The following is a 110870-nucleotide window of genomic DNA, read 5'->3' as shown; positions in this document are numbered from 1 at the left end:
TTAAGTTGCCTCCGTACAAATGTGCTTGCAAACATAATATATTCACAATTATATCAAAACTGTGGGCACCATCACTCCAAGCTGTTCCTTCAAATTAAGTTTCCTCCTATTGCATTCAGTAGAAAAGATAAATATTGTGGGGGAAAAAAGAAACCTAACAAGAAGAAGAAAATGAATGTCTTTTTAAAGTTTGATGGCCACCACTTCCCCTTTTTCTCTGCAGCCGTCTTGGTTCTAGGTAATATGGATAATAATCACATGACTACTCTTAGTAATCATTGATCATAATGTGCTAGATGAATCAAATTTCCATTCACTATACAAAGCAGCCATGTTTTTTTCTCCGCAAATACAGCAAACATAGACATGACGTAAAATTTACTTTTGAATTTAGACGGATCTCTCTTGGAGTCTTCAACATAATCAAGAACCACACATCATTACAAGCCTTCACAATGAGCACAGTCATTTACTTTGTGAAAATTAGTTCATCTACGGTACTCAAAAGTTGTGTTCTGTGACCTCTATCATTCCTTTCTTATTCTCACTTAGGATAGGGTAGGTTGGGGGCAGGGAGAAATGGTACAAACAGTCATGTGCTATTAAAGCACAGTCATTTACTTTGTGAAAATTAGTTCATCTAGAGTACTCAAAAGTTGTGTTCTGTGACCCCTATCATTCCTTTCTTATCCTCACTTAGGATATGGTAGGTTGGGGGCAGGGAGAAATGGTACAAACAGTCATGTGCTATCAAAGCACAGTCATTTACTTTGTGAAAATTAGTTCATCTAGAGTACTCAAAAGTTGTGTTCTGTGACCCCTATTATTCTTTTCTTATCCTCATTTAGTATGGGGTATGGTGGGTGCAGGGAGAAATGGTAGAAACGGTCATGTGCTGATTAAAGTTTACAGGTAAAAGTTGAGGAAAATGGTACTTTTGACTGTGCACAAGCTCTACAAAAGGCACATAAATATGCATCTATAACAGAGCTCCAGAAGTAAATGCTCTAAAAAGAATGTTGTAGACAGAGTTTGTTTGTTTTTTTTCCAAATCCTTGATATTAAGAGACAATAACTATGCCCCTGTAAGTAACAGAAAACAAGGGAAAATGTGGTAGAAGCATAATCTGGTCAGATTGTCACATATGCAATGGCAAAGAAAATACAGTACCACGAGTAATAATAATAAGTTCTCGCTAAGTGGACACAAAGGAAGAAATACTAGATGTTTGTTAGCTAGCAGCTGTGGGACCAACAGCTTGACATCTCTTCCAAAGGACTATGAAATGAGGCTGAAGTGCCTGTCCACGGGGGCAAAAACCATTGCAGCCAAGGAACTTGAACCAGGGATCGTAAGATCGATGGTCTGTGGTTCTAACCACTGAGCTACAAAAAGCTCCTCATATGATATTACCATACCAAATACCTGTAGAGACACAGTACATCTTAAAGGTGATTCAACTAGGGTGTTTGTAATTTTAATCAGGATTTGGGTTCTATCATTGTAGCATCACAGCATGATGTCAAAGTGCACTGATCCCTCTCAAAGCAAGCAAAAACATAAAGAACAGAAACATAAAACACACACACACATACACACATACAAAAACAAAACAGGCTACTGTGCTTGGTCATTGGTGGTGGCAAGACGAAATCAGTCAAACAGTATTGCGATCATGTGCAGGTTCTTGTGCTCCTTTTCTCGTTGATCCATGGGAGGAACTGGGTGACCTCAGCGTAGACGCCTGGAGCATTTGGCTGGGCACAGCCATAACCCCAGCTTGTCACACCGACCACCTTCCAGATGCCTTCCTTCTCACACACCAGCGGGCCGCCGCTGTCCCCGTCGCAAGAGTCAACGCCGCCCTGCAGGAAACCCGCACAGAACATCTGTGGCGTCAGCTTGTTGCCGTACACGTTGGGCCGTCGGCATGTGGATCGCGGCAGAAGGGGCACGCGTGCCTCTTGCAGTGTGTTTGGGTACGAATCGCCTGCATGGAGGAAAATATAGAAGAAACGTTCTGATAGTAAAAAAATTTTTGTGTACCATGCACTGCACCTAGACTTGACTTTGCCTATTAGTTTGTACCGCTCATTTTCTTGGTAATGTAGCCCTTTATGTCCTAATATGCACTTACCTTTGGCATACTATGCTTTTTCTTAAGCATTCAGATAATAAGGCAGTCGGGCAGAACATGCAGAAATATGTACAGCTGTGAAGTTTCATGATGATACCTTGAGCCACTTCTAAAATATGGAAGAAGTGCAATTTAGCACTCTCACTTGACCTTTGCCCTTTTTTGGCCAAAAGAAACCAACAAAACTTCCTTGAGAATCTCTATTGGGTAATATATGCATATTATACTATAAAAAAAAATCCTGCAAGCATTGCATAAATACAAGGAATGGGTGAAATTTTGAGGAGTTAACCTTGACCTTCAACACCTGACCTTTGACTCAATGACCCCCAAAATCCCATTATAATCAATCACTGCCAGTCAGTACATGCATATGTCCTAAGTTCCATGAAGATACCTTGAACCATTTCCCAGATGTGGAGAAAAAAAGTGAAATTTTAACAATTTTACTTGATCGTTGACCTCATGACCCAAAACTCTAGAGAATATTGATTGGGTAGTACATGTATACACTAAATTTCTGGCATTGCACAGATACAGGGCAAATACTGAAATTTTGAGCATTTGATCTTGACCTTTGACCTTGAGCATCTGCACCAAAAAGTTCAGAGGCACAACTTCACCCACTCATACATAAACATGCCAAGTTTTATTACGATACCTCAAACATATTTTTAGTTATGCTGTCCTCAAAATTGATTACGGATGGATGGAAGGACGGACAGACGAAGGACGGACAACCCGAAAACATAATGCGTCAGGCAACACTTTGTGGCGGAGGCGTAAAAAGAAGGTTCTGAGGCATGGTCAACTGCTACAGTTGTGTCATGATAGAGAAATTTATTCGAGGGACAAACAGGATATGGCAGCATGAACTACTACTGTACACGCCATATATTTTGCGAGTCTAAATTTTCGCAATTCGGGAATTCCCGACGATTTCGCGAGTGGTTAAATTTGCAATCGTGGAGTCCTGTACTGAACGGAGATATGTAAATCGGGCTCAGAGTCAATATTTTCGTGTGTCTTTGATTTCGCGAATAGCACCTGACTCACCAAATTCGCGAAAATAAAAACCTCGCGAAATATTCGGCGTATACAGTAAACCTGGATACCCCTCTAGCACCCGACTGGGCCATTGGGCAGCCGGGTTGACATGATCAAATTCTATTGGTATGAAAGGAGAGCATTCCCACCTAAGTTGCCCCATCCAGATATCCAGCACTGATGGTTTGGCTGGAACTCTCCCTCCGATGGCAGACACGCTGGCGTCACATGCTGAGTGATGATGGCGGGACGATTGAGCCGCAGCAGGGCGATGTCGTTGTTGGTGGTGCGCGAGTCGTAGTCGGCGTGCTTGTACAGGCACTCGATGTCAAACTCCTGCTCCGAACCCTCGTCGATTCTCTGGTTGTGCTCCCCGAGCCGGACCTTAAACGACCGCTTTCCATACCTGAGATGGGAGGAAGAGGGAAAACCTACAGACATATATGCATATAGGTGAGGTACACAAACTTCTGCTATGTACTGCTCCAGAGTTTGGGACAGAAGATGGGGTTAACACGAATGCTTTAGTCCCTCAGTAGAAACGTCTACAATTTGAGCAACTGTATGTTCAACCACTGACAGAAGATTCCTGGCAATCTTTGACGATATCTGCTCACACATTTTCATTTTGGTTTCTTATTTGTTTGTTTCTGGGTTGTTGATTTTTTGTGGGTGTATTCTTGTTGCTATTCTTCTCTTTTCTTTTTGAAAATGAAAATGTTCACTTTGACCCCCCCCCCCCCCAACTTGCAATGTGCTGCACTGCAACCAAGTTTACCTCTGGAAGCAGTGGGCGGCAGAGAGAACGTGGTACTCATCGACGAGAGTGCCGCCGCAGTAATGGCCACTGCCCTTCAGCACGAGCTGGGCCTGCCAGGGCCAGTTGCCCCGCTTGGCATTGGTTCCCCCGATGATTCTTGCCATGATGTTGCCGTTCTCGATGCCCCGTATCCCACAGACAGTGGCTGGTGAAATAAAAAGATTCAATGGGTTAATCCATGACATCAACAACAGCAACAACAACCAATCATTAATTCAAACAAAGCCACCACAAAGCTCAGTGATTCACATAGAGTAAACTTGATGTCCTCTTGCTGAGACCTCAAAAAATTTTGGATAGGATGCCATCTTTTGATTGGTTGATGCTGAACCTGAGAATCTATAAAATCAGTAGCAAGTTTAGACATTTTATTCTTAACAGTCTTTTCACAGCATCTTGTGGTAAACTTTACCACCATTTCACATTTTTTGAAATCTTTTTGTTTTCTTCTTCTACACTGACCTTTTTTTTAATCCTGTCAAGGACCAGAAAGAAATGAAGGTATGAAGACTCAATCCAACCTTCGTGATTTAGCCATTATAGGACCAGCAGTAACCCAGATGGGAGACCCTTGCAGGATTATAGTCACATGATTGCATCATGGCCAATCATTGACAGCATTCATGCAGATTATTCAATATTACTAGAAACTGATACATTTAAGAATAACAACGGTACACTGTTCTCTGTTAAAGTAAGATGCAAAGTATTAGAACAGATGGCAGCAAAACAGAGAGCTGTTCAAGTGTGACGCAATCTGTGACATGAATACCAACAATGCTACACAGGCACCATCAGCAGTGGGCATTGACCACTTGCCAGAAATAGGCAGTGCAGGCCAGAACTTACGGGTCTCGCCGCAACTGACGCCTACGTCCTCGTTATGCCGACAGTTGTGCCTGCCCACGCCCTGCGGGATGGTGCACTGGCGGAGCGAGGGCTCCGTCCCGTCGCACGTCACGTCGTCCAGCCAAATTCGACCGGTGCCCTCTCCAAATGATGCCTGTGGGAAGAGTCTGACATCGCCGCTGGTGGGAGGAGGTTGAGGAGAAGAGACTCAACAGCATTGGAGTAAGACATGGTACAAGATAATAGGGTTAAAAAGACAAAAACTTAGTCCACCGTGATCTGCCACTAAGATGCACTAAGCATTGTTCGGTCCTAAAAAGACTACATTATGATTTCTGTGTGAAGAGATTTTCAGAAAAGGTGCCAGTTATCCTTAGCAAGCCCTCACAACATAGGGCCCGGCTTAGAGTTGTAAAAGCTGAAGGCAACCGGGACACAAAAATGTCCCGCTAGATTCAACATCAAAATTGCTGTCTGAATTGGCGAAAAAGGATGAAAATGGGATTACACCTTTCCATTCATTTCAGAACTCTGTGAATGGTACACCGGGACAACATAGTATCTACTGCGATTTCATATTTAACATATACGTTACGTGAGATACATGACATGACAGCATCTTAAAAAAAAAAAAAGAATCACATGCTTCCCTCAAAATGATGATATTGGCCACATTCAAATTTGCAAATTGGTAATGATAATGGTGCCATCACCTTAGAGATAATATAAAGTTTTGGTACCTCAAAAGTTTCCCTGAATTTCCTTGTCTTAGTTTGTGTTTCAGGTTAAAGTACCTTTCATATAACTAACACTGTGAGACTTACTCACCCCAAAGTGCTCTCATATCTTAGTAATCATGCAATAATGGTTTCGTACCAGAGCCGCCGCCGTACGGCGGCGAGGTAGTACACGTATTGTACGATGCATGATAACTGCGACCAGCAGCGTGTGGCAGTCCCATATGCATAGCGTAATGGGGCTTCGCATTGTAGCATTCAGGATCATGACAGATTTAGTATCGCGGGTAAATATCAACATAAAATCCAAAATTTCTTCAATTTGAAGACTTACCAATTACTGTAAGTTGAAGTATTGAAAACAGGCTTCGGGCAACGTTTGGTTCTGCCAATAGTCCCTTTCTGTTCGAATTGATGACTGAAAGTGACTCGGTCGAGAGGACCTTGGGAGAGCTACATACACTGAATACTACGGCCAGCGCATGCGCACACAAACATCTTATCCGTTCATGGATTTGAAATTGGTGCGCATGTGATGTGTGCGCATGTGCTGGCTGTAGTATTCAGTGTATGTAGCTCTCCCAAGGTCCTCTCGATCGAGTCACATTCAGTCATCAATTCGAACAGAAAGGGACTACCGGTATTGGCAGAACCAAACGTTGCCCGAAGCCTGTTTTCAATACTTCAACTTAATTGGTAAGTCTTCAAACTGAAGAAATTTTTGGATTTTAAGTTGATATTTACCCGAGATACTAAATCTGTCATGATCCTGAATGCTACAATGCGAAGCCCCATTACGCTATGCGTATGGGGCTGCTGGTCGCTATGTGTATGGGGCTGCTGGTCGCAGTTAATTGCGTGATTACTAGGACATGAGAGCACTTTGGGGCGAGTAAGACTCACAGTGTTAGTTATATGAAAGGTACTTTAACCTGAAACACAAACTAAGACAAGGAAATTCAGGGAAACTTTTGAGGTACCAAAACTTTATTATTATCTTTAACACACCCTCCCACTGGTTTGGGAACGAAATTACCATGAAATTCATTTATGCAACTACAACCCATTTTCCCCTCTAGGGCATTACTACTATACTATGTACACTTATTGTATTAAGGCTACAATTATTTGATGTGAAGGATACAATTCATATATTGTGATTTCATGTTAAAAAAAAGTAAACAAATTTAAAGATTTTGCAAAGGCCAGTCAGAGGTTTGCAAGGTGACAAAATCATCATCTCTTCCCATTTGCATTTGTGGTTGGTCCTATTATCCCTATAAATTTAAAAGCCTATAACTTTGTCTTTTTGTCTTAAGGGTTGATTCTAATGAAAACTCCAACATTCTGCTCATCTGGTTATATTTCATTTGTTTAAGCAGGCTTGAAACCTGGTGTGAAATTACCCTTTCACTCTGAAAATATGCATTGACTTACGCAATGTTGAGCTGGTTGCACACCACCCTGGCTGCGTCAATGGTGAAGTAATCGTCACAAACCGTGCCCCATTCGTTGTTGATGAAAACTTCCACCCTGCCTGACTTTGAGTCACGGCCGCCGACCAGTCGTACAGGCCATGTTTCCGTTTCTGTGACTTCAAGAGAAAGCAGGGGAAAACACAGTTGCTGAAGTGAGTATTGTTATCATCATTATGATCATTTATTCAGCCAAACATAATATCACATATAGGAATCATGCACTCTCATGGAAAAGGTACAATTGATGTATAATACAAATACTATAGTTAGTTAGGAAAGCAACACATGGGCTAATTAATAATTTCACTGTTGCTCTTACGCATGTAAATCTTCATGTGATGTATGCCGATACATACAGACACACATACATTGCAGATATAGATTAAAAACACTTATCAAAACAGACCAATAATGAAAATATCACTTTAAAGTACCAGGTACATGAAATAAGATGAAAACTAGAAATGTCGCTACGGCGACTGGTGTATGCCTCCGCCATAATGCATGGTTCTCCTAATAGGTCTATAGTACAATGTCTTGACAATGTGTGATGACAGTTTCACACAATTGGCAAAATATTGAAATGACAGGTTTGCCACAAATGTGCTGAATGTTCACTTTCCTCGAACTAGGTTCAATTGGATGAATGATTAAAACGTCAGAGTGCAGGTATTTGGGGGAACTGATGATTTTCACTTGACTTTTGACCCTTGTATAAGTTTATGCATTGAGTAAATTTCAAGGTATTGAAAAAAAAGTATAATTTCAGTATCAAATGGTAAAATAGTACTATCTAAACCTGGCCTTTGATCTTTGACCCCACAGTTCCAAAGAGAATCACTGTTAGGTAGAACATGCATAAATATGTAAGTTTCATGATAATACCTTGAGTTACTTTTGAGATATGGAGGAAGAAGTGCAATTTAGCACTTTCACTTGACCTTTGACCTTTTGACCTTTGACCTTTTGGCAAGAAACTTCCCACAGAATATATATTGGGTTATACATGCATACATCAAGTTAAAAAAAATCCTTCAGGCATTGCATAAATATAAGGAAAGTAGTGATATTTTGAGGAGTTGACCTTGACCTTTGACCCCCTGACCTTTGACCCATGACCCCCAACTTCCCTAGATATTCACTGCCCATCGGTACATGCATATATACTAAGTTCCATGAAGATACCTTGAACCATTTGCGAGATATGGAAAAAAACATGAAATTTCAACCTTTTTTTCACAAAATAACCTGTGACCTTTGACCTTTGACCCTATGACCCAAAAATCCAAACAAAGTATTATCCCCCCAGGATATACCCTCATACCAAGTTTGATGCAAAACCACCTCACAGTTCTTGAGATATCGACAAAAACAAAACGGGACGGACGTACAGACGGACGGACGGACGACCCGAAAACATAATGCCTACGGCCACTTCGTTGGCGGAGGCATAAAAATATAAATGCGATTTATTTGCTGTTCAAACTTAACAAACCTTACTCAAATGATACCTTCATTCCATTCGATAAAAAAAAAAAAAAAATGAAATGCCAATGCCTCCGCCGCATTGCATTATTCTCTCATGCAAGTGTAGGTCTGTAGTGCACCTTGACAGTGTGAGACAGACATTGAAAAAAAAATGAAAATGACATGTTTGAAGGTTTGATGGCACAACAGCAAAAGTGTTTGGTGTGTAATTATTCCTTGAACCAGATTTCATTTTGATGGTGAAATTATTTCAGAGGGGAAGTATTTGGGAATTTGAGCATTTTCACTTGACCTAACCCTTGCCGTTAGACTCCATGGCCCACACCTTTTTTTCAAATAATCACTAACTGGTAACATCAACTTTTCATGACAATGCTTTCAGCTATTTCAAAAATATGGAAACAGTTAAACCTTTGATCCCATGGCCCAAATCTTTCCTTGCAGAATCATTATGTGGTAATACAGTACATGTACATGCATACCTAGTTTATATAAGTGTATGCATCGACTAATTTTCAAGGTATGGAGAAAATTGTGAAATGTTACCATTAAATAGCAGATTTTTTTCATTTGCACCTGACCTTTGACCCTTGACCTTTAACCCATGACCTGAAACATTCTCAACAAAATAATGGTCAGGTAGTGCACTTGGCATACATGCATACAGAAAGTTCCTTGAAGATAATATGAGCCATTTTCATGATATGGAGAAAAAAAAATTTAGCACTTTCACTGGCCCACTGACCTTAGAGCCAACAGTCTAAAACTTCCCCTAGTAATACATGATATGCTAAGTTTATGCTTTCCATAATATTGATTATGGAGAGAAGGATGGACCAAAGGAAGGATGGACAACCTTAAAACAGAATGCTTATGGTGACATTTCATGGCGAAGGCATTTGATAAAAATTATACAACAGGCATGGAACAATATGTAAGGCTGCCAACTCTCACACAATTCACCAAATTGTAACTGTCTCACTCTTATGAAAGAACTATCATGCCGAACCTAAAAAGAAAAAAAAAGTAAAAAAAAAGGTTCCCAAAATCCCTGATAATCCAAACTTTCAATATGCCCGAGCCGAAACTTTCAAATTTTCTCACATGCACACCCTCTCTAAGCATGTGTTCAAATCTTTCCTGAAGTATGCACCAGAGTACACCACTTGAAATGCAAAATTGTCAAAACTTCCTCCAGTGGAAAGGGGGGGGGGGGGGAGACAATCCCCTTCCACACCACCCCACTTCCACCACTGTCGCTTTGATTGATCGAGTTTGGTCACTCCCTCCCTCACAGTGTCTCAGTCCAAATTCTCGCTCAAAGTTGGCAGATGGTCATAGTGATGTACAAACAAAGCTGTCGAGTTCAACATTTACCTATATACACAAATCTTGGCTCTATATAACAATTGAAATTATTGAAAGTATAATTGATATAAACATGAAAACAGAAGGGCAAAGTTTATGGCCTTCTAAGATCTTGGCCGATTGCCTTAAAATTTTGTATGAGGGTAAATGATGAAATAATCTACAAAGGTGTATGGCAAAATTCATGACAACCCCTTTTCTCTTATTTTATATGAATTAATTCATGCTAATTTATGCAAGGAATCATAGCTTTGGTTATTTCTCACTGAATAAAGAGCTCTTTAGGAATTACACTTTTTTGGTACAAATGTCTTTCATAGATTCCTTATCAATCCCTCAAAGAAAATAATAGTTTGTATATGTATTTCTCATGTATCATCTTGTTTTCCAATTTTCCTATATATTTCTTTGATTCTTTTCAATCTTTTTTTACTATTCAAAAAATTTCAAAAGAATAAAGCTCTGTGAATGGTGAATATGATTACAAATATTTATGACATCCAGATTAATCTGACTTGATAAAATTGATTTATCATTTTGAAATTATGTATTTTATTGTTTTTTACATTTCTTATGTATTTCTTTGTTTTGTCACCTTGTGTTCTACATTGATCAAACCAACATTTTTATCAAACATCACATTGTTACTTTGTGTACCACTAGAATTTTTAGGTGAAATACAGAAAAATATGCAAAAAATATGCAGATTATGCAAAGTAGCTATTCAAAGAAGAAACAAAAATGTATGCAAGGTTCCTCTTTAGAGAGCAACTAAAAAAAATAGAGTTTTTGTCAAGCAGTACATGTACATGTAAACTACAATATGTCATGAAGATAACTTGGGCAATTTCTGAAATATGGAGAAAAAAGTGAAATATTAGCATTTTTACTTGACCTTTGAACTTTGATCCCATGGCTCAAAATTTTTCCTAGAAAATCTTTACCTGAAAGAACATGTATATATATGCTAAGTTTCAAGAAAGTACCTTCAGGCATTGCAGAGATAGGAAGAAAATGGTGAAATATTAAGAATTTGACCTTGACCTTCGAACTTAGACCATGAGCATGTGCACCCAGAAGTTGATTGGCACAACTTTGTCCACCCATACATGAGCCACGTTTTATTTAGATACCTCAAACGGTTCGTAAGTTACGCTGTCCGCAAAATCGATAACTGGCGGAAGGACAACCCGAAAGCAAAGTGTTTCCGGTGTACTTCGTGGTTGAGGCATAAACTACGCACTGTTGCATTTTCCTTCACAGACACACAACAGAGGATGCTCGCACAGATTAAACAAGAGGCTATATGTCATCAGAGAAAAGTGTTTACACTGCCCTGGATTGACAAACCTTCATTCTAGTTTCACTTCCACAACATTGACTACGTAAGTAATTCAGTAATTCAGATCCAGTTTAGACTATGCTTCCTGATTATGAGGCATCGTAGCGCATTGTGCTACAGATTTCTTGTAACCTTACGCCATTACATTTTGCGCAATAGTTTGTACACTCCACTAGTACTTGTACCAATGAAGTTCTCAGCATAATGTATACACATGTACAATTGTACATGCAATAGAAACAAAACCTTCTCGATAAACATCATTATCATCACTTTAAATACTAGTAATATTTCTATTTCATCTTAATCAGGTAATACATGTATACACTGCCCTGGATAGAGAAACCTTCATTCTACTAAGTTTCACTTCCACAACATTGACGACGTAAGTAATTCAGTAATTCAGCTCCAAAGTCTGGATTATGCTTCCTGATTATGAGGCATCATAGTGCATTGTGTCACAGATTTCCTGTAACCTTACGCCATTACGTTTTGTGCAATATAATTTGTACACTCCACTAGTACTTGTACCGATGAGGTTCTTAGCATTACACATACACATGTACAATTGTACATGCAATAGTGGCAAAATCTACTTTATAAACATGATCGTCATCATCACTTTAAATACTAGTAATATTTCTATTTCATCTTATAAGGTAATACATGTATACACTAAGTTTCATGAAATAAACCTTCAGGTACTGTAGAGATATGGGGGAAATCAGTGAAGGTTTAGATTTATGACTTTGACTGTTGATCTTTGATTTTGAGCATGTGTGTCCATAAGATGATATATGTACACTGTATGTCAAGTTTCATTTAAATATTTAAAATGGTTCCCAAGCTGTGCCACCTAGAAAATTGATTGTGGATGGAAGGACAGACATTCGAAAATATACATGTACCAGTAATGCTTCTGGCAACACTATTTACAGCAGGCATAAGAAACAAACATAAACTTATAATCATTTCTAATCATCATAATCATGATCATTTGTACTCATTGGCACATGTCTTCATTAGGCATGACAACTGTTCACATTTAAACTATATTCCAATCTGAAAATATAAAAATAAATTAACAAGAACATGGATTTGATATATGACTGTCACGAAACGGTGATTATCATGGACATTGAACCCTAGAATATTGATTTCTTACAAAACTACATATAGAGGGCACATAGCCGCATACAGGAATTTTTTTTTTTTTCCGAAGGGGGGGGGGGGGGGGGGGGGGGCGGGTGGGGACACACATATGTTCATTATTTAGTGATGACATGCAAATCAGGGAGATTTTTAATGTTTAGGATTGAAATTCATCAACAGATGAAAGGCAAGAGTTAAATCTGTAACCTACAAAAGAGCAACATCTTGAAAGCTTGAGTGCATAATATTTATCTGGATACAGTTGTTTTGGATGCTAATAAAAGACTTAGAATCTACTAAAACTGTTGTACAAGTCATCAGTGAGCTGCCTCCATGTAGGAAATGTGGTGATCCCTCAGGCCAAAATCTCCTCAGCATGAAAGTTTTACTGATTACAAATGTACTTCACTCCCATCTTTCAATTCTAGAATTTGTTCCATTTAATTGTTGGATGATTTTCGCTGTTGTTTTTTCTTGATTATTTTTATTTGAGAGGCTCATCTGGCTGGTGAATCTCTTTCTTTTTTTTAAAGCGAATTTTGTGAAATCACAATCAAACTTTACTTTTTCATTTGTGAGCGTTCGCCTATATTTTTCTGCACGCTTCCTCAGACAGGAGTTGACTTGCCATGGCTTAGTCAAGGACACATGTGAAGCACTACACTTGAGACTTCAATGAGTGCAAGGTTACCACCGTGATGCACACAAAAGAAAACATGGGGAATCAATGGGAGCAGCATATCAAATACTTTGCAAAGACAGAAAGTTTGGAGTCAGGAAGTTAGAAAACCAACAAGAGGCAGAAAAATTTACTGGAATTGCCGATTTTACCAGGGAGGTATTTATGACTCTGAACAAAATGCAATGCAAATTATTTTCCACGAACACTCCCTTTCTTTCACGCTGTATGACTGCCAATGCCTCTCCACCCCCCCCCCCCCCCTACGGCGAGACAGTGCCAGTCTGAAGAAGAGTGCCGAGAAAAAGTAGCTCACGAAAGTTCTCGAGGGAAAGACCAACTCTTGTTGTATAGCCATGAAAACATACTTCCATTATTGAGGACAAGCGCACTGTTTGGACAACAGAGTACACAATTGCTCACGATTGTGATACGTCTCACACCATTATCAACGTTGACAAGGTAATAACCTCAGCTCTAAGTTGTACTTTGACTTCTGTATTGTACATAGTATCATGATCCGAGAGATGTCACACTTCCCATTTATGAGATATCACAACGCATCTATCTAGACATCACAAGCATTGATGCGGTGCACTCAACCAGTGTCTACCCACTATCGCAATGTACACACCACATAGCTGAACGTATTCCAAATCATAATATGTGGCAAGGGCTACAGCCAGGTCAACAAACACATAGGACAATATCATGGCAGAAGAAATAAGTTGCCACAAGTTAATTTTGACGGATCATTTCCCGTAACTGTAATGCTATTAGAGTATTTCATTTGTTAAGAAGCAAAAATTGGGCACGATCCACTGAATCTGTGGTATCAAACCTCATAATGCAGGGCGTATCTGCCGCTATCCTAAACCATGCAATATTGGGGATTCAAAAATTGTATGCATCCGGGCCAGTATTCCATAAGCTTCTAAGACAAATTGCTAAAAGTCAAGTATTTTGTCTCAGATTTCTCCTTGGCTATGAAAACTGCCCTAGCGGTATTGCATATATATAAGGGCATTTTTCTCAAAACGGGCGATATGACTATTAAAGCAAATTCTTCAATTCTTTGACGCCATAAGAAAGATATTCATGTCACCACCTTTCACGAACAGCTCCCTTGTGGTGAAAGTCTATGTATTTAAACCTAGTTTTTAAGCAAAAATTGCAAGACCCCTCAGGCCCTGTCACACCTCTCTGGACAAGCCTTGCATGCAAATTGCGAAGAATAATTTTTGCTACCCGGAGGTCCCTGCAGGGAGGTATTTATGACTCTGAACAAAATGCAATGCAAATTATTTTCCACGAACACTCCCTTTCTTTCACGCTGTATGACTGCCAATGCCTCTCCACCCCCCCCCCCCTACGGCGAGACAGTGCCAGTCTGAAGAAGAGTGCCGAGAAAAAGTAGCTCACGAAAGTTCTCGAGGGAAAGACCAACTCTTGTTGTATAGCCATGAAAACATACTTCCATTATTGAGGACAAGCGCACTGTTTGGACAACAGAGTACACAATTGCTCACGATTGTGATACGTCTCACACCATTATCAACGTTGACAAGGTAATAACCTCAGCTCTAAGTTGTACTTTGACTTCTGTATTGTACATAGTATCATGATCCGAGAGATGTCACACTTCCCATTTATGAGATATCACAACGCATCTATCTAGACATCACAAGCATTGATGCGGTGCACTCAACCAGTGTCTACCCACTATCGCAATGTACACACCACATAGCTGAACGTATTCCAAATCATAATATGTGGCAAGGGCTACAGCCAGGTCAACAAACACATAGGACAATATCATGGCAGAAGAAATAAGTTGCCACAAGTTAATTTTGACGGATCATTTCCCGTAACTGTAATGCTATTAGAGTATTTCATTTGTTAAGAAGCAAAAATTGGGCACGATCCACTGAATCTGTGGTATCAAACCTCATAATGCAGGGCGTATCTGCCGCTATCCTAAACCATGCAATATTGGGGATTCAAAAATTGTATGCATCCGGGCCAGTATTCCATAAGCTTCTAAGACAAATTGCTAAAAGTCAAGTATTTTGTCTCAGATTTCTCCTTGGCTATGAAAACTGCCCTAGCGGTATTGCATATATATAAGGGCATTTTTCTCAAAACGGGCGATATGACTATTAAAGCAAATTCTTCAATTCTTTGACGCCATAAGAAAGATATTCATGTCACCACCTTTCACGAACAGCTCCCTTGTGGTGAAAGTCTATGTATTTAAACCTAGTTTTTAAGCAAAAATTGCAAGACCCCTCAGGCCCTGTCACACCTCTCTGGACAAGCCTTGCATGCAAATTGCGAAGAATAATTTTTGCTACCCGGAGGTCCCTGCAGATGACCTGCACATGACAGCGCCCAGCACTTATCTCACAAGTGGTTACCCCTGGTGTTGCGCATGCAAGATCTATTCACTGGCAGCCAAGTTTAGGCCCTGTCACACCTTGTCATGGGCTTGTTGGGTGTGGGGATTTTCCAGCACACAGGACAATTTTTGCAGGCGGACAAAGATTTGGGCAAGTTTTCGTATGCGTCTTACCTGCTGGATGCGTGCTACTCAAGTTCTACTTGAGGGTATTCTGTGTGACCTATGTGCCAGGTGTGGGGCTGACAATCAGCGAAGAAATTCCTCTGAAGGACTACTAAGTATTCATTTGGCAGAGGTCCAAGAGAATGTCATTATTCTGGCCGCAGCTGAGTCTCAACTACTGTGAAAGTGGAAATTCCTGTGGTGCTGAAATTTGTGCGCATTTCGCGCAACCAGAAACTAGCGCAAAAATAAAAGCACGCAAATATTTTTGCTTGCCATTATGCTCCAGTCTAGGATGTCTTGATTCTGTGGAATTAAAATCATGGAAAACTTTTCTTACCTGGCAAAGCACAAAATATAAATAGTCGCATGAAAATATTCACTTTTACAGTATCTCGCAGAATGGCAGTAACTGACCCTTAGCATGTTCACAATTTGCTTGTACATCACGGTCCATGCCGGCAAAACTGACACGGATGTTGGCAGTATTGACACCATTCCATGCCAGTAAAATACCTGTTTTATGCTCATAAAATTTTGTCTGCGTGGACCTCTGCCGGCAATCTCTGCGACTCACTCTGAACAAGTTTCTACCATGCTCCAAGCTCGGCTGTGAGTAAATCGGACTTGCATGTGCAACTATGGGTGACTACGTGCTTGGTACTGTCACTGTGCAGGTCATCTGCAGGGACCTTCAGGTAGCAGAGGTCCAAGTACATGTAGAACACCAGTAGAAGGGCTGTAGAGGTACCACCTCGCAGGCAACTCCCATGCAAGTTGCCCGTAACTAGAATGTGAGTAGAACGTAAGTAGCACATGTCCAGGTAAAACGCACGCAAAACTCGCCAAAATCCTTGTCTACCCACAGAAAATTATCCTGCGTGCTGGAAAATCCATACACACAACGAACCTGTGTATCTTCAGAAAGGTACGCCAGGGCCATAAGTAAATGAAATCCCTGCAATTATTTTCTAAGGATTTACTTATTATTTTTAGAAACTAACGTTAATGACAAAAAATGGATTATGTTTCAGCCAAATTTGTCCTCTTAAACAGGCTCATGGTTCTGATTAAGCGGTGGAAATAACACGTGAAAAATTTGTTACAGCAAGTTTTGTTGCACTTAAGGGAGGCTCCCGCTACAGAGGCTTCCGATTACATGGTGAGCACTGTATTAGACATTCTAGCCACCTGCTGCCTACCCCAGAACCTGGGACACCCACAGCATATGTAAAATAAAATCAGAATCAAACAAACATTCAAATTGATTTGAATTGTTTACGCAGGGTAGTCTCTATGAGAGGGCAGAATAATTGGTCTCATTAATTCAACATTTTCCTGTTTCATTCTTTGACAGCACTTTTGAGAACAACAACTGCATATCTCAAAGGCCTCAAATCTCATCTTGGACATACAGCACAGTGAGTAAATAATCAAAACTTGCCATTATAAGTATGACTCATTTTGTTACTGTCATGCATATTCCACATGCTGAAAATTGCTTGCAAGTCGGGAATCCATCATGTATATGGCTAGACGAAATAAACGTTGTATCCCTATTTATGCATTTGTCAATGTCTCTATTTGCACTTGGCACTACATAATTGTAAATAATCTATCATTTATCTCTGTCATCATTTTCTATTCTTTTTTAATAGGGGTAGGGTGCTAATATAGATTGACTCTAGCTCCTGCAATTCTCTCTACAAACTCTTAAATGTCCAGAAAATTTGAAAACAGTTCTTACCTTAAACATCATCTTTGGTAATTTCCTTCGATGATTTTGATTTCACACTTATTTCTGGCAATTTGGAGTGAGGAATGAGATATGGAGACAGAAAAATGCACTTGGAACACCCCCAATAATTCCACCAAAGCTGAGTTAACCATACTTTGCACCAGATGACGTCATCTCTGTGAGGAGCTCTGAAACAACAAGCATGTGTAACATGCACTGTGCATAAATTTAAGCTAGCTTTTGTCTTTTAACCTCTGCCAATTTCAAATCCCCCCCGACTGTCTAATTTTTTTAATGGTGGGGGGGGGGGGGGGTGGAGAGAATTATCAGAAGGATTAAAAGAAGTGAAAATCATCTGTTACATGTACAAGCAAAAAGAACGGGAGATTAGACCTTAAATAGTTTTGAGCCAGGAGCTGTGGTAATGTAGCAACTGAAGTTGCAAAGACAAGGTAGATGATGGTTCTATTTTTGCAGTGATCATAAGGACGTGGAAAGAAGGCTCGGCAGCAGAGGTTGGAAATCAAATCTTTTCATTTGAAAAGGTTGGAAATCAAATCATTTTACGTCTCTTGTAATAAAAAAAACATCGACAACAAATGAATAGAATATATACTTATAGTGTCTCGATTGAATAAGCTCTGTTCATGTTGCCGCTTCCAAAGCGAAAGCATTGCAATCAGACTATGCTGAAATTTGGGATAGCAGATGGGGCATATAGGTAGCCGACAGTCCTGGTGGTGCGTGGTGGCATGCTTCAGCCATAAGCCAGGGCTCGACACTAACGGTGGCCCGGTGGCCTGGGGCCACCAAAAATGAAAGTCGGGCCGTCAAATTTCAAAAAAGGGCAAATTTGGTGGCCCGCCTCGGGCCACCAAAATTTTTTGAAAAGTATGTCAATAAATTCGTAACTTTTTGCGCCGGAAATTAGCAGTTAAATTTGTTTAAAGGATGGATGAAAAGGACTGAATGAGTGCCCGAGAGTGAGTGTTGCAAGTTTGTTGAAGCTTATTTATGAGTAGATATGTCCAACTTCTAATTCTTACTATCATAAAACTTAAATATTTGACTCATTAAAAAAAAGTACTTTTAATGTTTTTTATTGTTTCTTTTTTCGGGACACCAAATTTTTCTCTCGGGCCACCAAAAATTTGAAATTTAGGATTTTGGTGGCCCCTCTGGCCACCAAACAAAAAAGTTAGTGTCGAGCCATGCATAAGCCCTACCAGAAATTCTGCTATAGTGCTTTAGGTTCAATTGTTTGTAATGTCTCAAATCATTCATCATAATAGCATGATCACAAGATATTTCTATTTTCCATGAAAAAATAATATAGATCTACTTGTCTCTATTTTGACCAATGAATTGTTTCTGACATAATTTGCGGTAATACTCAATGTCCATTAATTCTATATAACAATCTGTGATGTTGCCCGTAACTCAGACTAAATTGAAATGCAGAGTATAAGGTTACCTTACAGTAATTGGGGATTCTGCCGAATGCCTACTGATAGTGGCAATTGGATTGTGTTTTCTCAAATCGTTCTTTTTAGTACACAAAAGATCGCAAAGTATAAGATTGCAATCTTTAGATCTTGAGTTTTGCCAGTGTGACAGCAAACTTCCTCTGACGCTTCTCCCGAAACTTCCCACTTAAACTAAGGATACAGTCAAACCTGCCTTAGCAGCCACTGAAAAATCAGTGGTAGATTTTAACCAGTCTATAGCAGCCACAGACCCGATGGAGCCGTAGCCGAGCCGATAATTCAGCATAATTATTTGTCTGTTTTGTAGCCATGCCATTCATTAATATGCAACGTTAAGTGATCGCTTCCACAGCATTCCTCACTCATTCCATCATGATAATGCACTAGTGTTAAGTTTTCTTCACGACTGGACACATGCTTCTGTGCAACCGGTGATAAACACCGGCATTGTTCAATTCATGAAACACTCACATGCACCTGTATACACATACATGTACATGTAAGTACTAAAATACTGATGTACATAACGATGACACATGTACATGTAGGCAATGCACACAAAGTTGGATAACCTGTCTATAGCAGCCACCTGTCTATAATGGCAACTCTTTTCGTTTCCCTTGGGTGGCTGCTAGACAGGTTTGACTGTATTTGAATGCTTACAACTGAAATTTTGGAAAGTTTGTCATATGCAGGGGCTGTGGAACAGGGGGCCCCCCCCCCCCCTACACTTTTGGTTCATGAAAAAAAGAAAAGAAAGAAAAAATGGTAAAACTAGAGGAAAAAAATCACACCACCCATGAATTTGAATTTCCAAAGATTCCGGCCTTACATAAAGTTTTAGCAAAGCACCGGCATAGCAAAATGAGGGGGGGGGGGGGGGGGGGGGGGGGGGGGCCTTAAGATTCTGAATAATTCTGAGTGCACAAGACTTATCACTAGTTTACATTCCGAAAAATCTACAGTTCCCTCATGTACAAGGGAATCCTTTTTAATCAACCCTTTCCTCTCTCAGTTCAACCGATCATGTTTTTTTTAATTTAATAAATATTCCATCAAATATGCGTATCATACAAAACATCTCAATTTCAACTTAATTTCAACTTCGTACACGCGGGAAGGGAGGGGATAGCACTCTCCCACGCTTTCTCCCTGTTTGCCACCCCCCTCCTCCTGCCCTGTGCACATATAGGCCTACAAGTAGACTATGGCTACACTTTGAGTTTTCCGAATAATATGCCACAAAATGTGTGCACCAAAATGTTTAACTGCAATCAGAAAATACAGAATCTCCATCACGTAGGAGGGAGAATAGGCCTCATCCCCTCCCACTTCATCCTGCTATGACTCCTTCCACAGACTTGCGCTTCTCTGATTGACAAATTTCCAGATATTCCAACAGAAAAGTGCGTCAGATTGTTGAATTTCAGTTCTAAATATTGAAAAAAAAAGAACGCTCCCTCTAATAATGGGAGGGGTACCTTGCCACCCTTCCATTGATTGGTCCCCTCTATAGACTTAGTACACTTTGTGGAATGACAGTTTCCGAATTGATCACACACACACACACACACACACACAAAATGTGCTTCACATCGGTTTATTTTAATTTTAAAAACGCAAAAGCTCCATTGAGCGGGAGAGGGCACCCCCCTCCCACACCCTCCCCCTTTACCTCATTAGACTTTGTGCATACACACAGATGATGCACACGTGGAATAAGAGCTAAATGCCGTGATTTTGCTATTAACACTTCCCTGAAAAAAAAACACAACTTATTATTTCCATTATTATTATTTATTTTTTTTGGGGGGGGGAGCTAGGAAAAATTCCAAGTATTGCACCAAAAGTTTGCACCACGTCGCTGAATTTCAGGTCTGAAAATGTAAAATCACCTTCGTGAGGGAGGAGAAATATCCCTTTTGTACACCCTTGTGTGCATGCCTTTTCTGCATTCATGAAATTCATTGTAAGAATTAATACAAGAAGTTTATTTACATGCTACCACTTTTATAGGCAAATTGCTGAATAATAATCCACATCAAAATATCCTGCTACCTTAAACAAGTGAGGCCGTTTCAAAAGTCGATAAAACAAGCAAAAGCATGCATCAAATTGCACCATTTACAACATTAAAATGCAAAAAGTTTTCACCGTGGGAGGGGGGATATCCCCCTCCCTCTCTCGCTCGCTCCACTAGCTCAAGCTCGGTCGCTTCGCTCCCTCGCATAGTAACCAACCCCCAAGATCCATATCCTGGCTATGCCGGTGCATCTTAGCGAGAGAGGGGGGTGGCGCTTAACCTTGACAACCCACCCCCCCCCCCCCACACTGAAAAAACGTTCTGCGGCCCCTGATATGATCAGTCCACCACCTGTTTGCGGCATCGATAGGTGTTTTCAGGTGATACTAGCTTACCTCAATAAGATGCATCTATGTGCACTGTTACATCACAATCATTAGCTGTCAGATGGCATACTCTTTCTTCTTTCTTGCACACACACACCAGTGACCTAAACTAGCTTTGAGATAGAGAAGTTTGGCTGCCAGTGTGGATGGACAACCAAAGATTGCAATGACTTCACCACCTTTAACTTCACAATATTTTGCCAGTGTGATAATGGCTACAGGTCATTGTTTTTATCCTATCAGTCCATTTGTCTATTTAGCATCACGGCAGGGAACTGTAATGTTGCACATCGTTTAGACTGCATTGAAGTGCACAGTGAAACTTATTGCAACAGTGGCAAAGAATTGAACTGTAGGTTGATCACGCAATCATGTCATTGATTCACTATTTCTACTCACTATGAGAAAACGATATCTAAATGTCTCTGTTTCAATGAAGGAATTGTTTCTGATGATTTTTTTTTTAAAATACTCGTAGCCCATTTTGTGTATCTAGTGTCATCACAGGAAACTGCAATGTTGTATCATGGAGGTCTACATTTGCACTTTCTTTAGACTGCACTGAAATACACAGTGTAACTTATTGCAATAGTGACAAAGGATACTGCTGTAGGTGGATCATACCATCATGTCATCCATTTACTGTATCTATTCACTATGGAAAATGATATCTATCCGTTTCTGCAAAGGCGAAGGAAGGGAAGTGTTTCTGAAATAATTTGTTGCTATATTGTAGCCTAATGTCTTTTTAGTATCCCTGCAGCAATCCACATTGTCACACATTGCTGAGACTGCATTAAAATGCACAGTGACTGGAGCTACTCTGCTGTAGGGCTACCTGATAATGGTCCCTAAAGTCATATGTCATTGATTTACTACTTCTATTCACTAGCACACTGCATCATAAGACACCTGCGTTTACAAGGAAAATTTAAAAGTAATTCACAACTCTTATGCACGGGTCATATGATATTACAGTTTACAAATTACAGTCATTAAATACAATCTCCTCAGCTAATTGAAGAACATACCAATGGAGCTCACATGCAGACATAGCTCAGAACATATAAGACTGCACACATGTAAACTACACGAGGTCACTGCATATTAAACCATACTTGCAGATGATGAAGTTGTCTTGTTAGCACATTTGTGTCAAATACAGATTACTGTGACAAGAAAATTCATAAATATGATAATACTTTTTTCCCCCTTTGAGCACTCAGACAGAGTGGTAATGGGCATTATAAATGCCCTCATTATTATCATATACATGTGTGTGTACACTCACATTGTCACCACCTGACTATTTATAATGAATATTTAGTTATCAAAGTTTTAGAGCTACTTGATGGTTTCTACACATACTTCTGATTTTCTGCCTGCATTTGCAGAAATCAATTCTATTTGTTCTATGCATGTCAATGATTTATCAGGAAAGTGTCTTGATTCTCACCTATACTGTACTGTACGCACACATGAATGCCCTATTGTGAACCAGTCAAGGGCAATCAAATAGACACAGACCTTGTCACACCAAGCAAGTTGCAGCGATGAGGTGCAATATGTGCTGTACGGCTTTGTGTGTTCATTTTGTTTGTTGTGATCATTTTTCCCCTCCATTCTTCTAATCTCGTTGTAATGAACAGCAGTGCACTTCGATATCCATATGCTTACATTGTTCATTCTGTGTGTATGTGTTCTGTTCCTTCGGGTTAAAAAAAAAGAAAAGAATTGATACAAGCCATAATGTATAGTTGATACAAGCTGTAATGTATAGAGGTCATTGTCCAAGTCAAGCAATTTGCTTTTCGCTAATGGTCTCCTCCACCTTTTTACTTAAACATATAAACCATGAAATATATGTACGTATAATTATCCACATATTTATACATTTGTTATGACAACACTTGTTTATATTTTCATGACTTGTAAACATTTAATTTTGTTATAATGATTTTTTTTTTATACAAGTGGAGAAATAAAACATACTGAAACTTCAACATGCACAGAGGAGACAATTTCTCCGTACAGCTCTCTCTCTCTCTCTCTTTGTTCACATTTCACATAACAGATGGGAAACTGCTTATGTTATTGTTACTGTGGACGCACCAATGCCGTCAATGACACCCAACCTGATCAAATAACAGTGGAAGTGGACGCAGACAAACAACAAAAAACTGCTATCCACACCGACTACCTTGAACAAGAGCGTGCTAAACACAGGTGAAAATGAAACATCCAATCATGCTACTCTACCACTAGGCATTTAGTGCAGTGACCACTATTAACCCTACCAGGCTGTGCCTTTTTTGCTGTTCTGTGGCCAAGGGAGGGTTGATTAAAAAAAGTTCATTTTAAGAATTAATAACGCTAACATATGCATAAAATCATACATTTCTAGTGATGATATTCTTTGTAGCATTCCCAACAATGTACTTGAAAAAAAGAAACTGGTATCAAAATCAATTTCTTATGTATCATACTGTTTTATGTATTTCTCTGTTGTTTTTTTTACCTTAGCTTTTGTTATTTTTTCCCACAAAATTTATAACACAACCTATCGTGCTAAAATAAATTGATTTCATGGCAATGAAAGTGAAAATAATCATATCTTTTTGAATGAGGTGAGAAAACTCCATTTGCATAGACTTTGTACAAAAAAAAATCATGTTTTTGAGCCATTTTTAGTCTGACACGCATGTATGAAAGGTCGTGCAGTGTCGTAACAGTACGCCCAGTTTTTCAACGAGTGGTGTGGTCAAAAAATATTGTGCGGCGAAATGGTTGTGGAAAATGTCGGGGGTGGGGGGTTCATTCAACACCCCTCCCCCATCTCTATCATATCTTTCTCTATCATATAATCCCAATGTAGATCACAGATGGCTGACTGTCTACTGGACTACACCACCGATGGTAGCATGACAAAGAAAAGTGTGGATGTGTGTTCTATGGAGGACCCACCTTCCGTTGTAGGAGGCCTGCCTCCGGTAGAAGGCCCAGATTTCAAAAAACCTTTCCTCCTTTTAACAGACGGGCCACATTAACCACAATTTTTTCTTGCCTGGTGGGAATGTGTGTGTGTAGGTGGGGGGGGGGGGGGGGGGAGGGATGGAAATATAATGTGCCTTAATCAAATCTTAACTCCATGACTTTAAAAAGTATAAAAACTTGAAAAGTACTGGGCCAGAGGAGATTTAGAGGTCAACACTCTTCTTCTAAATACAGCTGTAAAATGTAGCTCTATATAATGTGCTCTTCCACACATTCGATACCAAAAAGTGTTCTTTTAACACGATCAAATATGATCCAATATGAGCAACATCAAGATACATAAGATCAAAATGAAGATATACAGAATTAAAGCAAATAACATGATGCATTCTTGCCTTAGGGATGGAAAGCAAATTCTATGCATCTTATATTTAGCTCCCCATTCTAACCCAGCTATGCCAAGGCCTTAAGTTATAGATTATTTGTCATACAGGTATTACATGAAAGACTAATAGATATATTATGGAAAGGAAATATTTAATAGCAATAGTTATTTGTAGTAGAATATCTAAATACAGAGTGCCCTGAACGACAGAAATGGTGACAGCAGCCCACTATATTCTACAGGGTACCTGTTGCATTTTTGATTGTCACTGCCCCACTGTCACAAATGCACTCAAAGGGTTACAGTGTGTTCTATATCATCCATATTGTATTCATCAGTGATTATTCAAAACAGTATTGCAAGGACAGAGGAGATACCATGAACCTACTGCACACTTGGACTATTCTTTCTTTGATCCCATCATCACCACGGCCAGCTGATCATGTGCATCTTAATGAGTACATTCAGATGTTTGGACAATGACAACTGCATAATAGTGTATCATCACTGACAAAAGAACTGTTTCCCTCATTTCAGTCTTATTCAGCTGAGGTGCCCTTTTTAGACTCAACTGCCTTTGAATAAACACCATTGATGGGGAGCAGCAAACCTTAACTAAAGAAGTAGTTATAAATGTAATATTGCATAACGGTATACATGTTGTTTAACATTACTGTTCACGTTTACTTTGAGACAATGTGAGACAAAATTACAAGTCACAATCAACCTGCCAACTGAAAATATTTGCTTCTCTGTAAAGTATAAAATGTGCATTTTGCCAATTACATTGTTTTAGTGATGATTTCCCAATATCAACTACAACTGCACATACATTTTCCTTGATTTAAATACTTTTAATATCATCTTCTGCACATGTAGTTTTGGATTTCTCAACGTGTTGCTTTGCTTTATATCCACGCTGGCTGTCAGTGGTAATGATGAGGTCAAAGCAGGAAAGCATGTTTAAAATGCTATTGTAACGTTTTTGACAGAAGCAGGTGTATGAATCTTTTGAAGAGCAATGAACGTCCATGTGTAGTACGTCCATGGAGAGACCAGCAGAGTGATATTCTTGCCATTGTAGTTACGAATTCTGTACAGTAGAGTCTTAGCTCTGACTAGTGTGCTTTTCCAGAGTCCCTCCGTAAAAAAAGTGTTGGTTTTTCATTGACATCATCTCCGGCTGAATTATGCATTATCTCATAACCTGTATTTATTAAATTCTTCCGGGGGGGAGGGAGAGGCATTGCATTTCACTAATTTAGCTTATAGATAGATTGTATGACAGTTACAACAGGCAACACTATACAGTGCTGAAAATAAGGAAATAACTTATAACTTTATTTGAGGATCAAAGTTTGTTTACAGCTCTAACTACAAGAGGGTGCCTGGGATTTGTCTGTGTGTGTATTTTTTGTGTTTATACACATTGTAATTAGTTAAAGATCCACCAGGGTCGTATTGCTATGCTACGACATCTTCTATCCCACTATTTAAGACGGCCACCAGTCAGATGGAAAACAGAATGTGCACAAAAATGTCTGCCAATGATTTTTAACAATCCAAGTTTTCCTAAGATTCTTACATTTCTACAATTCAGGGCAGAGAGGGACGTACCTTGTAAGAAACTAATAGTAAGAATCATAAAGATACTCTGTTTATTGTCTTTCCAAATAAACTGGAGTAAAAACATCAATTGTGGTCCACATGTTACAGATTTGTGTGTGCTGTCTCTATAGTAAAACATTCCTTCAGTCTCTGACCTATCACCAATACCAAAGCAAAAACAATGTGGCACTGATACTACGCTTGCATGAGAGAGAACATATGGTAAGTTCCATCTAAGGGCTCAAACGCTATTGAGATAGGATATAAGTCTCAAGATAAGGTTGCAAGATGCATGATCTACCTGACATAACATTCTGAAACTCTCCTGAGGTTGAGCAAGAGAGCAGGATTCTCCCACAATAGAAGTTGTCTACAGCATTATTCACGCCATGACAAATTACTTAGAGGACGGAAGCACTAAGGTTGAATATTCCGTGGAAGCTATTTCACGGCAAATCTTTTGCACATATCTGTGCTCATGACTTGAGTATACAATTTGTTAAGTGCTGCTCCCTTATATTATAATAATTGTAGGTGTTAAACATTTCATCAATTGCTATATCATTGTATAGAATGCAAAAATAACACTTTCCTCGATGTGCTAGAAATATCTTTGTTCTACCTATTTGTAGCCACTGCTCTACGTAAACATGATACTGTAAAACAGCAATTTTTGCATACATAAACTTTCTAAAGAATTTTACGAGGAGCCAGGACTTTTGAAAGTGAAATGTATGCAAAAGTTTTGTTGGTTTTTTTTTTCTACACAATCCAGTACATGTAGTGGTACTACTAGTTTTCTCCTGGGCGGCAATTCATAAAATCATCATCAGGGACGCCAAGTTCAAAAAAAATTTATAAGTGAGATCTTCATGACTCGGCATCTCGGCATGCAAAAGTGCGCGCGAGCGAGGGTGTGGGAGGGGTTTTTCCCCCCTGTGGCCTCCCACGGTAGGGACCTTTTTCAATTTTTAGCAATCAGGTGCATACTTAAGTGACTATTTTTTACTTATTTTGAAAGACAAAAGGGAAATATACCTTCAAGTGCAACTATCACTTTAATCTTTTGAGCTATGCTCATTATTATAGGCCCAAGTTGCAGACTTCGCCCGATGCGTGAGAAAAATGGGTGTCATGCGTGAGATCGTGAGATGGCCCCTAAATGCTTGAGTCTCACGCAGAATGCGTGAGACTTGGTAGCGCTGCATCATGCCAGGAAAAGGGGCTCCAAATCCGCTCCAACGTGCACAAGTTGTCATGTGAAAGTCACCTTCGCAAGCGTGCTACAAGTGTACATACTCTTTGATTTTTGACATCATGTTTTCTCTATGCCAGAGTTATGGGAAGAGCTTAAAACATCCCCATGAAACCCAGTATGTATATAGCGCTAAACCACGCACAGGTACCATACCAAGTGATATCCATGGCAACAGGAACACAAAATACTAACATACAAAACAGCAATACAAAATGAAGTGCATGTATGAGTAGAAGCTGATGATGCTCAAGATCACTGACAGCACAATGCCATCATACTGTGTAGTCCCACAGATTACATTTTGCTGCAAATATTTTGGTTGGGAAATGTACAGAATCTGTCTGACACTGGTTGGAAACGAAACGTTTTGAAAGGGTAATAAAATCCTTGTGACCCATTTGACCCATGTGGGGAAGAGAAAAAAAAAATCAGATATGGAGAAAGAAAACAAAAATAACCAAAAATCACAAGTAAATGGATGTGGTCATAAGATATGCTTCCAAACCTGGTCGGCAGTTGATTTCGTCAGAATTATCTCTGCAGTCGTCTACACTGTTACACCGCTCACTTTCAGGAATGCACATCAAGTTGGCACACTGGAACTCATTCGATCCACAGTCTGTTTGGTAGAGCAAAAGGAAAGAAAATGGGTGCAAACACATGTCTAGTTTCACTTGCACATTAAACTGTACTTGAAATTCTCCTGTTTTATAATCCACGCACCACCAATGTCCACAATGCGATGTGAGAGGCAGACTTTTCCAATTCTGGGTCAACAACATAACTAAAGGTATGTACTGGGACTGGTACCATATTTGTATCATATTGATAACAGCTGTGTCCAACGTGACAGATGCTAAGAGAGTTTTGTGGAATGAATTAGTCAACCTACTGTAAAAGTGGAATGTTCGTGGTGTTGAAATGTTCATGCATTTGGCGCAACCAGAAACAAGTGCAAAAATAAAAGTATGAGAATATGTTTGCTTGCCCTATGTTCCAGTAGTTGATGCCTTGAGTCCACATGATTAAAAATATGTGAACCCGTCTTATCCGCCCTAGTAAAAAAATTACTCATGCAAAAATATCCACTTTTACCGTAATAAAGTAAATATTAACTAACCCCAGTATTCCCAACTCTGGTAATAGAAATATGAATTAATAGAACTAACAGTGAGATACAAGGGATAGTACAAAGCGTGAAATGTATGAAATCGTGAAGAATCAAACGAAAAAAGGATGCAGAGTGAAAGGTGTTACTATTATGTTGATGGTGCTGTCGCAGACTTGAATGACTGCATTATATAGTGGAGTTATGAACTTTCTAAAATTCCAACATCTACACTTTGCTTAAACTTGAAAGATTTTGAGTTGTAAAAATGACAGCTAAAATGCACTACTTGTGACAGTGCTTCGATGTGAATAGTGATGTAACTATAAACTCTCAAGTGAAAACTCACAAACTGCAATTTTGGATAAATATCTAGCTTAATTAGAGTAACAAGCTAACAAGCAGGGGTGCTTTCTTGCTTTCTTTGAACTTACAGGCCAGAGGTTAATGCCCATCACAGCCTCTCCTCCTTACCCATCTCTGCTACTAACTCTTCCTCCACCATCCATGTCCATTACAACCACTCTGATCTTCCCCACTCATTTATGCCCCACCCTGCCACTGCTACTCACGCCCATTACAACCAAGTAGCTCCTTTTTCACCAAACTTGCCCAACCCCACCACCATTGATGCCTATATTACAACCACTGCTCTTCACCCATCCTTGCCCCCATCCAACCCCTACTACTGATTCCAATTATCAACAACCTTCCCCATTAATCACACTGCCATTTACTGCCACCATTACCACCCATTAAAAGTACTCCTCCCACCCTTCCTCCCCATCCCATCACCACCACCACCACCTATAATGCACATTACGACCACTGCTCCTAACTCATCCCTGCCTCCACCATACCACCACTATTGATGTCCCCATCATGGAGAGAAAGCAAGAGAGCCAGATAGACAGAGAGAAAGAGAAATATGGAGACAAATCATGTCTAATGTCTGATTTTTGACCCCTTCAAGGGGAATGCACTCTACACTATCACACTTCAATTTCAATAAAGAGCCTTGACAGTGTCACTTTATTGGGGAAATCAAGTCCTTTTCAGGAACGCGGTTTATACAAATACCAGCCACGCGTCACTATTTGCAGTCTCAGTGCAATGTACACAATGAAGGCATAGATCTAGGTGGTATGAATAATACACTACTCACTTCAAATATAGTATCTGTGTTGGGGTAGATTGTTACTAGGCAACAGCATTTCACGGGCTCTGATTTTGGGTGACAAGAGGGTTGAGGGTTGGGGGTGGGACAATAGTGCCCTTTCAGTATTGGTATATAAGCCCAGCTGCAAGGTCTGGAAATAGGGGTAGGTCTGCCAAACAGGGCATCCTGTGCCCCACAGAAATGGATGGTCCTCATTACCGTGGTCTCATCTCTCACCATTCATTTCTTATCAAGATTTAACCTGTTTTATGAGGACAGGCTGATTTTGCTACAACACACGTTTCCCATAGACCCCTGCTGAGTATACGCAGGAATCAACCTCAACAGGTTTAAGGACCATGGGGGCATTGACAAAGACCATTGGGGTTTCACAGAGGATTCACTTCCCAAATGTCACAACAGCATATCAAACAGATTTAAATTTTGCCTTTCTGCATCACATCACCATTCGTGATCAAAAGATAGGACTTTTATAAGGAGGGCAATAAAACTCCTCTTTACCTGACTGCAAAGATATCTACAGCATTTAGAGGACATCAAATCACATTCAATGGCCATCTACATAACTACTTCTGAAACGCAAGGTACTTCTGAAATACGTCTCTTCACAAATTGGAGTACTGCTGTGATTGATGCCTGGAATATTTTGTCACACTTGAAGAACTCAACCGATACTATGCACTCCTTTTTGAAGTACATTGTCATTGCATATTCAGAATTGTCATTATGTGTGGCTGAAAGTCTAATATCTTGCATGAGTCACTACATCTACATTTCAAAGTTAGTTTTCCAAAGACTATTTCTACCAAGTGACAAGTTTCTTACTATCGTTGTTCTTATGACAGTAGATAAGTTATTCATTGTAACGCAGTGCAACTTATGTTTGACACAGTTAAACCAATGCAAAAATGTAGGTTACATATTTATTACCCTAAAACAATTTTTATTCATTGGCAATGTCCCCAAAAGTGAAATGAAACCGAAGACAGTTAAAAGTGATGGTCCTGGAGACAATTTGACCACTTATGATCCAAACAAGCATCTTCAATAGGGGACACTCCTACCTTCGTTTGGCCTGCACAAGATGCCGGCAGCCTCCCCGACGACGCAGTTGTTGATGCCCCAGCCTTGGAACGGGCAGTCAGACAATGATGCCTCATTGCCGGTACATCTCACGTCATCCATCAAGATGCTGGTCAGTGTTCCATGTCCGAACTCACTCACAGTGTAGGCATTTGCTGCCCCCCTGCAAGCAGAGCATAAGATAGAACACATCATGAATATCTCCAGTGGATGGAAACACCTTGTCAAGACCAGAGTTTATGAAAATTTTCATCCCAAAAAGTGATCCTGAGCTGTTATATCTTTTTCAGCCAAGACTTGACGAGTGTACTTGGCATGAATAAAGCCTATTAAGACTATTACGTCCCTTGCTGGACTTGCCCCACGTCAATGGTGATAAGACATGATAGTAACACAACTAATTTTCCTCCTGCTTCACTTGATTTTTATCAAAAACAATTTGTTTGCTATTAAAACAAAACATCATCTACTGAGCCCAGTTCATCTCTGCATACTTTTCTGGCATGAAGATCACGCTCTGACCAAGAATAGACCTAGTAAAGTAAACAACAAATATAAGTATCCCTGATATACCAGCAATTACTTTGTAAGTGTGATCAGTAAGTTGTGGCACTTGGAAAAAAAAAAATCAAACATTGCTCGCTGCACGCTTTAATTATCCCCTGTGTATATCCATATGGTTAACACCATTTACGTCTCTTGTGCATGCTCCGGCCCGCATACATCTTTAAGAGCATTTTTACCAGCATAATCTGTCAATCTGACAATCTTTTAACGCATGCAAAAGGCACTCAAGTAGATACAGTAAGGCCATATCACTTGCTGATATCAGCTAATACCCTTTAAACACACAAAAAGGTGATACCTTCAGATAGATTCAAATATTTGCAGTATGCTCAAAGAGCAAGCACACAGCAAGTTAACCACACACAATATCTCTTTAAACTAATATTCAACTTGCTTTTAATATCTCCTGTGTACATAACCCAGGAGCTATGATTAGCAATATACAACCAGGCTTACCTTGCGTGTGTGTGTGTGTGTGTGTGTGTGTGTGTGTGTGTGTGTGTGTGTCTATTTTGATGAAAAAAGAATATTTATGTACAGTACATTTGCCTGTTTTGGATCTTTGGGGTACAGTAGTCACTGCTTTATCAGGAGGGGTCATTGGACAAGTTTTTCTCCTATTTAAGCAGTACTCCCACTTCGGCTGTGGCTGGTATTGGCCCATGCAAACCACGTACGCAACACAAAGACCAGTATGCTGGCATTACACTAAACCATGCACAGTTATTAAACCCACTGATAACCACAGCAACAAGTACACACGCACTACGAAATACCAGAAGCGGATCTAGAGGGGGGGTTGGGGGGGTTGCAACCCCCCCCCCAAAAAAAAAAAAATCCGGGGACCATTTTTTTAAAAATATTATCTTTTTTTTTAAACTTGTAATTTTATTTTTTCATGGGGGGGGGGGGGGGGGGTTAATTTGGCAATGACCTCTATACCAAACAAGATGCAAGAAAACGCCATTTTCACACACAGATTTTCAAAATTTCTCCCTACTGTGGGAGGGGGGACACCCCCCTCCCACACCCTTCCCCCTTGCTCGCTCCGCTCGCTCGGGCTCGGTCGCTACGCTCCCTCGCATACCGCCCCCAACCCCCCCCCCCCTTTTATAAAAAGCTAGATCCGCCCCTGAATACAGACACAAAACGGCAATGAAAAAAGACACAACTGTGACAGCAGTCTCATGATCTGGACAAATCTATCATCGGAACAAACCTTCGTTCATTTGATTCACAAAATAATCTTGTTTAGAGTTTACAATACATATCAAGCCGCGATGCCTCTGACCCTATCATGCAGAGATGCAGAGAAATGTAGAGAAAGAAGTAGCACTGCTTTAGCATGTTAACAACATACACACATGTCAATACGACTACATTGGTTGCTAAGAACACATTTTTTTTTCTCATATTCATGCCTCCTTCTTACACCGTCTGTCACACACAAACACACACACACTACACGCATACTATGCACAAACAGGGAGAGTATGGGTCGCACGTCCGGAAGGTGACTCTCCGTATCGCACTGAAGGGGTGGTAAGTGCGTGAGTAGAGATATAAGTCGATATGATCATCTGTACTACGTCCTACTGCGTAACAGTAAATGTGTAGACTGTGCAAGTGGCATAATCTATCTGGACTTGGTTATAAAACAACCCTTCTGGTAAGGAAATTAAATCCCTATGATTATTTCTAAGGATTTACAATGGAAGTGTTTCAGCCAGAATTTGTCCCAATTAAGTGGTCTATGGTTCTGATAAGGCGGTGGAAATAACGCATATATAATTTGACAAACGTAAACAGAAAAACTGACCAGAATGAATATTATCTATTAATGGAAAATCGAGCAAAGAAAATGGGATTCCATCAGGATACGAACCCGAGACCTCCGGATTGCTTGCCCTGTGCTCTAACGACTGAGCTATAGAAAGCCCTAGTTCAGCATTCGTCTCAAACACCCTAAATTCTCAATGCTTGAATGGTCAGAAGCTATAGCAGTGTGTTTGTGTGAAACACACATACACACTTGAACCTGGCATAAACCCGAAGGATAATTCAACTGGGGATACATGCAAGGGATCACGAAGTGATGTAGCTTTTTGATTAGGTAACAAATCCAAACAGAAAAACTGACCAGAATGAATATTATTCATCAGTGGTACATTGAGCAAAGAAAATGAGATTCCATTGATGGAATCCCATTTTCTTTGCTCAATTTTCCACTAACATATATAATTTGTTACATTCACACAGGGTTCCCGATTCCCCATTAACGGGTGAACACTGTATTCTGTTTTTCTTTTGCTATATTAGCTTGTATTTCTCGCTGCTTACCTGCTATAACCAAGTTCCCTGCAGGCAACATGTGCATCATTGAGGTCCCATTCATCATCACAGACCAAGCCCCACTCCCCTCTGTACTGGACCTCAATCCGCCCCTCGTTTGGAGCAGTCCCATTTACAAGGCGAATGTCAAATCCCTCGGGCACTCCTGGTCATTTTTTTTTTTTTGAGAAAACAAATCGGAAACATGAAGTCCAGATACACTGTATCATGGCGAAAACTCACATGCTCATAGCTGACTTTTTGCTTTCTTCATGCTGCCATTGAACTAGCTGCAATTACCGCACTTTAGTAATAAATGCAAACAAATATATGAGATGGTTTGCAAAACACTGCTACCGAACAGACCCATGAAAGTGTCTGCTATTGGATCGTAGTAATAGTTTTTGCAAATATATTTCCCGCAGACCTAGACGAGAGGTACCTGACCAAGCTTATTCTTTTTAAATGAGTCCAGATAAATATCCAAAATTCACTCACACAGTAATATTTCACAAGTAATATAGACAATGAAACACAACGTTATGTTACTGGTTAACCTGCTACTATATGATCTGGGGGGTGTTTCATGAAACTTTTTGTCGGTGATTTACACCGACAACTGTTAAAAGCTACTGAAATCCTTGTGTCTGATTGGCTGATAGCAAATTTGTCGGTGAAAACCTCAGACGAACTCGTTGATGAAACGCCCCCCCTGGTGGCTGCACTTGGAGAACTTGTAAAATGTTTGCACAGCATTGAATGAATTCATTCCTTACAAGGGGCTTTGGCACTTGAAAATTGTATGTGAAATGATGAAATTTTTTTTTTTACTTTCAGAGCATTGCTGGAGCTGGTCAAAACTTCAAAATAAAGGAAATATTGGTGAAAGAAATGAGAAACTATCAATATTGATGTCCTAATGTCTTCCTGGATGAGAGTAGTCAACATACCGCAATTTGATTCATCAGTGAAGTCATTGCAGTCGTTGTCTCCATCGCACAACCAGATGTTGGGGATGCAGCGGCCTGACGGGCATGGGTGATATCTGGTTCCATTCCCATCCACACAGTTCGCTGTGAGGAGATTGATATTGTTAAGATGCCGCAATCATTCAACAGATTCATGGGACAAATCTTGCTCCACAATGACATTACCATGACAATATGATGCAATATACCAGTCGAATGTACACATTTCACACATTGGATTAGCTGCTATCACACAAAATGGGTTGCCAAATTCGAACTACAAAATGTGTTTAAGTTCCATTTGTCATATGATATCAACTGGAAACTTTCAAGTTGGGAGTTGCTGCAACATTTCATTACACTGTCTGCAATGGCCCTGGTTCCCCACAGTAAATCAGATCAAAATTACGACACTGTGTAACAAAAGAATAGATGAATTATATGCTGTATACACCGAATATTTCATGAGGTTTTTATTTTCGCAAAATTTTGCGAGTCGGATGCAATTCTCAAAATTAAAGACAAACGAACATATTGACTCTTATCCTGATGTGAATGTGATGTACACGTGTACATTTCTCTGTTCAGTGCAGGATGCCATGATCACGAAATTAACCATTCACGAAATCGTCGGGAATTCCTGATTCTCTAAAATTTAGACTCTCGAAATATATGGCGTATACAGTAAGAGCCCCTGGATCGACTATGAGAAACCTTGTAAGTGCAGTCCTAATGTATTTATTCAGAGTTATACAACATTTCTTAATTGTTTGTTTCTTTTTTTTTAATTGGGGGTACTGTGGTCCTTGATATAAGTAGATAAATTGTCACCCTTGCGATAACACACTGGGTTTGGTGACAAACTCGACCATGTGTTTCACAAAGAAGTGGGAAATGTGTTGCTCCCCCCCCCCCAACACCCCAGTCACTCCTGGATCTGCCATGAACAAGGTAGAAACTACAATCACCAATCTACTTACTCATAGTACTATCAAACTTAGTTTATTGCTTCTTGTCCTAGATCAATTGGTGTAAGTTGTGATTTATCCAGGTAACGATCAATAAAGGAACCAAAATTAAATCAATTCATCTGGACTTAATGTTTTACTTCTGGGAACGGTTTTACGTCCGATCCTGGACACTTCATCAGCTCGTCTGATTTGATGGCGGGAAGGCGTCGTTGCTAATCGGCACAGACGCACTACTGACGTTGTTGTTCAAAGTGCGTATCTTAGATAAGGAGCCTCGGTGGTTTGAGAAGGGGATCCGGGAAGCCGTCTACGTCAACTCCGAAAACCCCTCCCTCAACAAGGGTGGGGGACTGCCACACAACCTCTCCCAGGTGTAAAGCTCTGTCATCCGAAGAATTCCTCGGCGACTGACTTCGAACAATAACGTCGGTAGTGCGTCTGCGCCGATTAGCAACGACGCCTTCCCACCATCAAATCAGACGAGCTGATGAAGCGTCCAGGATCGGACGTGAAACCGTTCTCGGAAGTAAAACAGCAAGTCCAGATGAATTGATTTAATTTTGGTTCCTTCATTCTTGTCCTAGATAAAAGTTTCACAAAGATTTCTTAAATTTGGGGCCTTTGCTTCCCCCCGGAGCATGGTACCCCTTTAAGCCGCCAGGTGGGAAATTATGCCCATTTACACAGATGCATATCCCATCACCCTGGCGATAATCTCTGCTAAATCTGGTAAAAATCTGACCATGCAACCCCCCCCCCCACCCCCCCTTCCAAAGGGGGCACCCCTGGATCTGTCATGAACAAACATGTGATTGTGAACGATGTAATTACTCTTAGAATCAACTTAGCTCTGTCAATTCTGGTTCTAGAGCAGATTTTTACAAATTCCTTTTATGGGGAACGATGCACACCGGGCGCTGGATGAAGAGCGATTGCAATAGCTCACTTGCGCTTATGGATAACATGAGCTAAAAACCATGATTGATTGAGGAGTTGTATGTAAAGTTGGTGTGCAAAGGTCATTTTTCTTCCACAGTGCACTCGGTACTTTGGAATGTGATCGCAAATCAAATTTTCCTGACTGGAAGCCAAGGGTTGGTGTAGTAGATGTTATAGAGGAAAATCTCCGGGACATATCTAGAAATTTGGGTGCCTGTGGTGTTCACTCACGTGTCTGGGAGATCCTCTCATAGTAAGTGATGCCCTCCTGACTGAAGAGTCTGCCATTCTGCGCGCGGCTGACATCGAACAGGTTGCAGATTGCGCCCCGATTGCTAACGTAGTTGAAGGAGCGGCAGACAAAGTCTGTAGCTGTGACACAGAAGCGAGCGCATTCCTCGGGGGTCTTGCCAACATAGGTCACGAGAGGTTCCCGGTTGGGGAGGTACTGGTTGTTGAAGACATGGAAATCCTCCATTGGGTCAGCTGCGAACGGGATGCAAAGTCACGATTCAGCAGAGATTTAAGAGCAAAAACTGTTTGACAGCTAACAGTGACTGAATCTGTGACATAGTTGTGATTATCTGTTGCCAGACACTTTTAAAACATATGTCACAAGCAACAAACGACACTTCAACTTGAAATTCTTTTAACAATCATCACCACTCGACTTGGTGAATAAAGAAGCAGATGTTGAAAGACTGTGGTGTCTCCTCACAGATCAAAATATATGAACGAGAATGAAATTTCTCTACGGATTGTCAACATCGTATGTTCAGTGCTGGGGGGCACAACATACAGCGGCTTCTGAGAAATGGAGTAGGCAGAACTTTATGCTACTTACGACATTTGTCTTCATCACTGCCATCGGTACAGTCTGTTTCGCCGTTGCACTCCAACCTCTCTGGCACACAAGTGATACTACGGCAACAGAATTAAACATCCGGGCTTGAGTGACAACTCTTAGGGGTGAGCTGATAACATTGGTCATTTTTGCTCCATCAAAAATTGCTACATCGGCAATTGTATTTCCTCTACATCCACATAAATATCATGCTGACTAACTGTATGCACAATGACCAGGTACATCGCAGCACAATGACCAGGTACATCGCAGCACAATTCTTTTGAATTAGCATGTGCCCTTACAAGTTGCAATTGATAGGCCAAGAGTTTGTTTGATTGAGCTTTATACTCGATAATAATCTTACAATCAACTGGAACATTTTGTAAATTGGGGTCGGCAGAAGTCTGCTTAGGTATCAAATAATGCCCAACCATGTGTATATCATCTATCATTCAGGTATAGAAAGAGGAACATCTGGAGTGGTGTTGAATGGGTATTAATCATTTCCCATTTGTCTGCATAGTTGTATGGCCTCCTACAGTAATCATTATATGAGGACTTTGGGTTCAAAAGGTACATTTAATGGCTCGCCACCACTGAGACCACTGGAGACAACAGGTGCAGCAGGATTCGGTTTTGATTACAAATGATATGGGGGGGAGGGGGGAGGAGGAGGAAGGGTTGTTCTCACCTGCCGGAGGTGCATTGGAACTCATCGGGTCCACAGGAGGCAGGTGGCTCGGGCGAATCTGCAGGGAGCGAGTGTTGTTCAGCACAAGAGAATGAGATGTTTTTGGTTCGTTTGGTTGGCATTTACTTAATGAGACACAGATACAGGAAGGAGGAGACAGAAATTGTGAATACATGAAAAGATAAACAGAGGGAGAGAGACAGATTGATGGAAAGAAAGAATAACAGAGTGGCAGAGAGAGGTAGATGATTTAAGAGAGAGAGGGGGGGTTACAGACAGAAAGGTGGAGTTAGTTAGTTAGATAATTTGAGAGGAAGAGAGAAAGGGAGACAGACAAACATACAGACAGAAAAATAAGAAACAAGAGACAGAGAGTGGTTTATACTTGAAGAGGGAGAGAAAGGGGGCGGGAAGGGGAGGACGTGGAAGACAAATTTTATTTCAAACAACAGTTAATGATTATATATGCAAAAGAAGGAAGAAGAATTAGGGTGCAGTATATGAAGGCCAAAAAGGGAAATGAGCAAAAGAAGATGAGTTACAGGCTTCAAATTGCTTTAAAAAATACACACAGGAAAAAGAAAAGTCATGGAAGTGCTGTAAAGCTCTATGTCAAGTATGAAAAATGCAATTTGAAAATGTTTAGAAAAATTGGTCCAGTGCTTGGTATAAAACCCCCCTTGTGGTAAAGACCCATCTTTCAATTTTTGACTCCAATGGGATTCACTGTTGAGTGAACAAACATTTTCTGCTCTGCTGAATACAGGGGAATACTGAATGGTGCTAAATTAAGCCTGCCAGACATATTCATCCCAAACAACACTCTGTAGCTCTATCTTTTATCTCTTTAGCTTAAATGTGTCTGTATCCAACAAAGAGAGCTAGTTTGATTGTGGCATATGGAGTTGACAGCTGTCCTTAGCATTCCTGTCCACATAATCAAGCACCTCATATTTCCAATGAGGTAATAAGTTTCAATAACGGTTAGATCATGTTCTTTAACCGTTTGAATAGCAAAGGAATAGGTCCATATTCTATAGTTTTGTTTTTTGTTTTGCTTTTGTTTGATTTCTTGATGTGATAATGAAACAGTTTATTTCATAATGTATAAAGATCCGGTCACACATCTCAAGAGTAGCGTAAACGCATGAATCACGCAATAAACTCGAGCATTACGCGATACACACGCGATTTGCGCATTTCATCAGTGTGTCTGACGTGGAACCTTCATAGTTGTCCGCCGATGTGCACCGGATCGGCGCTTTACGCGATTCAAGGTTTTGAGCAGCTCAAAACTCAGCTTCGCGTAAGAGTTTACACAGTATTGCGCCGTTTTACGTAATTTTTGCGCAGTTTGCATAGTTCTTATGCGGACAATGCACGAAATATGCGTGGAATATCAGTGATCGTTCGCGAAAATGTTGCCACTAACGCGTTCATGCGCAAATCGTGCGAGATTCATATGCAGTTCATTTGTGATAATGCACAGATTTTGCGCGGTTTTCCATGGACCTCAGTCGTCACACACAACCACGTATTTGCCCTGTTTGGGGCTTTTTGTGTGCCTTCCATCCAAACTATAAAAAAAAAAAAGAATGCGTGTCACAAAACAAAAAACAAACAAACAGACAGACAAACAAGCAAACAAACAAACACTGAAGAACTCAGCAAAGCACCAGGGGAACAAACAGTTAAGATAGGGCAACATCAAGAAAAATTACACTGAAGCGCCAAAGTGGAGGTGATGGCATGGAAGTTTTCTACATTCCAGAACTTTTGTGGATATTGAGAAAATGCCATCAATTTTCTGAAAGCATTTAAAAGCTAAATTTCTACATCTTTTCTTCATCCATGTCTGATGGACCACTCAGTTACACTTTGTACAGCCTAGGAGAGTTTGGGGATTAAAACTAATTTGAAAAGTCAAGGATGTTGACTACCATACAATTTAACAGTGGTGGAAATGGCACTTCAGTAGAATAAATCAGAAAAAAAAAAGAATAGAAAGCACATCAAACAGTGTGCATGGCACATAAAGTTAAGATTTACTGTCCAGGCCCCAAAGAATGAAGAATGTGTTATGACTATTTTAAAGGTGCAAACCTGTCGAAACTGGTGATGATGAGGAGCCGTACACCTCTACCTCACACAACAGCAGGTAGTCCTTGCGCGAGACCAGGCCAATGTGAACGTAGCGTCCGCTGATGGCGGATGGGCAGGTGATGCGGAGCCTCTGGTGGGGACTGGCGCTGGCCTGTGACGCAAGGGCCCGGCTGATGCGGCCACAGGTCTCGCGGGACGATGCGTCCTCCGGCGATGAGCCGACGGTGACCACGGCGCCGCGGAGTCTCTCAGCTGCAACAGCACATGGTTAACACATGGCAAAGTGTGATAATTCCAGATTAAAGGGGTGGTATAGTTTTGGTCAAGATGTTGCTTCAGGTTTCCAACTTTTATGTGAGACAATGAGAAACTTCTCATGAAATATGAATGAGCATACAATTCTAAGAGGAATTCAAAGTTTATTCGATGAAAATTGGGTTTGAAATGGCTGAGATATCCAAAAATAAACAGGTCCTAAAAAAATGGGACCCGCCTTTTATTGGGACCACTTAGTTTTACTTTGTTTTTTGAATATCTCAGCCATTTCAAAGCCAATTTTCATCAAAATTGAATTCCTCTTAATACAATTGCATGCTCATAAAGTTCTTTCTAATTATCTCACAAAAAGTTAAAATTTGAATCCCCATCTCAACCAAAAATACACTACCCTTTTAATAGGTGATCAAGGAAAGTCCTTCAAAATAGGTTTCCCATCCTCTGAAGGAACCGAAGGAGTGTAGGGTTTCATTCCCGTCTCAAACTATTCCCAGAAAAGCTTTGCACTCTCATAAATTCACATTCAACAGTCACGCCTGACTTCTCCTCTCTGCAATATTTCTCAGACAGTCACTACCGTAATCACTGCTCCATGCAATTCCATTCATGATCTATGTCCAATAACATTTCCCAATTATTGCATGCTACTGCTGTGAATATCGCAACATTTCGTGTTAGCATTAAACATGCATATTTGTCGACACTACGCTGCATGGTTAGTGATCACATAAAAGCATATGTATGGTCCTGATCTTACATTACATAAACGATCTGTCATCTCCTGTCTCAAATTGATCTTTTTGGCATAAGCTGATCACTGGCGAGTAATGCTGCCCCTTACTCTTACTTAAAAGAGATGGTAACAATATTAGCTCATCCTTACCCTGTACTGATGACTCTGAAACAACAATGACAATGTCTGTCACCTCAGCAGTTTCTTGCAGGTCCACGTACCACCAGGAATTGCGCCTGTGCTCTGAAAAGACAACAGACAAATGAACAGCCAACGTTGCAACTAAAACATGTATTCATCATACAGTGTGAGCTATATATAAAAATTCTCATGCTGTCACTGCAGCAAATACTTGCAAAGGTAAATTAACCATATGTTGTGAACAATATGATAGACTGTATTTTTCTTTTCTATCACATTTGCTGGTACTATTTTGGAACTAAATTATTGTATGCAAAACACATGCAAATCTTCATCCACTAAAAGGATATTCTCATTTTAATGAAACCTGCTGCAAAAACCTAGGAAGTCTCTTAAATTGGCAAAGACTTCTTGTGCTTATATTTTAGTCTGAATGACATGAATTAGACCAACAGACTGATGAATAAGACAGGATAAATAATCCATCGATTAATAAAATATGTAAGTTGACACACAAGTGAAATACCTAACAGTAAAAAAATGAACAGAAACATTACTGTAAAAAGTATTAAGTAATACTTTACAGTAAAGCATTACTTAATACTTTTTACAATAATATAATATGTAAGTTGACACACAAATGAAATACCTAACAGTAACGAAATGAATAGTAACGTAAATATATTGTAAAGCATTCCTTAATACTTTTTACAATCACTGCGCACTACAGCAGGGCTTGACACTAACGGTGGCCCGGTGGCCCAGGGCCACCAAAAATGAAAGTCGGGCAACCAAATTTAAAAAAAGGGCAAATTTGGTGGCCCGCCTCGGGCCACCAAAATTTTTTGAAAAGTATGTCAATTAATTTGTAACTTTTTGCGCCGGAAATTAGCAGTTAAATTTGTTCAAAGGATGGATGAAAAGGACTGAATGAATGCCTGAGAGTGAGTGTTGCAAGTTTGTTGAAGTTTATTTATGAGTAGATATGTCCAACTTCTAATTCTTACTATCATAAATCTTAAATATTTGACTCATTTTTAAAAAAAAGACTTTTAATGTTTTTTATTGTTTTTTTGCGGGACACCACATTTTTCTCTCGGGCCACCAAAAATTTGAAATTTAGGATTTTGGTGGCCCCATCGGGCCACCAAACAAAAAAGTTAGGGTCGAGCCATGACTACAGGTAAATTTTGAAAGAAACTCTGCATCACAAATAATATTCACATGGATGCAAATTGCATAGGGTGATGTCACCATCAATTAATCTGAAAAAGGTAAATACAGCAGACTTTCTCTTTTGTCCTGGATAATCACGATAAAGCGTTGTTTATGACAGAACTCGAACTGTACTGTAGATATTTCAAAATACGTACGTGTTCTGGAGCAGCTGCCACGAGCAAAGTTCGAATTGGGATTTCCGTCCACTGCAAGTCTTGCATGAGGAATGAATGACCCGCTCATATAATCTGAGCTCTGGAAAGCTGGCTTGCCCCTTGATATGGGAACTGGGACTGAGGGTGCAAAAATGATTGACGAGAATATTAACGAGAAGCAGTTAGAATGACATCTGCATACCAAGAAACTACACTGATTTGTTAACGCTCTTATTCTTTAATGTCTCTTTTGTTTCTCCTCCTTGTTGCTGGTCTCCGAGCCTGAGGAAGGATTTGCTTGTTCAACGCTTAATGCATTGCATGAAATAAAACTATAAAAATCCTTCAGGAAATGATCACATACTTCAATACTCTGGCACCCTCAGAATCCTGATACAAGCAAAATATTCCATTTCCATCCATATGAGGTGAGGGGCTTTGGAGTAAAACATTTACTGACAGACTTTAGTAAAGATGTGAGCACTAATAGGATAGGGAAAATAGGAGATGGTAGAGGTGACTTCCTGTGAGTAACTAAAGAGGAACCGAGACACAGCTTTGTCAGGGTGAGACCCAGGAGGTACTGAACTTTGAAAATACTCAACATTTCCCAAAAGATATCTACGTAAAAAAAAGTAAAACTCGCTGTATATGAGTAGTGCTGTTTTGTTAAAATTCAGGTGAAAAGAAGAAGGTTCCAGTTAAAGCTTTACAAAAACAGTTTGTTCGTACTAAAATGTATGTAAAATGATCATCATCAATTTGACCCTCGTATAAGCATATTTTTCTGTGTTGCTTAAATGTTCAGCACTTGGAAACATTTTGTATGAAGCACATTATTATTGTTGATTAGTGTTAATATCATTTTTAGTTAAAAATAGGTGGCTTCTCTGCAAAAACTTCTCACCACAGTTTCTGTCCAATTTGAACCGAAAGGCCTGCCAAGGGAAACTATAAAAGTGGTGGTTATCTCGCCACCAAAGCTGTGCAGTTTATGACATGGAAATGATCGCCACAACACCATGCACAGGGAACGGCTGTGTGATTTTAGTGTTCACAACTTGATTGGCTCTCATCACTCATTTTACATAATTGATTGTCCAGTCTTGTGCAGGTAAAAATTGATCCACATCTCAGTAAAGTTCTTGTAAATTCTCTGAGTGAATAATTATGCACATGAACATACATTGGTAAAGTTCTTTCATTAGATTTTTGGCAGTGGTTGCACGGCTTGACAAAAGCTACAAGACACATGACTAGAACACAGGTAAAATTTTGCCATTTCAGAATCTGTATGCATACATTTCATAATACACATGATTCATAGATGAGTTGGTAGACTTTGGAAATGCCAATGGTCTAAAATCTCAGTATTTGACTGTGGGCTACTTTGTACCTCAGGTTTAAACCCATATCAGGACAGTTCCCCCCCCCCCCCCCCCCCCCCCCCCCCCCCCCCGGGACAAGTACTCCCTGGCTAAATACCACTTAGTGATAGGGTTAGGTTGTGGGTTAGAATTTGGGGTATGGTTAAGGATTCGGTTTAGGGTTAGGGTCAGACAAAGGGTCTGGGCTAATTGTCATTGGGTTAATTGTCCTAGAACCGTTTAAACCAATTCAAAAATATGTCAAATCTGCAAATCACAATTATGAATACAAGCATCACAAAAATATACAGCAAAAATTGCCCCACTGACAAACAGCTTTAAAAAGAAAACCCATGAATTCATCATGCATATTTCGCTTTATCTTTTTGTCTTGGGATACCATTGGGCTCCTGAGTGGCTACAGGTGGTGGGACATATGTCGTGGTAGGCTCTGTGGTGGTCGTTGGCCGTCGAGTGGTGGTGGTGCTCGTGGCAGCCGTGGCACAGACCGAAATGTTGCAGTACATCCAGCCAGTGATGGCAGAGGTACCAGGGCTGCTGTGGTAGCACCAGGGCCGAGCGTCCTGGTCGGGATTGCGGCAGAAGTTATGGTTTCCAATCCCTACGGAAATAACAACAAAGAAAGAGTGACCACTGAAAAGAGTGCTCTGGTGTTAGAAATATTTGAATCATGGGCTCATTTGTGTTTGCTTGATTTTCTTCAAAACATCCACGTTCAACTCCAAAGATTCAAGTAAACTGCATGGCCTTCAATGATGTTGCCATTACATCAACCACATAAGTTGCTGTCACTCTACATCCATAAAGGCAATAATGTTAGCAATCAGGCAATATCACTCCCCTAATAAATTGCCTGGGAATATAAAATATCTGACAAAAGCACAACATGAAATTTAAGCTTAATTATGTATTTATTTTGGAGCAAGCGCCATGAGCGCCTGACTTGGCGGATACCGGCGCTATACAAGACTTCATCATTATTATTATAAAATTATTATTACAACATCTGTATAGTTTCCATGAGGAGTGGACAACCAAAAATTTCAAACCCTCTTCTTTACGTACCACCATTTGGATAGCTCTGGGGCGTTACTCCGACATTCTGGTTGGCTGCTGCTATCCAGTTGGCGCACTGGTGGCCTCCCTGAGTAGTGAAAGAGAAGCCTCGATAGTCCTCCCCATTGCTCGTGTAACAATTAGGGGTGGCTGTGAGGGGAGGAGGGGGTTGTAAAAGCGATTTAGGTTGTTACCAGACTTGGAAATCCATCAGAACACACTGAAAAGTTTCATGTTAACACCGCAATACTTACAAATATATTCACATAAAACCCACCATTTCTATAATGTCACTATAAGCAAAGTGTCCCTAATATGCCAATATTTAATTAAACGATACGCAATTTATGCAGAACTTTTATATATAGTTCCTATACCACTAATTCTACAAGTATCTGTGACATCTATCAACTGATTTCAATTCTGATGTCATTTCAATTTCTATAGAATTAGATACTATATCTGATTGACAGAGGCACAAGTTATGTACTCCATATACTACGCACATAATCAAAGCAAATATATTTTTGTATGATGTTTAATTCATACCACTTTCAATGACTGAAATTTCACTCTCTCAATTGAGGTGGTCACATGCAAGCCGAGGCAAAGAAACAAAAACAGAAACAACACAAAGAAATGCAATGACAAATAATTTTGTATTACCACAAAACATATACAGCACATAGGTTTTATGGTCTGATGTGACCATTTTTTAAAAATTCTTTTTTAATGATCAAAAGGAGCACATACCTGGACCACGCCGGGAAAAGAAGTCATAGGGATTGTTCGGGAAGTCGCTCCGTATGCTTACGTCCGCTGTGGTCTTGTCACTCAGCCAGCAGCGATTGGATTGGCGCGCAAAGTCAAAGGAGGCACAGGCCCACGACGCCATTAGGCACTGCTCCGCGCACTCTTCCATAGAAACGGCGGAGAGGGCTTGGACATTGTTGCCCGGCAATGCCGAGTTCGGTGTTATGTCGAAGAGCGAGAGAGGACCTAGAGTACAGATGCAAATACAAGCAAAATGCCAGAGGCAAGCCATACAAAATTTTGTTCAAGTGCATCTATATATGTACAATGCTATCCTGCTCAGTTTGTTCGATTCAATTCTCATTTGAATAGATTTCACTGATGTGTCATATTCATCTTTTAGTGTGGTACAGCTGCTGTGGTTTTGTTACAGAGTAGATTTAGAGGAGATAAACATAGATATTCCATCCCACTCTGACATAAAAACTATAAAAAAGAATCTGAAACGAAAGTAACCAACACAAAAGCCTCCATGTTTCCCTAACATATCAATGGATGAGGCGGGGCTGGATTCAAATCTGGAAAACTCACCTATATCGATGCGTTCATAGAAGTCAAACTGTGTATTGCTGGGGAACTGTAAATTTTCGTCCCTGGAGTTGACGGAGGCCATGAAGCACTGGTTGTTCTCCTTGTTGAAGTCGAACGAGCGGCATACAAACGACCTTTCGTCGAGGCAGCTCTGGGCACACTGCTCGACAGTGGTGGAGGTGAGAGTGCCCTCGTTGTTGCCCGGGAGATACCCTCCTCTGAAGATCGCATAACTGGAGAGGGCATCCGTCTGGGGGGCCTGCGTAACTAAACAGCGTTAGGATTCACATGAAGATGATGTGTATTTGCACATTATGAAATAATATGCAGTTTACTTGTGACTGTGCCACTAAACGCAAACAGATTTTTTGAGATTTCACGATTCTTTTTTTTTTTTTCTGAGAGAGAGCCAGCATAATTCATCATTAACCTGTAAATAGTCAGTACATATTTAATAAGATACAGGGGTACAATGCATTGCAGTCTGCTGTCTATTCTTATTCTTTGTGCTTGTCCTTGTTGGTGATATTCTGCTCCAGTGCCATGAGAGTGATGAGGATGTTTAAAACATCAAAACAAGGAGGTACTTGCATAATAATTTAATTTTTCCTGGACTACTACTTGTATTACCCTAGCTCTAATGCATGGCATTTCCCTAACAAATACAAATCAAAATGAAGAGCATTCTGCAAGAAAATAGCTTAGATGTACGTGCATTAAATTCATGCAACTTGTGATTCCTTCCACAGTTTACTCACATCTTCATGCAACCATTACTGTAACCTGTATTCTATAACTGTGCATTCCACAGTATTAAATGACTATAATAATCCGAATGAATAAGAACGATTCTGAACATTGGAAATGAGGATATAAATATGATAAAAAGACAACGCACCAATGAGCATGCAAGACAATACATTGATCACGTCTCCTTAAGTACATGTAGCATTTATATACAAAAGAAGCATGCAAAATATCACTATGCATGCATACATACATACAATGTAGATAATATACAATGTACGTAAGTTTGCAACATCTGATTGACGCTTCTAGTACATATGTGACGGCAGGTGTAGCACTTCCTTTTAGACAGCCGTATTGTAGCCTAAATTTCCAACTCATTCACACTCAAAAAAAAAAGGGGGAAAGAAAAAAGAGAAAAAAATCAACTTGTTTACATATGAAAATGTGAGTGAATAATTGTGAGAGTGTTTTATACATACGATACGTGTTTGTGTATTGGAATATGAGAACCTTAACTGATAGATCCTGATTAAAAAGTTACATCATTTACATGTGTCTCCTGGTGTAGTGCAAGAGTTGCCCATGTAAACAGGAATAGCGGCTGCTGCGTAACATGCAGTGTAAGTTCACTAATCTACAGACATCGATACAATCTACAGTCATCGATACGAATAGGACACGAGAATAACATTGCAGACATTTTGTGAGCTCTCTCTACCTGATGGAAAGAGTGGACACTATGAAACCAAAGTCTTGGTACATTGAGCAGCGGACCATGCAGAGCTTCGAGAAGTACCAACAGTTTACGCAGTTCTCCTGTTGGACCAGAAATTTTCGCCAGAAACAACTCAAGCAACTGGGGAGGAAGTTTTGTACAGCTTTCAAAGTCTCAACCATATGCAGCCTCAGATCCTCATGGTGAGAAAGCCTCATTATTGGAGTCTCATATAAGGCAGCTCTCTTACAGCAGAAAGGCTGTCATCATTAAAAGCAAAGACAGTTTGGTTATCAAGTCACTTTCGGTCAAGCATTAGACCCCAGTGATTAGTAGACACAGAACATGCAAGCAAACATGCTAGTGCTCTTCGCTCGGGTATATATATGCCACGATTGCTACTCTACACTCTGTGCCAAGGTGCAACTATACGTCACAGAGCAACAAATGTCTTTGGGAGCAACGATAAGAACCTTGTGCTGCAGGTTGTGGTGCTGCTGCATTGCAACTGGCCTGCGGGTCCCCGACACTGCAATACTCGCGAATAACCAAGGGATTCATTGTGTAGCACCACGGTCGCAAGTACCTCCCCGGGTTCCGGCAATAATTGTGGTTGCCCAGCACATTCGGGTGGCGATCCGGTGTGTATTCATGTTTATGCGGTGTCTGGGCATTCCAGTTCTGACAGAGCCGCCCAGATTCCGTTTCAGAGACGGTTCCACGGTAGTCTTGGCCATTTGTTGAGGTGTAACACTCGGGATTGATACTTCTGATCCCTACACAATGATACAATCAAATTCAACAAACCTTCAGCAAATGATTAAAGGACAAGTCCACCTTCATATACATAAGGATTGCGAGAATGCAGTGATATTTAGTAGAACACATCAGTGAAAGTTTGAAGAAAATTGGACAATCCGTTCAAAAGTTACGAATACTTTAAGTATCTGCACAGTCACTGCTGGAAGAGAAAACCACTACAGTGTATGATGTCACATGCGTACAACTATATAAGGAAAATAAAAAGAGAATTTCACAAAACTTTACTTTTTGAATAAAGTGCACATTTCTTCGACTTGCTACTGACGTATGTTTAGGGTAATATTATTCCCCCTGCCTTCTGAAAGAGGGAAGTCGAGTGTTCTTTTGCTGCGCGAGAAAAATGGAAATATGTTGAATTTTCTTTAATCTTTCTTTATATCATCGTACTCATGTGACATCACAAGCTATAGTAGTCTTTTCATCCAGCCGTGACTGAGCAGAAACTTCAAAAATTCATAACTTTTTTACTAACAGATTGTTCGATTTTGCTCAAACTCTCACTGATGTGTTCTAATATTGCTGCATTCACTCAACCCATATGTCTATGAAGGTCAACTTGTCCTTTAACTTGATCAACACAGTGTTTTCTCTTTCTTTGGACACAATCTGTAAGTGCCACCTGCCTTCAACAATTAATACTTTGTGAAATAATGCACAAATATACTATACACTTGGTCAAAATGGAAGATATCTTCAAAACAAGCATTTCTATTGACCTCAGTACTGATATGATTAGCATTAAGACCTTTTTGTACGATTTGTGCAGCTGTTAGGCTGATCCATCCTTTGTTCTCTGTAATTTCTCTCCACTAGTGCTGCTACTCATCTTTTATATAGATATTTCTTTATGATCCTTGCCTTTGCCTTGACACATTAAACTTGCTTCCCTCAGTCTGTAAAGGTACTCCTGCTATAGTACCAGTTCACCTTCTTGTAGCCATCAACAGGGGCTGAGGCTAGAGTTTGCTCTTCAAGCAGGGTCACAAACATGGCCACTGGCCATCCTTCTGGATACCGATATGAACAGTTTGTTGCACTTTGAGAGAAAGGCTACTCCATGGCAAGGAACTTCACTAATATGAAGAAGTTGCCATTTCCCCTCCTCCCCACAAAAAAAGGCAACAGAAAAAACAACAACAACCAAAATTGTACAATGGACTATCTTGCCCTAAATCTTGAAGTTACCCTGTGATCCACTTGTAGCTGCACTATCTGATCCAGCTGAGTCGGAGGGACTGGATTCCGAGTCTTGGCTCCATTCATCTGTTGTTGATTCCGCGGTGTCTGAGCTGGATTCCGGTAGTGGTGGTCCCAGCAGATCCCGCAGCCAGTGTGGCAAGCTATCGAGATTGACGCGCACCACCACGCCGGGCGAATTCGGTGGAGGTACCAGCCCTGCAGACCTTGCAACTACAGGTACGATGTTGTACAGAGCAAAACTTGCTGGGTCTGTTTTTGAGATGCACCACTCCACCCAAAAAAGCTTGGGAACTCAGTGGATGCTTTGCCAACCATCCACGTGATGATTGACGCGCTATAAGAAGCAAACTTGCAAACACTGGTGCATCTATCAGAAATGTGCATCACTGTATTGTAGCTGCACCTACTGCAATTAATTGCGCCACATACAATACGTATTTCTTTTGTCCACAAACATACCTTGGCATCTATATGGCAAGAACTGCACGCAGGCTGTTAAATTCTGTGGCATGCCGCAGGAACCAAGAAACACAGGCCAACATTTGTCAGATCATGACTACACTCAGGGCATTCCATAGGATACTTTCTTCTACAAGGTAAGCCAAAATAATCTATTTGGACGACGGCCATTTACTTGCAGGGAGTTTTGGGACCACTTAAGGGTTACTCTGATAAGAAAGAGTAGAATTTAACATGCACAACAGTCCTATCCTTACAGGGAAATTTTGGACCACTATAAAGCTAGTCTAAAAAGAAAGAGTTAATTTCACATGCACAACAGTACTTTAAAAAAAAATCTGATAAAAATTAGGGAAGTTATGAAATTGTGAAATTTTGCTCATTTTGCTACACAGTTCTGGAATATTTGATAATGAATGAATATGCATATGAGTGAGTTACCATGTTATCTCTTCACAATTTTCCATTGATTGTGAACTCAAAACTGCCAAAAATTCAATATTTCAGTTATAAAGTGTAAAACACAATATCATTTCTGGATGAATAACTTGATCTGTCGGTATAGGATTTACGACTGGGACATAATTGCATTCAAATTTCAAAAAAAATAATGGAAATTTTAAGATTTTGCATTCACACTACATGGCAAGTTGTGAGGCAATGGCATCAATAACTCATTCACTAGCATAATCATGTTGACTGTAAGAGTCAACTACAGCTACATAACATCCTAATTCTAATCAGATTTTGATCCATGGCGGCATCATCAACTCACTCATTTGCATATTCGTATTTAACTGTTAGAGAAATGTTTTTGTGAAAATTAGGAAAACTTCACAACTAAACTTCAACTTCTAATCTGATTTTGATTCATGGCATCATCAACTCACTCATTTCCATTTCATATTTGATTGTAAGAGAAATGTTTTGTGAAAATTAGAGAAACTTCACAACTGCATACTTCCTAAATTTTAATCTGTTTCATGGCATCCTCAGCTCACTCAACTGAATATCCATATTGGCTGTTCGAGAATTTTTTTTTTTTTCTTCATGAGCAAAGCTTCACAATTATATGACTCCCTTAATTTTATCTGAAATTTGATCAAATTTTCACTTACGGTATGTGCAAGTAAAATATCATTCTTTCTTCTCAGACGAAATTCTAACTGGTCCGAAATTTGCCATTAAAGCTGGCAAGTGCCTACTCATTCAATCTGCTCAACAATTCTGGTGGTTCAGCCTGGCAGGCACAAAAATGGGTCTGTAGCACCCTCCCGCATCTCCATAGAAATCAATCAAAATCACACTCTGTGTCGGAGCCAGACAAATTGCTTTCATGCTCTAGTGACTGACAAAGTGCTCTGTCAATTGAGAAAAATCATCCATTATATTATTCCAAGTGCAGACACAAAAGCCTTGTTTAATATCAGTAATAAGAAACGACATTCCCTATGACATTGTACACAAAGCACAATAACATGCACTCTTTTTCTTTTCTTTTTTTCTTTGTATGCAGAGCCACTTGACTAAGTTGTTCACTGTTGCAATAACCTCATTTCCCTTAGATAAATGGTATATATAAGGCCCCAGTAATGGGAGATCACTTTCAAATTGGGTAATGCCAGCATCAAAAAGTAATGACATACATATGATAGAAAGAATGAAGGGGGGGGGGGGGGGGGGAGATAGAACAAATGGACCACTTTTGAAATGACTGCCTGTTTGGTTGCACATACACTATTGCATTGTGGTGATCCATGGAAAAAAACCATGAAAACTCTTCTGTAAATACGGACGAGTTGTATAGATTGGGAAGTTTGGGAAATCTAAATAATAGGGTACTACAACTATACCACTACTCACTTCACTTTCATGGGCTTTTGCACATGAGAGCAAAACTGATCAATCAGAAAAAGCCACCAATTAACTAAAAGTAATGCTCTTAAAAGCATTGGTCCTTGCACCTCTTACTGTTTTCTGATAATCACAGACATAATTACATTGTGTGGTAAAACTCATATCATGAAAATTCTGTATGATAAAACAATACACTGATGTGTGACATGTTTTCTCCCCCTCCCCCCCCCCCCAAAAAAAAAAAAATCAACTTTGTCCACTTAGTTGAAGAATTTTTCTGTCACAAGCTCTTCAGTTACAGCATCTTTTCTTTCTTCCACTCAAAGAACTCCATCTGTTTTTGTAGATTGTTTTAGTAGATCTATATTGATATCAAAGATACAACTGTACACTTCCTCTAAATATATGAAGGGTGTCGAAGTCAAGGTTCGAGGTTGGGCAGATTTTGCAGAGGAGTTGATCCTTCTTAATGGTAGCTAAATAATTTACTGTCCAACTTAGCAAACATTTCCATGCATTAATGCTGTATCATATTAATTTGTACTTTGTGGTAGTATCTACAGTACTATCTAGAGTTTTTTTGACAGGGTCAGGAACGATGCACTGTAATTTCACATGTGGGACCAAACGAGGTATACAGGAAAACAAACATTATGTGGATGTTTTCAGGGAACAGTTGGTTTCCTTCCTTTTTTCTGCCCCCCCCCCCCCCCCACAAACAACCCCCCCCCCAAAAAAAAAAAAAAAAACAAATAAAGAAAGAGCAAGAAACATAAAGGATATAGAGGACACAAATTTCAAAAAGACTTCCATCAGTAAGCCTCAGTGCTTTTAGCAATTCTTTTAAATACCATTCAGTGACTAAAAGAACCTCACACAAAACTACAATGCCGTCACATAATTTGCTTTTGATGTTTGCATCACAAGACAGTTCATGGCTCCCATGAACTGCAGGGAGAGAATGCCAATTGTTAAATGGCTGCGATCAAACTTGCATTCAAGGTCTCCCTCCATCAGAATTGCAGGAAAGGCTTTGGTTTGGTAGGGAAAGTTAGTCTGAACTTGGTTAGGAGGGAAACTAGACAGGGTGAATACAGTTTTCAGGGGTATATGCACACCATGATCGAGCTGAATAGAATAGAAAATAAAGAGTGTTGCACAGTCACAGAAAGAGAGAGAGAGAGAGGGCTGAAGTCTGATCAAGCACAAGACAAAAATGTGTTACTTTTAGAAACAGGTGTGTGAGAGTAAAAGTCTGAAAAATCTGAAACCTATGAAAAAAAGGGTCGGAAGTGCATTAAATTGTAAATACTTCAATGCATAGGAAATGAAAAAAAAAGTATGTAAAATGGGTTTTTGGTGTAATAAAAAAAAGTCTGAAATCTGACTAAACTCTGAACTCTCACATCCTTGTAGAAGATGATTTTACGAAATACTGTATAGTAACAGTGATCACTATCACATATACGCAAATTAGATGGAATAATGATGCCATACCTTACAGTTCTTCCACTGGTGGATAAATGAATCACTTATTTAATTTCTATTTTTGGTTAACATTCTAGCACCTACATTTGCCTCTGTAAAGAAAATCATCTTTCCCACTCACAGCCTACTGCAATGTGAGTTGTGATTAATGTTTGTCTGTTTGTTTTCTCTTCAGGAAGATATTTATATGAACAGACAATTTAACAAGTAAATGCTAGACCTGTTAAGAGATGATATTGCATCAGTGATGACTAATATATCAAATTGACCATATTCTGGCATTGGCCAGGAAAGCATGTTCATATAACCAGCAATTTCTGCAACTTATAGTTCTGCTGGCAACACAAATTTCTCACCTCTGTTTGCAGAAGGTGGTTCTGGATTACATTTTACTCCAGCAACCTCCCACTGGAAGCAGTCATGTCTGGCGGAGTGGCTGCAAAGACTAAGGCCAGCTTCCATCCCACTGCAGTTGACATCGTCCATGGCAAACCCATTTCTGTTGTAGCCAAAGGACTGCACAGCGGATCTGTACGCCTCCCTTGCATCACTTCACAGGTAAAATGATCGAGGACATGCAGAGAAATGACCAGTCATGCAATTCATGGATAAATGATGATATAATTGATCAAATATTGAGCACAGAAAAAAAGTCATCACTTTAAAAATCTTCACTTCTATAAATCAGTTTGTTTTGCCAAAAAATGTCATAAAATTTCATAAAAGCAGAAATAATTTCACTGTTGAGAATTGTTAAGCAGTCTTAAAAAAAACAACACCACATAAAAGAACAGAATATTTCTGGATGCCTTTTGAAGATTTGACTGAAGATATTACTATGGTTTAAAAGACACACACAACATTGCATGAGACCCAAGTTGGGGAAAAACTACTTGTAAAACGAAAAAAAAAAAACCCAACTAAACCACCAGGTGATGAAATTTTTGGCTGATATGACTCTGTTCATTTTGTAACAATGATATTCAGAAAGTATGTAGGCTACACCAACTGCATTAAGGTACAAGCCTGCTCTAACACTTTCTGACCATTTTCATCACACTTAGAAATTATACTGATGAAAAGCACAGCACACTGTATGACACAACATTTCACATGCAGCAGACAGAAATTAAACTTTTTCTTTAAAGTGTTACTGTTAAAGGCATCGTAACGGCATCCCAATCATCAAAGCATAATTATCCTCATCTTTATTATCAACATTATTGAACTGTCACCGCAAATATTTTGGGGGTCTTTATCCTTTGCCACAATGCAAATTTAGCAATCCTTGAACCCAGCCAGAATAGAATTCTATCAATAGCATTATAATACTTTTAATGCTTACCCGTATCCCAGCTGTCGACACACAACGTTTGCATCACTGATATCCCACTCGTCATCACACACTCCGTACCAGTCACCATCGACCTGCACCTCAACTCTCCCCTCCAGCGGTGAATCGCCTCCTTGCAGCCTCACCGGCAAAGCTGGTTCGGTTTCAGACAAAATATCAAACATGCATTACTATCGATCGTATTGTTCAATGTTTGGCCAATGGTTCATGATTTCTTGGGAAGCATCGCTGCAGATGACTAGACAGAAACTTACTAAACCTATTCTCAAATTAATGTATTTAGTGGACTACCATTTGTATAGGCCTACCCCATTTCCTAGAATCCTGTCATGAGCATGCACTGTGATATCAATAGTGTCATTCCTGTTTATTCCTTGGTGATGACATCAAACAACTTGGTTGATAAAAGTTTAGAGCCTTGCACCTCAAGTGTGCCTGAAATCCTATTTGCACATTATGATGTATATACTCTATAGATTTACCATAAATTCAGCAACTTTTATATTAATGTAGAGATATGTGGGGAGGGCATCACCCAATCGCACTACTGTGGGCTTTTTCTCACAGTCCCATTGTTGTGACTGTCATCACCATCATTGCCACACATGCTGTATACTCAGACATGGGGTGATTTCAACTATTGGTGTATAGTTCGGATCTGACCTCAGCGGCTTTATTTCTGTAACCGAAGTTACATATTCACCTGATCTATCAAAGTGTCACAAGGTATTTCAAACTTCGAAGATGGTACAACTCTGTCACTTCAACTCTGTCACTGACTGATGATGAGCAGTAGCTCATCATCATTTTCAGAACATTTTCTTCCCCTATATACTGTAGGTCTGTCCTTGGTGAGATCTAAATTTCAACTCCTCCGATCCTCCCACTCCCAAAAAGCTAACCTCCACAGCTAAGAACAGGAACCCCAAATCCAATGTCTCCCACAATTTCCCAACTTAAACACAAATGCAATTAAAAGATCATTCCAGGTGGCCAACTTAATTCCCTGACAAAATATCTTATACTGCTATTAAGCTCCTTGGCTGTGTATACAGAAAAGGCACATTGCACAAAGAGCTATTCCCCCTTCCTTGTTATCTACCATAGTTAATCCTTCTAATGTTCTATAGTCCCAACTCAACTGCCCACCAAAATAAAATCCAAACAAAGTGCAGCTCAAGTAAACAGTAACAACAATAACTGCACTTTAAGTGCAATCTCTAGTTTCCTGTACTGGTTTAATACACCTTAATCAAAAATTCCAATTAACAACATATCTCACACTGTATCCCTCACCAAATGTGAATTACTTCATTAAAGTGGCTTGTTTTTAGTCTTATTTATAGCAATATATAGCAATAATAATGGTAGCCTAAATCTTATTGGATGATCTACATAGTTGACAAATGCAGAACAAATTGCAAACAGAGCAATGCCGTCATGTAGGGCCTAATGATCAGCTCTACTGGCAATGTTTCTTTAAAATCTATCTCCACTTAAAAACTCAAATGATTGATTGCATTTTACACCGATAAGGGATCATAATGTGTGAATGCCAAGTGACATTTCTGAAAGATGTTTTACTTTTAAAGTGCCAACTAGAAACTCGAAAACAAGGATCTAAATATGTTAGTTGGTTAGAGTCTATATCGTATAGACAACTCTATGTTTACGGGGGGGGGGGGGGGGGGGAGGAATCCAGGAATTAAAACAAGCTCTCTTCCCTTACTAACGTTAGATCTACAGTAAAATTGTCACAATCATCAGCATCTGGGGAATAGATCTAAATATAGATGATCTCTACTAGTAACTAAATTCAAATTCCTGATATTCTTCCGTTGAGATGTTTTCATTGCAACTGATTGACAAATTGCCCTACATCGACGTAAATAAGCACTGAATTGCTCAGTGTTTTACGTCGATGTAGGTCTAGGGCAATTTGTCAATCAGTTGCAATAGTAGACCTAACTAAATGCATATAAAAACCACACATACAATTTTTCCACTTTAGACACTAACGTTATACAGACCGTGGTTTTTTTTACAAGGTTAAACTTTCAGTTTCTACCAAATGAACCCGGCACTTTTGATAAATCAAAGAAAGTTGTAACTGTGTACAAGGAGCGCTCCGAGGTTAAGAAAGTCGGCGCTTAGATACATCCATGGTAATTGGTATACTGTACACTGATTCAGCTATCAACAAAATTGAAAAACAATCGTTTTTCAGCCCAACCCAACTAGTAGAAAGTTTATGATGGAGGTACTGCTCGCCTATTCCTCATGTAGCGTCACCTATCACTTATCGGGTTTACCAGTACTTAGTGGTCTACTAGACCTATATGAATAACCATGTCTAACATATTACACCTCTCTGTACCTCCATAGTTGGACTTGTTGGACCAACAAACACGACCAGATGGATGTCTGGACCGTAAAACCATGGCAATAGCGATATAAAATAGGTTGACAATAACGTAACAACTTACATTATATTAGGAGGGAGATCTAGACCTGCCTTATGAACCAGAAACAAACAATGTTTGTAACATTGTTTGTAACATGTAACGTTCTGGGTGCTCTGATCTGGACTTGACTGGCAGAACGGTTCGCAGATGTGCAGGCCGCGCCGGCAAACTAGCGAGGGGGCTAGGAGCGTCTTTACAAGGTGATGATGCTCGGATCGCTCTGCCGCACGCATGCATCCATGCAGACGACAAGTTACTAGTAGTAGAATTTTAGGTCAAGCAATTTAAAGATTATGGTATGCTGTATGTGTCATCAATGGTCTTCTAACCTCCACACGAAAATGACAATTTTGCAAACGTTTCTATGCAGCCATCAATATACGGAATACAATGAGTGTCAAAGAAATTTGATTCTAAATTTTGATACAAATTTTGAAGTGGATTCTTGAAACATCGTATAAAACAAATTCGGAAACCATTGGCGTACCATATTGTCAGAAAACCGAAGAAATGGAAAGGAGGGCTCGACAGGCCACCTGCCCGATCTCGTGTGGACGAAAATGTGAATGAATTCGTAATGAATGAATGAATGAATGAATGAAATGAATGAATGAAATGAATGAAAGAATGAATATGAATGAATGAATGAATGAATGAATGAATGAATGAATGAATGAATGAATGAATATGAATGAATGAATGAATGAATGAATATGAATGAATGTGAATGAATATGAATGAATGAATGAATGGATGAATGAATGAATGAATGAATGAATGAATGAATGAATGGATGCATGAATGAATGAATGAATGAATGAATGAATATGAATGAATGAACGGATGGATGAATGAATATGACGGTATAATGAAAATGATATACCGGTAAATAAGTAGTCGACGATGATGAAGGTGATGATGATAAGCAGTGATGACTCATGAATAATGATAAATGATAATAATATTTTGTAATGATCCTAATAACTAATGATGATAATAAAAGTTATATATACTAAGAATAACAGTTTTATAATGATAATGGACGTCGCTTTATCACCTGTACTGGTCGCTCTCTGACCACTACTAGATGTGTGGAATGAAGCAGAGAAAGAGACGGGTATGTGAAGACGGGACGGTATCTCGTTGAGGAACGCTTGGACCTCGTCTTCGACATCACTGGACAACGACGAGATCACCTCATCTGAGTCATCGTCGGTGTCGCGCTTCGGCCGACTGACCGTTGACTCGATTTCAACGACGTCAAATTTGCTAGCTGGAAAAGTATTGTATACACAGAACGAAGAAAACACATAACAAGTCATCATACATGTATAATCAGAAATGATCACCAAAATATGCTAATGTAAGGGCCTACTTGTATATATACGACATAACATCACACTTTAAATCGTCATTCGTAACATTGCATTACATGCCTACTGTTTTATCAATATTTTTGTCCAGCGTTAGGTAAAGCAGTGGTTCTGATGCTACTGGCCATATCAAAGTCGAGAAGAGGTGTCGTGTATATAATAATGATGATAATAGTAATAACAACAGTGGCTACTTGTATAGCGCACAGGTCCACCTTCAGTGCTCATAGCAATTCAAACATGAAATGATAGATATGTTCAAGCATGACAACAGAGAAGAAAATGGCAAACAACAAACAAACACATACTAGATAAAGAATACAATTAATAGGCGTACGTTTGGAACAGCTGTCACACCTGTAGTATGATTTCTCTTTATTATTATTTTATTAAACAGTAGGCCTCCATGAACAACATTCTTTTGAAGACTTACGTAAGAAACTGTTAAAATCTTACTTGTCTCGTGACAATAATAGTCCTTTGAAAAGTCGAAATCCAGACGGTGATCTAGATCACCATATATCAATTTAAATCATTACTAATTTTGTCATCACAGTCAGCTTACTTCTTGCGTAAAACTTCTAACAGTCGGTCAGGCGGACAGAAAGACAACAGATCAACAGACAACCAACAAAAACCTTATCCTCTTTGCTGGAGGTTATCATATTGATAGTAATTTCTAGAAGGGTGATGGATGGATGGACTCGCCTTACCGTAAGGTGGAGCGTGTATCTTCTTACTTGCTCCTGATATTGAAATCTGAGGAGAGAATAAAAAGAGAGCCAACATTTACCAAACAGTCAGTTTGTTGATGCATACAACAATATCAAGGATTAAAAAAAAAACAGCGAGAACTTCTCATATTGACGTTGTTATAGGCTGCATAATGGTAACAGTTTCCCATCATCATCACCACCAACACCATTACCACTTAGGTCTATCATCTCTTCAATTCAATTCAAAATGATTTTATTTCCACATATAAAGTAATACAAAGTAATATCGCTTACATGAGTACTGATATTTTAAGGAACTTTAAATCACTTAAGTTTCAACAAAACGTACATGAATACAATACTATAATGATATCAACTTCGGTTTGGATAAATAAACAAGTGAGTAATACAATCTTAATTTGTAACTCTACATGGAAAAGAGAAATTCACAAAGAAAAGCATAGCTTGTAAAATTTGTGAATTGCTCTGGAAGGTGAGGGCATCTCAAGATCCGTCAAGGACTCCGATAAAAACTTTTCTCAGATAAAAGATAAAATCTTTCTCATCCTCCTCCTCGTCACCATCATCATCATCATCATCATCATCGTCGTCGTCGTCATCATCATCATCATCATCGATCATGGCCATTATCATTCTTATGATATAAACTTCATCATCAACACATTACTTGTCATTGACGTTGTCAGCATTACCATCTATTCATTCTCCTATTACAATCTTCACTTTTAAGTGGGTCTTAACCAATCATGATCGCGGTATAGGTCTATAGCCAGGGTCATTGTGTGTTTTCCTTTTTGTCTTTTTATATTTCTTTTTTAAAGAAAGTAAGCAACAACACAACCACAGATCGCGTTATTGCATATGCCATCTCAAGTAGTTCTTATTTACGTTGTACTTGTAAATACATACACATGACCTATACGGAGAGCAAAATACAAGCAAAGATTTTAAATAGAGATTTCTGGACATGATTATGTACAAAGGACGCAGCATGTAATAAAGACTACAATTAACATTACATGCACATGCACAAGTACATGTATATGGCCTACATATATATTGCATTCAAGAACACTCTTTTCGATCCGTATATCGTTGTACAGTTATACGTCATTGCAGCTGTCAGCGCTGTTGAATAGTATTGTAACGCATGTATCTGAGCAGTTTTTAAAATATGAATGATGCATTAGGCCTTCTGGGGATGTAGCAATGTACACTGAAAACAGAGATAGTTATTTTTTATTGATGAATTGGTGTGAATGCACACAGCTTATAATATGGAACTCTTACATGGGAGTTCTCGTTGTACATGACATTGTAGCTAAAGAGTACAGTGTGTTATGTAAGAATCGGACATAGTAAACCCTCTTACTGTCCCTTGATATTTTCTACATCGAATCTATTAAGCCTCCGTAGTTTAGTATAATAGGCCTATATACCAAATGGCAGTAAAGAGCGCAAAAGTTATAATATACTGGTTTCGTGTTCATTGTGTTGTGCAGTCTTGCGTTCAGGTACAGGTAGTCCGTGCCTGTGTGAAGGTGAACCGGAAATGCTGGATTCGTGTTTTCCAGGTCTTGCCGGATATCGGGCAGCGAGCAGCAGGTAGTCGGATCTTACAATATCCGATCTGACCGAACACGCTAGCCGGTGTCAGTTATCTTTCCTTTGTTCATGCGCCTTACCTCTTCAGTCTGGATTTATGTCAAGCACATTTCTATACGACAAGGGTATACGCAATGTGTCTTAAAGTAGGCCGACACATACACCCAAAATTGTCCAAGCAGTCTTACAGTGACATAATTACCACTGTTTTTTGTTTTTGTTTTTTCATTGGGAAAGTCATCCATTTAGGCTAAATGAAAACACAAGATGCAGTCTTATAAAATCTCGAAGTGTGGAAGATGGCGTCAAAAATTCAACATTGTGTGAAATGGCAACATAGAAGAACATTGAAGAATGAAGAGTGTTTATTATTCAGAGCAAAACTTATTGTATATAATGTATATAGTATATCATATTATAGGTTCTATGATTAATCCGGAGATGAGTCTATACAAAAACTCCAAATTGCGGTATATCAGGTGTGTGAAAGTGATATGAAATCTGCAAATAAATGTTATTTGCAGAATTTATATCGGTTTGACATACCTGATTTACCGCTATTCGAGGTCATTTTTTTTTCAGTGTTCAAAATGATGGTGTCAGTGGCTGAATCGAAAGTACAGAGTGAATCACTGTAATGGAAAATGAGAGAAAGTGAAAAAGAAAAGAATGGATGAAGCGAGACATACACGAGTTAATGTATACAGGTATAGGTACGTGTACTATTAATGCATAATAGCGTTACTCAAGATTCACTCAACAATGATGTCATATCATCGGTAACATATACGTGTGCTTTACCTTTTTATAAGTGTTATGTTGACAAGGGTGGTCCTGAAAAGTTTAAATGAATGGTGTTGTTTTTTTATCTACATACCAAGCATTTGCATTTTATATCCACGGTTTAGTTTATTCTACCCGTATAGTAAACACCGATAGGCCTATAGTCATAGGAATGAATGAACACAGCGTCATTGTATTGAGGCATGTCTACACAGATTACTATAATTTTGCCACATCCAGGCCTGTTTTTTTTCTTTCTTTCTTTTATTTTTGCTTCAAATGCAATTAAGACTTTGAAAAAAAAGTCCACATTATAGACGTGTATTTGAAGAAATCAAGCAAGAAATCAAATATTGCAACGAGAGAAGGACTCGGAGAGCGCAAACCTGGAACCGCTAAGCATGAAATATTAGGGCCTATGCTGAAAATGGCCACACTTCCCAATCCTTCCAACAATGTCTAAAATACGGAGCACTGCCAGCTGACTGCCAAAACTTAATCATCTGTTCCTTGTGTCTGTATTGACACAAGGAACATTTGACAAGTTCTAGTTTTTCTTTCTTTTAAGATGAGTTCTATGACTGTTGTGATACTATCCTACATGAAATATATCATTTTGACGTTTGTAATATTCATGTGTATTGTTTTGAAAAAGAATAGAATGAAAATAAAAAAAGAGGATTGAATAAATGCAGGAATATCACCTTTATAAAATTTCATCCCCATCCGTCGATAATATTTTGATATTTATATTGCCGAAAAACAACAACAAACAAACAAAGACAGGAAAAAACAACAAAACAAAAACAAAACAAAACAAGGTCGCCAAAGGCACAACCCCCTTATGTTTGTTGGGGGTTCTTTCGTGAAGTGCACGCTATAGCTTTAGTCGGCATGAAGTATACAATGTTGAAACTTGCATAATTATGTCTATATAGGAGCTTTGAGTATGTGATAGGACCAAAAGGTGAGAGTACAACGTATTGAAACTATATAGCAATCACTGTTTATCAAAAGACGAGAAGGCAGCTTGTGGCGCCTTTTACGAGTCTCAATTGGTCGTCCTTATTCTGCATTTCTGGTTCTGAACGAGGCACCTTGTTGAGTTTGTTTGTGGTTGTCCTTTTATTTAAAGAGATGGTACAGTATCGGTGGAGATGAGGAATGGGCTTTTGACTTTTTGTGGGATATCAAGAAACCACTCGTGAAATAGTACAGAACATACAATTCTAAGAGAAATTCAAAGTTTGTTTGATGGAAATCGGTTTTGGAATGGCTGAGATATCCAAAAACAATATAAAACAAAGCGATCGCAATAAAAGGTGTTCCCACCTTCTTATTCGGATTGCTCTGTTTTGGGTATCTCAGCCATTTCAAAACCAATTTTCATCAAATAAACGTTGAATTCCTCTTAGAATTACATGCTCTTTCATATATCATAAGAGGTTTCTCATTATCTCACCCAAAAATGTTAGAAACCTGAAGTTAGGTCTCAACCAAAACTATACGATCCCTTTAAGCTATACCTCTTCGTCCTTTTCTTACGCTTCTGCTTACATACAACGTAAGTCCCCCCCCCCCCCCCCCCCACACACACACACCCACATCACATCGAATGAGATGGTAGATAACCCCTGGTATATGGCTGGAAAAGTTATTTGCTTGTTACGTCAACAAGCCTGCTTCGATTAATCGAAGGCCACTGCAGGTTTTCGGTATGGTCCGTTTCCTGATGATGCGATGGAGGAAAGGAAACAATAACATATAAAAGATTAATGCACTCAATGCAAGCATAAACGAACAAGTTCAACAAAAAAGTAGGTGAGATGACAAATTTGGCATAAGTATGATGGGGAACGGAAATGCGGTACGTTTGCGTAAACCATGACGGTGTTTCTTGTTAGGGTTTAAAAAGTACAACCAACAACAATCACATTTTATTGGGGGGGGGGGGGGGGGCGGTTCTACCAATGAACAACACCGCTGCCTGCAAGCATCTGAAGCCAGTTATCTCGGACTATAGAACCTTCGTAACAAAGAACTTTCGGAATCACGGGAATAACGAACCTTAATATTTCGTTTTCAGATTAGCGCACCTTCGGAATGACGAACCTCTTTTCATTTTCCAACTAACTAACCTTTCTAGAATAAAGAACATTATTTCACTTTCTGATAAATGAAACCTGTAGGAAAAACGAAGCTTCGGAACAACGAATTTATTCCGCACCTTCATTTAATACGATTAAAACGAATTAATATTCCAGTGAATATTGCCATTCGCACGAATAACGAATAGATTTATTCTAGAGATGGCATGATTTAGCAACTTTCCTCATCGACAGATTTTCGCTGATACCGTCTTCGATTAGAACACATTTCATCTCAGCCTGTTTTGTCTGATTTATACGGAAGTTCTTTTATTTCTAATGTCAATCCGTTTGGCGAAGGATATAAACGTGCATAAACACCACTTCGAGTCCGCGAAGTGATCAAAGGACTACGGGCAATTTGTCAAGAAAACGAGTGCTTTAATCATTCAAGTTTATACGTGTGTCGTCTTTCTCCATTGTTTTTCTGTTTGTTTGTCAATACGGCTACATGCAATTGACGAACCATAGTTAGGGTTCTTGAAGACACTTTTGAACATTCTTTTCCTCTACTGCCATTTCTTCTTCTACTTCTTCTTTAATTTTTTTCTTCTTCAGTATTATTCAATCAATTCTCTTCCTCCTCATCTTCTTTTCCTCCTTCTCCATCTTGTTCTCTTTCTTCCTGTTTTATTATTTTTGTTAATGAACTCCTTTTCGTCAACCTCATCTTGTATGTTCATCATCATTTTTTCTCATCCTTTTTTTTTTCAACCACTGCCTCTCATCCACTTCTTTACCTTTTATTTCGTTCTTGCTAATTATTCATTGACAGGGTTCTGTGAGGTCATGGAACACACTCATAACTCCCAAACATACCCCACAATGGGCATGTAACATCAATGTCCTCCCATCTCTAAGAAGGGAGTAATACTACTTTTTGTATATAACACGAATGACTGCTACCGCAGTATTTTCCCTGAGGTGATTTGGCGTGGAGTCGTTCAGTGGTACATGTTTCGTTGCATTCAGATAACTTTTCAGTGTAATCGCACATGTCAAGGACATGCCTCTTTGTTTGCGTTATCATTGAAAAAAACAAACGAACAACAACAACAACACATTCCTGAATCTACGTGATTGTGTACTCTCCTTTGTATGCTAATAACTAATATAGTCCAAGGTTGGATGATTGGTAAATGACTGTGACACACATATAAACTACGTACACAAAGTATAAAGCATAAATGCACAGTCATTGTCGCGTTTATTGGATGGGGGGGGGGGGGGGGGGCTGGCTTGGACCCCTCACCTTTTTTTTGCACCCGCACAAAAGAATACATGGAGTGTCACCACCTTGACTCCCCCCCCCCCCCCACGTTTTGACACCCCTGGGGGGCATTTCATGAAGGAACTTGTCAGATAAAATGTCCGACAAGTCAATTATATCCGACAAGTTCAGAGAAATCAGCCAATCAGACATAAGAATTTCTCAAAACTTGTCGGATATAATTGACTTGTCAGATATTTTATCCGACAAGTTCCTTCATGAAATGCCCCCCTGGAGTGGCAGTAGTGGCTGTTACTTGTCAGCTGAAGAAACTCGGAGGTGGAATGAGAAAGATGTGCTGAAGACCCTTTTCACCCTTGTCAAGCTAAAGAAATTTAGCTCATGAAACCCGGAAGTAGTCCCCCACCTGCCACTTTTGAAAATGTGGCGCCGGCCATGGGAATAATGATGCGTTGTGAAATTGGTGGCCAATTAATAAAAGCCACAAATATGCCTGCATGCTGAACCCAGGGTTCAGGTGTGCGTTTGCGAGCATGTGCGTGAGAACGATTAAAGTGTGTGTGTGTGGGGGGGGGGGGGGGGCGCTAGGTTCACAGTTACGGAGGTGAGTGAGGGGATGTAGCGGAGATGAATAAGAGGACATCCCTATTACGTCACAATCTCACCATCTCCACGCCTTCCGTTGCAAGGGGCTTCGTGCCTGGATGGACCTGTGGGGTCACAAGCCAACTTGCGGAAAAGTAAAGTGACACTTATTGGTGAGACAAGTATAATATACCTGTGTAGGCGCTTGTTCCATGTCATTTAGTTTCATATCATATTTAATCTTTAATGAATACAGTGAAAGCAGACAAACAGAATGCTAGATAACAAATCAAGATCAGAGTTTAGAAAGTCAAAGGGTTGCAAAGTTTCCCATATTTCTACAAATCAGTGGTATCAGTGGTGGCCACAATGATGGCAGAGACTATGACATTTCAAATCACGCACTAAGGCAGTGTTAGCTTCTGTGCATAGTTCTTTACTATCTTTCTATTTTGACATGATTTTGACGTGAAATCGATTGGAATAAGACGTATCCTTATTCCTCTCCATTCCGAAGAATGTAAATCACCAAATGTCTTTCATTTAGATATGCTAAATTAATTAGATATGCTAAATTAATTGCAAAAATGGCATGTGGAATTCAGCGATCCAGCAATGACAACGGTGCACGGGGATTAGATGTAATCAAAACTTAAATCCGCAACCCTTGTGCAGATTGTCCGGATTGTCCGATTTTTCTCATACGTCAGTGATGATTGTATTCTTCTAATATTTCTGCATTACTGAATCCACGTAATCAATATTTGAGGTGTATATTTCCGTGAAGACTCTCTTTATATTGATTTGATATTGTTTCTTTTTCCTATCTGGAGGTATGAAAGATGAAACTGCCTAAGTTACAGAGAGGGAAAAAGATTTTCATCAGCTTATAGCCCGGCAAAGTTTGGTGTAGGCAACGACCATTGATTATATTGCCAATGGGATTAAGGTTACTTCCAAATCTGGTACCTCACATTCAAACCGTGGCGGTCTTACTGAGATGATCACACAAGCATTACTACTTGATGTCCTGCAAAATAGGTATATATACCTATGCTTACACAACCCGAGTTCACAAAAAGCTATCATGACATAACACATCCATGCGTGACTAGCGTCGGTAAAGATAATACAGTTAATGTGATTGCTTACTGCTTTTACAACTTGTTTTAGAGTCTCCACAATGTAATCTAATTCTTATTTTACCGGTAATCAACGTCGTAAAGCAAACGCTGATCCCGTTTCCCCTCAAAGCTCTTTTTGACTTCCCGTCTCTATATAACAAAGCCAGTGATAACGACCTTTTGAACAACGACTGACATTCAGCATTAAAGATATAGTATAGTTTTGGCTGAGATAGGGCTTCGGTTTCCAACATTTTCATTTATCTTTTTTTATGATGATTTTTTTTTTAGATAATGAGAAAACCTCTTATGAAATAATGAAAGAGCATATAGCAACGGAGGAATTCAAGAATTTTATGATAATTGGTTTTGAAATGGCTGAGATATTTGAAACAAAGCAATATATGGGATCCACCTTTTGTTACAGGATCTCTTTGTTTTACTTTGTTTTTGCACATCTCAGACATTTCAAAGCAAATTTTCATCAAAATAACTTTGGATTCCACTTTAACATTTGATAAAGTGATTTAAAGTAACTAAAGTGTCAAAAGCATTAAAAAGTTAAAAGCCGAATCCTAACCTCAATTAATACTCTATACCATCCCTTTAAAGATACTGATGTCTCTCCACAAGGAAGTAGTCCTTTCTTCCTATAAGTATCTCGAGTCTATACTGTAAAACGGGCATTTTCGCGTGCATGAAATTTCAGCGAATTTCGCGAGAAGCCAAGATTCAAGAAATCAAAGTTCTTGCCTACACTTTGCATGGAATGCCAGCTCCAATTCGCGAAAATTTCATGCAGCGAATATTTCTGGTTTTACAGTATGTATAGGGCTTATGCGCGTGGGTGCATGAGGGGGTCAAATTTAAAGAGAAACGGATTCATTGGAAGTTTACAGGAATATTGCTTGGTGCAAATTGCTATACTTTGGCAGAAGGCAGAAAGTGAAAAAAAAAAGATTGTGAAATGTATGTGTTTCGTTCATTTTTACTCAAAAACTGTGACGAAATCAAAGTTAGTTTTCATCAATATTAGCGGAAGAAAGCAAACAATCTCATACAGAGATTTGTCGAAGTATATACAGTCAAACCTCCCTTAGAGGCCACCTGTCTATAGCGGCCACTAAAAAATCCCCCCCCCCCCGGAGGGAAAAGCCCTGTTAAAGACCCTGTGTTTAGCGACCACCTGTCTAACGCGGCCAGCGGCCACAAAGTTTGTTTCCCGCAGTAGATTTTAACCTGTCTATAGCGGCCACAGCCCCGATGATCGTGGAGCCGTAGCAGAGCCAATAATTCAGGGTGTTTTTTCCTTTGTAGCTGTGTCAGTTATTCCTAGGCAACGTTCAGTGATCGCCATCACTGCATTCATAACTCATTCAGTTATAACACTGCACGACTGTACAAATGCTAATGTACAACAATTTCATAAATACCGGCATTGCTCAATGCATGAAGCACACGTGTGCAAACGTATGTACATGTATGTGTAAGTTGACGTGTGCAACGATGGTACATGTACAATCATGTAGGCAATGCACACAAAGTTGGATAACCTGTCTATAGCGGCCACCTGTCTATAACGGTCACCTTTTCCATTTCCCTTTGATGGTCGCTATAGGCAGGTTTGACTGTATATGTTTCTTATTATGTAGGCCTCCTAAATGATTATATTCCAGAGCTTTATACAGTAATTACAAAATCCCCCCTTGTATTTTGTTTACAAAGAGTTGGGCTGTGAGCGCTACTTTACATATACAACGAACGCTTCCCTTTAAGTAAACCACCATCACAGGAGTACACCAGCACTTCCACTTTAATCATTTCATTTTTCATTTATTTATTTTCATACTTCTCGTACATGAATGTAACATCAGAAATAATAATACAGGTTCTTTTACCTTATAAACAATTTGCAAAAAAAGCGAACAATATACATCGTAATATCACATCGATTGAAATTGATAATAATCGTCAATGAAAGACAAAGCAATGCAAACAAACATTTTCCCATTTAACGATCATTCTGATAGACCCGAAGGCTTTGCTTTGAGATTTGATAAAGCCTATACTATAGATTTGTGTTCGTTTCAATAACCGCACTGACAACTGAACTTTTTCAGTTTGTGTCTCTCTCTTACTTGTATACACACACGCACACAAGCACCCTCCCCCCAAACATAAATGAATAAATAATTGAATTTACATTTAAAATGTGGAATACACAGTTATATACGTATTGTCTCTAAATATCTAATATATATATACACGTACATGTATGTATGTATTTATGTATGTATATTATTATGTTTTGTGTGTATTCAGAGAGAGAAAGAGAGAGAGATGATCTCATTGATGAATATTATACTCTTTATGTGTGTATGAAAGACAAATGGTAATAAATGTCACTAGGGAGCTTACGTCATAATAATCTACATTGATAAATACAATAAAAGCGGTCACTCTGCATATAGAGAAAGGAAATCTAATCAAAATGGGGCAAAAGATAACGAAATTATGGAAATGCGTATCTTTATATGTTGCCTTTTTCTCAAAACAGCTCTATTGATGGCATGACGTTTTCTGAATTAGATTATTGGATTATCATCAAAATCATTTCGTCTCAATTTTCCCCATTGACTTAATCACATAATTACGGTGTATCTTCACCGACTTTCAGATTGAAGTGACTTTGCAGAACGAAATCATATTTTCCTCATTAAGTCACTCTACAATTATGAATTCAAAACGTTTAATGGCGATTACCTTTTTTTATGGGGAAATAATGAACACTAAATACTAATCGCCCCCCCTCCGAAAAGAAAACCACACACACACACACACACACACACACACACACACACACACACACACAACCGAAAGAAAACATATAGACCATGTACAAAACAGAGTGAGAACTGTATGGCTATGGTGTCAATTTTCACTGTCCTTTACGATTTTTTCCATGTCAACGTGAACTTGAACGCGGTTTTTCCCTTTAAGCGTTGGTTGATGGAGTGCAAGTTAAGCTTGACATCATGCGTTGCCAATTTACTGTCCAATATGTCAAATGTTCTGCAAATAGATTGCGACGCAACAGCGTTATGATGGCCCGTATCAATAACCGCTGATCTGAAATGCTGGCTTTGGCCCAAGGGAACAACAATCAATTAATTTCTTTGAGGTAGGCAAAGGCCTCTGTTTCACCGAGTAATCATGTACTTTTTCTAACACGTTCGGAACCTCTGAGTCAACAGCATTGATCATCTCTCAAATATAGTATCAAAATAGTATCAAAAATAGCATCAAACATGGATACTACAATCATGTTTCCTCATTTACAACGAAATAACAAAAGTTCATTCATTCAGTTTCTTCTTAAATCTCCCCTATAGCTCGTGGATATGGAGTAGGGGTTGTGCTATACCGGTACATAGAAGAAAACTGAATGATATAATAATGAAATTACGGGTTGACAAACTATCCACTAGTTGTTAATATTGGTATGTTAAGATCACAATCAATCTCTTGGCGATTAAAGATGTATGAGCATAATACATGAAAGATTTACCAACACTCACCAAGCAGAGTAGAAGAGCTGTTCCGTATATGATGAACTTCAAATGACGCGAGCCCATGATCACCCCTCGTAAGCAGATTCCAGACCGCTTGCTGAAAGTTTAGGTCAGTTACGAGGGGACTACTTTACTCTCTCTTCCCTCCCTCTTTACCCCTAAAATGATTTCACTGGTCCATTGGCTTTGAAAATATGAAAAAAATTGCATCCAAAATATTTTTTAAAAAAATCGATTGAAATGCAGGACGTGATAACGACTCGCGATCCACACGATATTCCTTTACAGATGAATGCTGCTGCGCTGACGGCTAGACTGTATTTCGGCCTGGCATGAATTGACTGGAAGTTGGCACGACTTGGTAGATTTTTTCTTTCTCTCTCCTTTTTTTTTTAATTCAGGGTCGCTATGTTGTGTAAGATTGAACAAGCAAACTTAATGGTCAGGACACTTGGCTGATTTCGCGCCAAGTTCTAGTATGAGTATCGACCGCTGTCCTTTTGCGTTGTCGCGGTGTCGATGTGTGTGGAGAGTGTGGACTGTGTGGATTTAGTCCAGTCAATCTAGCGCTTTTTAGGGGGTAACCCACCACTAATTGCAACAGTAGGAATTTCACTGCAGTGCAAGTCGTTGAGGCCTCCTGAACACCATACTAAAAGTCCCAAAAAATCCAGTGGGGCAAAATAGTAAAATTTGCATAATATGCAAATTAGCACCTGTAATGAGAGAAAATTGACAGATCTTAGCTTCCCGTTATCCAATTTTAAAGATTTAAATGTATAAACTTACATTTTGTAGGTCAATGAACACGATGGATGCCTTTTCGAATTGGTCATGCAAAAATAATTTACATAAAATGCAAATTAGCGGTAGCTGTAAGAGTACATTCATAACAACAGTACTCACGTTGGCATAACGCACGTTTTGCATAAGGGGACGCGGGGTTGAGGGGGTAACTTAGGGCGCCTCACAAGGGGCCGCTTTTAATGTGCACCCCTTTTTACTATATAAGTATTGTAAAGCAATGTATCCTGCATTGATTACATTGCATTTCTTGGAAACAAAAGTACCCTTGCTATAAGGCACGATCGAATTTTGATAGCATGTACGTTTGGAACATATATATTTGCGTTATATGATATTATATGTTTTCTATATTGCCAAGTGAATAAAGGGCACTTTGGGGGCACACGCCACAGGATTGACCTTCAATAAGCACCCTCTTTATTGCGTACATCTTATAAAGCAAATCTTCTTCTATCATTTTCGTGACTTTTCATTTATATAAGAGTGTATTTTCTGCATTGCCGGACCTGCTTTTAAAACCGCTCACGCTAGAACAAATGTATTTGGGTTGCTAATATCTGTATTTCGTAATGAAGGGGTGTGCGTAGGCGTGCATTTAGACACCTCCCCAGAGATTACCTTTGATTGTTCACCTCTTTGACAATGTAGTTATTGTAGAGCAATGTTTCCTCTATTAATTAGTTGCATTTTTTGGAAACAAAAGTGCCTTTGCTATAAGGCATTTCGAATTTCGAAAACATGTACGTTTGGAACATATATATATTCGCATTATTATGATATTATATGTTTTCTATATTGCTGTGAGGGTGGGTTGTGTTTTGGCACATCCCACAGGGTTGCCGTTTAATGCGCACCCTCTTCACTGTATAGATCTTGTAAAGTTAAGTCTCTTCTATCATTTCCATTACTCGTCATCGATGAAAATTGTATTTGCTGTATTGCCGGGACTACTTTTACAACCATTCACGCTAGAACAACAGTATACGCGTTGCTAATATCTGTGTTTTGCACTAAGGGGACGTGAGCGTAGGTGTAAATTTGGACACTTCCCAATGGATTACTTTTGAATGTTCATCCTCTTGACAATAAAGTTATTGTAGAGTAATGTCTTCTCTATTAATTAGTTGCATTTCTTGGAAACAAAAGTGCCTTCGATATACGGCATGATGGAATTTTAGAAACATGTACGTTTGGAACATATATATATTCCCGTTGTTATGACAATAAGTTTTCTATATTGCCGTGATGGTGGAATATTATTTGACACATCCACAGGGTTGTCGTCTAATGTGCATCCTCTTCACTGTATGGATCTTGTAAAGTAAAGCCTCTTCTATCATTTCCATGAATTTTCATTGATAAAAAGTGCATTTGCTGTATTGCCGGGACTACTTTTAAAACCATACATGCTTTATAGAACAATGGTGTTTGCGTTGCTAATATCTGTGTTTTGTCTTAAGGGGGCATGAGCGTAGATGTAACTTTGGACCATTCCCAAGGGATTGTCTTTTGATGTTCACCCTTTTAACAATATGGATATTGTAGAGCGATGTCTCCTCTATTAACTAAAACATATTTTTGAAAACAAAAGTGCCCTTAATGTACGGCGCGATCGAAATTTGAAAACATGTACGTTTGGTACACATAGTATTCGCGTTAATGATATTCAATGTTTTCTATATTGCCACGAGGGTGGTGTACTTTGGGGCACATCCCACAGGATTGACATTTAATGTGCATCCTCTCACTGCATAGATATTGTGAAGCAATGCTTTTTCTATCATTTCCACGACAGTCACTGACATAAAAGTGTGTAACTGTAACAGTATTGCCGGAACTACTTCATGCACGAAAGAACGTCGGTATTTGCGTTCATAGTATCCTTGCGTTGTAATTACGAGGCTTGAGCGGAGGTGTAATTTTGGAAGACTTCTTAAGGGATTGCTTTGGATAATTGTTCACCCTTTTGACAATATAGTTAATGTAGAGCAATTTTTCTTCTTGTAATTAAATTGCATTTCTTGAAAACAAAAGGGCAATTGCTGTACAACCGTAACGACTATATGAAGGCATGGTATATTGGAACATATTCGTGCTATGTGGTAGTGCATGTTTCCTATATTGCCCTGGGGGTTAAATGACTTTTAACACATCCCACTCTGTTGCCTTTGAATGTGCATCCCTTTGACTATATGATTATTGTAAAGTAGTGTCTCTACCATTCAAAAATTATGAAAAGTAAAGTGTCTTATTTACCACCCGGCAAAACGACTTTCTATATGCATGTTCAACTGAGTTTGATTTGGCATATAATGCATGTTTCGTTAACCTGTTTTGGGACCACGACGGTCAGGGTAGGAGTATCTGGGCACTTCCCAAGGGCTTGCGTTTGAATGTCCACCTTTTTGACAAAATAGATATTGTAAAGCAACGTCCCCTATTACCTTAATTGCATTTTAACGAAAATAAAAGCGTTTGTGCTCTGCAGGCGGAAGAACTTTTCAGAGGCATGTACCCATGGAACATTTTTCGCGGTTGTATATTGTACCACGTTTTTCACTGCCGTTACTTTGAGCACCTCCCACAAGGTGGTCTCTGCAAGTGAACCCTTTGTACTGTATAGATATTGTAGATCAATGTTGTTATTTTATCTTTACCCCGGCAATTTTTATAGAAATAAAAGTGTCTTGATATGGCAGGAATTAAATTCAATACAATAAATTATTCAATTCAATTTTTATTTCATTTTTCGACAATAGACATCACTTTTTTGGAACAGAAAATGAGGTGCGTAAAACTATGTAGGATGAAAAGAATGTACAATGATTGTATAGCACCTTATAAATATTTATACGTAGTCATAAAACTCAAGTGATAGTTATAAAACTTTTTGAGACATGCACTTTTTGAACGACTGTAATTGCCTTGGTATTTGCGTTATAAGGTCATGTATAGAGGCAATTAATGTGGGCACTTCCCATATAGGAGGCTCCCTTCGAATGGTCACCACTTTAACTATGTCAGTGTAAGTCAAAATTGCAGAGCAATATCTTCTGTTAACCTCATTGAATTTCATTAAATAAAAGTTTCTTTGCTAGAGGACCAGAAGGACTGTTGAAAGGCATGTATTCATAGAACATAATTATGTATTTGCGTCGGTACATGATCATTGCATGTCTTAGACTGCCTTTGGAAGGGGTAACTTTGGGTACCCTCCACGTGGTTGCCCTCGTATGTGAACTATTTTTACCTTATAGATATTGTGAAACAATAATTCTTCTATAACTTTCACCGAATTTTAATGGATAAATGAAACAAAAAGGACGTTATAGAGTTTTTTTCGCTTCAAACAGCTGTATTCACGTGCGTATGATTATGTTTTGTACCGGGCCGTGAGGGTATAGGGATAAATTTGGGTACCTCCCTGCGAGTCGCTTTGACTGTGCACCACCTTTTATTCAAAAAGATATACACATTGTAGAAAAATATCTCCGCTGTCAGTGCCAATTCTATTTCATGGAAATAAAAGAGTCTTTGCTAGACGGCCGAACGACTTAAAAAAAAAATGTACGCTTAGAACAACCGAAATCGCGTTGGTTGATGCATGTTCTGTAATTGGTCGTGTCGATAATATGATCGATAGGGGTAACTTTGGTCACTACCCACAGGGTTTCCTTTGACTGTGCTATCTTCAATATCTCAAAACCCTCAAGGATGCAAGAGCTGAATCATCAAGATTCGAATAAATCACCCTCCAAATAGAGTTCATTCATTACAAAATTGGAGATATAGATGTTGACACTTGTTTAATTTCGTACTTTGATTCTACGTAATTGATGGATTAGCTATCATTATCTGTCTGATGACAAAATTGTAATTTGCGTAATATTATTCATGCTAGGTTACTAATGCTGTAGAGTTTATTTTTGGTGAAGAGAAACTGAAATATCACATTTGAACACTCTTAATATGCTCATATCGGGCGCTTTGAAGCATTTGAATATTCCGTTGGCTCGGTACCCTTTCCATATCATGCAAACGAGGCCCAGATTATGTACATGGAAATATTTGCAGCGCACTAACTGACATTGTAAACATAGGTTTCAACACTTTCGGTGTTCCAATCTGAAACCTAGAAGCGTAGTTTTCATGAAAACACTGTATTTTTATCATTATGGGAGCTAATTTGCATATTATGCAAATGAGGTCCAGATTATGTACATGGAATTATTTGCATCGCACTAACTGAGGTTTCAACACTTTTGGTGTTCCAATCTGAAACCTAGTAGCATAGTTTTCTTGGAAACACTATTTTAATCGTTATGGGAGCTAATTTGCATATTATGCAAATGAGGGTCTGATTGTGTACATGGAAATGTTTGCATCGCACTAACTGACATTGTAAACATAGGTTTCAACACTTTCGGTGTTTCAATCTGAAATCTAGAAGCATAGTTTTCATGGAAACACTGTATTTTTATCATTTTGGGAGCTAATTTGCATATTATGCAAATGAAGCCCAGACTATGTACATAGAAATGTTTGCATCGCACTAACTGACATTGTTAACATAGGTTTCGACACTTTCCGTGTTCCAATCTGAAACCTAGAAGTCTAATTTCCATGGAAACATTGTATTTTTTATCGTTATGGGAGCTAATTTGCATATTATGCAAATGAGGTCCAGACAATGTGCATGGAAATGTTTGCATCGCACTAACTGACATTACAAACATAGGTTTCAACACTTTCGGTGTTCCAATCTGAATCCTAAAAGTCTAGTTTTCATGGAAACACTGCATCTTTATAACTATGGGAGCTAATTTGAATATTATGCAAATTTAGCCGATTTGCCCCACTGGATTTCTTGGGACTTTTAGTATGGTGTTTCGGAGCCCATAACAAGATGCACTGCAGTGGAATTCCTACTGTTGCAATTAGTGGTGGGTGAAACCCTATTTTGACTGGACTAATTGTCGCACATCCAACCTACAACTGGTATGAGTAGTTGTCCAAGGACGGAATGGTGTCAGCCACTTTTGACGATGTTGTCTGATTAACGCATGGCGTTGAAATGGGACCGGGGGGGGGGGGGACACATGGGATGCACCAACACGTATGAGGATGACTATGTCCTTTTATTCTCTTCCAGATAATGTAATGTACTTGTCGTCAAGCATCCAGGTACGCATTGCCCGTTGGTCATAACTTTAAAAAAAAAATTCAACTTTGCAGTTGTGATAATGACGTCATCAATGCAACACATCTCCCCAGCGTCTCTGAATGGACACATTTTCCTGAAAGGAGTTTCTGGTAGACCCTATTACAGCGCATATGATAATGTAACAGAGGAGAAAGCACTAAATCAATGAGGTGAGTAAATCGGCTTGAAATTAACACTTTCCTTTACATTGCTTTACATATAATACTTAGCAAATTTAGAATACTCTCTGTAAAGGGAGACTCTACTTCACATACAAGTATAATTTCGCGTCAAAGTGTAATATCCATCAATCATTACAGTGTAAATTTCACTCCTATTTGACCCACTACCCCCCCCCCCCAACAAAAAAAGGGGGATGAGCGAATGACAGTAGTCTCACTCAGAGGAGATCACATCCCCTCACAACTTCTCTCCCATTCATCCGCCTATGAAATAGCTTAATTCTTTTTTTCTCGGCAGTTTAACAACTGCCCTAAAATAAAGGTAATCATCGTTAATAAATCATGACAACTTTGGAGTAATGGGAACAGTTTCTTCTTTTAGAAGGTATACAAAGAGAAACTGCAAATTTGCCTGCAAGATGAAGGGTGACTTGGGGGAACATTATTACTTCATCTTATTGACGCGAACCATTGTTATACAAAAATCGCATGTTATGAAAACGTGAAAATCCATGCCATGCCATGCCATCCCCCTCCCTCCCCCCCCAAAAAAAAAATGAGCATATCACCAATTCGTTCTCCTTTTTTTTTTTTCAGTGAAATGATACTTCCCTGTTAAACTCACAGAAATGTTGATTCTATCTGCCGTAGGTGGAAGGTTCGAACTTCCCTTGTGGTTACCCATACCAGCATTGACCTGCTGGCAAAATTTGGATGTCGTTATATTGGAATACAGATTGATACTGACTGGATATGACTGTGCGCGATATATTCCCTGCTTGGTTGTTTTCTTTTCTTTTCTTTTTGTGTTGAAATCCCCGTCTTGTTTGTGTAAACCTGAAAACATATTGCACGTTCAGAGAAGGAAAATGTAATGTGTACTGTAAGCTTCACTGACATATGACATACATTTATATGATTTTTTTTTTTAATTTCACAGACATTCTTCCAGAACAGTGATGCTGATTAGGTTAAAGTGATATTTGCATGCCAGAAAAAGTGAAGAAGTTTTGACCGCACAATAATGTCCCACTTGCTTGCACACAAATCTTTACTAAATTTTACCCTTTTAAGAAAACAAATTCAAGAAGTAATCATCGATGTATGATTCATCACTTTGTTTGAAATATTTGAAAAAAAAGATTTGAGCGGCTAAATTATAATTGACCACAGCAATCATTTTTATATTCTATGTTCAAATTGATTGAACATTTATGACGTCACCACCTAGCGTAGATGTCTCATGTGATTTGCAAATAATGATAATTAAAAAACCCACACACACACCTACAACAAGACATCAAGAAAGGAGAACAGAATTTGAATTGTAATAACCTGCATTATTCCATCCCGTCTTTTGTATTAATTGTAAGTTCGAATACTTTGTGATGGAGACAAGGCAGGTGTAAAGTTAATATATATACATAAACGCAACAAAAATCATAACAGAAATCTGATCCAAAAAACCCAAATCCGACCTTAGAAAGAAGAATCCTAAAAAACTAGATTTCGCACGGGGGTGGATGACCCATTCGGAAGTTGTGACGATATACCGATCCCCTGACCTCCCTGCAACCCTTCTAGCCACGTGCTGCCTCACCTGCTGCAGACTGCATTCTCCTCCTCCTCCTCCTCCTCACGTAAACTGCTCCGTGAACACCCGCGATTGGCATCTTCCTGGTAACCATGGCAACCCAAGAAACAGAAGTGCGGGTGATTTCAGAGAATCCCCCTTGCTTGTGAGTCATAGTAAAGTTTATTGACATCGCAGGATAGATTTTTTTTTTCTGTTGTAATTCATTCGCGTGTTTGGGAATGAAATACAAGAAACTTTCTAATGGGGCTCAGAACATTTGAATGGGAAGAAGGAGGAGAATCAGTAAGAAGAAGAAGAAGAAGAAGAAGAAGAAGAAGAAGAAGATGTGAAGACGAAAAAGAAGAAGAAGAGAAAGAGGAAGAAGGAGATCAATAGGAGGAAGAAGAAGAAGGCAAGGCCCAGCTGAAACAGAGAGTAGAATGCTCCCTGAAATATTTTTGACATCACTTTTACAGCCAATAGATATGAAAAAAAATGTATATAAACAATATCTCTAAAGCGAGGTATGAATGAATGATTGACGTCAATATCGCTTACCAAGCAACGGTGAACAATTTGCCACAAACCGCTCTACCCACCTCAATTCAAAAAGGATCAAATCTTCCCATATTTTATTTTCTTTTCAAATATGCCTCATTCAGGCAGAAAAGAATTAGCTAGGAGGCACGAAATGACAAAAGCATTACACTCGATGGGATGATTTGCCTATTAGCGTATTTTCTTTGGCCACAACACGAGGGGCACAATTGCTTTTGTGCCAAATATGGCGTCGCTGAGAATGGCATTCATGGGACAACTCATACTCACTCGTTACAAATAGATATGAAAACAAATGTATATAAACAATATCTCTAAAGCGAGGTATGAATGAATGATTGACGTCAATATCGCTTACCAAGCAACGGTGAACAATTTGCCACAAACCGCTCTACCCACCTCAATTCAAAAAGGATCAAATCTTCCCATATTTTATTTTCTTTTCAAATATGCCTCATTCAGGCAGAAAAGAATTAGCTAGGAGGCACGAAATGACAAAAGCATTACACTCGATGGGATGATTTGCCTGTTAGCGTATTTTCTTTGGCCACAACACGAGGGGCACAATTGCTTTTGTGCCAAATATGGCGTCGCTGAGAATGGCATTCATGGGACAACTCATACTCACTCGTTACAAATATAATGCCCTTTCTCCACCCCTACTCTGCTCCCCTACAGGCACGACAGGGGGAATTGAAAAGGAAACATTAAAGGGATCGTAAAGTTTTGGTTGAGATATAACTTCAGGTTTCTATTTTTTGTGTTTGTGAGATACTGAGAAACCTCTTATGAATTATGAAAGAGGTAATTCCAAGAAGGATTCAACGTTTATTTGATGAAAATTGGTTTTGAAGTGGCTGAAATATCCAAAACAGAGCAATAGTTATGAAAGGTGGGACTAATCTTTCATTAGGATAACTTTGTTTTACTATGTCTTTTGATGTCTCAGCGATTCCAAAACTGATTTTCATCTAATAAACTTTTAATTCCATTTTAGAATGCATGCTCTGTATTATTTCATAGTGGTTTCTTGGTATCTCGCAAAGAGTTAAAAGCCTGATTTTCATCTCTATCAATACCATACCATGCCTTTAGTGCACGAAATCAGGCAGGATTGCTAACAATGAACTGACATTATGATATGTCAAGCGTTGAGGTGAAAACTCGCTTTTGTAGAATGTCTGATTTGGCATGTGAAAAATCAAATAACATCAACAGTGCATGAAATATTACGGGGGGGGGGGTGTTGTGGCCTCAGTGGTTGCTTTTTGTACATACAATCACTGAGAAAAGAGGACGTTAAAAAAAAAACGATCAAGGGTGTCAGAGTCACCTTTCAAAGAATGATGGTGAGGTTAGTGATCGGAAATATCTACTTATATGACAGGACCCCTGCCCTATCTTATTCATTTCAAATTTCCTTCCATTATCCAGGTTATGAAATGCTTTTTAAATAATGGACGAAAAGCCAGAAAGGCAAAATTGTGTCCAATGTGTGTGCCCTGTACACAGGAGCAAGATCATTAGTTCTCAACAGATTGGGAAAGTCATGATGTGTTAAGATCACAGTCATTCGTTGCATGTACAGTCGATTTGACTGATTGATGTCGATACTGTTGTTGAATGAACCTACGTTCTCATGAGTCAGTCACCGAAAAATCATCAGGTATACACGAGGAAACGGTACATCCAAATGGCTTTCTTTGTCAAACATGTCACTGACGAGATCTGCAGAATGGTGTGTTGGGGGGGGGGGGGGGGTAGGGAGTGAAAAGGAAAAGGAGATGAGGGACTAAAAACTTGTTGTTATCGTTGTTACTGTTGTTGGCCACCGGAAAGTCGGGGCCCGATGATTAAAAGCTCGAGCGGAAGTCGGTGGAGGCGGCAAGCGTGGGTTGTCAGGCGATATCACAGCACTTTCCTTGACTTCCACCTATCGAGGGCAATAGTCTTCCGATATGCACTGATCTCTACCCTAGTTTAAGAGACAAAAGGACGCAAGAGGCAAATCAGCTAAATTTGAATCATTCATAATATTAGATTGCATGTTTTTTTTTTTTTGTTTTTACCTTGATGCCAAGTTGTGAAGAAAAACGAAAAAAAAATCTTCTTATCGAAAGATGTCTAAGCCAATACATAATGATATCGTTGTAAATTTCAAATTAATATTTGCTGGTCATTTATAAGCATTAAGTCTTATGTTACTTGCTTCCTTTTGCCACAGTAGGACATGCAGGCTGCACCAGACTCTGCAGCTCAGTGGAGTATATCATCATCATAACTTTTATTCAAAGAAACTGAGCAATGATTTGTTGGTCACATGCTTTGAACTTATCTGAAGGCGACCACCCGTTACAAGAATGTACTTCCTATACCCATCGTTTCAACAGTGATCTGATGAAAATTTGTCGTCATACTAAAACCTTCCCATGCAGTCACTGGCTTTGAGAAAATGAAAATAACTTCGTAATTTCCATAAATTTTTATCATCTTTTAATGAGTATGTCATCCCGTTGTTGCCTATTATAAAAGAAGGCTCTCTCTTCCTCTCTCTCTCTCTTTACACATACACACACACACTTTATATATATATATATATATATATATATATATATATATATATATATATACATATACATATATACATATATATATATATATATGTTGCGAATTCTCGTATTGGCTCCAATATAATAATAATAATAATAATAATAATAATAATAATAATAATAATAATAATAATAATAATTATTATTATTATTATTATTATTATTATAATAATATACAGTATGTCCCAACAAAATTACAAACGGATATTTTGCATTAATAACTTCTTATGATCAAACTGCCTGAATGCTATTTCAGCGTTTAAAAAATAACATCCTACCTATATTTAGCAAAAAAACAAAAAACAAAAAAACATTCAATTTGGTTAAGTGGTCACAGAGAAATGTGAATCGTTGTGAAGCATGTCGTGGATGTGATTCTCCCAAGTTTAGCACTTGGATGGTCTTAGAACTGCATATTAATGTGTGAACACAATCCAACGTGACAATGGATAGAACTTGGAGGGAAGGGATTCCTGACATGCCCTACAAAAATCCTCATTTCTCTTTGACCACTGAAGCAAATCGGATGGGGTTTTCTGCAAGATGTGTGCAATAAGTTATAGTCTCATACCCTGAAATTGTACTTGGATTGATTCACTATTTTTAAAGTTATCATTGCGGAGGGTCCCCTTGTAATATTTTTTGGGACATACGGTATTACTAATTGCGAGTTCAGCAATCAATTATTGTCCCTGAGGAGACTGCCAAACTACACGCTCTGCTTTACGGCAGTACTCTCCATTTGCAAAAATAAAAAATAAAAAAAATAAAAAAAATTGATGGGTCGGTGAAAACACAAAGAATGACCGGAAATAAAAGAAAACATGACAATCCATTTTGAATCTGAGGTGCTCGTTCGGGCCACCGAAAGATACTTGTAACCGTTTTGGAAATTCCGTGGTCCCGGGCCACTGGTACACACGTGGAGAGATATAGGCCTGTTGATGTGTGTGAGCGTGCGTCAGCGTGTTTTTGATGCACATATAACTTTCGCGTTTGCCTGCATACGAAAACAGAATACAGTAATGAAGGTACGTTTGTGTTGTTTTTTCTCCTTCCCCTAATTCCATGCACACTCCATGGCGATGAAACACAGCTTCCGGTTTCACCTAGATACTGTTCTATTGAAGAAGGAAACGAAGGCCCCGCCGGTCAACCCTGCACTTGTGAACAATGGGTAATAAATGGCAAAGAGAGGAATTGTGTCACAAGAGTATACACTTTTAGAATAAATACTTGCATATTGTCAGGCTTGTATTATGGACGGGTATAGGTCTAGTTACACCATGACTGTGTATCTCATAGTCCTAACAAAAAATCGCCTGCTTTTTGTTGCGCGTGTGGCCATCCGTTGGTACATATAGTCATGTATACATGCACACAAATAGAACCGAGACCTTTCATGATTATTTTGTACAACACATATAAAGGGGAAATTTCACTTATGTTGAAATTGATACCATCCAACATGGCAGAGTAAAACAAGCAGAATAGTAAAGGTTTCATTAGGAACAGACTAAATAGATGGCAATTGTGGAACGTCCAGCAAATCACAAATGTGTCGTCTGACTGGTGATGACATGTGCAAATCATTGGAGGTAATGGTGCATTTCCTTTAGACCTATACCTCTCCCATTTGTTAGTACATTATAAACAAACAGGAATGAAAAAAGTTCTTCACAAAAAGAAATCATCATTGTCAACAACGCAGCAACTACAACTAAACCTCTAAACAAAATGGTTTTTGCTTCAGAATAATAACAGTTCATTAATGGTAAAGGACATTTAATTGTATGCAACCCAGTCAATTTCTCCTCATCTGCATTTCCGGCTTGTATCTCTTTCACTTGCCGGTTCACATTTCTTCTCCAATTGTCAATTCTGCCAATTACAACATGACAACTACACATTTCATTACAACGCTGCTGCAACAATATTATGGATCTCTCTCTGTAGGGTCGTTCAACGCAGATGGCGCTACGACTTATTTTCCAACCGACAACTATTAGTCCTGCATTATTGGCGTTTGCAAGTCACAAATGGGGTGATTTGTTTCAAATTGTTTGATCAGAAGGCAGTTCCTCAACATTCTCTTTCTTTCTGTTTTGTTTTGTTTTGCTTTGTTTTGTTTTCCATATTCCCATCCTTTTTTTAGAGGTGCTCATTGAAACTGCATATCAAACAATTACTAAAATGGTTACTTTCGGGTGGTAACAGAAGTGTACAAAACTCAGTTTGACCTTGGGGGTTTTCAATGGTTCATACAGTAACGGTGAAACGGTGTAGAGTAGAGTCTGAGATCTAACTATGTTCAAAGCTGAGCATTCGTTGTTTTTTTTCCTGGTCAGCTTGAAAAGATGAGCTGTCTGCTGTGGGCATTTGTAGTAAACTTTCCGATTTGCTTTCAGTTGCTCAGAGAAAAAAAGCTATTCAATAATACCCCCTAAATTTCGGTGTACATTTTTTTTTTTTCTGTAAGTGCTTCTATTTCTGCTCCAGTATAATCTGGGCATCTTGTTCAATCAAATAGCAGATTTGCTAAAAGCTTGTTAGCCTATATCAATGGACTGAACGTTGTAATATGTTTAGCTAAATAAATCCTCATCATAATGCTAGTAACTTAGAAAAAACTTTATTTTTTTTCATACCACGTTCAACCCTTGTGACCCGCGCGTGAGTGGAGATCACCTTTCAAACTCATTTATAATATACTTTCTATAATGAATCTAAATTAATCTATTTCTGGTTATTGTAAAAGTCTGAGGATTTCAATATCAACCTCACCCCTTTTCTTTATGTAAGGAATCTTAGAAATCATTTAAATGTACTCACGTCGAAAATTTAAACGAAATGAAAGACGGATTTCCAATTAGCAATAAGTACTTCTCTACACTTGAATGCTAACAATGTACTTCAGTTGTCCAAGGAAAAAGAAAACAGATAAACAAGCTAATACAAAACGATGCTATGAATGTCTAAAGGTGAATTATATGTTCTTGCCTACAACATGCGGATGTATCATAAATATAAGTCGCATTATTTTACCATCTTTTCTCATTTTCCTTTTTTTTTTTCTTCGAACGAATTTCTTCGGCTGAATGCTTTCTCTGCAAGTCTACCCGACGTAATATTTTCTAATACAAGCTATTGAATAAAACAAATCCTTATCTCCTTATTTTGTTTTTCTTTAAAACAAAAACTACCTCCTCTGTACGAATGCGAATTATCATATGACAATTAAAATGTTTCGTCTGTCATGATAGTACAGGAAATAACGCCTTTAGTATGTGAACACAGAGAGAGACATAGGAGAGAGCTAATGAGAGAGAGAGGAGAGAGGGGGAGAGAGATGGAGAGACAGAGACAGAAAGAGACAGAGATAGAGGGGGGTAGAGAGAGACGGGGGGGGGGGGGAGGGAAGGAATTAAGAACATAATGTCTTTGCCAAACCGATCAGTCTACATTTGTCACACTCTTTTGCTGATGGCAACGTTGTGCACTGTGTAACGAAGATCCACGTTTGTTTTTACAGTGGGCACATTAGTGAGAACCTGTCTTTGGTCATCAGCCCGTTTAACTCTCTGGGGACCACTGCTTCGAAATGCCACTGGCATCTAGTGATGTCAGTGATGGCGGATGTTTATATCGACTTCCCCGTTTTATTCTCGTGTAGTCCTGTGTACTTCTATGTGATGTGTTGTTTTCTGTCTCTCTCTGGAAAAAAAAAATCATAATTCGTCAGAATGCGTTGGTCAATGGACGATTGGCTGCTCGATTTACACTTACACCGTATTGACGCTGAAAACTCAACAATATTCCCAAAGGGGAAGTTCGCCGAAATATGCATGTAAATTCAATTTATCAACACAGAATGACTAGTGAAGCACTCGGCGAGAATTTGAAGAAGATCGGACGCTCTTGTACTAAGATACAGTTGAACCTCTCGTATCCGGACAAGTCGGGACCGGGGCTCATCCGGATAAGGGATTTGGCCGGATACGGGAGACTCAATGCTTTATTTGTACATGTACATATACATACACATGTACTGATGTAGCCCATTGTAGTAATCAAATGTACCACATGTAGTAATGTGTATACTGCAACCTTTTCATTGTTACACTCAGTAACAGACCCCAAAATAGGGGTTCGTGTTTGCAAGAATGGAATCATTTTCTTTTATAAATTCTTGGGATGATTTACCTAAATAATAATTAAGAAATGTATCAAGTATATGTAATTCATGTGTGTTTGTGTAGGAGTTCTCAAGGAGTTGGGAATCCCCCTTTAATCCCGTAATTATTTTTAAAAAAATACGGCGAGATTGCGTCCGTATAATAGAGAGATCCGGATAAAGGGAGGCCGGATAAGAGAGGTTCAACTGTATATGAATGTCTAAAATTGTGGTTAATTCCTCGTGTAGACCTCTCCACATGACAACTCTTCAACGGTATGCGATATCAGAGTCGCATAGGATTTATTTCATTTATTAAAAGGCAGGGTAGCCCCATTCAGAGCCACAAAGGTCTGCTTTACAAGCGAACCCTGCGTCGATATACATTACATTACAGGTGGATACAATAAAAAAAGAACAAAATGAACATAAAATAATATGGTACAGTTAACCAACAATCGGTATGTGAGAGCATAAAACACATGAAATGGAACATAAAAAGTGCAGAAAAAATAATTACAAATGATACTATGATATCTAACTGCATATTATAGTGCAAAGGGTTCATATCAAATGAGAGATTGATGTTGTCGTATACGATTCTTCAATGTTTGCAAATGAAGAGGCTGTTTGAATAGAAATGGGTTAACGATAATGATTCATCTTTTCTAGGACATCGGAAGAGCACTTGACTTGTCTCATCCAGAAGGCATTGCACTATTTCTCCCTTAACATAATCTGAATTTCAGGTCGAGGAGGATGTGTTTACTTTTAAGCCTCTACGCATGAAATAAACTTCAGTGAATAAATGCATATGTCGTGCTGTATACTGTCTGTGTGTGCACTGTATCCCCGCATGCACATCCCCGCATGCACTGTATCCCCGCATACACATCCCCGCATGCACTGTATCCCCGCATGCACATCCCCGCATGCACAACTATAATGTACGTGCGTTTATGTTTTTTATGTTTTATTATTTTCATGTTTATCTTTGTCTTTCTGCCAATTCTCTTCCACCAAAATTAGTAAGTTCAATCTATTTACTGAACAGAATTCTATATATATTCATTTAAGATGTTGAATAGAATTGTGCTAACTGGCAGAAAAGAATGGTCGTTTTGTAATATACAACGGCACGACAATCTCTTCACTGAGAAAGTGCCTACACGTTGAAGTGTAGAGATTGGATTATGTTTAGTCGGGATCAGCAATTATATTCACTATGATATATGGAAAACGAGTTATTTGTTGTATTTGTTTTTAATTTAATTTTTATTTTTATTTTTATTTGGTTTTCAATAATTCCACATTAAGTTGTACTGCTTCGCGGAAACGAAAAGAAATCTTTGGTCTTAATAGTTAAGGAGAATAATATCACATTTTCACTCATGCAAGGATGTTATTATATAGGGAGTATTACAGCAACGGCGAGATTATTGAAATACCTAATTGTAATTTGTAAGGATTTCAGAAAAGAAATGGTGTTTACCCAAGCTCGGATTTTCTTGATAATTATGTTATGATTCTTCTGTGACACGACAGGTCACTGCACTTTCCAAAGTGCCTTCTTGGCTACAATAGAAATAGAAATATTACGTTTCTTGTGATGAATATTGTATAAATGACATTATATAGTTATACATAGTTCATTATGAGGCGGGGGAGGGGGGAGGGAACAATTGTATCCAACTGCGAAGACAGGCTATTTTTTCCTCCTCCCCGCATTACTATGTCATTTTGTCAATTCTTAGGAAATAGTGCAGAAGTTAAGGGTTACTATCAAAGCCTTAATTCAATGGCTACAGTTCGTTATTCCGAAGGTTCGTTGTTCCGAAAACGAAATAAGGTTCGTTATTCCGAAGGCTCAGTGGTCCGAAAATGAAATAAGGTTTATTCATCCGAAAATGAAAACAAAAAGTGTCTTCTAACGAACTTACGGAATTGCAAAACCTTATTTCGTTTTAGGATCAACGAACCTTCGAAATACCGAACCATCGGAATAATCTTCGGAATAACGAATCTTCTTCAATAAAGCTCAAATGTTCGGATTTACTAACCCTATTTTATTTTCAGATGAATGATATATAGGTATAAGGAATTTGTGGGTTTCGGAATAACGAACCTTCAGAAGGACGAGCCTGCCTTCATTTTCGGATTAACGTACCTACGAAACAACAAACATCCCCCAATTTAATATGGGACACCCTTTACCCTAACTTGCACAAATCAATCTCATCCTATTACGATCATACACGTATTGATGATGAAATATACTCACAGAGCACACAGATTTTTGTGTGAGTACGTGTGTGTAATTTTTCAGGGGAAAATCATTTGGTGGCTGAAGTTGTCCTTGACGAATTTGCAGCCCATTTCCTTTTATTTGAATTGTAATGGTCTGATTTGATTCATTGTATCCGCGTCGTGAAATTAAAAAGATTTAATTTTCGAGACTTGATTTTAGCGAATAGTTTAATGAACGCTTTCACTCCGAAGTAGACATTATATATACGTATATGTATGTGAGAGGAATAATGATGTCAAAGCTACGCACCGATTTGACCTTCCTTTCTCATATCTCACAATATGTATTTATATACAAATATATATATATATATATATATATATATATATATATATATATATATATATATATATATATATATATATCCGTTTGGTATATATCCGTCGGGAATATGTAGTTTGTTGAGGATTGAAAAGTGCTCAATGCTGTAAAGCAGAGCATATTAGGCGTACCTGTGTTTTGGTGCTTTGTCTGCTACCGACGGTTTCACGCTGTCGCGATCCTCAGGCAGACTGACAAAGTGGTGTGTTTCTGTGCTCATGTGGCGCGGTGGATCGGTTTGACGCATGGATGATTTTTCTTCTTTTCCGGTGTCTGCATTTGGATATAAGCTCTGACCTTTTATTGAGTGCGTTTTTGTTTCGGATGATGATGGCCTTCTCATCGAGGCAGAGGTTGCACAGGCCACTCCTTCTTAGAGTTAAGTTTGACTTTTTTTGGATGTCATAAAATCCCACAACCAAAGAGTCATCAAACAATCCAAGTCACGTGACACCGAACCCAAACCCAAATGCAACTGCCGCCAAAAAGATCAATGCCCGTTGAGAGGAAGATGCATGGAAACGGCTCTTGTGTATAAGGCAACCGTCAAGCATGACAACGAGGAAAAGTGCTACTACGGGCTGGCGGGGGGTACCTTCAAAGACAGATATAGGAATCACGTTAAATCCATCAAGAATGAGAAATACAAAAACGAAACCCAACTCTCAAAATACATCTGGAGCCTGAAAGAAAAACGCGTGAAGTTCACACTGACATGGGACATCCAAAAACAGAAACACACCACTTTGTCAGTCTGCCTGAGGATCGCGACAGCGTGAAACCGCCGGTAGCAGACAAGGCACCAAAACACAGGTACGCCTATATATATATATATATATATATATATATATATATATATATATATATATATATATATATATATAAATATATCTAAATATTCATATATATATATATATGTATATATATATATATATATATATATATACATATTTATATATATATATATATATATATATATATATATATATATTAGACTGAAATCAAATATTTTTTTTTTTGTAAGGCCTTCCATTGCGTGAATAGAAAACCTCCAATGGCTTTAACCCAAATAATGCCATATCGCACATCAATTCTCTTGAATGTGTTCGGGGTTTTATGCGGACTTTGTTTCGCCGCAGCTGTTGTTTTCCTTATAATCATGTGTTATGGGAATTGAGATTTGGACTCTTATTCGGGGCCTGTGTATTTCGAGGTTCACCGTTTCCGGTTCACTCTCACTTTCCCTGCTCTGCGTACGTTCGAATCGAACAACAGCAGGCAGGGACGCTCTTGCTCTCTCCTTTATTCTCGAGGGCCACACCTCACCGCTTCCCTAAGGATAATCCAGGAAGTCGTAACTTTCTTCCCATCCATTTTCGAGGCTCTCCAACTCATCTTCCGAGGGGACGACCGGTTATCTACCTTTCACCCCGTTCGGCGTTATAATGTCGGAGATAATCATATTTGTTTGTGTTTGCGTGTTTGTGTTTTGTTTTCTGTATCGTTGTTTCCTGTCACTGATATTACTCTTGATGTCTCACGACAATCTTATCTCCCTCTTCTCAATCGTTGCTTTTCGTCAAATATCTTGAACTGCATCAACGATTTTTTTTTTTTTTTTTTTGCTGCAGTTCTCATCATCTTTTCGCTTGTCATGTGTACACTGTATTGACTTCCGGCTGGATATCATAATCTATGTCCATTGTGTGTGTGTGTGTGTGTGTTTTTTTTTTTTTTTGGTTTTTTTTTTTTGTATGTCCCACTCCCAATAACTTACAAAATTAACCACAGGGCAATAAACTTGGAGAAGGCAAGTGAAGGCTGTGTGTGTGTGAGAGAGAGAGAGAGAGAGAGTTGGGGGGGGGGGGGTGAGTGATATGGTGAATGCGAATGTGTGTATTGTGTGTGTATACATGTACGTGTGTTTGTGTGCGTGTGTGCATGTGCTTATGCAAGTGTGTAGAGTTAGCCATATTCAGGAACAAACCCTTTTTCCCAATTCTTGTCGTCGAACGAGATGGGAGTTAAACACGGAACGTCATGTGGCAGTGGAATTAATCAAACTCGAGCCCAGTGGATCGATCAAGCCTAGGGCTGCCTGTCAATACCGCCTACCCCGGTTCTCCCCGAAGGATTCACGCCTATCTCCTGGGGCTCTTTTTCTCCTCTCTCGCTTGTCCTCTACACCCCCCCCCCCCCGTCCCTCTCCGTTTTCCCACTCTTTTATAACTTTCTCTCTTTTTCTTCTTTTAATGTCTTTGCCATCATTTCTCTTCTCTCCTTCTCTCTCCTTCCTCTTCTCTTTCCTTCTATTTCTGCCCTTTCGATCATTCTTTCTTCTTTTATCTCAATTATATCCATTCGTGCTTTTGTCTGTTTCAATAGTTTTTCAATAGTTTATTTATTTCCATCATCACAAAGAAAAGAAAAGAAAAAGTTGACATAATCCAAAGTGATACAAATTTTTTTTTTCATTTCTCTTACACTCGTCCGATAAAGGATTTTTTTTTCAATACAATATAAATTATACACGAATGATGTCGTAAAAAAGAAACAATGCACTTTGTCATGGCAACAAAAATAGTAAATAATCACAATGATGGAAAACAGTGTTCCACTAAAAAAGCCACGCTTGTAAAACGTGGAACACTGGAACAAAACAACAACAGCACCAATTTGTTATACCAATAAGACATATTCATTTTAAATTCTTCTATATACTATTGTACATTTTACTCATTGATATAATGATGTTGATACTATGAACAATACTTACTAGGATTTTAGGATGCAAACGTATAAACTATATAACATATCACATTTGTGGCACAGACACTATGGGGCCAGGTGTGCCAGGAAAATTGAACGGAAAGGAAGATATGCAATCGGCCACAAAAAAACATAACGACGACAACAACAACAACAATAACACAATACACAGAAACAACAGAATTTGAGGAAATGCACTCAGACAGATACTGGACAACGAAGAACGAGGAAAAAGGAGCAGGGAAGAATAGAGAAGGAAAAGGAGAGGGATGGAAAAGGTCTGTGGACACACTACAAAATCTCAAGGAAAAGTGAAAATTTGTCTGTCTGTCTATCAGTCTCTCGCTTATTTCTCTTTTTCTCATCTTGTTTATAAGGTAACCAAAAAAAAAAAAACAGACTTTGTACTTGAGCACAAGTATGATCCGTACATATAAGAAGGAACAAAACAAAACAAAACAAAACAAATATCACGTAGCCCTTATCCCAAGAAACGGTATTACGTTCATATCCCTTATCGCCTATGTATGCGGATAAGAAACTTCGACGAAATACAAAAACGAGAGCATATGATTCCTGTCTGACTAGCCACTGTCTGCTGCGACCACTGCTCACACGAAAACTCCCTCTGTAGGCCCTATTATACATCGCCCTCTATCGAAAGGCTGTGCAAACCGACTCACGTGCGAGCTCGTGCAAACCATTGACGCAAAGTCCACAACATTTTATACTCGAGATTAGATAGAACTTATAGGGGCCTCCAAGGCACTGCTTCGTTTAAACTGTCGTCAGTTAAAGTAATCACAGTTGTTATTGTTTTGTTTTACCCACAAATAAGGTGATAGATACCTGTCATCACAATCTTTGGTTTGAAATCGAATGTTTATCATGCCATCGACTTCATTTTTTTTTTCTCAACGTTGTTGGCAATGGGCTGATAGCAGAAGGACGGTTGAGATGTATGCCATTCTTACGCTTCATGTTCAATTTGACCTTAACAGAGAACACATACAAACTGAAAGCACACACGAAATTAAATACTTAAGAAAGTTTACGTTTCTACATTTTTTTTCCAAGGAGTGGAAAACGATAATTTCTTTTATCTTTTTGACATGAATTAAAGAAGATTCACTGTAAAAACATCGGTGTTAGATTTAACACCAGGGGTGTTAAATCTAACACCGATTAAACTTCAATAAAGGACCACACCCACATGTGTTAAAAATGCACTGTGATGGTGTTGAAAAGTGTTCACCTGACACTTCGTGGTGTTGATTTGAGACAGTACACATTCAAAACATCTTAACTTTCAAACACCAATGGGAAAGTTATGATGCATGAAATCCGTTGCTTTGTCAAATTAACACGAGTTATTGTGGCCATATAATCACTTTCTCGCAAGAACCTGCAGAACTTCAACATCAATACATTATTATCTAGTGAAATTAATGTTTTCGGTTTCTTTCAAGCCGACTTAAACAACACCGTAGCTTTCCCTTCTGCGCACTGAATGCATCAATTTGTTTTCGATTGCCTGTCAAATAACTGATGATAAAATTCGACTCGTTTTTCTTTCTGTCTATCACAGATGAATATTTCAAAGTCAAGATAAGACACAGACAATTCAGTTTATTCGACGATGTCTCGGCACAGAATATCCAGTATGGCTAATCTCCTCTCATACAAAGAGAGCACGCCAAGCCGAAGACTTATTTATATTCTTTATATTTCATATTCATTCGACGCAAAAGTTCGGCCTTCATGCAAACATCAAGTTTCAATTGTTGCGATATGCGTGGGTCTCGCCAATTAGCACCACGCAAAGAGATTTATTGAATTACGTCCTGAAGCTTCTTTCATACGAATTCGATTAAGACTTGGCAAAGTGTATAGACATAGAAGAGACCGGATGAAGAAGACAGCGTTTCACACACGAGGCAGGCTGCCGTTTAACGTGTAAATACAGAACGATGAAAATCAAGTTAGCGGTTGATCACACCAGGTCGATAGTCTGTGGACAGGATCGATGACGTCAGTGAAACAAAAAGGTAAAGCAACAATTCGTGGAAAGAGAAAGAAACAGGACAAAGAGAAAAAAATGTACAATCATGGTACGTGCAGGTAAAAGTTCTGGTGTGACAGCTAGGATTCGGCGTTGAAAATCCATTCCACTCTTAAGATGACTTCGATTACAAAAAGACAAACATCAAAACATACACTTAATAGAAATCATTTAAGTCGGACAAAATATTGAAGCATATGATTTCACCCCTTTTCATAAGGCAGGAACATCAGTTTCATGAATATATCACTATAATTATAGATATATGTATACATGATTTTTTTTTCCTGCAAATTGCAACTAAATTTCCTCCATTAAATTACATTATTCTTCGTAGAGTGGATCTAGCAATGATGATATCTAAAAAAAAAAAGCAGGTTGTGACACAACAGTCGAACTTGTCAAAGTGAATCAATATACGGACATAATATACATGCTTCATTGTTGAGGATAACCGATTGTTGAAATACGTCCATAGCTCGCAGGCCTGGTGAGTATCGTGAGGCGATAACAACATGACCTCCACGTCCTTTGCATTTGAGAATATAAAAGATGCCACTATTTCGTGCACCCACTAGAAATATGAATTCTGCTTTATTTCTATTTTTTAAATAATTTCTCGTCCAAATTCCACGAAGCGGTGCTTTATGTTCCCTTAGTTTGACTTTGCTTCGTTTCTTACAATAAACTTCGAATTTTGAGGTGAACGGGGCTTCCTTCTAGTTGCTGCAAAGCAGCAATCGAGGAGTGACGAAACCTTAACCCACAGAAAAGCTCTGTGTGTGGCATACCTTCCTTGATTACACTCCAAGGCATCTTCCCTGTACTCCTCTTCACCTTGTAACCTCGTACAAATGGTCAACAGAGTTGCAGCATCACGTGCACAATTCGATCTGATGACGTGTTATGAATATGAAAGAAATACATACATGTGTACTCGGTTCGGAACAAAAAAAAAAATCCTTTTGTGATATCACACCGAGGGGTAAAGCAAGTCAATGAAATGTGTGTGGGATGACATTATAGTGATGTAAAGGAGTAAAAGAAAAGACATAAGTGTCATGCTTTCTTAAAGCGTCGTAGTTTACCCTGAGTTTTTCTCACAAGGAGGTGTAAAATGTACCACGACAAGGGGATTATGGCACATTACAGTGGATTGTACTGTGTGATTCTTGGTATAGTGAAGTTCCACAAGTGAAAAAAAGTAAGCAATTGTCTTTAAGGTTGTCATCTACCTCTTTCTCGTGTCCTTGTATTGTCCTGACACTATTTATGTCATAATAACGTACGTTATCATACTGTATCGCGTGTTCTGTCCCAGTGAACTCGTTCTCTTGAGTACTGAGATATCTACTTATCTTTATCTACATGTAGATTTAGTCCTCATCCATTTATTTGGATTGTCTTTGAGGGACTTGCACATTGCAAGCACAGCCAATAAGTGGGTCCCTCTTCTTTTCTCTGAACATGTCTTAAACTTACTTTTCATTGTTGTAACAAACATATTTGTCTTGAAATAATGATATTTGACAATTGATTCACAGTATCGTCACGTCCTTTGCATATCCTGTTCATTTATGCTATTTTGAAAAAAAAAAGAAAATATATTTTTGAATTGAATCGAAAATGACAATGAAACAAGACCGAGGAGTACATTTATTAATATATGCAGGGAATCTTTGAAAAAAAAGGGACAATATATGGATTCGTACTTTCTACCTAATATATAATTGTGAGGATAATAATGAGATAGTCTCATCTATCAGCGTAACTTTTTCTATATTTTTTTTTCAGGGATAGCACTAATATTTCCAGATGTGCCTGCAAGAATCATTATTACCCTAGGCTTGTCAGGGACTCTTATATACACCTGAATCGAGAGGGACGTTATACAGGTAAAACATCTGCCCAAGAACGCAGGTGGCGGGAAGGATTCTGTGCCCGGGAGTATATTTTGGTTTTGGCGTTCAGGTGTTTTAATTTGTTTTGTTTGTCACAAGGACTTCCCGAAGAGCGACGTTATCGCAAGACGAGTTTGCCTCGTTGAAGCAACAACAACAACAACAACAACAACAACAACAGCAGCAACAACTACAACAACAACAACAACAACATCAACAGCAGCAGCAGCAAAGAAGAAGAAGAAGAAGGTAACGATATAATAATTCATAAAATATCGTAGAATGACAGTCATGATTTTCCTCGCCGCCGTTATCTTTATTTACACTTCATTTTCGTCACTTTCAGCAGAGTTATTGTCACATCGACAGCCATCGCCATCATCTTCGTCTTCTCTGATAGATAAGATTATCTCGTTATTATCCTCACATCAGGGAAAACGCGCGAATCCATGGACTGTCGTCTCTTTTTTTTTTAAAGATTCCCTGCATGCATTAACAAAGCCACAGCCATCGTCATCATCTTCGTCTTCATCGTTATCTCAATAGTAAATGAAACATCATGATCATGATCATCATGATGTGATCATCATCATCGTCATCATCACCATCATCATCATCATCATCACCCCCATCATCCTTAGCATCGTGTCTTTTCTCCGCCTTCCTTCCACCCACTCTCTCTTTTTATTAACTTTTTTTTTCTCACCAAAGCCTCTTTCCCTCCAGACAGGCGAATATGACTCCACTAATTTCTGCCGCGGAAAAAACGTGTGACGTCATTATTGGAAGAGTCACACGACATGTAAGGTGATACACACGTCTGACAAAGATGGACGCTGCAAGGTATGATACATGATCATACCACTTTCTGCTTCCCTTCACGCTTGAATATCGGCTCCTCACATAAATGATCATGCGCTAAACACATAACGCGACAAGAGCAAAGATATACGGCCATATCCACACACTCCGATGCAATTACAAACACACACTGTTGACCGGTACTCTTAAGGCCGACACGTGCGATCATGATCATAGTCGGCAAAAGTCACGACAGAACTTTCCCATTGAGGATAGGCATATGTTAATATTTTTCGCCGTCAAACCTTGGCAAACATTCCATTTTCTTTCTTGTCGTTCTCTCTCCTTCCTCTCCCCTACCTCTACGTCGTCGTCCTCTTCTTTTTCTCCGCCATCTTCATTGTGGTCATCATCATTATCATCATCATCATTATCATCATCATCACCATCCTCCTCCTCCTCATCATCATCCTCATTGTCGTCTTCTCGGGTTTCTACTTGGTCTTCACATTCAATTCTCTTTCTTCCTCCTCATCTTCATTTCTTAATCTCCTTCCTCTTCCTTCTCCTCATTCCTTCCCTTTCCCCTCTTTCTTTCTTTCTCATTTTCTTCTCTTTCTTCATCATCATCATCATCATCATCATCATCATCATATCATCATCATCATCATCAGCATCTTCTTCTTCTTCTTCTTCTATGTCCTCTCCCTCCTCTTGGTCGAACCTTAAGCGAGAAAATTCGAGCCGGTATTGACTGCAACATACACAAGCAGTGATTACCAGAGGTCAGTCGAGTGACTTTTGTTACACGGCATCGGTGGAGCACCTGCCTCCCTGCGGGCTCAACTGCAAATTCTCGCCGAAAACGAGTTAAATCCGTCGGATGATGGCAAAATCCAGAGTGTTCCTCCGCTTTTTTTTTTTCGGGGATATACATATAACAAATGGAAATGACAAGACAATTGCCGCAAATGAAATGAGAGAGGGAGAGAGACAGAGGGGGGGGGGGGGGATTAGAATGAACAGGGAGGAAAGAAAAACCGTATTGATTTGTTTAAATCAGACGCCATGAGAAATATCGAAAGGCAGTGCCTTCAGTGGAACATTTCCATCAAATGTTTTGTCATTGATTTTTCACGGACAAAATTACTCTTAGCCAATCAAGTGCAAGGATTTCAGTAGCTTAAAACAGTTGTCAGTGACTGACACGTTTCAGGAAACGCTGCCCAGGAATATAAGATGAATACTAATACTCAGGGTACATATTTCCGTTCATTATATAAACTAAAAGAGGAAAATAAATGGAAATCTTGCAGTGATTGTGGACTTCTCATGATTATGTACTGATTTTATGGTAATTCGGTCCAAATGAAACATCCCTGACCCGACCCCCACACACATACACGCGTATACACACACACACACACACACACACACACACACACACACACACACACACACACACACACACACACGCACACATACACACACACACAAACACACATATATATAATAATAATAATAATAATGTTTGTTTGTACCCAGAGGAGTAGGCCTACACACATAGTGCCACATTTTCACAAATTCACCAATCTACCCACACAAACATACATACCTGCTTATTCTGTAAAATCATGCTTGTTTTTATCCTGTTAAAATACGTACATATCTGATCCCCCTGCGGACTGTTGAATTACCTGTATTTGTCAGAAAGTTAGAACGAAGAGCATTTTAATTACCCAAAACATGTCTAATCAATAACCTGGATTACATCTGGAACACAAGTACTTCTTTTTAAGTATCGTCGACACCACTTATCCGTCCCTCTTTTCAAAACTAATTACACCCCCCCTCCAAACCCAACTCCGATGCGTTCGTGACACCGCATATGCTGTGGGACAAAATGTGTGATCTAGTGCCTCAACCCAGACGGTAATGCAGCATTAATGCGAAAATCCAATTCCCGCCACGAGACTAGTTCAAAGGGCCCGAAGTGAGATGTGTCCCTTGGTATCGTGCTGGTATAAAGAGAGAAAGGGAGAGAGGGAGGGATATGTCTATGTAATGCATATATATATATATATATCCGTCGGGTATATATATATATATCCGTCGGGTATATGCCCGTTGGGAATAATGTGGTTTGTTGGTGACTGAAAAGTGCTCAATGCTGTAAAGCAGAGCATAAAAATATAGGCGTACCTGTATTTTGGTGCCTTGTCTGATATATATATATATATATATATATATATATATATATATATATATATGTATATATGTATATATACATATATACTCTATTTAATTACACACACACACACACACACACACACACACACATATATATATATATGTAGATATATAATTATCATGAATATCACGTATTGAGCTGGCGACCAATGAGCAAGAAGTTATATTATGTTGTTTATTACTCACAATATTGATGATTTCGCTACTTGCATTTTTATTGTGTGACCACTGTTTGTCTACGACAGGAGTGTTGTGGTTCTGATATGTGCAACAGACAAAGTGGTAGATGAACAGTTTAACATTCGTCAGCAACACGCCACTAGCTGGTTTTTTTAGAAGCGCATATTACATTAATCCTTCTTATCTTTCAATTTACACATTTGAAGAATTTTACAAATTGCAAATTGAGTTTGTAAACAGCTTTTCAGCGGTCCACTCTTTACCATTTATCTACTTTTCTGTTAACATTGCATAGTACGCATATTGCTCTTCTTGGTTATTCTACTTAATTGTACATAATATACTTTACGACCAACATTACATTATGCATTTCTCACAAAATGATAGAACAGTATAATTTGTGTAATGCATGCTTTGTATTTTGATTTCTCTTTTTCATTAGTTTGAAATCATTCTCTAGTAATTTAAAGAAATATTTGATTAGCTCATATGTACCCCATGATTAGTTTGACTGTTTGGAATTGTTGTTCTTTTTTCTTCACCCTGCATCGAGAATGCTGACCTGCCCTTCGGCTCTCTCTACTCCCCCCTCCCCCTCCCTCTCTCTCTTTCCCTACTCTCTTCTGTGTGTGCACAATGTATGTGGATGCATACATGTGTGTGTGTGCGTGTGTGTGCGTATGTGTATGTGTGTATGTGTGTGTGCTTGTGTGTATGTGTATGTCTATGTGTATGTGTATGTGTATGTGTATGTGTATGTGTATGTGTATGTGTATGTGTATACATGTGAAAGCGTATACGTCATGTAACCATCGATTGAATGAAAACTGTGTACTTTCAATGATTAGCTTATGTACGGTACATGTATCGTTGTATTGTGTTATAAAGTCATAATTAATGTATTGTAGTAATGTAACGTAAGTGAGGGGACTGCAACCAGTTCGCTTTTTAGCAGCCCCTCAATTTTCATTTCCATGAAGTTCTTTTAAGAACCAATATGTATTATTATGTTCCAATATATGTAATCATGTCAAAGTGTATTACCTGTGTTTGATTGGAAATGAAAAAAACAAAACAAAAACATGCATGTGAACATGCATGTGTGAAATGAATGAAAACGTTGGATGGAAATAAATGATAATTAAATTAAATCAAATTGAATTGCTTTAAATTGAGGAGACTGTAGTACTAGTATATTGTTTCTTATGCATTCGTGAATGAATCAAACCTTTCTCTTTAAATAACGGTGTTTTAAAAAGAAAAAGCAAAGAACCTTAACAACACAAGAGCAAATTCTTCGGCATCGCTTAGCCGATAGCATCACACATACTTATGCCTTTCGTGATAAGCAGTGATAAGAGCCGATGGTACGAGGATTGCGTGAATCAATATGCCAAAACTTGCTTCATCGGAGATAAGGCTGTGATGCAGTCAACCTAAGCCCAAATGCATTCGATATCGATTTACAAATAGACTAGCTCCTCTGTCAGATCACCCCTGGGTTGCATTTCCGTTCGTGTGTGAGTGTATGATTGTGAGTGCGTGTGTGTACGCTCGTGTCTGTGGTTCAAACGTATGCTATAACTGCATGCTGACATTACTTGGCAAGATGAAAATGCGATTAAGCGCGTGCGTGAGTGGAATGCCAAATACAAGAGCCCGACCGGCGAAACCTAAACACAAAAAGCCCGTAACATGATAACGGTGTAAGTTCAAGTACGCGACAACAGTTTTCAGCGGCGACGTGGAATCGATCGAGGGTTGATCGATCGCTTAGATAGAGGGGAAAAAAATCCTTTTAACAATGTTATCTGTTCAGAAAGCACGTCTCAAAATGCACGGATTTCGATTTTTCATTTTTGGCGCCGGTGTCGAAACGCCAACTACTATTTCTGTGTTTTTGTTATCTTATGACTGTAAAGTGTGAAACCTCTACGAAGACGATGGGTTAGTAAGAGTGGCGCTGACAACCGAGTTAGAGAACGACCAAAAACTTAAGGAAAAAGAGCGAAAAGTGAGAAAGAGGAGACAGGCAAAGAGGGGCAGAGAAAGGGAAGGAAAAATAGGGAAAATGGAGAGAGAAAAAGTGAGAGAGGAACAGGAGAGAGAGAGAGTTGGGGGGGGGGGGGTAAGTACGAGGGAAAGAAAAAGATAAAAGGACGACAAGACTAAGGAATTAGTGAAAGGAGTCGATCTGGCTTTCCAATTTACGATCCTTTTGGTCAAAATTTTGCCTTTGAACCAACCCACCAATTGTTGGTACTTAATATGCTCTTCAGAGTTTCTCTGGGGTAAAAAAAAAAAATCCCGTGTAGTCAGAACAGAAGCAGGGCAAAGTTTAACCCCGATGGGAAGTTGATGGAGCTGAAAGGAGGAGGGGTGGAGTGGTGGTATAGTCCAGACAGAAAATGGGGGCTTTAAGAAAAAGTTTCACGTGGTATGAATAGAACATGCACATTAGTATTGTTGCTGCACGGCACCTTGAAAAAAATCTAATCCAACACACACACACACACACACACACACACACACACACACACACACACACACACACACACACACACACACACACACACACACATACACAACAAGCAAAGATGTTTCATACTTGTATTATGATAAGCCACACTCATTATCGGGCATCCTCTATTTTTTCAAGCACTGCGTCTGCGCCATGATCGTTTTAGCGAGCAGGAGAGATAGAGCAAACGATGCGCATTTTTTCAGCCCAAAGCGAAATTACCCGCGTGCATTATTCAGCGGGAATTAAACAAAACTGGAAAGAAGACGCTATGTAACATTTCCCGGGAGACTCGTCCACTTTAATGTGGTGCATAATATGATATTTTTACTTTGTCGCGGGTGACTGGATGACTGCGTGGTAAAGCTAGAAAAACATCCTGGAGAAACGAATATTTTTGTTCTTTAGGTAAACATTTATTAAAACAACAATCGATTACTGCTGTTACGAAGATTAGCCTTGTAATAAAGATTCTATTGCTTCTAAAAGGCAAATGATGGTTGTGATTGATGTATTCTCTATCTTGAATTCCTAATAACGATGTTGCTTCTATTTTTAGTGACCGTCGTAAAACAAGCTTTGTTGGATAGGTAGTGATGCTTTGCCCGTGTGTGTTTTCACTTATATTAGGCCTAGTTGTCGTTGATGCAGGGTAATCATTTAGCCGTGAGCTTGGTTGGCATCACATTCACCTACATCAGACAATACAGTGTCATTTGTTTTGTAACAGTATGTATACAAATGCATGATTTCTTGGGCTATTTTGTTCTTAAAGAGTTCAATAAACTGACCTCTAACCCCACAATATGAATGGTAGTTGCCATCTGGTCTTAGGAAGATATGAAACGAGTATACAGTGTAGTTGTGGTTGCAGTGGCAGTGGTATAGTAACGATAATAGCGAGCTTTGGATATGCGACGCAAACGCTAAGACGACTCAGCCTCGCTGGTTAAACAATGGAAACAGATGTCTCGCGCATGTACAGGACATATGTTTTATAAATATATTTATATATATATATATGTATATATATATATATATATATACATATATATATATACATATATATGTATATATATATACATACATATGTATATACATATATATATATATACTTATATATATATATATATATATATATATATATATATATATATATATATTTACCCAATTAGCGTGGTCTTAACTTTCGCGTCGCAGATCTAAGGCTCGCTATTAACAATGACGATGACGCTTTTCTTCAGCTTATCTTTCCTACTACATTGTTGTCATGGGAACACGTCTAATGATTTTGAGGGTATTGTAGAACGTTTTCGGAAAATGAATTAAGTCTTCTGTAATAGGATTTTTTTTTTCCTAGTTTACCCAAGGGATTCTACAAAATAATATCCGCAGTACTTTCTTATCATTTTTACTCACTTATACGCTTGCGTTTTGTGTAAACGTCTCCAGTTGTGTCATTCTCCTCCCTTCTGCGCAAGCAGAAAGTCTGGTTTCCATGGCAATGCAAATTAACTGGAGACGTTCTAGCATTATGCTCTTTCCCACCATTAATGATCGTCTGTCTATATCGCGTTCGAAGCGATAAGTTGGATTTTGAGACTGACAGCAAGTTTGGCTGAGGGCAGGCATTGGTTCTGACAGCGTCGTGTAGACTGCAATCAGGCGTACATCAACAGCATCCGCGTGAGGATGCAATTTCACTCGCTTGATACTGATCAGTGCAGATCACTCGTTCACTAAAACGGCTGTGTGACTGAAACGCGACTCCCTCCCCCTCCCCCCCCCCCCCGCCCCGTCCTCTTTCGCGACACATTCGTAAAACATATGGAATGTACCGCAGGCCGTAATATTGGTGGTGCGTAAGAGATTTAGGAGTTTAAAGTAGCTGTCGCTCTGTTGCCTCCTCTTCTATCTGTTTCTCTCTCTCTCTCTCTCTCTCTCTTTCTTTCTGTGCTATGCGTGTCGATATACAGTATAATAATGTACATGTATGATTATATTCATATCATTTGGATTGTGGGATACTACAGTCGTGGAATCATGAAGCAATTGTTCGCTTTGAGCTTTCATGTAGGGACAGTGAATGCAGAGATGATTTCCAAAAGGAGCAAATTTTGATTTTGATTTCTGCCCAAAATCTTAATCGCACGACGATTTGATGAAACCTTTCCTCTTAAGGCTCTCTATTCAGTTTCCCTTTCTTGAAATGAAAATAAAATGCTTAAAACGCCTTGATCTAGAGGGTGATCCGGATAACAATCGAAAACTTAGCTGTATTACCCCTTTAAATTTATATGACATTTGCTGTTTACTTTGTTCAAATCCGTTGACAGCATCTTCCATATAAACTAGCTACCAGACAAGCAAAGCGATGCCGAATAAAGAATCTCATTGGCGCCTGTTAGTCCCCACAGATTACCCACATGTTCCTATGCTACCCATTTAAAGGACGCTCTGGAACAAGGCGGGTTAAGAATACTCGAACAATCTCGTTTCTAATGAAGTGTTGATGATGACGTAAGCCCCACTCTCAGCTTTGGTGCACCCTATGCTTTGGTGCACCCTCTGCTCTATATAACTCGGCCCCGATGCATGGTCATGCATCGCACATCGCACTCGGGGCTAAAGACACGGAGCGTGACCACTGCGAGTTCGCCGAAAAAAAATCTTCTCCGAGAAGACCTTTTTCTTGCTATGTAGTATATCTAGGTCACGTAGAGAGCTTGTTAAGCATGAACTGTTTATTATTGAAATTGAGAGAATAATCTTAAATTCAGAGTACGGCATTGGGGGTGGCTCCATAGATATTGTACCTGTCACCAAAGTCCAAATCCATTTCTGAAAGTTAACCCATTTGCTACGATTTTATGTAGCCACTATATAAACTTTTCACAAGAGACACTACATGGCTGCTGCATAGAGTGGGTGATTTTAATAGACAAAAGAAGGTGGTGCGTTTGATTCTCACAAATTTCCAAGAATCCACTGCCAAAGACCATCCGAATCTTTTAGTTAATATTTGTCCCGTTCGAGCATACGATCGCATCCCTCTTTTATCAAATCCAGGATACGCTGTCTTCTGGTAGTTATATGAACATTTCTTTGGGATCAAAACAAACCGATATACTCCCCCGAGGGCATGACAACCTGTCAAACAACGATCTGAACTACTATATTGCTTTGTTTGCATTGCTTACGTGAGGATTGTATGAACAACAATAGCAACAAAACAAAAAATGATAAGAGTACGTGTGTTTGTCTTTAAATGTGTAAGCAAGAGATTACCATATTCATGATTATCTGTAAGTGTATCAATATGCTTGTTTACGAGGACGAAAATTTATCATTTTGGATACAGGAAACATGTACTATTTCACAATCGACTAACGCTTTTTTATAGAATCGGATGAATCAATGTTTGAGTTGATCCTTTTGAGTATAAATTCGAAATTTTAGAGAGTAAGAATGTGCAGTCGAATGAAGAGTATTTTCTTGTATACTATAAGGTAAGTTAACAGTCCATCGCAAGCATCCAGAGCTAATTTCATTGGAAATTCCCACCCCCTCAACAACGACAAAATTTGACATTTAAGTACATTTGAATTCTTTAAAAAAAAATCTAAAGAGCTTCCAATTCGTTTTGGTACTAAAGACACCAACGATTATGGCATTGTTTTGTTTTGTCTGGAAAATCAAATTTATTCTACGTTTGCGGATGTTGAAAATCACCGTGTGCAGATCAACTAGTAAACTCAGTGAAAACTGATAACATTTATTCCGCTAAATGAGTAGACATTCACAGTACTTCATGATTTACAAATCCATAATGATATCATATACAATCGGGCAACAGCAGCTACTTCTTCTATGTACCATTCATGATGGTAATCATATTGAGTAAAAACTAATAATGCGCTCATTTGCCCAGTGTTGATGTTCAATTTGGTCCCACACAGTTTTACAAGAGTACAGCGGCAAGAGCATCAGTGGTATGAAGAAAACAGAATGATGACGCACTCTCACGTGACCTGGATGGCACGCAGTGTTGAGGGTCCCATAGGAAATCATCTGGATGAAATGCCGACACTCAAACTCAGTCACCTGTGCAACCAGAACTCTAGATTCACTGACGGGGTACCTTCTTTTCGCTGCTTTTACGAAAATGAAAAAGTTCACAAATACATTGTTTCTTCCTTCCTTCTGTAAACCGACACACCACAAACTGGTCGAGCTTGTGATCGAATTGCAGGCACCTTTTTACTGCACAGTGAACAGACTCATATTCGAAGCTTTTTTGAAACACTAGTACAGGATTGATGTGGGTCACTAGGCTCTTAACGATTTCTCCCAGTTGCCAATTGACAAAAAGAGAGAGCTTAGCTGTAAACGGCTGAAAAGATATTGCGTGGGGATTACATGCAAACGGAAGACTTTTTTATGCACTATCCTTTATCTTCGTCTATGATATGAGATCCACCTACAGAAGTATGACTTTTCAACGTATGTCACGAAATTCTACTCTTCTTTATTGCACGCAAACGGCGACGTTTCATTTGAACCGCATCACATCGCGAAACACTATCCGGCGAAAGATTTCAATTACAGCGCTCCAACGCGTTTCTACGGTTTTACCACTTCTTTTGATTGATATCGCGAAATATCTCCCGGACCATCTAGAAACGGAACCCAGAGGCGTGGATCTATTCATCGACGCTGCTTACGAATAATTGCAAACCATTGCCAGAGAAGGGAGGTAGAAGGTAAGAGAAAGACAGATAGTGACAGAGAGGGAGAATAAGTGAGAGAGGGGTCATAGAATTGGTAGCGTCCCGTTGCTTACGGGATGTTGGAATTAGGTTAATTAACTCAAAGGGAATGGCTGCATTTCAGAGGCAGCGGGTTAATTGTCGTGCGAACGCAAGCGCAGTAGCCCTTCCATCCCTCTTTCACTTGTATGAATAAAAGTACATGTCACATCGTTGATCAGATTGCATTGTGAGTCGACGATGACAACAGAATATTGTTCCACCGGTCACCATGGTTACAGCGCAATTCCTGCGGCCCAAAAGTGTATAATGTTTCTTTTCTTGAGTCGTCTGCCATACCACTTAAAACTAAGAAGGTGTATCGTCGCTGACATCATGCACTGGCATCCGGCATTCGAGATAGCAAATTCAGATTCTGTGAGTTGGCATTCAGGCTTCAGCGAGATCATATCTATTCCAGACGCTCACGGTGTGTTTGATTTGAATAAGTACAACGATCCCTCATCACCCACACATATTCATTTAAAAACCCGAGAAAGAATGTTAATTCAGTGGCTTAACTCAACTCAAAGAAACTATGGCCCAAATTCACGTAGGTGGTACATTATTAAAACCATGATTTAAACCATGGACAATTTGCATGGAGCGCCAAGTGTCGCATGGTCTATTTCTTTACGAAATCAGCCATTTCGTCGACGAAATAACGAAATGACAACATTTCATCGACGAAATGACTGATTTCGTAACGAAATAAGCCATGCGACACTTGGCGCTCCATACAAATTGTCCATGGTTTAAACCACGGTTTTAATTGTACCACTTTCGTGAATTCGGGCCTAAGTGTTTAGCTGTCTTTCTAAGAACGGACACTGGAGTATTGGAAAAACAGGAAAGAAACACGTGACAGAACGTTCACGAAGAAAGTGACAGAACATGAGGATGCGGTGGTAGCACTTCTAACCCTTTGCGTGCTTTGGGCGTAGAAAACCCCCATAGCAATGTACACACTGTTGAAAGTTCCTAGCATAGAAAAGGGTTAAGAATGGGCAAACAAGAATGATGGACAGACTGATTAACAGAAAGAAGGGGAAAAGAGGAACTATAGGGAAGAAATATATTATGTGTTATGTTTTGTTGGAAAAAGAAGAATGAAAAATAAATGAATTGAATTGAATAGAAAATGGCAGGAAGACTGAAAAAGAAGAGAAAGCCGAAATTACGAGCTACATAAGGGACTAACTAGGAATGTGAGAGGATTTACTTCCCACTTTCTGTTGTGTCAAACCCTCTCATCTCCTGGAACAGAGGGTGTTTGCGGTGAAAGCCATCGAGGGGCTCAGGGATTAATCTTTCCAGATCTAAACATGGCATTAAGCAAGTTAAGACGAACTAGCAGAAATCTGACGGGAAAGAAGAAAAAGAGTGGTGCTCAGCAAGGGTCGTATGGTCTGCGATCGATGAACGGATATGGACCGAACTGTCCCCATGGGTACACCGCGCTTGAGCGCGGGAAACGCAATATTTTCGCCGATGAAGCCCCAGTGCGAGTTCGATCAAACAGTAATGAGTATTGCACTATCGAGCGTATGTGGAGAGGGGGAATAGAAGTAAAAAGACGAATTAAAGGGAAATGGACTCCAGAGAGGAAATGCACAGTTTATTTAGAGTAGTAGTGGGACTAAAGCATCCCAAATTAATCATTAGCAAAATAGAACAAATGATCAAAAACTTAGAGTCACATTAAAAATCACCTGACAAAAAAAAAGAGAAAAAAAGGTGCCAGCAGCTTGCGTTACGGGTCAACTTAAATCATGGGAGCCAGGCAAAGGATATAAGAAATAATCAAACTCGTTCGCTTTTGGTTGACGTCAAGATTAAGTTGCATTTTTTTGGCGCCATTTATCTCCGTGACCTTTGGAGATAAGGTCCAGGTCAGGGGTCAATTTGACTGGTAAATGATGGATGCCAGGAAGGGGTAACAGAAAATCTGAACTTTCTCGCTTTTGGCTCGAGCGAGGGCGACGTTCCACTTTTGGTGCCATACCGCGACCTTTGAGGTCAAGGTCAGAGGTCAACTCTATTGGTCATCGTTGGCGCCAGGCATGGGTGACATGAAATCCACATTATGATGAAATTGCTATTTTGAAAAGGGAACAGAATGAGAAAATGAATAAGGAAAAAAGGACGAAGGAAAAAGGAAACAAATTCACACACTATACAAACATCAGAAATGAACGGAGAATAGTTACATTGAAAAAGGGAAAGGGCTTAGTATTGGGACTGGGAAAACGGATAAGTTTCAGGTTTAGTATTGAGAAAGTTAAAGAGAGGAAAGTCAGATGTAGAAACAAAGGGAGAGAGAGAGAGCTACATGGCCAATTTTGTAGAATGTGCTAAAATAATCGACAAACTCAGGATCTGAACACTGGCAAATTTCGCTTAACCTCCATTACATCACTTATGATTGCAATGCTTTAACATGCATTCGAATCGTTTGGATCACGCCCCACCGACCGTCCCCCCCCCCCCCCTCCCCCTCCTTTCCTACGTTCTTTCCTTGCTGATGGCGAAAAATCAATACCCGATCGTTCGGCTTGCGATCGATTGCGCAAAGAAATCGAACGCGGGAAACTCACTGCAGCGCGAACAGCTCCGCACTTCCACGCGCTAACTCACTCAATCTCCTCGCCGTTGCATGGACATGTAGGGTTCGCGAAGGATTTCGCGCGAGCTCCGTATCGCATCTTTTCCCGATGCTAGTTCGAGATGAAGGCGGGATGTGAATGGCAATCGCAGGCGAATACACGTTAGGATCGTCACAGAACGTTTTGGAAGAGAGGACGAAGGTCGCTTCAATTTACATCGCCCGTTGTGAATGACTGACTCGCGGAACATTCCCCGTCGAGGATAGATGACTGTGTTCGGAGGACGGCAGGCCGTGATTCAGGTAGGCTGTTAGCGATTAGGGTATAACTTCTTTCTCTCTCCAGAGAAATAAAATTGACGTCACAGAAAAGGATTAACCGGTTTGCTCTTTGACGATCAAGCACAGTGCTATTCGAGATATTAATGTAATATCAGAGTTCGACACTAACTTCTTTCTCCGGTGGCCCGTTCGGGCCATTAAAACTTTAAATCAGAAATGCAGTGGTCCGAAATAAAAGGAAACGTCCACTTTGAATATTAGTTGCATGTTAGTTGCCCCATTGGGCCTCGAAAAAGATAATCTTTTCTGATATATTTTGGCCCGACATCATTTTATGTAGCCCCGGTCCTCGGCTAATATCAAGCCCTGTTTCTCATAATGTGTATGCATACATACATGTGTGTTTGTTTGTGTGCATGTGTGTGTGAGTGTGTGTGTGTGTGTGTGTGAAAATGGGCTGAGGAATTAATATAGAGGGATATCATAATTTTGGTTGGGATAGAAAATTCAGATTTTAACTTTTTATAAGATAATTAGAAACCACTTCTGAAATATGAAACGGCATACAATATTGTAGGAGTTATTCAAAGTTTATATGATGAAAATCGGTATTGAAATGACTGAGATATCAAAAATAAAGTAAAACAAAGTGATCCTAATAAAAGGTGGGACCAACCTTTTATCATTTAGGACCTCTTTGTTTTTGGATATCTCAGCCATTTTAACACCGATTTTGGTCCAATAAACTTTGAATTCCTCTTAGAATCATACGCTTTTTAATAGTATATGTAAGAATTTTCTAATTAAAACCAAAACGATACCGTTCCATTAAAACCTGGGGGAAAAGTCAACTTCTTCCACACCCGACGTTGCCCATGGACCCCTCTTGAAAGTGTAAGCCCTCCATATTAAATAAAAAAGAGTCATAGCCCCTTTCATTTAACATATTTTCAGGGCGTTCGTATCTTGTGCAGTGGTAATATCGTGCTTTTATACCATGCCCAAGTTTTCAAGTTGGGTTTAATAAATAGAATGAGATGCAACAGACAGAATGGAAGTTTTTCCTTTGTTTCAATTAAAGTCTGACCTAGAGTAAAAAGGAAAAGTTATATAGAAATTGGGGTTCTGACGAAAATTAGGAGCGACCACACAATAATTATTTAAAATTAGGATAGTTGACGATGTTTGGGCCTGACAAGGTTCCCATTGACCGACACACAAACCTTCACTAAACTTACTTTTCTTGACGTGAAAACCCAGAGAAGAGGATGCGTCTTTTCACCTTAGATTTGCCATAACTTACATGCAATACCTTTTTCCAATGATGGCTTTCATGAGGGAAAGGCTTGTAGTTGCTTAATTATCAACGAAACGTGATCCTTGGAGAATTTGTATGAACATGCAGATAGTGAGGGGGAGAGCATGTATGACATCTTTACTGAACGTAGTTGCAGAAGTGTTTGCGACCAATACCAATTATCAGTTTAGTGAAGTTGTTTATTTCGTGGTTCCTTGACATCTGCTCCTGCTGCAATTGCTCCCATGAACTACAGTCTGCACACTAAGCCAAACATAAAACCTACCCACAAACATGACCCTTATCCTAATCATCACATCAAACTGATCCTAAAACCCTATCAGGACCCTAACCCTAGCCCTAAGTCCTTGGAAAAAACAAGACCATAGCAATTGTCGCATGAACAAAATGTCGTGTCACTCTATTTTTATAATTTTCATATTTTCTGAACTTCCCCTGTCCATTTAAGCTTACTTGAACATGATCTGAATCTACACTTGAATTGTGTAAGTTTGTCATTTTTCTTCTCAAACAATACTTCTTTAGGTGAGATAAAAAATATTGATTCCCTATGCAGTCGCACAGTCCCTGTGAAAACAGTCTGCTTTATTACATACTTTTGTACTCTTCACATAATATATATGTGGTAGTAATAATTCAAATAGGCCTATGCATGAATTGTCTTAAAATTGTGTAAAACAATAAATTTGATGAATGGAAGAAGTATTACAAATCAAACTCCAAAGTGCT

At 39.1% G+C, this 110870-nt stretch overlaps 1 protein-coding gene across 1 annotated transcript; it reads right to left on the bottom strand.

Annotated features, from left to right (window-relative positions):
- Positions 1–1674: 1674 nt before the first annotated feature.
- On the bottom strand, positions 1675–71420 carry LOC139725457 (apolipoprotein(a)-like). The gene is made up of 26 exons (XM_071636532.1): positions 70913–71420; positions 59836–59881; positions 58807–59022; positions 55276–55417; positions 54287–54480; positions 50112–50336; positions 48578–48880; positions 46640–46906; positions 46049–46294; positions 45305–45445; positions 44619–44840; positions 42852–42989; positions 41488–41580; positions 40329–40580; positions 38226–38283; positions 37532–37608; positions 36919–37173; positions 34760–34882; positions 33819–33975; positions 30893–31074; positions 28046–28159; positions 7029–7185; positions 4855–5033; positions 3964–4150; positions 3335–3591; positions 1675–1991 (listed from the first exon to the last, which is right to left on the bottom strand). The coding sequence occupies exons 1-26, from the start codon at positions 70967–70969 to the stop codon at positions 1675–1677; spliced, it is 4605 nt and encodes a 1534-aa protein (XP_071492633.1). The 5' UTR covers positions 70970–71420.
- Between the last annotated feature and the right edge of the window lie 39450 nt (positions 71421–110870).

This window comes from Diadema antillarum, unplaced genomic scaffold, assembly GCF_040938485.1.
Source record: "Diadema antillarum isolate AM-2024a unplaced genomic scaffold, OU_Dant_1.0 seq00000041_RagTag, whole genome shotgun sequence".
In the NCBI taxonomy this organism is placed as follows: domain Eukaryota; kingdom Metazoa; phylum Echinodermata; class Echinoidea; order Diadematoida; family Diadematidae; genus Diadema; species Diadema antillarum.
This window is presented reverse-complemented; position numbering and strand designations above follow the sequence as displayed.

Coding starts and splice junctions, on each gene's coding strand:
- LOC139725457 (XM_071636532.1), bottom strand. CDS start 70,969: ATGGGCTCGCGTCATTTGAAGTTCATCATATACGGAACAGCTCTTCTA. Junction 59,882..70,912: donor CAGCTCTTCTACTCTGCTTG/GTGAGTGTTGGT, acceptor TTCTCTCCTCAG/ATTTCAATATCAGGAGCAAG. Junction 37,609..38,225: donor TTCCAATGCACCTCCGGCAG/GTGAGAACAACC, acceptor CTGTTGCCGTAG/TATCACTTGTGTGCCAGAGA.